Source organism: Cheilinus undulatus, linkage group 1 (assembly GCF_018320785.1).
Source record: "Cheilinus undulatus linkage group 1, ASM1832078v1, whole genome shotgun sequence".
Lineage (NCBI taxonomy): Eukaryota > Metazoa > Chordata > Actinopteri > Labriformes > Labridae > Cheilinus > Cheilinus undulatus.
The window spans coordinates 8,348,674-8,449,917 of NC_054865.1; the positions used below are offsets into that span (position 1 = coordinate 8,348,674).

Genomic DNA, 101,244 nt, shown 5'->3' on the forward strand with positions numbered 1-101,244 from the left:
CTAGAAATGTCCTGTAGTTGAAAGGAAATTACAAATACTACTGCAATAATATTTCAATCAGACCAAATGTTAATTTAGTTTTTGTGAATTTGAAAGTCCAGCCCACAGAGTCTCTGTTGAGACCAAATCTGGCCCTCGTGCAAATGCACTTGACGAATCCTGATGTAGGGCCTCATTTTGAGCACCTTTGTCTTCTTTCTCTTTGTCTGCACATCAAGCCAATTTGTATGAGAAATATGTAATTATGGAGCTATTATTGTTGAAAAAGTATTTGCAAATGCATACAAAGATCTGTGCACAAATCTGTAAATGTGTGCAAAGATTTTCAAATTCCTACATAAAGTCACAAATGCGTGCACTAATCTGCAAATGTGTAGACCAATTTATAATTGTGGACTTAGTTCATTTTGGTTTAGAAAACTCACTCTTTTTTTGCTTAAAGTTGTCAAAATCCTCACAAGCCATCACTGGCAACTGAAATCTGTCTGTCAGTTGGCTGTCAGACACCTGTAACTTTTGCAACACTTCTGCTGTGTAAGCGTAAGGACTGGGTGTGTTGCCCTCAGTGCAGGCTCACAGGCAAGACTTCCTTCCTTATAGCATAGGCATCACAAAGAAGGCAGCAGTTTAGACTTAATAAAGGCTCTATATAATGTTAACATGAAAGGAGAAATATCATATACTATTTATTCCTACTTTCATTGGAAGAGTGAAGAACATAATGACTTCCTTTTCTCCAAATCGTAACACAGTGGTGGTTGAATTGTCATCTATACTAGACTAGGTTTTACTATATTCTGTTTTTCAAACATAAATCACCAGTATAATGCTATATAAGCCGTTAGCAATAAGATCAATAGAGTGGTCTGTAACATTCATATATTTATAACAGAAGAAGGAAAAGAGGGCCGGTCTTGAACAGATCCGCTAAATGGCACTGAAAATTACTGATATATTTAAATAACATTAAGACACTTGAAGATGGGGATGGCTGAGCGACAGTGACATGTCCTTACAGTCTCAGTGCAGGGTTCAAATCAAGCTATGGCTGAAAACATTTTGTTTGTTTATTTACTGCTAGTGACTCTTATGCACAGAAATTTAATTATTCAGGCCAGGAAATATGCAGGATTTGGAAAATTTGCTGCGATCTGTGATCAAAAAGTACAGACCTAACAAAATATTTATGCCAGTCCATGACAGTTTGCACTAGTCATTTTAATATTTTGATTATTTGCTCCGTTGTCACATCGATGGTTCCGTCAGCTGCCCTTAAAATGGAAAAATGCTCTGCAGTCAAGTAAGTAATAAGATCCCAACATAAAAACGTCATCAGTTGCTACGCTTCTGCTGTGGGCTACCAGTGAAGGGGGGCCTCATACCAGAGTCTTCTCTGCAGAGTTGATCATTAGAACACAGTTTGTATGATTTTAAAATCTTGTATCAGAAGGTGATAAAGTATCTGGAGTTTTTGTTTCTCTGTAAGTGGAAAGTTTAACAGCCTAGTTATCATTCGTTGAGAATGACTTTTGAAGAATGTAGAAAATCTGATCTTACACAAAAACATAAAACCTGTTTGGTAGGTGAAATGTAGGTCAAATGCTTTTGCTTTCGGGTTTCGATCAATAAAAAGGGCCAGCAGACACAGAGAGCCTCGGCATTCCTGCTGACTGATGTCTGGTGAGTTGATTTTGTGAATTCTATTCAATAGAACCATTTTTCATATAATTATGACCGAATGTTCATCCATATATGAGATTAACTTTGCTTGATCAAAGGACTGACAGTGCAGCTAACCGTATTTCTGAAATGTACAGACTAAGGACACGATCAGTGTGTTTCAATTTTTTCCCTAGATATAATTTACATTTTTAAAAGTTTTATTTTATTATTATTAATTTTTAATGTAACCTTTATTTAACCAGGAGAACAAAACTCATTGAGATTAAAAATCTCTTTTTCAAGAGTGTCCTGGCCAAGATAGCAGCAGCACAGACAAAGTTACAGACAAACAACAAATTAACATACAAGTAAAATGTCTAACAACAGCACACTGAAAGAGAAAGCAGCAACTAATTGTTAAAACCAGTAAAGTAAAGTTTGTGAATGTTCTGCAAAACATTTCTTTTGGTAAAAAAAAATATTTTTTGAAGGTGTGATGCATCATATGGTCAAGGCTTAGGTCTGCACATGTTGACGCTGAAGACACATGAACAAGAACTTGCAGGTAAGCCAAAACGAACTTGATCTTTGAACTGAAATACTGAAAGTCTTTTAAAAAGAAGATTATCATTTTATTAGTTAAGTTTCAAATAATCTAGGATTGAATCAAGTGTTCCACAACATATTTGTTAAGACATAATCAAATGCTTTGCTCAAATAGGAGAATATGTGTAAAAAATATCTGATAAATAAATGGATAAATGAATGAAAAATACAAAAAAGAAAAATACGACACACAAACACTATTATCATTATGACACAGAGAGCAACAAAGTTCTGCCAAATGAGTGAGCAGGTAAAAAAATATTTGTAAAAATCTTGAAATGAATAAATTACCTGATGAATGGCCAAAATATATATACATGCAATAAGATGTCAGAGCATAGGGGCTAAAGCTAAGGAATGCAGACCAGGGGCTGAGTTCATAAATCTTTCCAAGCACAAGTCTCTCCCTGTGAAGAACCCCAAGAAATTCCATGAATTATGGCGTTTTTTCTTTCTTACTTCTTTTCCCCTAAAACATGACTCTAGACCCTACAGAGATAAAAGTTGTTAGCAGTGTCAGCAGAGGTCAGACTACACATCCTTTATTTTTTGTCTGTTATGATGGTCACTGTGTCAGATTAGATCAGAGGTTGGGAACCTGTGGCTCTGGAGCTGCATGCGGCTCTTTCACCTCTCATATGTAGCGCTCTGCAGCCGTGCCAGAAAAATGAAATAAAGTAAACTTGTTTTTAAAGAAAAAAAATTCTATATATTGAGATAGTTTTGCATATTTTATCAATAAAACATCCAACCTTTTTAATATAATTATAATTAAAACTTGATTAATTGTCCTTCACCAATAACCTTGCAAAGCAGATGGATACGCCTGTTTCCGTGTTTCTCACCGGTGAATCCATCTTGCAAAGCTCCCGTCTGAACAGTTTGGGCCCGGTTAGAAAGTGATAGGACCAATCAGCGTCCAGGGGCAGTTCTTTCGGGCGCAGCGGAGTCAAGCAGCAACAAGAGACCGGTGCAATAATGGCGGAAGACATTAGCATGGATGCTGCTAAAGCGTAAGATTTATCAGAACTTGACGACATCTTCATCTTCGTTAACAGAAGAACAAAGAACAGCATTGAGTTGTTTCCTTTAAAAAAACATGACAAAAGTCCTGTTCTGACATGTCTACAGATGCCAGGTTCGCGTTTTGCAGCTCTCTGTGGTTTACTCCTTCAGTAGGGGCGCAGCTCAGTAGAGGCTACATCACGTGTTTTGTTGCTCTGATTGGCCTGTAAAGATGTGACAGACAGAACGTTCATGCAATCACCCTCCGAGTTTTTTTCAAAGGCTCTGCCATTTCCCAAACACAGTGTTTGAGTGGTTTACCAGATGGATGTGTGAAACACATCCATCTAGCGTGCCAGGTTACATCACCAACAGGTAGTCGAGAAATATGGCGGTAACCATCAACCAAAGCTATAGCCCTGACTAAGTTGGCAGCTGTATTACAATTCAGACATGATATTTGACCACTATTGCCTGATAAATAGAAGAAAAGTGGCAGTACCTAATAAAATAATTCCAATATTAACCAGCAAGTGTACTGACTTTAATCATTCAGCTGGCTAACTGCAAACATCCCCAGCTAAAAATGTTGATGGAAAAAACTGAATCTCCAGAACATTACATGTAGTTATATGACAAAAGATGACATTTGATGTTTCTTCCAGGTTTAAAGGAACAAAAAGGTTAAAGGAGAAGTAGGACCATGTCTTCATTGAACCTGGAAGATCCAACAGGTACATCCTTCTTTACAATACTTTTACAGTTTTATTCACTCACTCAGCCATACAGTCTTCTAATCCTTAAACAAAAAGTCTTAGGTAACAGGTTTTGTATAGACAGAGGAAACTTACCCTAAATCATTGCATGAACACCTCATTTGATTTGATCAGCTTTGATGTAATTGGTACAGGATATTTACCCTGTAGCATATGTGCTGTTACCCACAAACTACAATGAAGGTCTGTGGAGCACCATATTAGTCAGCTCTATCAGTCATCTCACGTTTGTAATTTGTTCAGCATTTATTATGGCAGCACATTTGTTCAGCGTCAGGCTCTGACTTCATCACTCCTCTTAAATTTATTTTACACGCAGGATTGAGGAGTGATGAGATAATATTTTCAATCCTCAGTTGGAACCAACAGGGGGATGCTGGGGTGGAGGTAGGTTGAAAGCGAGAGTGCAGTGCTGATCCCAGGCAGAGATGGCAACTACAGAGCAGAGGAAGAGACAGGAAATCTTGCAGCTTAAGTAGACCACTGAATTAGGAGGATGTGACCCATGTAGCTCAACTAAAACCTGCTGGTTGCTCCACTGACGTTATCCCTCCTTGTCTTTTCAAAGAGGTGTGGGAAACCACTGGTCCTAACGTTCACATGATTGTTAACAGCAGTCTGCACTTTTAAGGATTTTTAATGATCTTTTATTAACTACTGATTCTAGTGACTCAGCTCTTTTAATGCTTTTAGATCTAATAGCTGCTTTTGAAACAGTAGATCACACAACTCTTGAACACTGTGTTGGTTTAAAGGGTACTGCCCTAAATTGGTTCAGGTCCTATTTGTCTAATAGATCCTTTCAGGTCAGACTTGGAGACCCCACTTCTTCTTGTGCCCCCCTTTCATGTGAAGTCCCACAGGGTTCCATCCTGGGACCAATCCTGTTCTCTCTGTACCTTCTCCCTCTGGGTTTGATTAAAAAAAACATGGTATATCCTACCACCTGTATGCAGATGATACACAAATATACCTGCCTTTAAAAAGAAGAGATGGCAGCACAATTAATCATCTGCTAGACTGTTTCAATGAAATTAAAGCCTGGATGGCCTCTAGCTTTTTAAGTTTTAATGACAGTAAGACTGAAATCGTTGTGTTCGGCTCCAGTGGAAACACTGATCCCTCTTTTGTGGACCTGTGCCCCCTTCTACCCTATGTTAAGCCCACAGTGTGTAATCTTGGTGTGAAGGTCGACAGTGATTTTAAATTGGATCAACAGATTAATTCTGTGGTTAAATCCAGGTTTTATCATTTGAGGCTTTTATCCAAGATTAAATCGGTTTTTATTTTTTAACGACTTTGAACGAGTGATTCACACTTTTATTTCTACACGATTGGACTACTGCAAAGCACTTTATATCAGATTAAACCACGCTTCCCTTGCACGTTTACAGTTAGTACAAAATGCAGAGGCTCGTCTTTTAACAGGGACTCGTAAACACGAACACACCACCCCCATTCTCGCTTCCCTCCACTGGCTCCCCGTTAATTTTAGAATTAATTTTAAAATTTTAATGTTTGTTTTTAAGTCATTAAATGGATCTGCTCCCGAGTACATCTCTGACCTTTTAGAGGTTTACACCCCATCTAGATCTCTGCGATCAGCTGATCAACTCCGTCTTGTTGTTCCCTCAGTCTAGATTAAAAACCCGTGGTGATTGAGCTTTCTCTGTTGTCGCACCTAAATTGTGGAATAAGTCTACCTCTTGAAATCAGAACATCCCCCACCTTACCTACTTTTAAATCATGTCTTAAAACTTATTTTCATTCCTTGGCTTTTAACTCAGCATGAGAGTTGTGTGATCTACTGTGTGTCTTTTATCTGTTTTTATTTGCCCTTCTGTGTGTGTTTCTTTTAAAGCTTGTTTTTAGTCCCTGTTAAGTTTTTATGTATTTTACGATGTTTTTTATGTTCACTGTGGTTTTTACTTGTTTTAGTCACTGTGCAGCACTCTGGTAAACGTAATGTTTTGTAAAATGTGCTATATAAATAAAGTGGATTGGACTGGATTGGATGTGATCTGATTAGGCTGCAGGTCAGGTGTGAATCATTAGCTGAACTAGCTCGTGGGCTTTGTTACCTTTGTGGCCTCTGCACTTTTACCTGCAATACCCAAAACTGACCCCAGAGAAAAGTTTGCTCACAAAAGTTGTTGGAACACCCATGCAGCTGTAGCTCTGTCAAGAAAATGCAAACATGAGTTTGAATTTGCCTTGTATTAACACATACATGTTCAGCATGTAAAGACAGAGCAGTAGACACATAATGCTTTGAGTTTGTATTGACTATACATCAGATAGAGTCCGAATATGGCTGTAATGGAATAGTCTGGATGGCCTAGAACACAAGGAGACAATATTGTTCAGATATTGACAAAGGTATTAAAAAGGTCAGTCTCAATGCACATTGACCACTGCAGTAGGATGTTACTCTTAACTTCTAAATGTTTCTTATGAATCAGTAGGTCTGAAGTCTGGTTCATGCTTCTGTGTGAAGTCCACCTATTCTGTTAAAAGCACCACATACGTGTACACTTGTGTGTCCACATGGCTCTTCAGTAGTTTTCAATGATACTTGGCAGTGGGGCAGCACGATTTTGGTCAAAATGAACATCATAATGATTCTGCCTAACATTGGGATCACTGTTATCGTTATTATCATTATTTTTTTTCAACTTAATGTTTATTGGGCAAGAAAAGAAGACATCATAGATATTTTCCACTTATCATATAATCCATTCAAGAATAATTATCCCAACCTGGAAAGCTTAAGACAAAAAAGGAATAGTAACTTAATCCCATTGTTTGCCCAACAGCCCAGGTGTGTCCAAGTCTTTCAATCAGATTCATGAGGTAGTCACCTGGGATGGTTTTCCAACAGTCTTGAAGAAGTTCCCAGAAGATGCTGAGCACTTGTTGGCTGCTGTGCAACTCAACTTATCCCATATCATCTCAATTGGGTTTTGGTCTGGTGTTTGTGGAGGCCAATTAATCTGATGCAGCAACCCATCACTCTCTTTTTTGATCAAATAGCCGTTACATAGCTTAGAGGTGTGTTTGAGGTCACTGTCCTGTTGAAAAACAAATGATAGTCCCACTAAGTGGAAACCAGATGGGATGACATGTCCCTGCAGAGTGCTGTAGTAGCCATCCTGGTTAAGTGTGTTGAAAAAATCACCAACATGCACCAGCAATTATTGAATGGTCAAAATCGTGATCACAATTAAAATTCAATTAAATGTTTGTTTACTGGAAACTATGGCAGCTGAAACTTAGCATATTATGCTGCAGTTTGAAGTTATAAATAATGAACAGCACTAAATTATACTACAGTTAGCGCAAAGAGTATAAGAGAGGAGATTTGAGTAGTTGTATCATTGTCTGCAGCAGTTTACCACACTCAAGTATCCTTTGCGGTCACCAGTGCCAGCAGACCAATCACAAAGATTGCAGTCTGTGTTGCTGTCTGCACAGATGTCTGTGCAAGGCTATGCAGATCCATGGCATAGGCTACAGGGTAGCTTAATGCTTAATGCAGAAGCATAAATCATGCTTATGAACATACTGGTGATCCGTCTAGTGAAGGGGTGTACAGAAAATTTTTTAACTAGGTTATTTTAACTGATATATTGACACATTTATACCCATTGTTTAAACACTCAAATTTCTCAGCCAACTTGAACTCATCATCATACAAGTTAGCTTGTTAAGTATGCTAATTAGCATCTATCCTGCTGATTTCAACACAGACTTCAGCACTAGATTACTTTTTCAACCAGCGGGACCGACTACAAAGTTTGGGAAAACTTTTTACAGCCCATCTTGGTGGATAAAAAGGTTAGAGTCATGTGAAACCTGGGGATAACTTTACCTATGACACAGCTGCAGACATGATGGAGTCCCCTCTCCCCCTCCTCTGAGGCTGAATATTGAAGGTACTGCATTTAGAATTAATTTGATTAACAAAACCAGAGCACCATTTTTACACTAAAAAGATTTTAAATCATGGGAAATTCATAACCAGCTGGTGAGACTTTTTGTGATTCCTCCTCGGTACAGAGATGTTCTTGTTTGAGTGGAGCCTTTTCAAAGTGACACAACTGCTGAATAATATCAGCGCTACTGTTGTTGTCTTTGTCCACTGTTGTATTTTACTGGGAGACAAAGAGTTCCTAAAGAGGACACTTTTATCTGGGAATATTCAGGTTGTTGCTGTCGTTTGCTGTGGTTGTGTGGTTGCCAGGACAGTGTGACAGGGAGTTGTTCTCTGGTTTTCTGTCTGTGTATGAGCTTCGTTCAACATGTATCCATTCACTACACGTCTGTACGGTACAGAGAGGCCTGTACTGAATGGGTACGGTGCAAATACGCGCACTTTTACACCCCTAGTCTAGTGCTACTAAGAAACTGGAACAGTGAAATTTGATACAGTCACTTTTAACTATGACTTTAATAAATGTCTAAGCTCATAATTCTAAGATACAAGAAAAGAATGCAGTTTAAATCAGTAAAGTCAAACAAGACTAAGCATTATAAATGTGGTCTCTTTTTCTCTGACAGGCCTTCTCAACTTTCTCTCAAAACTTGGACTGGACATATTTTATCCCAACAAGCTCACTCTTCGGTCTCTCTTGGAGATCAACAAAAACTCTGTGTATGATGAAGCAGTTTCATCAGTGGAGGACATACCGTGGTGTTTTCTCAGAAAACTGTTTAAGCTCAATGCAGAATGCAGGACCTGTACACAAATATCTAAAACAGATGATTTTGAAGAGGAAGAAAACAATGACATCTTTGACCTTGACCTTTACACCGCAGATGACTCTGCAGATAATACAGTCAACCCTCTTGACCTTGTAGTTGCACTCTTCCTCTGTGCTGACAGCTTCTTGCAACAGGAAATAGCCCTCAAAATGTCCATGTGCCAGTTTTCTGTCCCTCTGCTGTTGCCCCATGGTAACAATAGTCCATGTACCTTTATGCTGTGGGCTCTGAGAGACATCGTCAAAGAGTGGCGTCCACATGACATGTCAGAATCTAGAGGGTTTGTCGAAAACAACATTGTCCAGACAGAACTACCCTTGTTCTACTTTGTGAGGCTTAAAAACTGCAGTTTATCCAAGTCCCAGTGTCTGAATCATATTCTCAGCCAGGGCCAGTGCAACAACAACACATTTATACACAGAGATATGAAAGGAGGAACCCATAAGAGGAAAATTGCAAATGGACTGGTCGAGGTCTGTTGGTACCTTCCCTGTGGCAGAAAAAATCTTGACAAATTCCCCAAACCAGTTGCTGTAGCAAATCTGAGAGGGGACATTGGTCAGTCTCTTACCCACTTCAGTTTCCTTTTTCAAGTTTCATCTGCTACCTTTGTATTTCTGGACAAAGTTGAAGAAGATGAGCACCAGATTCTGATGTCTCTTCAAGAGGCGAGATCTAAACTGTTCCTGGTTGTCAACAAGAGAGAGAATGCTAAAGAGGATCTGATCACAGTCAGGACAACAGCGAAACAACTAGATTTACCACAGACCAATGTGAAAATCAGAGACCCGCATACAAATTCGATTGAGTTTTCAGAGAAACTTTGTGCAACCATCAAAAAATCCTTGACAAGTGTAAAAACTACAATTACTTTAGTAAATATGCTTGACAAGGCTGTTGACTTCGGTCTGTGTGAGGATGAAAGCACAAGCAACGACCAAAAGAAGGCCGCTGAAGACATTGTGAAAGGCATCGGTCTGCGACCTATACCAGAGTACAAGAACAGACAACTTCCTTTGCAGGGTGATAACTGGAAAAGGTTATCACTGCTAGAAATAGAGGAATGCAGGTTAAAAAGAGCTGGTGATCAAGCACTAGAAGAATATAAATCTCAGCTGCAAATGGAAAAACAAAAAATTGAGAAAGATCTTGGCAAACACAAACCTTCTGAAGCCATGAAAAGATTTATTGAACAACTATCTACTCGTGACAAAGTGAAGAAAGGTTTCTTCCTGAGGTGGATGAAACTTAAACTGAACTCACATTTACAGTCTGCTGTGCAACGATCTTTACTGCACGAAAAACTGTCTGAAGAGTCCAACAAAAAGGAGAAAGACAGGAAAGAGATCCCAGCGCTGGATCAGGCTTTGCTAGAAAGCTCTTTGGGAGTAGAACATTACATGAGAGAGATGGGGCTGATGTATGAGTTTTCCTCCCAGTCACAAAACACTGATGAGATAATCTCTTACCTCCCTGCTTTGGCTGCTGAAATGTTGCTGGATGGATATCCGTTAGAGCTTCTAGATGGAGATGCTTCCAACATCCCACAGAGGTGGGTGACAGATGTGCTGCTGGAGCTCCACAACAAGGTTGGAGGGAAGAGCCGACTGTTGGTGCTGACTGTGTTGGGTGTTCAAAATTCAGGGAAGTCGACGCTTCTGAACACCATGTTTGGTGTGCAGTTTCCTGTCAGCAGTGGTAGATGCACAAGAGGAGCCTATATGCTCTTTCTCAGAGTAGGCGATGACATGCAAAGCCAGCTGAACTATGACTTCATCGCTCTCATTGACACAGAGGGTCTTAAGTCTCCTTGTTTGGCACAATTAGAGGACAGTTATGGGCATGATAATCAGCTGGCAACCTTTCTCATTGGCTTAAGTGATGTTACCATTATCAATGTTTCAATGGAGAACTCTACTGACATGAAATATGTTCTTCAAATTGCAACTCTTGCATTCTTGAGGATGAAGGAAATTGGGAAAAAGCCAGTTTGTCATTTTGTGCACCAAAGTGTTGATGGAGTGTCTGCCCATGCAAAGACCATGACGGAGAGAAAGCATCTCTTGGACCAACTCAATGAAATGACTCAAAGTGCTGCTGGAATGGAAAAACTTCCTACCGTACAGTTATTCACAGATGTGCTGGAGTATGAGGTGGAGAAAAATAACTGGAACATCCCAGGACTGTGGCATGGGACCCCACCAATGGCACCAGTGAACACAGGCTACAGCGAAGCCGTTGCAGATTTCAAGACAAATCTTCTGGAGACAGTAAAAAGAGACAAAGGTGATCATGTGTCAGACATCCTAGAGTTTATAGAGTGGGTGAAAAGTCTTTGGAGAGCAGTGAAGTTTGAGAACTTCATATTCAGTTTCAGAAACACTCTTGTGGCTCAAGCCTATGACGATCTTTGCAAAGAGTTCAATCAGTGGGAATGGGAGTTCAGAAAAGAGATTACCAACCGGCAAAGAGAAACTGAAATGGAAATCTTAAATGCTGACAGTGAATCTGAGCTTCATCAGTTGAAAGACTTGGTCAAATCAAAGAAGTCTGAGGTATCAGCGAAAATAGAAGAACACCAAACAATAATGCATCAGAAACTCAAGGACTACTACGAAAGGAAAGACAGGCATGTCCATCTGATAGTCAAGTACAAAAGTGAGTTTTTCATCAGAATCAAGGGTCTTGCAAATGAAATCCAACATTCAGCAAACAATGACTTGGATTGTGCACTTGAACACAAAAAAAGTTTAAAAGAGGCCGAGGAACTTCAAAGAAAACACAGAAAAGTGATTGAAAAACAGGTCATGAAACTTTTGAGTGACTGCAAAAACCACACACTGTCTGAGAAGGAGCTGGAGAAAGAGTTTGAGAAGATGTGGGCTGAGGTCACTGTAAATGTAGCTGGCCTGAAAGAAGAAGACATACCTGCAAAGGTTCTTCAACAGTTGAGAAATCATTTTGTAAATTGCAATGTCAATGAGAAACTACAGAAAGTCAGAGACCTTAAAGAAATTGGCAAAGGTCAATTTAAGGCCAAGACTGGTCATGTAAAAATGACAAATTTCTTTTTTACAAATTTCTTTTTTCAGAAAGCTGTAAAAAGAGAATTGCAAAGCCTGACAGACAGTGCGATTGACTCTTGCACAAGATTTGTGAAAGATACTGCACAGACAGACAGAGACTACCATGATTCTCTCACAAAGGAGCTGCTGGAAAAAGTTGATGAATACATTAAGCAAGGTAGCATGAACTACAAGCCTGAATTTGAAGTTGACCTGAAACTTCACATTTGTGGATTTGCTTCAAGAGAGTTCCTCCTCATGCACAGAAAATACTTGATTGAAAGGGATCCAAGAGTTGAGCTGAAGAAGAAAAAGAAACAGTACTTGACAGACTTCATTGATTTATACAAACAGAGAGATCACTGCCAACGCAAAGCAACTGATTACGCCAGACTTTGCATCAAACCAGCGGTTGAGGAGCACATCAACAGATCTCTGGGAGTTGAGATTGTTGACAAAATTTTGACAAGTTGCCATTCACCACAGTTCAGTTCTCGCTCCTTTTTCCAGTACAACATTCAGGAAGAGTTGCTGCAAAGAGATGACTTTGAGAGTTTTGTCAAGTACATTAGCAAATATGAAATATTTGTTAAAGATTGGATATTTCAGCATGTCCTGGAAAAAATGTCAGAGGGCCAGACTCTGTGCAAACTGAAGAACAAAATTCTTCATGTCATAGTTGACAGAGTAAAAGAAGCACTGGAGCAGTCAAAAAAAAGCAGTGATGGCACTCTGCTGCCAGATAACCAGGAGAGCATCCATGAGCTTATCAACAACATGCGCGAGTATTTGATCAAAGACATCTCAATCTCAGTGGAGGATGAAAAAACCACCTTGTTTCAGATCCAAAGCACATGCCATCCATTCACAGAGAGGCTCTTTAGATCATTGGATGAATTAAAGAAGGAGCTGCAGGAGGAATTCTCAAAGTCTGATGACATCTCTGAGACTTTAATAAAACTACCAATCAAACCACAAGATGAGCTCTTTAAACAGGTGTTTGGCTGTGGGAAACAATGTCCGTTTTGCAAAACTCCTTGTGAAGCTGGTGGCAAAGAACACAATGAGCACCATGCAGCTATGCACCAACCTAAAGGTATAGGAGATGTCCGATACATAAATACTCAGAAGTTGGTTGTAACCCTGTGCACAACAGATGTCCACAGTGAGGGCAAATTCCAAAGCTCAGAGACTGAATGGAAGGACCATCCTTTAAAAGACTACAGAAAAATCTTCAAAGACTGGCACATTCCTCCTGATCGCACCATCATGGCATCTGACTACTGGAAGTACGTCCTGGTAAAATACAACAACAGATTTGCTCAGGAATACAAAGCCAAGCCTGCTGATGTACCAGAGGCCTGGAGAAACATCACAAAGGAACAAGCACTGAAAGGTTTAAAACAGGCCTTCAACAAGGAGTGAAGAGTGCACAATCCTGGAAAATATCTTCCAGCAAAAACACATTTAAACATGGAGGAGTTTTTAAACATGTAAATGCACAAAAGTAGAGGGAGGGCAGACTCATACAGCATTTAAACAAGTTCGGGCATGCAGTAAAAACAATGACTCAGTGTGGAGACAATTGAGTTCAATTCTAATCATACTGGCTCCATGATGCCTGTGCTTAGAGAACTGGATGTCAAAGAAAGAATATTTGAATCAAACAATTTAAGAGTCAAACAACCAAATTTTAGATTAGCTAATCTGACTAAGGTTGGCCTTACAGTAGAGGACTTTGCTAAAACTTTCAAAAGACTAACATCTGACACCCTCTCACATCTAAAGACGATTTATCAGCAAGTTGCTGAGTTTTTAGCTACAGGCAATGATTTTGCAAAGACTGGGGATCACTAACTACAAGACTAGAACAAGATTCCATTTGAGATTATTTCCCATCATGCGTAAGGTGGAAATTTACAACAACAACTTTTGGGCAGAGAACAGGATGATGAAGAAGATGGAGATTGCATATGAGTTGAATTCATTTAATTTCAATTGTATTCATTTAAATTTCTTATAGCACACCTGGATAATGTGGTTGTAGATCAGTTTACTCTTGCATATACAACCCTCAGACCCAAATGGGAGTAGGTTTTTTGAGCATGCTTCACAGTCCCTGTGCCAGGATTTGGCTGATAAGTAACAGCAGAAATGAAGGGTAGCATGAGTCGTGTTGTTTTCAGGCATTTAAAGGTGTAAAATGTGTAAGAAATGTACAGATCTGTTTGCCCATGTTTTCACTGTTCCACTGTCTGGGTCCTGTATTAACTAGCTAAAAGAAGGCTTTTCACCACCATAGTGGAGTCAGACTAACTTCTGTCAGTAAACTGGTTCTCTCCCAGTGCTTGTTCACTGACACAAGGACGGTCCAGTAAAAAAACTGAATTGCCCTATAACGATAGCTCAGTGCATGTAAACAAACTGTTTAAAAGAAATCCTGTTTTTTTTTGTAGCCGTTTTTTCAGTTTTCTTTTGTGTTTGTAACTTTTTAAGTTTTCAAAGATGATATCATGAGATGAGTCTAATGGGAGGTCAGCAAAAGTGAGATGCTAACCAGGACAATGAAAATGACATACTCAGAAATGTGATCACAGAGATGATGTTTTTTTCTTTTATGTTGCTTTGGTGATTTCCATGAGTTTGTCTTTCTTAATGTGTGTTATTTTATTGTTACTTTTGGCTTTGTACATTTTAACAAGTATGCACAGTAATGATTGAAAAGATAATGATCCACAAGTTCATTAGAAGAAAGGAGTTTTGTTTTGTTATTGCTTTTTTCCAATTCACAACAACACTGTTTGTTACAAAGCTAATGTAATGTTAATTTATTACCAAGATGATGTAAAAAAAAAAAAATAGGGCCGTCAAAATTAACAAGTTAATTTGGATTAATTCATCATCATGATTAATCTGATTAAAAATTTTAACGCAATTAACCTATCTACAGAGCAGAATGACTCAAAATCCCTGAAACGTCTCTGGCAATGCATTTCGGGCAGTTTGTCCAAGTAGGGTTACCGTCAAGCATGCCGCTGCGCATGTGCAAATGGGCCATTGATCCGGTAGTGACCAACCAACTCGATATGTAAGACGCTAAACAGCACGTTGGCCCTCTTGATGGGAAATTTGAGTACAAAGAAAACCAAGACGGAACAAAAATTTGGCCCAGTTAAATTTGTAATTGAATAGCCCTGGCATATATATTCCCTTCTTTCTGTTTGCTTACGCAAAATGAAATGCGATTAATATAGATGAAAAATGAATGATATATAATCATGATTAATCGAGATTAATCCACAGCAACCCCATGATTAATCTGATTAAAAATTTTAATCATTTGACAGCACTAAAAAAAATATGTTTTATAGTGATTATGTTCTGTTGTTTCTTCTGTTGCTGTACTGATATTTCAAGAAAACAAGAGAGAAAAAACTGTCAGCAAATATGGAATAATGATAAAAGTATGCTCACTTTTATTGCTGACTTGTATATATCTGAAATAAACATTACAATCTTGTCAAACATTTTTTGTTGTTTCATTGATGTTGTAATGTTTTTCATTAGCCACAGAGTTAAAGATGATAGTGATTCTGAAGCTGTGGATGGCAACATTATTTTACAAAGAATGTTCATGTATCTCTTAATATGAAGTCAGTGTAAAAGCATAAGTTAATCTAATTTATCCGAAGACAAACTGCTGAGAAGAGAGCGGTCACATTTTTAAACTCAGACATATGAGTTAAACAAACTTAACATGGGAAGCTACTAGCCTTGTTCTATTAAGTCTTTCTTTCTCTTCCTGTTTGTTATTTTTGATGGAGGTTTTTTTCCTGAATTAATAATGTCAGTCAGAAATACACTGCCTGGCCAAAAAAAAGTCGCCACCTGGATTTAACTAAGCAAATAGGTACAAGTCTCCTATTGGATAATTACTGAATGGGCGATTATCTTTCAGCTGGCAACAAGTTATTTAACCCCAGCTGATGCAATGATTAACTTCTCATTTCTTAAACAATGGATTCTTTCTTCCCTAATGGCACGGGCATATTTCAAGATGACAACGCCAGGATTCATCGGGCTCAAATTGTGAAAGAGTGGTTCAGGGAGCATGAGAAATCATTTTCACACATGGATTGGCCACCACAGAGTCCAGACCTTAACCCCATTGAGAATCTTTGGGATGTGCTGGAGAAGGCTTTGCGCGGTGGTCAGACTCTCCCATCATCAATATCAAAATTAATGCAACACTGGATAGAAATAAATCTTGTGACATTGCAGAAGCTTATCGAAACAACGCCACAGCGAATGTGTGCTGTAATCAAAGCTAAAGGCGGTCCAACGAAATATTAGAGTATGTGACCTTTTTTTGGTGGTGACTTTTTTTTTGGCCAGGCAGTGTATGACACATGTAAACAATCATGGAAAAAGTGTTGAATGCATGATAGAATGTAAAAGACTAAATATAAAGAACTGTGAAAAAAGTTTTCAGTCAGTTTCTTCAGTAGCAAAAAAATAAGAGTGGGTGCTACATGGGGTAAAAATATCTACAACTCTGTCAGCAGGATCAGGTACTTTTGAGGGTTAAGTGAAGACTTTATGTGAAGGTAATCTGGCAAGTGATTATTACTTCTTTTTGCAAGTATTTCTCCAGTCTTCTTTTTTTATGTACATCTCTTATAAATCCCTCTTTCTAGTGGTATGTGGTAGTAGTGGTAATGACTTTGACAGCATAAGTAATCATCTCTAAAGAGCATAAAAGTGCCATAAATATTAAAGTGTCATTTAAAAGCACTCCTTAAAAAGACCCTGGAAGCAGCAGACACCAAGCTGTTTGACACTCCCATCCTGCTGATGACACCATCTGGGGGCAACTCTGCAAGATGCAAAATGGATTTACAAAACAAATTTACCACTTTAAGATAAAAGAGAGCAGAAGTTTGTGTAAAAGGTACAACTTAATATGGTTCGAGGTTGACAGTCCCTCACAAAGCATTCTGGAAAAATGATGTGGCTAGCATTCAAGGTAGAGGCAAAAAAAAAAATATTAAAATTGGATTAAAAATGGGTAAAAAGATGTTTAATGGCAGATTTACTGGTGTGGATTTAATCTTAGAAGACTTCAAAAAGTCACCCAAGCTCCAGGCTTGTTGGAAAAGCTTCAGTAAGGCCTACCAAAGCATGGATAGCATCAGTGGAATGGCATAACAGCAAGCAAGGAAAAAATGTAAATGGCTTTGATTTATGATTTAAAATTTTATCTTTCAATAACCTGTGTCATTTGTTGTCGTGTACTACAGTGTCGGTCTGACAATAAAGTCATCAGAAAAATAAATACTCCAGTACAGTACAGATACCTGAAAAATCTACTGGTTAGCACATCCAGAACATTTTTACTGGGGTGGCCAAGATGGGACAAAGAGCTGATGTTGGGTGGCCATAGTCTTAATAAACGTCACATGATCAAAATGTGTAAATACTTCAGCAGCTAAAAATCTTTATAACTAAGTTCCAGAAATCATGTGGGCATTTAATTATCCATTATTGATATCTGACTTTTTAATTTTTTAGATAAATGCTTCAAAGGTTCCAGAAAACAGCAAAAACCATAAAACAGCATTATCATGCACCAGTAGAGTTTTCTATTCTTCTGCTATTTTAACACAACATCCATTTTCAAATTAATACTTAAGAGGTCAGTAACACATTTGTAGGCACCACATTTATTGTAAGAATAAAAGGTTCTTAAAAGTGATTCTGCCTATTACATCAGGAATACTGTCTACTTAAAAAATGAAATAATAAATCAAATGTATTAATTTGTTTAATTAGGGAAGAATGAGACTTACTAATTCATTCAACCTATTCAAAACAGCACCTGTATGAGTAAAGGCTAATTTTAACTTATGCCTCAGCATAGGAGTACTGGGTTGAAAGTCACCTTTAAAACATTTTTAAACATTATTAATCACCCAATAGAATAACGTCCTTGAAAAGCCATCAGCTGCATTACCTGTATTGGCATTGATTGAGGCGCCATCTTGTGGTCAAATAAAAACACCTCACCTAAAAACAACATCAACTCAGTCAAAAGAACTCAAATAAGATTCCTGTAATACAAAAGAAAAGCATCAAACTGTCTTTGAGTTAATAATATCAGACAAACTACGCTTGTTAAGTAAATCAGAGACAGTCAGACAGGCTGGGGCTTCAATATCAAAAACAAACAGAGTTAAAATACAGGTGATAGAGATGATGGTCTGATGAATGATGGTCATTCTATAGAGTGCATGGTGAAAATATTTAAAATAACAGTGGGCACAGTCTTAGCTTTGCGAGTACTAAAGCCATGGATCCAGTTTAAAGCAGTCTATCTCTGAAACAGCCTCCTCCTGGTACCTTGTATTTTCTAGAACACTTTGAGTTGCGGCTGTGTGGGACCTTCTGCCCTGGACTGTTAAATATCTGCAAATAATCCTCAAAATCAGTGCATCAATGTATGACAAACTGTAGAAATGTATCAATGCACTATTGCGGTATGTTAAGAGGCATGTCAAAGGACTGAGAATGTAACACTTAAATTTCATTAAAGTAATAGTTGCAAAGGTCAGTAGTAGGTGTAGTGAAAGTGTTCATGTTACAGTAGAATGTAAGACCCTGCACTTCCAAGGCTGAGTGCTAGAAAGTTCTATGGTGACAGAAGTCAGTGAATAAATACAGCTTTAAATCATTTTATAAACTGACAGTTCAAAGAAAAGATATCAAGGGTGGTAAATTAATTCAATTTAATCATTTAATTGTTGTGATTCTCAGTGTTGTTGCTACTGTTTCAGTACATCTGCTCAGTTTTTAAGTTTATTTTTCATTTTACTAGCTGGTTTAACTGAAAATGTCACCTTCAACAGAACCCTGTCACATGCCACAGAGGCTGGAACTCCTCTGGCTGTGACGGCACATGCATACCCTCAGTTAGAGCTTGTTCTGTGGTATTCTCCATGAGGTCCAGGTGGAGCAGCATGTTCTCCAACAGCTTCTCCTTCATCTGAATCAACATCAGCCTCTGACCTCGTCTCAGGGTCCCCTTCCTCACTAGGTGAAGAACTTAAACTCAGAACAATCACAATGAAATCCAAAGTTTCTCATTAATGGATACGATGTTGAATGTTTCCCTTTATTTTTAATTCATTTATTTTTTTGCCCTGTTTAGAGATCCAAACATAGATTGTGATAAGTGTGGGGTTTGTACAAGCTAATGATTATCAGACATTAAACAGAAATTGATCACCTTTTCTGTAAATTCATAAGAGATGTTGACGGATGGTGGGGCATGCAGTCAAACTGCAGTGCAGTTGTGATGGACCAGAGACGGATCTGGTGTATTTTAGGGGTATTAGTCAAACCAACCCGTAAATCTTGCACAGGTTATTCTGGTAAACAAATCTCTAGTTTTAATGTTCAAAACCTTCAGTAATGTAACAGCCGGACATATGCAAATATTTACACAACAGCAGCCAGCACAGTTACAATCATCTCCCAATGTCAGCCGGTTATACTGAGTGGAAAATTCAGAGCTAAAACTCAGCCCAGCATGAAACGTCAGGTTTTTAATCCATTTATTGATTGATCTCAGAATCACTTCAGAGCATTTTCCCATAAAACAGTGGATATACACGTAAACTGGAGGGACAGAATAAGCAAAAGCCTGTGGCGAAAGAGCCACAGGCCAGACTTGAACTTCACCAGCTTGATTGAACACAGGCTGGCTTTAAACAACGAGGTCCTTAGCTCCAGTAGAGCTAACAGCAAAGCTAGTCAGATGAGGCCAACGTCCATTTTTCAGTACAAGTGGACAGCTGAACTTAGCGAGCTCATATACGGTTTATCCTTGCACTGCAATTTATATGAGAACATTGCATATTTTACATGGAAAAGTGGATAACATAGCGAGCTAGTGTAACCCCTTCTTCCTGTCTCTACCTCAGTATACTGAAGAAATCATGCAACCACTTCGGTTCACGGCATTTAATTTTCAGCACACAGCTGTCAGAAAAAAACACAAAATACAGATGTTGGTGGTGGTGAATCATAAAGTACAGCTCCAGCCCCGTTTATGGGATCAACAGCAAGCAAAGGGTCAAACAATGTACATCTCCTTTTACCATGTGACCATATATGTTGAAAAAATAAACAAAACACAGTGTGTTATGAAATATAGTTCAGTTACACAATGTATACCCTGCATGTGCATGTAACATATTAGATATCACAGATTTCCTGGAACCTTATTTTTTACATTTTGTTTTATGAACAAATAACTCAAAGTTCCATGCAAAGGCTTTACAATATGCATATAAAGACAAAAAACATTCTCATTTTAAAAGTTATACACATGTTGGTGTTGAATCATTCAGTACAGCTCCAGCCCCTGTGCATCAGATAAAAAAATACAATTACTAACTCAAACAGATGCCATTTTTCAATCAGCCATGCAGTTAGTCTGCAAACACGAGTGCACAAGGCTGAGCAGCTATAAAGCTAATACACTTAGCAGGCAAACTTTACTCAGCAAAACAATAGAAACTTAAAATGACTGCTGGCAACAATCACAAAATGTGACGACACTATTAACGATGCTTTACGTGCAGTTTAATTTGGGTAAAATTACTTTCGGACTTTAATATTTGAAACAAATCACAAGCTATATTCAGTACGTACCGTTTATGGGATCGTCAGCAAGCAAAGATCCCTCTCTGTACTATTGGTACTAATACCACCACCGCCACACGAGGGCGCTGTTACCACACAAATAAAGGGAGCCATGCATAGATGAGGATAGAAAATATCTTAGATCTGACTATTAAAGCTTTCCATCAGATAACAGAATAAAATAACAAAATTAAAAAGGAACACTGAATGAACATAAAAATGAATTTTGACATCCTTCAGCAATTAATAACCCTGTTACACTAGGGCAAGCTAACCACTGATGTTTAGCACCTACCTGTCCAACAAAAAAAAAAACATAAGCCCAACTCCTGGTTGCTGCCGAAGGCACCAAAAATCCATACTGCTCATCAAGCAAAGCAGCAACCCATTCTTCTCTTCTTCTTTTTTTTTTTTTTTTTTTTGGCAGTTGGCAAGCAATAAAATGGTGCATCCACCACCTACTGGCTGTGTCTAAAAGGCAATTATCTTTCTTTTAAAACAAAAGCCAAAAAAAAAAAAAAAAAAAAAAAAAAACCCTCCCAAAATACAACCCTTACACTTGTACAGTACACTTTTCGAATTGATGGATGAAATGAAAATACAAATGTTAATATTGCATTACAATTTCATTCATGAGTGAAAAAGTGCACCAAAAAAAAAAAAAAAAAAAAAAAAAAAAAAAAAAAAAAAAAAACAAACCAACAAAAAAACCCCCCCCACCTCAGTGGGCAAGTTCAGTCATCCATACCTATGCTTTTTATTGGTCCCTTATTTCGTTTATTTCAATCCAGAACAAGTTCATTTTTCCACAGTTAAGTTAATGTCAAAGTCTTCGATATACCCTCAGTTTCTTATTTTCTTCATTAAAAGAAAAAGCAGGTCTAAATTTAGAGAAAATCAGATATTCTGTATAAACGCTGCTCAAAGATGTTAGCACCCTGGGTGCAAAAGCCCTATTGATATAGGTCAGGTTCGTCATTATTAGGGCCCTAGCACTGACAGTGTGACAGCCCTATTGTTATTGTAGGCATTTCATTTTTCTCCTACTCTCGCCCATTTTTGAAGCATTGGACATGCATTTATGTGAAAATTGACACACACCTATAACTATGAAAAAAATGACAAGTTGATATAGTTTTCAAAATGGCCCCAAGAATTTGCTTCAATAGCACCTCCTCCCGTGCCTTTATGGGACACTGTCAACAGGCAGTTTTACTGAGATATATGAAATTTGGTGTGTAGATGCAGCTTGTAGAACTCTACAAAAAACCCAGTGGGACCATGTTTCTCTCTCCAACAGGAGAGAGTGTCAATAGATATTATCATAAATGTGATAAAGAAAGAAAAAGGTTAACCATCTTTGTGTTTTTTTTGCAACTTTTATTTAAAGAAATCACAAAATAGAGAAATTAAGTTAGTCTTGGTAATTACGTAACTGATTGAGTCCAGAAAGCACCTAATGTAGGTGATAGATATATATGAGTAATAGATGTAGAATCAGTTATTAAAACTAGTTGTGATCATTTTCTGAGAAGTGGAGGGGTCTTTGGATGAGGAGCTGTCATCAGATCTAGACTTGCAGCTCAAGGCGACAGACCATAGGAACACGAACACACCTGAGAAGATAGAAAAGGAGTGAATCATCACAGAAAATCATGCCAGGACAGAGAAGAGTTTATACCATGATCACAGACATACTAACCCTGCAGGGAGTTAAGTATTGTAAACATATAGATCCCCAGCATGAAGAAGCTGATGCCCGCTAATCCCCACGATAGACCCAGCAGCCAGCTGAGCCCCAGCACGGTGGTGCAGTCCTTCCATAACCTGGAGCTTTTCTCTCCGTTCATCTTATGCCAGCCGCCGCCTTCACTGGACCTCCTCATGCCCCACAACTTGAAGATCACCACTCCCAGCATGCAGGAGTTACACAGGACCACCAGGCATGGTAGGGCCATAGTGGTGATGTAGCTGACCACAAGCTGGTGTTTGAAATCACTGCTCATCCAGCAACTGTAAATAGCAACAAAGAATATTTAAGATAAATTCAAGATAAATCACGTTTACTTCAAACAACTGTTGATTTTGAAATGACATAAAACATGTTTATGCTAAGAATTAAACATTTTCTTACATCTGCACTGTTGAATTGGGGATGTTTTCATCACTTGTCTTCAGTTTGAATTTGCCATAAACACTTGAAATGGCACAAACCAGTACAGTCAGGGTAGGAAGTCCTGCAAAAAAAAAAAAAAAAGAAAAGTTACTACAAGAAAACTGACTTTGAATACTCCATATTTCCCAAGGTAAAGAGGTCTCATCTTATTTTCTCGTAATCTCCAGACAAATCAGATTTTTAATATGTCTGACAAATGATCATTAAAAAAAGGAAATGCCATAATTTGCAGAATTTTTATAGTTATGTACCGCTAATCCCATTTGGGGTCAGGGGGCTGAAGCTGATCCCAGCTTTCATTGATCAAGAGGCTCACACTCACAACTACGGGCAATTTAGAGGCACCAGTTGACCTAACAAGCATGTCTTAGGTCTGTAAGAGGAGTCAAAGACAAGTCAAACATGCCGTGTCTTGATCTGCTGTACCAAGTTAATAGAAAGAGAATATTCACCCCTTTGGATGTTTGACCCAGTTACCGATTTTATAAAGCAATCATGGTCAATATAATTTGGCTTTTTTGACAAAAAAAAAAAATCTCTAATGTCAGTGAAAACAAATTTCTACACAGGAATACCAGTTAAACAAAAAGATATACCCAGTAAGGTAAAATAAGTGACTGCATAAATATTCACCCACTTTCAAGTGACCGGCCTAATTCAACAAAGGTCCAGCTTATTGGTGCTAGTAGTCTCAAAATGAGTGAAACGGGGATCACTGGAGAGCAGTAAATGTGTCTGAAGTGTTTGTAGTATAAAGACACTTGTGTCTGGAAGGTCCAGTCACTGGTTAATCAGTATTCCTGGCTACCATTACACCATGAAGACAAAAGAACACTCAAACAACAAACAACTCAGAGAAAAGGTTAATGGAAAATAAAAGTCAGGGGGTGAATATTTTATTAAATTAACATTTCTTTGCAGAAATCTGTTTTCACTTCAACATTAAGGTTTTTGGGTGATTTTTTTTAAATCAAAAAAGCCAGATTTTATTGTCTATGACTGAAATATAAAATCAATAAAAGGGGCAAAATGTCCAGGGGGTGAAAACCTTTCATAGCCATTGTATACCAAACAAAACCAGGAATCATAAATGGCATTCAGCTTTCTGAAAAATTAACAGTGTAAAGACATTTCCCCTTTAAATGAGGCTAAACTGAACATTTTTTACTTTAAGAGCCGGAAAAACATGACTCCATCTGAATGCTTTGTAATTGTCCATGTTACTGTTTAAAGTCCTTTTGTCTGCTGTAATTCTAGTGAAGCTCTCTCTGCTGCCATCAAGTGGCCAAGATATGAATTGCATTCTGCATTTACAGAATCAAAAAACAAAAAGTGTTTGTTTTGAAATCTCAATGCATCAGAAAGAAAATTAGACATTTTAGACATTTTAGACACAAGGTAACAAAATCAACAAATGCAGACAGAGGAAAGACCTTATTCAATTAAATTGTCTAATTAGCTGAATATTCTGTATTTAATTTTCAATTTTACCAATGTGATGTCAACCTTTGGTTGTCTTATTCTGCTTTGTTTCAGGATATTTTTATGAGTTGCCTTTTTGCACAGCATTTCGAGCCTCTAAGCTCCCGACATTTTATCAATACTACACTGAAAAGGTTAAATTCATCAATGTCCCAGCACCTCCACTCACCCCATCCTACCAAGCTGAGTTTGAGCAGGTATTTCCTGACATAGATGTTAAACACTCGGACCAGGAGGAGGTACAGGTGGAACCCTTCCAGAGCCGTCCAGGTGAAGGTAGCCAGCAGGGACCAGTGTAAGAAGAAACCCAGACCCCGACAGACCCAGCCCTCATCCTCCGGGTTCAGCCACACCCACAGACAGCTCAGCAGGTAGCTGAAGTGAAGTAAGAGCAGGGCTCCTGTTAGCTGCATGTGCACGCCAACAGCCTTCTCTGGACGCCTCCGCCTGGAGAGGAGAGACCAAGTATCACATCATTATGCATCGCTGGTGTATATATATATATGTACGGATTCTCCTACTGTGAAGTCATGACGGATGCAGTATGTGGTTTAGCATTTTCTTGCTGAAATATGCAAGGCCTTCCCTGAAAGAGACTTTTCAGCGTTGATATAGCTTTTCCAGAAGTGACCCTGCCCACACTGTAGGTACTAATGCAGCCCCATACCATCAGAGGCTTTTGAACTGTACACTGATACATGCTGGATGGTCCCTCTCCTCTTTAGTACACAGGACACAACATTTGGTGTTTCCAAAAGAAATTTGAAACTTATAATTTATCTATCCACAGAATAGTTTTCCATTTTGCCTTAAATGCGCTTTGGCCAGGAGAAGGCATTTCTGGATTGCATTCACATATGGCTTCTTCTTTGCATGCATCTGAAAAGCTGTTTAACCATTCATTTTTCACATTTCAAGCTCTTAAATCTCTAATGACCTAATCTTTCACATTGACTGTCGTTCATTTTTATGGAACGTTTTCACCCAGAAAGGGGAGGGCTGACATCGTTTGGACAAAGTATCCAGATGGGTTGCTCTTATCAATGCAATTCTCCAGATTCTCTGAATCTTTTGATGATGTTATGGACTGTAGATGGTGGGATGTACAAAGTCATTGCAATTTTGCCTTGAGGAACATTTTTCTGAAATTGTTTCACATTTTTGTCCTTCAGCTGTTTTTCATTAGTACCACTTACTTTCCAGCCTCTTGTTGCCCAGGCTCTAAATTTTTTTAGGTCTGGTGCTACCATGAAATTCAAACTGAACAAATATTTTTAATGAAGTGGTTAAAAGTCTCAGTTAAAACATCTCATATGTTGTCCGTTCTATTGTGAATAAGATATGGGTTTATGAGATTTGGAAATCATTGCATTCTGTTTTATTTGCATTTTACAAAGTGCCCCAACTTTTTTGGACTTGGGGTTGTATATAAATGATTATTATTCAAAGTTTTAAATTAGCTTGACCCACAAGCCGTGTTTTATGAAGCAGACCCAGACCTTCAGAGTGCCACGTATTCAGAGGTGTCTGGCCCAGCATAAATAAAGTCATGTAGAGAAACTGAACTGGCTAACATCCGTCAGATCAATACAAAGAGGTGCTAAAACCTCAGGTTATATTTAAAGATGTGGTCCTGAGGTTTTACCTCTACAGAAAGCATTCAGCAAAAAGTAAAACATAAAATAGAAAGCTTATGCAACGCCTAAGTGGACTGACGTGTTTCCTCTTGTGGCTTTCATTAGAGCCCAAACACACTGGAGGAAAAAAGTTTAACTGTTAGATACAGTATTTTTGGAGCGTTCTGTTTTCCTTCCTTTATCCTCAGTGCATCTTTAAAACTGCTGTTTTGTTAACTGAAGTCGATCAAACACTCACTGTAGACAGGCATAGATGACCAGGCTGATGGTTGTGAAGATGAAGGACAGAGCTGAGCCAATGTAGTTGATGTAGGTAAAGGTATCTGCACTCTTTTCATCCACTGAGAGTTCAGGGTTCTGAAAAATAATATAACATTTAAAGCCTAGAATTCTCAGATGCAGTAGAAACAGGGGTGTAAAATCACAAGCTTTGGACTATACAATGCTGTAGATTATTTAAATCACATCACAATATTTGGTTATGTAATGAGCCTGCCTTTATACCAGCAGTAATAAATAGTTTCTATGATTTGTTGTACTATAAAAGCAACAACATGGATTTCTGTTCTGTATCTGTAATATTAAAACAGTAGTTGTTATATCAGGAAACACTGATCTTTAGTTTGACCTTGATGATGAAGACTATGTGTGACTTCATATTTATTTAACGTGAAGGTGTGTTGTTGTTATCACAGAGGATATTTCTATTTGTAGAGCCACATCAGAAAACTGAGGAGCAGATGCGCAGCACTAATATCTCCAAGATTTGTTTGAGATTTGTTCCTTCTAACAACTCCTTTTTTGCACTGTATCCACTAAAGAATTTGCTGTTATCATATGCTGGTGCTAACAGGCCCACAAGGTTTGCGAGCCACACTTAGTGCATGTTTTGCCACTAGTCAAGAGGCACACTGGTAGCTTTTTCTAGATAACACCACCACAATGACAGAAAAAAAGGAGAAAGGCCATTTTGAGGCTGAGGATTTGTCCCTGCAGAGAAATGCAACATTAGATGGTTATTCAATGATTATGTGCACCTCAGAGACTTTAAAAAGGAAAATGCAGTGACCCTAAACTTGTGTCTGCTGTTGTTAAAATATCATATTATTAAATTATTATGCCATCAGTCAGTCAATCAGTCAGTTGTAGCTGAGAAAAGTTAATCAGTATGGTATCAAACTTCCTGCAACATAAATTAATTTGAATTGTCTGGTTTTTTTTAACCATAAGAAAAAGAAGCTAACACTGCAACAACCAATAAAATTCATATCACAATATGTGATCTACAGTTAGATTGAACAGATCACTTCATGCAGATAAAGAGCAGGGTGCACTTGATGCATGAATACAACAGACCATTACACAAATCACAACTGTTTACATGCACCCGCCTCTTATTAGACGCTACGGTGTTCTTTACACTCTTTTACAGCAAAACTGAATCATATCAGGACCAATGTTGGTCTAATTTTCACTAAATTGCTGTGTAATGACAATCCTTCCATCATCTGAGCTTGCTCACTCCCTTTCAAAATAATAACCAAAGAAAACAGTACAAGTACTAAAGAAGCGCCGCCTCTGCTGCCCCTGCTCTGTCTGACAGCATGATTAAATATAATGGACTACTTTTTAGCTAAAAAACAAAACATCTTAATGTGTCATACATGTAGTGCGTGTGCCCCGTATAATGCTTTCTTTTCCATTGTGCAGGAAGTTCTAACAACTGACAGATTAATAGCACATAAATATGAAATTCCAAACATAAAGGAGTAAGCCTATCTGTAAGCTTTTCTTTTTTTGGCTGACTGCTGACGTCAGCCAAACAGATGACTTTGTCTGTGGCTGACTGACTGACGTTACTTTCAGAGTGATATCATACAGAGTTGTGGTTTGGTTTTACTGAAAGCTGTCAGTAATGGCTGCCTCCACTGTGGTAAACAAGACATACATACAGAGTGGTGCTATGAGCGGGGTTTACTTGTACTTGTACTGACAGCCCTCTAATGGCTGCCTCAACGGCTAGAAATAGCTCAGATACAGCTTTAGCATTGTGTCCATTTTATGAGAACTTGACCACATATTTGTTTCAAATAAAGAATGAAAACAACCCTAAAGCTTTTAATGTGGGGAAATTATTTTTCCCTCTTCTGCTGACATGAGTATGAGATAGGGGGAAGGGTTTCTTGTTGTGTGAATGCTTGTATACCAATGCCTGCTAGTGACGTGCTTAGCTCAGAGTTAGCCACCCCTGCACTTTTGTCAAAACTGGATATTTCTTTATAAAAACAAGTGCAGAGAACAACACTGAAAGCTTCTGTGACAGAAAAGGTGTTTTGGCTCTTCTGCCAACCTGCTTTGGCATGAGTATGCGATCGTTAAGGGGGAAAGGGTAGTTGTTGTGAGTGACTGTATACAAGGCCTGCTAGTGGAGTGATTAGCTTGGACTTAGCTACAGCAGGGGTTTTGTCTGAACTGGATGTGTCTTTATTTAAACAAGCACAGAGAGCATCACTGGAAGCTTTCTGTGACAGAAACAATGTTTTCGTTCTACTCCTGAACGTTCTACTAGCTTGGATGTCGCTGTAGGAGCAGTGGATCACTGCCGTTTACTCAGAACCTGACCACTGTTCTTGTTAAAACCAGAGCAGAGAGCCACACCGAAAGCTTGTCTTGGCAGAGAAGAGGTTTTGCGTGTCTCTTGTAGTGATGTGGCCCCTTCCCGCACAAAAGGGCACAGAATAAAGGGAGGATATTTTCTCCTCAGTGTTCTCAAGGACGTTGGCTGACTCGACGTGCCTGTTTTGTGCATCTGTTTCTGTGTGCAACTTTTGACCAATCAGATGTGATAAAAATAAGGCAGGAGAGGAGGGGGGGATGACTTTGCTCAGGGCTTTGTCTCCACACAGACAGAGAAAAGGAGAGGGAGGACAAAATGCAGCTATTTAAATTTAAGTAACCACTTACAATAAATCAGGCAAAAAATAATTATAATGAAAAAATAATACTAATGAAAAAATCACTCTGCCGGTCATAGCATAAATGTGACTGTGGCTCTAGAGGCTCAAACACAGAGTTAATAGGTCTGGTAAAGCAAACAGATGAGTTGTCCAATCGCAGGTTGTAGCATTTTTTTGTAAATTATAAAGGAGGGTCATCTTTCCCCTGAGTGGATGTGGCTTTGGCACATTTAACCAACAAGCCTACAGCATGTTAAAGCAGATATTTCTACCTCATTTTCCATCATTTTGAAACTTAATTTGGCCTGGTGGTTAATAAACAGGCTTCAGTCATACAAACATCCTAAAACAGTTTTTTTTCTAACCACTCTACAGGGTCTTTAAACCCTTTTATAATTCATTATTATAGCATATTTAAAATAATAAAGAGCTGGTTAATTAAATTGATGCTACACTCTTACCACAAGAACTGCAAAAAAGCTCAGGTGATTGCAGCTGCAGATAAATTCAGTTCCTGTGTTTTCTGTTTCACATCCGTCTGTGCTCCAGTAACCTACAAACACAATCACAGAGGGTTTATCAGAGAATAAAGGAGAATTAAAGAAAATATAAGCAGACAGCTGTATGCTATGTGAAGCAAACCTGTTCCATCTCCAGAGGGAACCTCAAACCAATACACGCAGGTCCCATTATTCATCTGAAACACATTAACAATGAGAGAAAAGCAGACATTCACTTACAGGGAGTGTAATACACAGCAGGTGTTTTAGTTTTACCTGTTTGTCATGTTTGAAGGTTAATCTGACGGGCTGTGGGAGGTTTCTGACGGGTTGATTTCCTGTTTTCACTACCAGCACAAAGCCCCCCATCACAGTCCCGTCTTTGCGGGGGGGCAACTTGAGCCGAGTTGCTCTGCTGCTTCTGTTTGTCAACTGAAATGATCACAATTAACAACGGTATGAGTGCTGGGGTTGACACTGTGAAAATTAATGCGTAAATTCGCTATAAAACAGCACAAGTGTCCTTAGAAAAATAACAAATTAATCTGTTTTTTTCTGATGAAGTAAGGAAACCTGTCTCACCTCAGGTGTAAAGGTACTGACCTTGAAGTGAGAGCTTTCAATCACAGTCATCACTACCAGCACCTCATTGTCCAATGCTTTTCCTCTGCTGTTTTGGAGAGCTGAAGATGGGATACGAACCTGGTACCAAGGATTTGGACCCGCTTCAACCTTTAAATATATAACTTCATTTGAAATTCTTTTTAAAAAGTTGATTTTTAGTTGAAACAAAGCAAAGAAATGAAAGCAAACACATTCAATCTAATAAGAAATGAACAAAGAAAACAAACTGGTTATCCAACCGCCCTCAACATTTATTTCACTTTGAGATTTCAGTGTCAACAAAAACTATCATTCAGAATGAAAATTCAGTTGTTTCAATATTTCCCTGCTGATGACTCCAGGTCTAAAGAGGGACAAAGTTCTTGTAAATAATTTGAGCAATGCTGTATTCTTGATGGTTATTTTTTTTCATAGTCTTGAGACCATGCTGAGCAGATAACCACATCTCATATTGATCTGTCTAGCACCACATATTAATAATGGTTCTTAAACATGATCTGGAGTTACAACTAAGAAGTAAAAGCCTCTTCTCCCTGGGGGTTCTTTGTGGATCATTTTACTGCCCCAGCAGTGCCAAAATCAAACCCACATCCTTTGAGCTCTCTTTACGAGAAAAACAGTGCCTCACCTCTTGAGAAGAGTTCACCATCATCCGAATAAATGAAAACAATCGTCCTCTCATTTGACAGATCTCAATCTTTTCCTCATAACAACTGGAACAAAAAAAAAATCAGAAATAATACATCACAATTTATAGAAATCACAGCTATTTTATAGTATGCAATGTATAACCAAAATGAGGAAACTCATTCACTCATTCAGGTCCGATGTTTTAGCAAAAGCCCTAAGTCTTTCAGGTTAATAAAAAGTAGGTTGTTGCTAAGTATCATGACAATTTTTGCAAAAAGACAGATGAGAATAAATAGATGGAGCTTGCTGATCATAACAAAAAAAATATTCTTGTGGACAAACTGAAAAATTAAGACTTAATGTTTTACTTCTAAGAGCTCATATACATATGGCTGTATAATGAAAATATTAATAAAGTATTATTGTTTATGTGAACAGTTCCAGTTGTAAACTTTACACTATATTCCTCTCCTTCCCTGTGTCATGTAAATGAAAAAATAAACATCAGACAGCCTCTTTCTACCTCTTTAAGGAGTCTAAAAGAGAAATGATTGCTTCTCAATGTGTTGAATTATGGATTTACCTTGATGAGACTCTTTCAAAGCAAATGGATTAAAAAAAAAATACAAAAAAGATTTTATCTCAGCAGGATGTTTTTTCTTTTGAGTGAAGTGCGTCATTTTTGCCACCTTGTTGCTGGGGGGTCTTCTGTGGCTACACATGTGGTTGAAACTTCCGGTACAATAACACTACTACTGCTGCACTGCTGCGCTGCATCACAGCAGAGCACGTCTCTGCTGTCTCAGCTGCTGAGTGGCAGAAAGGATGAGCTGGCAGACAGAACTTAGTAGGTAGTGAACAGTCAGAAGAGCGATGAAATATGTTTATAAAATGTTTGGAGCCATACCGGTACGTTAATAAAGATATTTCTTTACTGTGTGTTTAAGGTATGTTAGTATTTTCATCAGTGTGTTTTAATCAATTAAAGGACTGATAATGAATACATAAGTGTTTTTATTTATATTTCTTTGACAGTGTGGATTAAATTAGTTCAAAGAAAATATGTGAGAAAATTTAAAGTGTTGTCTGGAGGTTAAGTGAACAACATGACCAGACTATACGTAGGGGAATCACGAAAAGACGACCTTTGGCATCTTTATGATTATTCCACAGAGTCAACAGGTAGTGAGGACATTTCAACACATTGTGGTTGAAACACAGAAATGCAGTGTAATGTCTCTTTAGTTCCCAAAAGCTCACACGCAATCTGACAAAAAGAAGAAAAGCATCTGATTCCCTCACAAACAGGGCCAATGGAACAAAAATCAAACATATACCGGTAGTCACAGAGCAGAGAGCAGGTAAAGCATTAATAAGCCTGCAGGCAAAATGAGGCCCTTTAATGACTTCCTCAATGAGGCACTTTAATCATTTGTGCTGCTCTGCTACCTTGTGTTACCAGCTGGATCAGTGTTAATGTAGCTGACTAAAACTATGACTCAGACACTTTTTTCCATGAGGAAGACCAGATTAAGACTAGCCAAAAATAGATCCTTGATGACTAAAACTGACTAAAAGTATGTTTAGCTCTCACATCAGGCCCTGCACATCTTCCCATCTGCCCCAGAACATTACTAAATACAGATAAATGTGCAGAGGAAAAAATATTGAAGTACATCAGGAATTCCCCAATTTCCTACAGCTGTTTAAATTCAAAAAAAAAAAAACAATTGAGAGTGAAAAAATACTTGGATTGGTTTAATGCTTAATCCTTTTTTTATAATGAAGGCATTTTTCTGCCTTAGAATCAGAACCAAAGACCCGTTTCCTGCATTGGTTTTTCACCAATTAGGACACAACATATTAGCTTCGAACTCAGAGACACGCAACATGACAGGCCTCGGAATATTCACCTAAAATATCTCAACTGTCCCTTTGTGGCTGGCTGTGGTATTAAAAGAGAAGAAAATATTTTAAAAACATGTCAATTAGAAAAAAATATGTCTTTTTATTTTAGTTTATCTGAAAGTCTGGCCTCAAAATATTCATTAAGGAAAAAATTGGCCTTTGTACAAATGACACAGATGACCCCCTGCTATAGAGCGTTAAAATGACTAAATGTGACTAAAACTAAAAAGCTTTGGGATCATACCTGCTACCTATTTTTGGCATCACCTCTGGTGAGGTTTCTGCTCCATCAAGATACTGCTGACCATTCAGAAAGCATCAAAACAACAACAGAATAACAGTACTTGATGTAAAGTCTAGATGGCATTGGGGGGAAGGGCAGAGCCTTTGAAAAAAAAAAAAACTGGATGAATGTTCTGTCTGTCACATCTTCACGGGCCAATCAGAGCAACAAAACACGTGACATAGCTGCGACTGACAAGCAAACTCCACAGAGAACTGCATAACACACTTTGTCGATTTCGAAAAGAAAACAACTCACTGCTGTTCTTTGTTTTTCTCTTAATGAAGAAATATTGTCAAGTTCTGATAAAAAACTGGAGCTTTAGCAGCATCCATGCTAATGTCTTCTGCCTGTTGTTGCTGCTAGCTTACATCGGGACTCTGCAGAGCCTGAAAGTACTGTCCTTGTCGCTGATTGGTCCCGTCACTTTTAACCCAAATGGTTCAGATGGGAGCTTTGCAAGATGGATTCGCCAGTGAGAAACACAGAAACGGGTGTATCCATCTGCTTTGCAAGGTTAATCCATTAATGCATTTAGTAAAATATAAATGTGGTGTATAATATCTAGAAATATAAATTTCGTAACACCTGTCTTTCCTCTTTCAGACTGTTCTTGCTTTCCCAATAAAACTAGTTAATTTCTACCTGTCTCTGATATTTCTCTGTGTCTGAAGACTAGCATTGGTTTTTAACCGTATTCTACCCAAGAGCTACATCGTCTTAAAAATACTTAAGTGAGAGCCACAATCCAAACCAGGGATGTAAGGATGATGTAAATAATAATGGGACAATTAATCATATTTGTCTTTAACTTTATTTATGTTGTGTTTTGGCAGATGAATTACACTCAAAATACCTGTCTAAGGCGGTACTGCAGCTGTTGTGTCATTGTGGAGGGTCATATTTCTTAAAAATTGTAGAAATCTTAATAGTAAGGTTTTTATTTATCCTGTACGTGTGCTTTTAAGCTTTTTAAAGTAAAAAAAAAAAACCCATCTGATTTGTTTTTTTTCAGTTTGGCAACAAGAATGAAATTTCCATGTTGTGATCAGCAGGGTCAATCTGTTTATCAAAATCCAAAATAGTTCTTTTCACATTCATTAGTAATCAGAGATAACAAACTTTCACCAGAGTTAAAGATTCTGAGCTTCTGAGTTAACATTAGGGGCATAGACCCCACAAGCCACCCCATGGCTCCATCTCTGACTGATAAACTTATCCACCACACAGGATTTACATTATCATAATGCCAAAAAAGTGTCAGAAACGTAGGGTTAGAAACACATTAGGAAATAATTAATTACAGACATATTTCAAGAGCACCTGCAGCAGTTTTTTAATGAGACTTTCCCTGTTAGCTCTACTTAAAGAACTGAGTTAGATGGCTGCGTTGGGATCAGGTCTGAATTTAATTTTTGCACTAAAACTGTTTAAGTTAGTAAACAAGGCACAGTCTAATTTCTTTAAATGCGCACAGAAGCTTTAACGCTCCTCATAACGCTGCAGACCTATGAGCGTCTCCACTGCTCTGATGCACGTCATGACCCACAGGAAGAGACTGGCACAGAGATTCTGAGCCAACATTCTGTTATTTGAGGGGAAATTCCTTCTATCCATAAAAATTGGCCTCTTTTCATAAAGCGTTTAATTTACGGACAAGGACAGGCACAGAGAGGGGCAAACAGAGTAAAAATGAACTCTCAGAGAGAGCTGACGGATCGCTGTGCTCTTTGGCACTCGTGAACAATGATCAGAAAAATAATTCTACCTACGGCTTAAAAAACAAAGGATGTAGTCTGTAAATATCACCCTGATGTTACTCTTATCAATATTGCCCAGTTAATTAGTCCAGGCTGCCAGCTGCCGATGTTTTTGGAGCGTTATAGCTGATGAGGATGTGACTATTTTTTCGTGCTTCATTCAGTGAGAAGACTTTGACTAGAACAGTGAAAAAACCTTATTTGACAAGGGCAGTGCTTAAGTGAATGCAGTATTATAATTTCTTAAACTGAACACAGCTTCTGTCATTCTGTGCATTACGTGGATGGTCAGACTTTAGGAGGAATTGGACACGCATATTGTGCATGTAGGGGGGAGAGAGAGGGATGACACACACCGCACCAGCAGGTGTTAATGATCAGGAAATCAGTGGGAATGGGCAGGTAGGGTGTGAGCTGTCTGACGCAGGACTCTATCTCTACATCCTGTCCGTTAAGAGCTGTGTGAACGAGGAAAAAGAAAACTTGTGTCCTCTAAATGTCTTGCTGGGCTCACAGTGTGTGTATGCCGGGGGTGTGCACGGAGAGAGAGAGAGAGAGCGGCGAAGTGAGGCTGGATGGTTTCAGAATAAGGGGCGCAGAGGTTAGAGGAGAGCAGGAGTTGATGATCTGTTACATTGATGGGCTTATTAAAAATGTTTAGGGCTCATGACGGCGCTGTAGTGGCACTGGATCATTTACACAATATTATCATATGCACATTTTTAACACGATATTGAAATTTTATTTTTCAATACCACGATTATCGTCAATACCGGTATACCGTGACAGCCCTAGTTGAAATCAAATGAAACAGTGAATTGTTGGATTATTGTTTGATTAAATGGGATGCAATAGGCCACATTAAGATGTCTATATAGTCTCAAAAGAACAGATAAGTCACTGATAATGAGCATATATGTTTTAAAGATCCACCTGGCCTAAAGACTAAAGAATAAGGATTAGTTTGAGCTATGAAGTGCTTTTAAAAGAGCTAATAAATTATAATTGGCTATTTGGGTATTTATATCTCACATTTGGACATTTACTGTAGTTCTGTGACTCTGGTTAACTTAAAAGAGATGCTTTCTAAGTTCTCCACTCATTATTGATGCTTTTAGCTAAAGGGGAGGGGGGTCATAGTGGTCTTTGCCCTGGGCCTCCAAATGACTCAAACCAGCCCTGCCTCACACCTGCAGCTCTCCCAGACACATCCTTCAGCCCTGCCTCATTTTGTAGCTTTGGTTTCCTGTTTCTGCTCTTTAAACAGTATGTATTCTTAGCAGGACATTAAAGATCAGATAAACAACCACATTTTGACATCTTTCACTTGATACTACATTTTCTCAGCGTGTGATCTGTGTGTGTTCGGCTCGTTGATGATGATGGTGTGATGATCACGATAATTATAAGAAAATGTGACCGTGGGAATGCATCTGCAGGAAGTGACTGAAGAAAATAGTTAAAACCAGGGTATAAGAAGCTGCAGTTTGAACACAAGACAGCAAAGCTCAATGAAGGACCTGTCAAGAAATTGAGATCTCACTTCAGGCTTTTCGAAGGGAGGCAGGGGCCCAGGCTACATAAGAAGAGAAGTCAGGATGGGTCGGCAGGCTATCTAACTACAGAAAAGCAAGTCAGAGTGCTAACCTCACCATATAATTGTATTACCCAGAAGATGGACCACCAACCAACTTCCACTTCATGGAACAGCCCTGTGTTCTTCTCTAAAGTAAAACTGTTTAGTTTGCACTGCTGGTGATAATGTGATCCATGGCTATGAGATCTCTCTTTCTGGGGATGGGAAATGATTAGTAGTTTCTTGTTAATAAGCAGATGTACGTGCAGCGGCCACAAAAATCAGACACGTATAAAACCATCAAGCATTTTAAAAACCCTTTCTTTGGGATGATTATATGAAGTTAGCTGCCACTTGTTGGCAAGATTATTATAGTAAACCAAACCAATGAAAAAACTGAAACTTAAATATATAAAAGATACTTTTTTTTTTTTTTTTTGCAAAACCCATCCAAACTAACTTACAGTTTATCGTGCATGTAGGAAACAAAAATAAAATCAAATAATGGACAAAAGATCCTTAGTTGTAGTCTTTGACAGCAGCGTACTGACTGACGTGTTCATCCAAGCCTGGAGAGAGTAAAGTGGCCTGGTGTGATTGGTTAGGACAGAAGTTCTCAAACTCAGTGACAGCTGGGGACAAGTTTCTGAATTTTGGTCTAACTTGAGAGCCTAACAGGCTCAAAATTTTAAAAAGTCAAAATGATCAGTTTAAATGTTCAAAATCTTCATAAAAAGTAAAACTTCTTCATTCAAAAGGTCAAACACTAAATTAAAAAGCTAAAAATTATGTTTTAAAAAGGCAAATGTATCAAATATAAAGTCAAAATTATGATTTTAAAATGTCAAAATATGAGACAAAATTGGAAATCTTACATTGTAAAGATCAAAACATGAGATAAATCTTGAAACATGAGTTTGAAAGGTCAAAATGTTAATTTAATTTTAAAATTATGAGTTGAAAAATTCAAAATATGGGATTAAAATTGAGAGTAAGGAGTAGTAAAGGTCAAAATGTGAGATACAATTCAAAATCCTTAAGGCCAAAATATAAATTAAAATGTGAAACCTAATAGGTCAAACATGAGATAAAAATTCAAAATTATGAACTGAAAAAAGGTTAAAATATGAACAATAAGTCAAAATTAGAATTTAAATTGTACCAGTGACATGCAAAATTGAATTTATGAAAAGAAAAAACACAAATTAGTTTCTGAGTCAGATTGTTTTACATTTTACTTCTCAAATTTAAAACTAAATGAGGATATTTTAAATCCCCAAGGTTAAGTTTACATTTTATACTGGAGAAAATCTGCAGATCTCATTCCATTTTCTCATTTTTTAAAAAAATAATATGATCTTGCAAGCTACATGTAACTGTGACTGGCGGATTTTGACCCTGGGCCTCGAGTTTGACACCCCTGGGTTAGGACTTCACATATTAATCATTTAAGGCCTTTGATTGTATTCAGATGTTAAATTTGGGTAAATTATTGGAACGTATTTTTAAAGTTGTAAGATGTTTACTTTTCTGGCTGTTTTGGTCTTATCTCTAACTTGACTCAACTCAACTCAGCTCAACTTAACTTAAATTAACTTTACTTAACTTTACAATTTAACTTTGGTTAACTTAACAAATTAACAACTCAACTCAACTTAACAACTTAACTTTACAATTTAACTTTGTTTAACTTAACAAATTTTCAACTCAACTTAACTTAACTCAACTCAAATAAGCTCAAATCAACTCAACTTAACAACTTAACTTTACTTAACTTTACAATTTAACTTTGTTTAACTTCACAAATTATCAACTCAACTTAACTTAACAACTTAACTTTACTTAACTTTACAATTTAACTTTGTTTAACTTAACAAATTATCAACTCAACTTAACAACTTAACTTTACTTAACTTTACAATTTAACTTTGGTTAACTTAACAAATTTTCAACTCAACTTAACTTAACAACTTAACTTTACTTAACTTTACAATTTAACTTTGGTTAACTTAACAAATTAACAACTCAACTCAACTTAAATTAACTTAACAACTTAACTTTACTTAACTTTACAATTTAACTTTGGTTAACTCAACAAATTAACAACTTAACTCAACTCAACTCAACTTAACTTAACAACTTAACTTTACAATTTAACTTTGGTTAACTTAACAAATTAACAACTCAACTAAACTTAACAACTTAACTTTACAATTTAACTTTGGTTAACTTAACAAATTTTCAACTCAACTTAACTCAACTTAAAATAAGCTCAAATCAACTCAACTTAACAACTTAACTTTACAATTGAACTTTGGTTAACTTAACAAATTAACAACTTAACTCAACTCAACTTAACTTAACAACTTAACTTTACTTAACTTTACAATTTAACTTTGGTTAACTTAACAAATTAACAACTGAACTCAACTTAACCTAACTTTACTTAACTTTACAATTTAACTTTGGTTAACTTAACAAATTAACAACTCAACTTTACAATTTAACTTTGGTTAACTTTACAATTTAACTTTGGTTAACTTAACAAATTAACAACTCAACTCAACTTAACTTAACAACTTAACTTTACTTAACTTTACAATTTAACTTTGGTTAACTTAACAAATTAACAACTCAACTCAACTTAACTTAACAACTTAACTTTACTTAACTTTACAATTTAACTTTGGTTAACTTAACAAATTAACAACTCAACTTAACTCAACTCAAATCAGCTCAAATCAACTCAACTCAACTTACTTTAACAACTTAACTTAACAACTTAACTTTACTTAACTTTACAATTTAACTTTGTTTAACTTCACAAATTATCAACTCAACTTAACTTAACAACTTAACTTTACTTAACTTTACAATTTAACTTTGGTTAACTTAACAAATTAACAACTCAACTCAACTTAACAACTTAACTTTACAATTTAACTTTGTTTAACTTAACAAATTTTCAACTCAACTTAACTTAACTCAACTCAAATAAGCTCAAATCAACTCAACTTAACAACTTAACTTTACTTAACTTTACAATTTAACTTTGTTTAACTTAACAAATTATCAACTCAACTTAACTTAACAACTTAACTTTACTTAACTTTACAATTTAACTTTGGTTAACTTAACAAATTTTCAACTCAACTTAACTTAACAACTTTACTTAACTTTACAATTTAACTTTGGTTAACTTAACAAATTAACAACTCAACTCAACTTAAATTAACTTAACAACTTAACTTTACTTAACTTTACAATTTAACTTTGGTTAACTTAACAAATTAACAACTTAACTTAACAACTTAACTTTACTTAACTTTACAATTTAACTTTGGTTAACTTAACAAATTAACAACTTAACTCAACTCAACTCAACTTAACTTAACAACTTAACTTTACTTAACTTTACAATTTAACTTTGGTTAACTTAACAAATTAACAACTCAACTCAACTTAACAACTTAACTTTACTTAACTTTGTTTAACTTAACAAATTTTCAACTCAACTTAACTCAACTCAAATAAGCTCAAATCAACTCAACTTAACAACTTAACTTTACTTAACTTTACAATTTAACTTTGTTTAACTTAACAAATTATCAACTCAACTTAACTTAACAACTTAACTTTACTTAACTTTACAATTTAACTTTGGTTAACTTAACAAATTTTCAACTCAACTTAACTTAACTTAACTTTACTTAACTTTACAATTTAACTTTGGTTAACTTAACAAATTAACAACTCAACTCAACTTAACTTAACTTAACAACTTAACTTTACTTAACTTTACAATTTAACTTTGGTTAACTTAACAAATTAACAACTCAACTTAACAACTTAACTTTACTTAACTTTACAATTGAACTTTGGTTAACTTAACAAATTAACAACTTAACTCAACTCAACTTAACTTAACAACTTAACTTTACTTAACTTTACAATTTAACTTTGGTTAACTTAACAAATTAACAACTGAACTCAACTTAACCTAACTTTACTTAACTTTACAATTTAACTTTGGTTAACTTAACAAATTAACAACTCAACTTAACTTAACTCAACTCAAATCAGCTCAAATCAACTCAACTCAACTTACTTTAACAACTTAACTTAACAACTTAACCTAACTGAACTCAGCTCAAGCAAGTCAAAGCAAAGACACATTTACAGCCAATTGTCACCTGTCTAAAAGCACAGGAGCACCTGGGGGAAATAGTCTGTATAAGTGCTATTAGAGAGAAAAAGAGGAGACACATTTTCATTTAACCTGTCCTGATGTTACTGTGAATTGCGAAAATGCCACAACTGTAAATAATTTCCAGCTTCTTTGTAATAAATGTCCCTAATAATTTCTTTTTTAAGAAGTTTGTTAAAGGATTGAATGAAATGCCTGTAGAGGCACCAGCAGGCATTTGGTCTGAGCCGCTTCTACCAGTATAATGTGGTTGTAAAACAACTGGGGGTACTAGCATATATTATGGGTACATTTTGGGAAGGTTTAAAATGAATACTAGCCAATCCTATGACACAGATCTCACTGTCACTTAATAATACAGCCTAATGTTCCATCACAGTCTATTATGAATAATATCTGCCATGGGGTTGTGGCCATCCCATAAGCCATGGGACCGATCATGACATCAAACTGCTGGGCAGCCCAAGAAAACCACAGTCTGCTTCTAAAGTTGCACAATACTGAAAACAGGAGATTGAGGTGCTATGTAGAAATGGGATATATACTTTCTTCCTTTTTTGTGAGGACAGTTTCATACTATTGTTGCTTTAAATTTCTAACTTTTACACTTGCTTTAAGCTCCTACTGTTAAAGATTCAAATGTCCTTTTTTAAACTCCTCATGTTTCAGACTGAACCTTTTTGACACAGTGATTAAAAACAGATCTGATCAGCAGCTTCATTCAGTATTTACAGTCTTGGTTACCTGATCCATGAGGTGCTTCGCTGCTTACATTCCCCGAGAGCAGCATCACAGGAAACTATCACAGGGAGGAAATTGTTTGTTAAGTTTTACAATACAAGGACAAACACAAAGAACAGAGGTCAAACATAGAGAGGAAATATTTCACTCCAAGTGTCACTTACTGTTGAAACTTTTGGTTTTTTTTGTTGCACAGCAGGTTGTGAAAGAGTCCCTAACATTGCTTCGAATAGGACCGACAGTGATGTTTTTTTTCCCTGACTGTGTCGATCTTCGACCTTAATATATAGAGAGAGTAAAACTGTTTTCTCCACATAAACACAGACAGATTTATGACAATACCCTCATGAAATCTCACCTCCAGCCTGTGTCTCAGAGCAGCAGATAAGAGCAACAATAACAGCCGTAATCCACATCTTCTCTGAGTGATGTGTCAGTCTCGTGTTCAACATTGCTCTGTCTGTTTGAGGTCTGCTTGATGAGGTGACCATCTAGTTTCACATCATGAAAAAGGAGGAGCGGGGGTGGGAAGCTCATACTCACAGGAAGTGATTTATTTCAAAAGATCTTTTGTATGTGCAGCATTTGGGGTCTCTGTGTTGTAAAGCACATCTACTTCCCTTACAATCAGGCATTTTTATCTAATATCCTTTTTTCCTGCTTTTTTATTTACTTTGCAGAAATTTTGTAAGCTTAAAGTCTTTCTAAAAGATTTGCTATTTAAAAATTGTTTTGTAATTGTTTTATTTCTCTAAAGACTGATTCTCTGAAGTAGGAAAAAAGAGGAAGTTTCTAAATGTTACAGTTTTCCTAGACATAAGAAAAAAAACAAGTCACACTGTTTGAGAAGTTGCCTGATGCCCCATACACTGCAGAGGAAGTGAAACTGCAACCAGGCTAATAACTAACACAGTTGCATTCATGAACACACTTTAAGTCTTTAATAAAAGATTTTTATGTGTTTTAGAACACTAAGAAAAATAATTTGGCTAATTGCTAGCTGACGCTTACCTAAGCCCCTCCCTAAACTGTCCTGCATTAACTTTAACTCTGCACAGGTGGCCTGACAAGCTTTCAGCACAGGCTAGTATACTGAAGGGGTCCACTTACGGGACAGCTGATAGTCTAAACGTTTACAGTACGGTGTTGAACTTTTTTGCTTTCCCAATGCCAAAAAACCAGTAGAGGAGATGTCAGATATGATTTTTTTTTTAAAGTGTGGAACCCACATAAACAGTGGCAGCGATTTCATTCAGTCAACAAGGGGTTAACTAACTCATCATCAGCTTACAATGTACAGTAATCGTTGAGTTACTCTGCTGTACAAGACACTGCTCTGGCCTCCTGATGGTCGTCCTCCAAGGCTGCTCCTTGCCAATCCCCAATCTCCAGGTATCCTCCCTCCACAATGCACCCAGTCGCCCCTGGTGTCTGGACCAGCCCCCCGGGCTCTGGGCACCTCTGCGTTAAACCTGATCAGGCCCAGGAAAATGCATCAGGTGCCAATGAAAGTGCAGCTGACCCTTCCTATCTTCACCTTAGTGAGCAAATCTGCGTTAGACACATGGTCCCACCAAAGGTACACTGAAGAGAAGTTGTCACAAAGGAGTCCAGCTGGTGCCTCTGGCCATCAGTCAACATCCAGGCATCACAGATGTACAGTAAGACCAGAGGTACCAAGGATTGAAACACTCTGGCTTTGGTCCACATGCTTGGATTCCAGGCAACGCCACACTGTCTTGCTCAGCAAAACCATCGTCCAAATCCAATTCTGCGGTTAATCTCGGCCTCACAGTCAGCAGATTGCCAAGTTAGAGTAACAGCTCTACAAGTTCCATTCTGTCCCCTTTCACAGACACCCTTCCTCCTCTACCCTGACTTCAGGATGCATTCATGTCCTGGGTACTGGACTTGATTTTTTTAATTCTAAGGATACATCAAGCTTTTAAATCACATTTCAAGCCAGCTTCCCTAAGGCATTGAAACCTTTATTTTGAAACTCATGTAAAATGTCAGATATAAGTTTAGGAAATAGTTTAATTCAAACAGGATTAATTTTAAAAAATGTTTAAAAAAAGACTTGTGTTATTATAAGGACAGTGTTGACAGAGAAAATTATTTACAAGCAGAAGACTAAGGTTAAGAAACTGTAGAATGCTACACAGGAGTGTCTGAGTTTTCACAACAACTGATGGAGCAAAGACAAACTACTCAGATTTGATTCCTGATGACTTCACAGGAGTTGAACTCAGTCTTTCCTCCATTTCTCTCTTTCTCTGCTTCTTGGCTGAGAGACAGATCCACAGGAAGATGAAGAAACCTAAAAGAGACAAATCATAAAAACACAAGTTAAAATAGAAAACACAAACATGATGATAATAAGATGTTAGTTTAGACCTAGGAGTTAAAATGGCTAAATTTAACATTTTAGACATTCAGAGAGAAGAGGCATTACAGCTCACAGACTTCCTTTCACACGTCTACCCAGATGAAGGGAGACACGAGTCCTGAAGAGTCTTGTCCTGAGCCAAGAGGTAAGTGGCTCCTCTTTAACCGCTTTTCAACCTCATTTTGTCATAAACATGCTTTTATTTAAAATAGTGGTATATTTTTACCCAAACAAAACTCATGAGATGAGTAAACCAGTAAAGATGAGCTGTTCACAAACTTGCTTTTCCTCTAGAACAGCTGTTTTATGCAGTGTTGATTTTTGCAACTATTTTAGACTTAGCCCGATGTTGTATACAACAAGCAGTGACACTGGTAATTAAAAGTTCATTAACTTTTAAACATAAATTGAGGCCTCTTACTTTTATTTCCTCTAGAAGTGAGCTGTTACACCATTCTTATCCATGCTTTTGAATTCCTTATGGAAGCTTTTCTAGTGCAACTTTTTGGGGTCTGTTTTTCAGAGATTAAATCCACACCGGTAAATCCAATATCGAATGTCTTTTTATCCATTTTTTATTCTATTTTGGATCATTTACTGCAGCTAAGCTTAACGTTGTGCTATATGCTTTGTGAGGGGCTGTCAACCAAAGGCAGGCGGTTATGTCGTCGTGTCATGCTTTGTCAAACTGCACGTCTTAACACGTAATAATGCAGGAGACAACCTGAATAGCTCACAGTGGAGAGAAAGAGTGATAAAGAGCCCGTGATGTGGCCCTCTGTGTCACTGCAGACACAAAACGATTTGAATAATGGCTAAAAAAAGCCAATTCTGTAAATATTTTGAAGATTTTTTTGTGACAGAATGATTAGTTTTTCACTCTTTGGTATCAAAAGAGCAAGTATTTTTACAAAAAAAAGTTTAAGTTGTTTTCTCTGTTACACTTAAAAACTTTGGGTTTAAATTTCCATTCAGTTTTTCTGTTGTCTTTTTAGTGCCATAACTTTTCTAAAATACAAGCAACATTACTGCAGCACACATATTCTTAAAGCTCAGGTTGTCCTGAAAAAAAAAGGATGTTTAAAGCTTTTTAAGACAAAAAAAGCCCAGGCAAGAAAAAATGTAAAAAAAAAAAAAGGCTTGAGGGGATTAAACGACTTTTAAGTTTTAGTCACATTTAGCCAATTTTAGTTTTAGTTGGTGAAAATGCAAAAACAAAACTATTATTCCACTTCACAATTGTAAAAGTCCTTACATTTTCCTCTTTAACTTTGGTCAGACAGTTGGTTTCTTGAACTCATTTAATCAGCTGAATTATACATTGAAAATAATTAGAAAACACTCAAATTATTGCACTATGTATATTAAATGACAAAATATAATAATGAAAATGGCATTCTCTGCTACGCACAGTTGAGATTTTAAATGTTGGGTAGCCCATGACTTACATTTTATTCTCATTTTAGTCTCCTTGATGAAACCTAAACCTACTTTTAGTCAGAGTTTTTGTCACCAAAGATTTGTTTGTTGCTGGTTTTATTTTCATCTTCCTCATAAAAAAGGCAGTTGACAAAAATTAACACTGGTTCATGTGATGCTCAAAGAAAGCTCCTATTTATGAGCCGATTACTTCACTTCCATTATTTTTAACTATTCAATACACACTAATAAGCGAAAATGACACCAGATGTGGAGTCATTTTGGAGCAACTTGAATTACTGAGCTGAGCCAAATGATTCACTCTCTAAATACAAACATGACGAGGGAGGACTGTTTGACGACAGCTGTGGAAACACCACCAAAATAAGGTTTACTGTATTGAACAAAATCAGGCTGCTTGGTGGAAAACAGAAATGTTCCGATGACATTTTTTTTCCTTCCCAATTCCGATACCGAGGTGTCAGGTATTGGTCAATACCGAGCACTGATCCAATACAGACTGATTATTTTAGACCTATATTTAACTCAGAACATGGCTCAACAAATAGAATCATAATGTTCAGCATCTCTGTGATCCTAAAGTTGTTTTTCTGCTGATTATTGAGTTTGACAGCTAAATATCAAAATAACAATGATACAGGGGGCTGCATCACAGGCTTTCTCTGTCTCTCTCTCCATTATGCTCTATTCAGGCAGCATGGCGTGATTATAGAACAGCCTGCCATTGACTGACAGACCCTGAGAAAGGGAAAACAATATGAGACAACAAAGCATTAGCATTCCAGCTAGTGGTAATAAATGATTGTTATTGGATTAAAATGGATGAAATGCATTCAGTATCGGGTTTACTGATGTGGATTTAATAATTTAAGTCTCAAAAATTCAGGAGTTCCAGGCTCGCTGAAAATGCTGCTGCAAGGGATTCAAAGGCATCAATAGCGTCAATGGGAAAGCACAATGGCTAGCTTTAAGAGGAAAAACAAGCGAGAGGCAACGACTTATGGTTCAAAAGTTATTTAACTTTAGATAAGGTGAGTCACTTCTCATTGTGTATGACTGCACTTGTCTGGAAAGCATTTTAACAATCACATTCTTACGGGCCAATCAGAGCAACAAAACACACGATGTAGCCGATGTAGCCGAGGTGCCTGTGCGCAGCTACCAAGTCACTGCTGTTCTTTGTTCTTTTAAAGAAGAAATGTAATCAAGCTCTGATAAAACCATAATTGCACTGGCATCTTGTTGCTGATTGCTTATGTCACAACTCCGCCGCGCCCAAAAGTACTGCTCCTCATCATTGATTGGTCCTGTCACTTTCTAACCGGGCCCAAACAGTTCAGAAGGAAGCTTTGCAAGATGGATTCACCAGTGAGAAACAGGGACACTGGCGTATCCATCTGCTTTGCAAGGTTACAAGAACTTGGAGCTACTTTGGTTTTTAGAGAAGATACATGACAGTTACTTTTGTATTACATTTATTTTGATGAGGAAGAGGAAACCTGTTGCATTTCCCAATACTTTCCAAATGTTGAGAAGTTCCAAAATATATTGAAAGCCCTTAATTCTAACAAACGTACACCCTTCAGGCATGTGCCCATTAAAAACAAAACTACCTCAGTTTCAGATCACTTCTCACTGGCACTTTCTCAGAGCTACAAAAGCTGTTTTAACACTTCTGCTTCCCTTGACAGAGGTGAAATGGTTCACAGAAGTCACAGTTTGGCTGTGTGTTTCAGTTTACCAGGAAAATACAAGTCCTATATGAGTTATTCTCGGAAACTTTTTTTTAATGGCTTTAGTGACAGGTTGTTCCCTCCTGTGTTGTTTAAAACTACCTGTGATGGCTGCTGCGGCTCCTAGAATATTAACAGTAAACAAAACAAAGTCCAGCAAAAAGCAATGCAAAAATGAACAACAGACATCACTCAGTTCATTAACAGCTACAAGCATGTCCCAGGAGCTTTAAGTGTTTTATAATCATTGTTTCTTTATCATGGCTGTCATTTTGGTTAGCCTGTACTATATCTCGTAAAAACAAACTAAACTGAGAGTGGCAGCAGACCTTGTGCAGAGTTGAGGATGCAGAACAGGTACAGGATTGGGTAGTTGACGTATCCTGAGCCCAGGAAGGCCAGACCCCAGGTGGTCCCCATCAGGCAGGTGAGACCCAGCACAGTGAGGCCCCCTCTGCACGAGTCACTTAACCTCTGTGGGTCATTCCAGGTCTTTTCCGCCATGGTCCCTGCTCTGAGGCTGGTCCTGGTCCTGACCACTTGTTTCATCCTACAGATGCTGGAAGCCACCGCCACCAGGATGCCCGAGTTAAAGACGAAAATGAGGGTGAAGTAGACCAGATTTATGGAGTAGAAGAAGGAGTCGTCTGTGATCCAGCAGCTGTGGGACAAAACATAATTTCACAGTATATTTTTGTTCACAAGTGTTACAAAAACAGTGAAACACAATAAATGCACATAATCACTCAATCATATGTTACTATGCGATTCCACTTCTGGGAATCATAGAAATCATGGCTTGTATAGAATCCTGTAGTATTTACTCACATGGCGTTTGTTTGGTTTGTATCAGACATGGTCATATGTGATACTCCATAAAACTGTTTAAAGTCCTTCAACCCCAAAGAGATGCCAACGATTACTCCAGGAATCCCTGAGAATCACACACCGATACAAACATGCATGAAAAGTAACTATTGCATTTGGTCACATTGCTGTAATTCAGTAGTTTTTGTGTATTTGTACCTTTTAAAATATCTTTTGAAAATTATTGATTTTTTCTTTTACTTTATGTCCCTTTGCTAAGCCCCTTCCTTAAAAAGGCATCTGTCCAGTCCTACATTAGCAACTGATACCATGCACAGGAGACTTTTCAGTTTCCCAAAGCCAAAAAAACAAGAGAAGTTTCAATTTGGAAAAGTCTGCATGTCTGCATAAGTTTTATACACTCATCAGCCACTTTATTAGGTACACCTGTTCAGTTGCTTGTTAACGCCAATGGCTAATCAGCCAATCACATGGTAGCAACTTAATGTATTTAGATGGCATGTAGACGCGGTCAAGACAATTTGCTGAAGTTTAAACCTAAAATGGCTTGTTGATGTCAGAGGTCAGAGGAGAATGGTCAGACTGGTTTGAGATGACAGAAAGGCAACAGTAACTCAAATAACCACTCTTTACAACCAAGAATATCGTCTCTGAAGGCACCACATGTGGAACCTTGAAGCAGATGGACTACAGCAGCAGAAAACCACACTGGGTGCCACTGCTGTCAGCTAAGAAAAGGAAACTTGAGGCTGCACTTCACACAAGCTCACCAAAATCTTTCACAGATGGTTGAACCTCTGCCCATCTTTACATCAGAGAGACTCTGTCTCTCTTAAATGCCCCTTTTCTACCCAGTCATGTAACTGACCTGTTGCGAATTAACCCAACTAGCTGTAAACGGCTCCTCCGTCATTAGTACCAATTACTTTTCCTGCCCTTTGTTGTCCTGTTCCTGCATTTTTCTACTCATTCAAAATGAGTTAATGTTTTTCAGAAAATGGTAAAATCTCTCAGTTTCAACATCTGATAGGTTATGTTCTACTGTGGATAAAATGTGGGATATTTAGGTTTGAAAATCATTGCATTCTGTTTCTATTTACACTTTAGATAGTGCCACAACTTATTTGGTTGTACTTGTTTGATATTTTTAATCACTTTTTTCTAGATTTTTTAAAATATTATTTCCTTCAGCATACTCCCTACAGTAGAAAACACTGTATTCAACATGGCGGGTGCAGAAGCCTGGCATAACAAGCAGTAACAGCAAGGGGATTGAGCTTAGGGTAGGATCAGTTTGAAACTGTAGTATTTCGAAAAGCCCAGTTAGAGACATAAATGAAAGAAAGAAAACCAAGTATTTTTTTTAAACATGAAAATCTGGCTAAATGAGTTCAATAATTTCCTTTTCAAGAGTTTTCTGGTTAAAGGTCACATTTTATGCATAATATACTTTTTCTCGCTTTTCTTGCAAAAATATGTGCCCCTGTCCTGTCCCCCACCACCTTTCAGAGAATGTGTGCTGAAACAAGCCGTTCTCAGATTTTCCCCTCATGATGTCATGTTCGGAGTTAGCCCTGCCCCCCCCCCACTTGGAAGAAAGTTCCACCCTTCTCTGCTGATCCTCCTTTCAGCTGTCAGCTGAGAGGAGGATCAAGAGAGCAACATCCATTTAGCCAAATCTATTTCCCGAGAGGGGCGGAGTCAGGCAGCTCATTAACATTTAAAGTCACAGATGAAGAAACAGCTCGTTCTGAGCAGGATTGAAACAGAGGGGTTTTTAGGCATGCAAAAATCCAATACCAGAGTGTTTTTTTCCGCAACAAACTTCACAGTCATGTTTTGGGGACCTCTGAGACCAATATAAACTTGTCTTAAAAGAGTAAAATATGTGACCTTTAAGATCTGCAACAGCAAAACAACAGAGCAGTCCTTATGAAAATAAAGAGAGCTGTATGCAACTTAATGGCTTCAGTCTAAAAGAGGAAGTCTCCTGTAGCAGACTGACTTTGACTTAACTAATAAGTAGGTTATGTATATCTGTCTACATGTGAAAGGAAAATGTTAATAGGGACGTAGGAAAAATCCTCAGTTGTTGGTCTGCACCACTTTCCTACAAAGGTACGTATACTTTAGAACAGTGTTTCCAAACCATTTTTCCTTGGAGCCCCCCCTGCATGCTCCTCAGAAAAGCGGAGCCCCCCCAGGACCCAAGAGAGAAGAAAAGTGACACATTGCTGCCAAAAATCAACATAGATTTTAATTTTTCGACTGATAAAACCCTAAAAAAGGTCCATGCATACTTTTCTTAACAAAAAACCTTTGTATGAATTACTTTATAACTTCTTTATTATGATTTTAGTCAATATTTGCAAACCTATTTTTGGCAGCCTCAGAGCAGACAAAGCCTCGCACCCCCCCAAGACCTCTGGTGCCCCCCCTGGGGGGTCCCGGACCCCAGGTTGGGAACCAAGGCTTTAGAAGAAGGCAATGCATGAGGCAGATATGCACAAACGATGAAAATGTGCACATAATTAACCATAGTTTGTCAAAGTGTAAAAGGAGAAAGCAGAAATAAAAGGATTTATGTCTGATGTTAGGGCAGAAATATGAATAGTATGCAATGGATTTTGTTCTTCATAATATTTTGCACATTTTAAGTGTGGATGTGAGATCTTAAAAGAAGACATTAAAAATATGTTTGAAAAGATTTTTATAAGACAGAGGGGGAAATGGTTAAAATCTTAAAGGTCCACAAGGTGGATCATAAAAACTCCTTTTACGGTGTCTTTATATATCTTTATGATCTAAGAAGAAGTTTACTTAGGAAATCCCTCTCTGAGCAGACTCTGTGGGTGTTTTCCAATGAAAAACTTCCTCTTTCTTCAAAACTGAGACATTCCTGATGATTTCTGTTTTGGTTCTGAGTTAGTCTGCTTTTAGTCATCAGCACGTCAGCGTGAACTCTGACTCACCCCATCCAGCCAGAGACAGTTTGAGCAGGTAGTGCTTGTAGTAGGTGTTGAACACCTTGATGAGCAGGAGGTAGAGGTGAAGAGCCTCGATGGCCATCCAGGTGAAACAGCAGAGCAGAGAGTAATGCATGACAGCCGCCACGAACACACAAACCCAGTCAGGCTCCGTCGTGGCCCCCCACTCTGTCAGCAGGAAGGCAGTGTTGAGGAGGAGCAGGGCCCCGCTCAGAGAGACGTGGATGGAGATGGAGTAATCCAGTTTGTGGTTTCTGAGGAACAGAGAAGACCACAAAAGGACGGTTATACAGCTGGTGGGAAAAAAAGTACTGTGAGACTTTTTAAAACAGAAAAGCTCTATTTTATGTTGATCAATGCCCAGATAGTCATTAGGGGACATGAAGAAGAGCTTTCATACCTGACCTGTTTGTTTCAGCTGAATCAAACTCAGGTCTCTTTAAACAATAAGTGAGGTTTGTTTGTGCTGGTGAAAAACCTGTCATTTAAACACTGGAGTGGACCAAACAACCCATTTGAGACCATGTGAAAAGGAGGGTCTTGGCTCGCTTTCAGGACTCTGGTAAAGTTCATTTGTAGAGAGAACATGAACTGACCCTGACTTGACTTAACTGCAGGAAGCTCTGAGTGTCTTTTCTGGTTAAAAAACACAGGAAGACTTGAAGAATCTTAGAAAAAAAATGCACAAGTGTCTTTTCTTCCTCTGAAAGCCTGCCAGACAGGCTATTAACAATTTATTTATAGATTTTTTGTTGAGAAATGCCAGAGGGGTCATCCAACTAAAGGCCAATCAAAATGGCTCTTTTTTCTAGTAGTAGTGCTGTCTTGTATGTCTCTTGAAGAAATTGTGGTATTATTTTCAGGGGTGGAAAGTAACTAACTTCATTTACTAAATGTTCTGTAATGGAGTATATTTTGGGGGGTCCTTCTACTTTTCTGAGTACATTTTGAAGTCAGTACTTTTACTTCTGCTAAGGAAGGTTTTGACCAGAGTAACTGTACTTTTACTTGACTGCTATACTCTTGTACTTGTACCACATAGGGACAGAATGTTTCAACATCACATCCCAAAACAGCTGTTGTACACAGCAGCAACTGGAGAGTTGATATCTCAGGGTTAAGCATTTCAGAGTTGATTTTAACTCCACAAGTGTAATATCAACTCCATTATGTGTACAGTTGTCTTTAGTGTTGGAGTTATTTGACAGGTTGTTGGTTCAAATCTGTAGAAAATCAGTTGATCTAAATTCTACACTGCATTTTCAATTCTCAGGGGATGTGGGCTGAGCTTGCATCATTCCCTTGGGTGGAGTATTGAGATGTGTTCTGTAAGTGTTTACTTGTGTTTAGATGTTGCCTGTTGTACAGTGACCACTGTTAGAGTTTTTCAGCCATTTTTCTGGTGGACTGTTTTCGTTTCTGATGTGAGACACATTTGCACCATGAGAGAAGATATCCACTGAGTTAGAGTTCCCGCTGAGATTGTAGGTGCTCCTAATGGATACACGGAGCATATTCTTCATCCATATGAACTGCCCTGCTATGAGGCCTTGATTCTCTGCTTTAAGAGGATTCCCACATTTCTAGAGATTTTCCAGAGTTACTGCAGCTCTGTCAAAAGTGTAGTTTAACTGTATGTAGTGTGGACCAATACAGACACTTTTATACTATATAATTTCACTCTATATGTCATATCTTAATTTATTTTTTAATATATTTTTAAAATATATTTTTTTGTATTTTTCATGTATTTTTTAATTTATTGCCATGCTTTATTTTATCGTAGAAGTGGGACTGTACCTGAACCAAGGTTGTTATAGTAAACTAAGGGTACTTTCACATTAGGCCCAGTTGTTTCGCAGCACGATTCCTCCCCCTCTCCTTTCTCCCCCTAGTTTGCTTCCAGACTAGCAACATTGAACCTTGCCTGGGTCCACTTGCGTATTTACTCGGTCTGAAACAGCAGGTGGCAGTATGCACGTAGCTGGTTTACAACCCTGCAAAGGAGGAGAAAGAAGAAGAGGCTACCATGGCAACCACTGGGGTCATGACCTGAGCAAAGATTATTTTTGTTTTGACCAGGCAAAAAGTCCATCCTGCAGCCATGGATGATTAAAGTCATTTTAAGACGCCAGCAATTTGCTCTTCGTATCTGCGCATCTACTACGGCTCAGAGGATTAAATGGGCTCATGCTGCACAGATACAGCGGTTTTTGAGGTGACAGGAGACTTTTATTGCCTTTGCATCTCATCTCACTGACTCCAGTTCGTGTCCGTCTGCAAGGTGAGTCACAACAGACTGGATTGTAATGATTTCCAACCTTTACTGAGGAAAAATGTGAACAAACTGCCGTGCTGTGGAAAGAAGTTTAGCTTTTACGATAACGTCATAAAGCTGATACGACGGTCTGTCCCATATCCGAGCACGGTTGCATTCACATCTCAATCGAGTCCACTTGAATTGTGCCCGAGACCACCTCCCCAAGTGGGCCCAGGCCCAGTGCCCGGATGTGGTTTGTTTGCATTCACACTACCAAAATGAACCAGACTTTGGGCTCAAGTGCACTCCGTGACCGGGCCCCTAGTGTGAAAGCCACATAAAACTAACTCAATAACTAAAACTAAAATTCAAAAATCATTTTAGTTAACTGAAACTAAATAAAAACTAATCTTTACCAAAACAAAAAAAAAAATGAAAGCTAACTAAAATTGTATACTGTCCTTACATAACTAACTAAAATAAAATAAAATAAAATAAAAGTGGAGACAAAATTTCCTTAGTTTTTGTCTTTGGCACAACCATACTGACTGGCCCTGACACCCAAGTCTGGGGAGTGTAAAATTGCCTGATCTGATTGTTCAAGACTTCCCATAGTGGTAGTTTTATGTCTGGAGTTGTATTCAAACATCAACATTAAGTTATAAGTGAAGAGTAGCCTATTTTAATAAGTTTTTAAAAAAGTATGATGTTCACTCAACCCTGACATCGATCTGTAAAAAAACTAACACTAAAACTAATATAAACTAAACTAAAATGAAGCATTTTTACAAAATAGAAACTAAACTAAACTAAACTAAACTAAAAAACCAGTCAAAACAAATAAAAACTAAAGTGAAATCAAACAAAGAGTGAAAACAAAGTAGAAATGAAAACTAATTAAAAATCCCTAACTATAACCTTGACCTAAACAACATTGTTGGAGATCTTTTCTCTTGTTGATCTTGTGAAAAGTTACAAATCTGTAGTAGCTACTCAATACTCAAAGTAAACTTTAACTTAGGTTACTTTTAACAGACTTGAGTAGATTTATAAACCAGTACTTTTACTTTTTAAACATGAGTAACTACTTTTACTTGAGTTAAATAGTTGTGTACTTTTTCCATGTCTGATTATTTAGAACTCGTCTAAAACTGTTACCTTGTTCCACAAGGTTTAGAGTTAGGGGTCGTTATTAATTTATTTGTACATTAACAACGTGAATATTTGTCTATACTAAAACTATTTATACTAGCAAATGACACAACTTTACTTTGCTGTGGGGACAACAAAACTAAAAGAAACAGAAGAGTTGGTTTGATTCAAGGCAAGGAAAGAAGAATGAGAGAGAAAACAACCTCTAGAGAAGTTGTCTGTTTTGGTTTTCTTTACTTTTTTGCATGATTTTTATTTAATTTGACATAATGGGCAGAATCTTTTACATCTGGTCCTTTTGTTGGGCCACTTAGTATGGTCTCATTGCTCAGTGGGTTGGGCTAATGGTAATGTTTGTTCTTGTGGGATCTCATCTCTCATAGGAAGCTATTTGGACTACATGAATGTACATTTCATAAAGCATAGTTTTCCTGTACGCTTACCGGCTAAAGACATAAATGACCAGAGACAAAGCAGTGAAGAAGGCAGACAGGCCACAGCCGATGTAACTGATGTATGAAAGAATTTCCCAGTGAGCCTTTGATATAGGTTCTTTCATCTGTAGAAAAGATAAAATATGGAAAACTGTGTTTGATATAAAGGTAAATATTGATTTGATTTAGGAACAAGTCATTGTGACTATATGTCAAACAAAGGGTTCAACCAAGCACAGAAAAGATGATCAAAGAGGTTGTATTTATGACTTAGCTTGACTGTCTATCATCACAAACAGGTGAGTTAATCAGGTAAATCTGCCTACCAACAGGACAGCAAATGGCGTTGTGTGGTCACAGAAGCAGGTAATATCAGTGTGGTGTTCATAGGTTTCATTGTAAGTCTCACATCCATCTGATTCCCAGCTGAAATCTGGGGACGTAAACATGAAAACTTGTTGAAAGTCATCCCAGCTGACTGAGGTTTCTTCAGATTACAAATACAACACATGACTTGTGTGTCAGTTCAGCACATTAACCTTTTACAGAACTACCTCCGCTGAAAAAATGCCTTATGACTGTTTAATGAAATGAGCTGCTTCAGGAACTTAGACCAGGCTCCCACATCCAGAATCCTGACTCCTCTGGTGTCCACAAGTCGTACCATCACCAGCAGTTAATCAACCATGTCCTAAGACTTATATCCAAGTGTGTTTGTCATGTTATACCAGCACCAGCGGATACCAAACCATCATCTTATTATGCTTCAACCTCCAGCACGTTTTACCATCATCTGCATTCATACCTTGTCCATTCATCCTTTCATTGCTTCATCCCTTAACCCTTTCACCACCCCCTCCTTCCTCCCTCTACCCTACTCCTTACATCTGTTATTACCCAACTCCTACTATCACCTCTAAATCCATACTTTTAGTCTCATCTCATCATCTTACCTTCTCAGCAATGATGATCTGTTGTAAACACATATCTTTAGTAGTGTAGTGTTTGTGAACTTCAGAAAGTTTTCCAACTTAAAATGCATGTTAGAAAAAGTTTTAAACACTCACCAGTTTCACTGAAGTATTTGCAGAGTAACTGTCTGTCCTGTAAAAATACAAAAACATTAATGAGTATGAAGGAAATATGTAGGCTATTGCACTTGTAACTTTGGTTCAATTTGTCCGTCTGTCCATCCATCCATCCATCCATCTGCTTTGACCTTAAACCATAACCCCAAACACATTAAGCAGTGAACTATGACTGCACAAACTGCAATACAACTACTTCATTTATCAGATGCACCTTCACAGATCCTTTCCAAATTGGACATAGACCACTCAACAGTCACAGAATTACTTTGACGACTACCCAACAGTCTAAAAATCTGAAAAGTGTGGTGTGCAAAAATATTCAGCCCTCTGGAGTCAATACTTTGTAGAGTCACCTTTTGCTGCAATTACAGGTTTTTTGGGCTATGTCTCTACTAACTGCACATCTAAAGACTGAAATTTTGCCCATTCCTCTTTGCAAATAGCTCAAGCTCAGTCAGATTTGACTGTATGTTTAGGATCATTGTCCTGCAGGGAGGTGAACCTCCACCCCAGTCTCAAGTTTTTTGCAGATTCTAACAGGTTTTCCTCCAAGATTGCCCTATATTTGGCTCCATCCATCTTGCCATCAACTCTGACCAGCTTCCCTGTTCTGGCTGAAGAAAAGCATCCCCACAGCATCATGCTGCCACCCTCATGTTTCATGGTGGGGATGGTGTGTTCAGGGTTCCTCCAGTTACCATGGGCCTCTTTGTTGCTTCTCTGGTTACAGGCTCCCGCCAAACCTGTAAGTTTAGGTGGACGGCCATTTGTCAGTAGTTGTGCCATAATCTTTCCATGATGTTCAAAGCTTGGGATATTTTTTTTTCACTACAGCCTAACCCTGCTTTAAACTTCTTCACAACTTTATCCCTGACCTGTCTGGTGTGCTCTTTGGTCTTCATGGTGCTGTTTGTTCACTGATGTCCTCTGACATATGCCTGAGGCCTTTACAGAACAGCTGTATTTGTACCGAGATTACACACAGGTGGACTCTATTGACATTGACACAGACATGTAGAAACATACTTACATCTGCGTTGTTGGGTGTAGTTGTTCTGAAAATCATCTTGATGGATGTGTTTAGATCATGAAGTTGCCGATCTCCCAGCAGCTCTATTCTGACAACCACTGATGAGATTGTGTCATTTTTAAACTGATGAGGAGACACAGAGCTCTCTTTAAGTTAACTCTACATAGTGAAATGGAGCAGAAATGTGTCATGGTGGGCCTCTCTGTGTGTGTTAAAGAATAACTGATATACTTGAAACTGGCTGGGATCACTGTAGCAGGCCAAACCAATGACCCTCTTCTCCTGTGGGATGTCTCGCATGGCGTTGACTGGCAGCCAAATGTTAGGGATGAATGATTCATTCTGAGGCAGCAGCTGGCAATAAATATAAAAAGACAAAGTCAGAGCAGCTCATCATTTGCATTAAAATAGAAAAGTAAAGTCAGACACTGATTTAACAAACATTGACATGGTGTTTGTCTCAGCTCAGCACCTGTGGCGCTTGGACCCGGATCCTGGAGTCTGTTCCTGCCAGGCTGAGGTCAGACTCGTTGATGCTGATCACATTCAGCGATAAAGTCTTAAAGTTGTGGGTTTTGGAGCCTCCAGTCTCGAGCTGGGAATCCCTCATGATGTTGTGGATGATCTCTTTTTCTATTCTGAAATAAGACGGTACGCCTCAGTCAGGAACAGATTATTCAAACAGGTTTTTAGGGGGCAAAGGAAAATAATCCTATGTATATATACATTTAAATTCAGAATATTATCTACATTCCTAGACTAGTCGTACACCATCCATTTAATGCTGTTTTTTTTTTTTTTCACAGTCTAAAAACTGCAGTTTGTGCCTATCTGCATTTGGCTTCATAGTGCTACAGTGCTGTGAAAAAGTATTTGCCCCCTTTCTGATTCCTGAATTTTTTGCATATTTATCACACTTAAATGTTTCGGATCATCAAACCATTTTTTATATCTCACAAAGACATCCCAAGTAAATGAAAAATGCAGTTTTTAAATGATGATTTAGTAAAAAAATCCAAACCTATCTGACCCTCTGTGAAAAAGTTATTGCCCCCCCCGCAACCTTGTTAAATCATGAGTTAACTGTGATTAACCACAGTTTTTGGAAAGCTTAGATCAGTTTCACTGGCCACACCCAGACCTGATTACCGTCGGATTTGTTGAATCAAAAAATCACTTAAATGGAAGCTGTCAGACAAAGTGAAGTAGGCTACAAGATCTCAGAAAGAAATGCATCATGCCACGATCCAAAGAAATTCAAGAAAAAATGAGAATCAAAGTGTTTGAAATCTATCAGTCTGGAAAAAGTTACAAAGCCATTTCCAAGGCTTTGGGACTCCAGCAAACCGCAGTCAGAGCCATTATCCACAAATGGAAAAAACTGGGAACAGTGGTGAACCTTCCCAGAAGTGGTTGGCCAACCAAAATGACCCCAAGAGTGCAACGACGACTCATCCAGGAGGTCACAAGAGAACCAAGACTGACATCCAAAGACCTGCAGGCCTCACTGGCCTCAGTTAAGGTCAGAGTTCATGGCTCAACCATAAGAAAGACACTGGGCAAGAATGCATCATGGGAGAGTTCCAGGGCCAAAGCCACTGGTTTTATTAACTTAGGTCATTTTCACACCTGATAGTCCAGGGACTCAGTCTGTTTTGGAATGGAAATTGCAACATTGTTGCACTGTCATTTGGTTTGGTTCACATCCACATTGCTCCAGTGGTGTGCACAGGGGGGTGGCAGAGGGGGCGGTCACACCCCCTCATGGCCCAATTGTTGAAAAACGCGTGCTAAAGTGCCCTCTTGAGAGGCAAATGTCTAAAGTGCCCTCGAAAACACATCAAACTTAGTGCCCTCTTCAGTGGCGAGAACGCGTTGTATGTGCTCTTTTTTTTTTTTCGCCCCTGCCCTTGAAAAAGTCTGTGCACGCCACTGCATTGCTCTTGGCCAAACAGATCAAACCATCTGAACACATACAGCCTCTGCCTGTTAGGGGCACTGTTGTCACAAACAAAAGGCGACCAAGAAGAAAAGAAGGCATAGAAGAAGACAAAACCGGATTTCATCTCCTTCTGCCAGTCTTTTCTTCCACATACACAATGAAAAAATGACGTCTTGGGGTTTCTGCTCTTGCATTGAAGTATTATGAGCAGGCAGCAAGGATGGGATGTGGATCTTTACATGAGACGAATAAATCAGCACCAAGTACGATGTGTTGCTATGGCTACACAGATGCCAAGTGAGGTACCGACATGTATTTAAGTGTATTAAATCACACATAAATCCATATATCATTATGCTTTATGCCACTTCTGCCTTTGGTTCACAAGTTGGTCCGCTTTGCTTTTACACCTCAAACAAACCGCACCAGGGTTTGTTTGGAAGCGGACTGAGACCTCCTGTTTTCATGCAGACCAGAGTCTGCTTGTTTGGTCCACACCAGAGTTCGTTTGAACTTTTACACCACTCCAAATGAACCAGACTATCCGGGAAAATAGACCAGAGTTTGTTCAAAGCAGACCAAACAACTCTGGCGTGAATTCGCCCTAAAATATCAAGGTGAGATATATAAAAGTGGCCCCACCTTCCTTATATATTTCTGTATGTGGCCCCTCAGTGGAAAAAGTTTGGACACCCCTGCACCAGTACTATTACTTTATCTACAGCAAATTACACTAGTCTTGTCCCCAACACTGAAAAGCATGCCAATTAAGAAAAGGACCTAAAACAAGTATTTTATCACCAAAAAAAAAAAAAAGACCTCTCTTTTTGCAATAGACCAGTGGGCTTTCTGCCATTTATTAGGTCCTAATACATTTTACTGCATTTGGACTTTGAGTTATCAGTTAGAATTCAGTGTTTTGCTTTTTAAAATGTGATATTACTCTACTTGTAACATTTCTCTTGCATTAAAAAAATCTTTTGGGGCACCCATTCTTTCTCTAATTATTTAAGCGGGTGCTAATCTGTCTAAATTATTCAGCATCACTGTATTTTACAAAGCGAGACCTCACACCATCACTACAGTTACTTGTGGACACACTGAGCCTTTAGTTTTATATCCAAAAATAGTACTATCACCTATGTAATGTTCTGGTGTGCATTCCACAACTTTCCGAGTCCTTTCTTGCCCCCCCTGCACCAGCTTTTTTGCATTGTGTTATGTAGGCATCACAATCAAAATGTCTGCATATTTCTCACTATAAATAAAGTTCTGTTTGAACATGAAACGGCCTGTTTTCATGCTGTATCTGATTGAATAGTGTTTCAAAGAATATGTTGATCACTGCATTCTGTTTTAATTCACCTTTTACCTGTGTCCCAACTTTTTAGGAACCTGGGTTCATATGTTTGTATGACAATACATGTTTACAAAACGGCTTCTCTTTATCCTTCTGTTTCCTATGATACAAAAGGTTGGTGAGTGATATTTTTTCCTTTGACATCTTCAGATCCTTATTGAACTGTGTAGAGAAATTAGAGTTTGAAATAAAAAGTTGATGTGATTGATATCATATTTACTTTATGAAGTGTATCATGACTTCTGGGTTGTGTTTGAAAAGATGTGCACATGATTGTCTGATGTAGTATAGCTCCATCATTTCATAGTGCATGGCAGTCTCACTGTTCAGATCATCCATCATTCTCAAGATAACAGTGCCATCGCACAAGTACGCTGTGCAGTTTATGTCTGCAAAGAGAGAACAGAGCCACATTTAACCTGTGATCATATAAAGAGGGGTCTGATATGAAAAGAGCCAAAGCTGTTTAGTGCCAGAATAAGGACACTTGGGTGTACAGCAGTCTACCTGGGAGAGGGAAAGAACTTACCCTGTGTTAATTTGTACTCGTGCATTGTTGGATGAATCGTCACGTTAGCGTCAAAGCATTCACGGGATCCATTGAACCACTGCGAGACTCTGGACATGCACCGGAGGAGGCAGCAGGATCCATTCAGACTACAGTTTGGGGCCCATCTTCCATCAAAGATGTGAAGGTATGTGGAGTTTACTTGAATGTTTCCATCGGTGATGTTGAAACAGACTGAAACCAAATTAATACGATTATAAAAAGACATATCATGAGTAACAAGGGCATAAAAGTACTTTTTTTTAGTTTTTGTTTGATGTCAATAGGCCGAGTCAAACAGCAGAAACAGTTCGAATTTGATCTGAAATAAATTTTACACTTCAGGTACAGTGTTCTATACTGCACAGGACTGGTGCTAGTATTTTTTTTTTTTTCAGAACTTCTACTATCTGCTAATCATTGATTCTGTAAAACTGCAGTCTATGTTATTTATTTTCCTTGTATTTGTGTTCAGAAAATATTATATTGTGGGACCAAAATTCCCTGATTAAATCAGATATTAGTCTGTTTTTCTCAAGTTTTTGTCCACTCTTTAGAGAGCAGACTTGCGTGTTTTGTTCTGCAGGGCAGCTGAGCAATCATGTCACACACTGAAAGTGACGTCAGTGCAAACCTTATTGTTGTGTGTGTAGCTTCACCTTTTAGGGATGGAAAGGGAAGGTTGGTACCCCTACAGAAGTGTGCCAGATAAATAGAGAGGGACCTGGATGCAGCCGAGGATCTCAGTTTTTTTTTTTTTTTTTAAATCATCAAGTAAATCTTCTCTTTTAACAGAGAAATTGCAAGTAAGCGGATTCTGCTTTTGTGTTTCACTGTCAGTTCTTAGATTCGTACGGATCATTGAGTAGAAATGATGAATTAAAATCAATTTAATTTGATTTTCTAGCTTTTTGTTCAGATAACTTGCATAGTCCTTTTCCTTGTATTGCATTACATAGTGGACCTGCCTCCGGCAACATGACAGCGACGTAGACGTCCAGCCAGCCAGCCAGCCAGTCTGCAGTCTCATGTTGTCATGTCTGTGCTTAGCGATACTTGAATTTGGATCATAAATCAGTTCATGAAAATTAATGTGATGTCGTGGTGGTTTTTAGTCTGAAAACTCCCATTTTTTGTGTACTTATATTTCCTCATGTGGCTGACCTGCCTCTATTTATATGGTGGTGATGCACAAAGAAAACAACGAAGAAGACGGTCAATTCAAGTGACTTCCAGTATTAGAAGATGAGATATAGTGGCGCTGGTCCAACTTCTGGTATGAGGTTTGAAGTCCTTGGCTGCATCCAGGTACTCTTGAATAAATGGGACAGTACGGGTTGGATTTTTGGGACCCTTTCCAATTTTTGATACATGGAAACGCAAAAACCCCCACACCATGTCATCCTGACCTGAACTGGGTTGTTTGGTGGAAACGGCCTGTAAAGTGCAAACTTCCCCATAGTCCTCTTTCTTCATGTTCAGTATCATCCACTGCATATGATGAGTGCTCCCTACAGCAGGACTTGTGGAACTGAGTCAGTAACTTCACTCATGGTGCAAACGTGTCTAATGCTCAAAGGCATTCTGGGAACAGTGACAAAGAACACCTAGAATGATTGAATACCGTTTTCCTTAAAACTAAAAATGTCTCCTTTGTATTAGCCTACTTTCACATTGTCTTAGGAATATTTCCTTTTACCAAAGGGCAATATTAAGCGTACTGATGTACTGACATACAGTTATGACCAAAGGAAGCAAAATGTTTAAAAAAAAAAAAAAGGGCCAGTAATGCACAAAATTTTGACCCATTTATACAATTAAGTCTGTTAATTATCTCAGTAATGTTTTAAAGCATTAAATATTATTGAAAGGGATTGGGGAAACTTAAATCCATATTCCTAGATTAAAGTTACAAATCAGACTTTTTCCCCTCAAAATTCTATCTGTAAAACCCCAGGTTCTGGCTTTAAACTCAGTATTCTGACCTTTCACTCAGAATTATGATCTTAATCTAAGAGTTTGTATAAAAGGCGGAAATTCTTAGATTTAAGTCAGATTTCTTTTTTTCTCAGAATTCTGATTTAAATTTCATAAACTAAAGAAGATGTGGAAAATTACAAGACTGTTTTTGTGCTTAAATAGCTGAGCTTACTCTTTCTCATCTTACCCAACCTCCAGCTTTAGTTTTAAATGGCAAACAGATCCTCTAGGGTATTTTTCTATTTACATTTTTAAGTATTCTGCTCCTCTGAGTTTATTTAAAGTAAAAATGATGGCAAAACAGCTGTAAATGGGATCATAAAAAATTACTGCCGATTTTGAATAGACACGTTAGTGTTTCTTTGTTTTAATTCTTTCATAATGAATTCTTTCAGTTATTTCATACCTTTATCTTGTATTGCCAGGGACAGAGGCAGCAGCATTAACAGCAGCAAGGGAATCATTGTTTGACTTTGGAATATGTGACTGATTGAATAAAAACAAAAATGGAGAAAGAAAATTTGGATTACATTTACGTCGCCTTATCCACAGATGAAAATCAACACCATTCTGTCACAGAAGTATCAACATAATGTGTGAAATACCAACTGACTTTTCATTTTCTAACAGAGGAAAATGTCAACAACCTTACAGTTTGTTCATCCTGTTTTCCTGTTATGTCCAGTAATTTCCAGCTGCTTTCTTGACATGTAAACTTTATTTGTGACCAAGTCTTTCTTTCTTATCGATAATGTTTGCAGGTGTGTATCATCTTGTAAATTTAGTCAGTAGCGTAACATAAATCTACACCAGTATGATTGTTAAGAAACAACATACAGACCCTGAAAGTATCCACCCCCCTTTATTGATTTTAGAAATCAATCATAGTCAATATAATTTGGCTTTTTAAAATAAGTGACTGCATAAATATTCACCCCCTTTAAAGTGACTGACCTGATTCAACAGAGGTCCCCCAGCTGGTGCTAGAAGTCTCACTGTTAGTAAAACGGGAATCAGCTGAATGCAGTGAATGTGTCTCAAGTGATTGCAGTAGAAAGACACCTGTGTCTGGAAGGTCCAGTCGCTGGTCAATCAGTATTCATGGCTATCATTACGCCATGAAGACAAAAGAACACTCTAAGAAACTCAGAGAAAAGGTTTTTGAAAAGTATAATGGAAAAAATGGGTATGGCTAAAAAGAATCCAAGGCAATGAACATCCCCCAGTTAGTTAAATCCATCATCAAGAAATGGGAGGAATATGGCACAAGTGTAAATCTGCTGTCTTCACAAACTGAGTAATCATGCAAGGAGACTAGTGAGAGAGGCCACCAAAACATCTATTATTGTATGTATTATGTACATTATTATATTCATTTTATTATGTATTCTATATTTTTTCTGTGCACACAGAAACAAAATTATTGATGCTAATAGTCGGTAGTGTCTCCTTTATCTGGATAACAGCCTGCAGTTGTTTGTTGTAGTTTTTAACAAGTCTCTGACACGTCATTTTAGGAATCCCGGTCAGGGCTTTGTGCAGGCCCATTAATAGGGTTCACTTTGTACTTTTGTAGGTAGTTCTTCACCTGGAGGGACGTATGTTTTGGGTTGTTGTCATGTTGGAGACAAAGCATGACCCAGACCCAGTTTTGCTGCTGACTACTTGAGGTTTTCTTTCAAAATCTCCACATATCCTTCCTTCGTCATGATTCCTTCCACCTTTAGCACATTCCCTGTTCTAGACACACTGAAGCATCCCCACAGCGTAATTCTCCCACCACCATGTTTCACTGTGGTGACAGTGTTCTTTGTGGCCACATCTCTGTGGCCAAAGGGCTCTAGTTCAGTTTCATCTGACCAAAGAAAACATTTCTAGTATTCACAATCCTTCTTCAGGTTTTCCTTAACAGACTTCAGTCTTGCTTGAAGGTGCCTCTTCTGTAGAAGTGTATTTTTCCTTGGTCCAGTCCCGTACAGGGCTCTAGTGACTGTCTTTTTTGAGACTTCAATCGCTGACTTAGCTAAGTCATTCACGAGTGTCTTGGCAGTTGTTCTGTGCCTCTTTAGACACATCTCTCACTAGTTTTCTTTCAAGAGTCTTTGAAATCTTTCTCTTCCTGCTTCTCCCGGGCAGTGTTAATTTCATTGACTAAAACTATGACGAAAAATGTTCATCGACACGCTTTTTTTTCCATGACAAAACTAGACTAAAACTAACAAAAATAGATCTGTGATGACTAAAACTGACAAAAACTAAGTTTAGTTTTTGTCAAGAGGACTAAAACTAGATTAAAATGTAATGTAGTTTTTGTCAGACATTCAAAATCCATGAAATTTCTTCACTCTGGGTAAATATGTCAAAAAACAATGCATCTGTATCTCTTCTGCCCCTCAGCTGAAGAAAGCAGGGACCCCACGTTTGGCAGAATGCATAGAGCACACTATCATGCTTTGGTGCCAGATTTAGGCAAGAACACAAATACTTGGACAAAAAGTAAAGGCTAAAATGTGAGGACTTTGTACAGACTAAAACTAGACTAAAATGTTTTTGAGTTTCATTGACTAAAACTAGACTAAAGCTAAAAAGGATGGACTATAAACTGTGACAAAAACTAAAAGACATTTCATCTAAAGACTTTATAATAAGACTAAAATTAAAAATTGCTGCCATAATTAACACTGATGCCAGGCTTGTTCTGGACTGTGTGGCTCTTTTTGAATTTCCTGATAATATTTTTCACTCCAGTTTTTGCCACTTAGAAATACTGTGATAACTTTGTATAACCTTCTCCTTCTTTGTGAGCATCAACAATTCCTTTTCTCAAATCTAAACCTATTTCTTTTGTTTTTGCCATGATGCTTTTCGCAGTGACAGCTCAAACCCATGATGAATTTTCATACGGCGTAAACTGGAAGATAACCTTCAGTTTTAACTTGATTCTACAAGCTTTGAGCATTACAAAATTTGAGCACATCATTGCACATACAATTATTAATCCGACTTTTTCACTCAGATCATACAAAATTAAGCATTTTCCCAACACCATCCCACCAGTATAACTTCAAATACAAAAATAAAATAATGACAGTAACGGAGTGGTTCTCCTCTTACCTGTAAAGCAGACAGGATGAGCTGGACAGCCGTCAGTGAGCTGTGCAGGGTGCGTTATCCCATGATTGGGAGTGTAAAGTCAAACATAATAGAGCTTCTATTCAATCTGCGGGAGGTATTTGTTTCATGCAAAACTTTTTATTAGTACAACAAAATAACTGCAGGTGAGTTTGTTCATGCGTGAGGGCCTGGCGTCACAGTTCAAACTCCACTTCAGCACAAAAGCAGGTCTGTCAGTGGAAATGTGTCATCATAATCAATAACCATAGTCTGGAAAAACAAACAAGACTGCAAATTTCAGCATATAATCATATTTTATTGGCTTTCACTCTAGGGTTAATAAAGCTTTCACTACTTTAAAAATATGCAAACTCATATGTATGTGGATATACTGTACATTTATTTACATTCTAGCCATCACAAGGTTATTTAAATTCAGGAAGTTGATATACTTCAGACCCTGAGGGGACATGGGGGAAAACAGAAGAGGAAAAGGCACAAGACCTTTGTACTCAAGAAAAAGTCAAGTTACTTTGACTGAACCTTATTTTAGTAGAAGTAGCAGTATTGGCCCACCATTGATCCACCTCACAAGGATAGAAGAGGGAAGGTGATCACCACTGAAGGGGTTGAACTACCAGAGGGCAACATTGCAGATGTTCAGCACAGCTACAAATGCCTGAGGATTCCACAGGCAAATGGTAACCATGCGACCTGATAAGGAAACTCCATAAAGAGCTGCAAAACATGAACCATGGCGACTGTAGACATGTCAGTGCACAACTTTTGAGGTTTTTGAAAATGTATGCTTTAGCAGCAAGTGGCTGACATCTGGCAAACACACTAATGGCAGAAAAAGGCCGGACTGAAAGACAGCACAGAGGTGTTAATAATAATGGCTGCACAAGAACAGGCCCTCAACACAAGATCAATAGAGGCTGGGGTCTGCCACACCAGGCAGGACCCCAGATGCAGACTGTGCAAAGAAGGCCCTGAGACAGTGCAGCAAATCACAGCAGGGTGTAAGATGCTGGCAGGCAAGGCATACATGGAACAGCATAACCAGGTAGCTGGCATAGTGTAACATCTGTGCTGAGTACAGGCTGGAGATCCCAGGGTCAAGATGGAAGACGTCCCCTAAGGTGGTTGAGAACAAGCAATCAAAGATCCTGTGGGACTTCCAGATCCAGACTGACAAGATGGTGATGGCTAATCAGCCTGACAGTGATGGTCGATAAACATCAGAAGACAGCGATAGCAACATCAGGAAGAAGGAACACAAGAAGCTTGAGAAATACCAAGGGCCGAAGGTAATTGGAGCACTGGGAGCTGTAACCTCCAAGCTGGTCGGATGGTGCCAGCAGGAACAACGTCTCAGATCTCCGCCCAGAAGAGCAAAGTCCTAGGAACAGCTAAGATCCAATGCAGAACCCTAAGGCTCCCAGGCCTCTGGTAGAGGACCCGAGCTTGAAGGAGACACAATACTGTATGAACGGGATTAGCCAGTACTGATTGCCAATTCTCCAAAGCAACCTCTGCCACCAGTGAGTGAATGTGGATTGAATAGGTAGGTGTGAGCTGCGATGTAAAAGCACTCTGAGTGGTCAGATGACTAGTAAAGTGCTATAAAAGCTCAAGTCCATTTACCATTTATATAAACTAGCGATGTTCCTAGCCATATAACTTCCCATTCAAAATATAATTGCATTTAACCGACTAGTCTAAAATCAAATTAAAAAAAAACGGTGCTACACTGGTTTGCAAAATGTAGCTAATGTTATCAGTACTGACTCTATAGGCCTTCAATCTCTTTAGCAGGATAACGTCCACATACCTGAGCTGAATACCGTCACTTAGTACTGTAGGTATATGTGAGTATAACCTGGCACAGCCTCTGGACAACTTTAGCATTTTTTTTTTAGATCAAAAATGTGCTAAACTGTGTAGTTCCTACCAGATGCTATCAATGCTACTGCAGCCAGTGGTTGGATTAGAGAGCACTATAGCATCAAGACAGCAGTCATTAAGAGCTGATATAGTACAGTAGCTGCAAGTGGAGGGTGGTTGCTTTAGAGTGTGGACAGAGTGTTTGATAGGTATTGTGGGCCTGAAATGGCTCTTCATTTGGTACCAGTTTGGCATATAATGATGAAGAGCCTGGTAAAAACTTAAAATAATACACAAACTAGGAGTTTCAGCAGGGACTTCCTGTTACACTGCTCTCTCTGACATGATGATTTAATCACAGTTTGTGGAGAGGTAAAACACAAGTTCAAACATTTTTAAGAGCGACTAAAGCAATAATGCCCAGTCCCATAATACAAAAACAGTTATTATTAAAAAAAATCTTTTAAAGTTCTCTTTTCTGAAAAATGCCATCATCACACACATACATGTACAAACACTTAAATCCTGGTGTTTCAGTCTGGATTAGCCGTGACTGCTTTGAGTTTTACTGATCATCAGAACATCAGATTTTCCAATCTTTCTCAGAGACATGGCGAACCACAGGAAGATGAAGACACCTGAGAAAGAGGACAAAAGAGATTAACAAACAAATATCTTGGGAAGAGAGCAGGAGGAAAGGTTCACTTCATCCAGGTATGCAAATTCTGCAGATAAACTCTCTGACTGTGCCGGGCCACTGTTATAAATATACAAATAGGCAGGCCAATACACAGCACATCAAAGATAATGTGTTTGATTATGTTCAGTAGGGGAAGTGCTGTGGTGTCTGTTGGTAGGTCACACATCTGTTGTGTGATCTTCATTCAATATGTTAGGAAAGTGACTGCTACTTTCTATTTCTTCAAAACAGTGCATGTTTACATCCCATCAAAACCCACAGAGAAGCTGAGACATTAATTCAAAGTTAGGGGCTTTTCTGACCATAAAACAGCACATCGGACATTATTTAATCTGAAACTACCGCAACGTCTGTGACAGAATTCACTCGGAGATGTTTACACACCAATGCTCAGAGAAAAATCCTTCCCCAGCGTGAAACCAACAAAAGTATGGAAAGATTTGTTTAATTTCTGTTAATAATGCTGCTGTTTTGGTAGTGAAGGACATGAATTTCTTCACGATCATGGTATATACGTATATAATAATTACTGCCAACATAACTGAACATTTGCCATAATATCAGGGTCTCACTCTGGCAGAGCTCTGCACATAACAAAAAGAGAGATTATGAAAGAGATTATGCCCATAGACAGACTGTCTAATCTGGAGAAAATAATTTCTTTGTTCTAAAAGCACAAACATAACATCCAATCAGCTTTGATTTGCGTTTTGTACTTGGAAATGATTGCAGAATATTGCTTTTAGGTATTTATCAGCATTTGAATATTGATCACTTCCACTAAAACTCTCATCTCACAGAAACGGTGAGATGGGACAGCAGGAGCAGGGAAAGCCTGGACAGCATTTGTTGTGAGCTAAAAAGCTGCTCTGGAAGTTGCATTGCAAGCCTTTAAATTTTAAGATGTCGGAATTTGGGGTTAGGAACTGCTGGCGGCTGTTGGATAAGCCACAGGATGCTAAGACAGAGCTTGCCTTCTCTCTTGGAGTATCAGGACAAAGACACCTATGTAGAAGTGTGCAGACCTTGCAGTGAGTTCAGGATGCAGAAGGCGTAGAGTCCAGGAACAGTCAGGTACCCAAAAGAGAAGAAGATCAGACCCCAGGGGATGCCGAGCAGAGCGGTGATTCCCAGCAGAGTACAAATGTCTCTCTTTGCTCTGTCAGCATGTCCAGACTGGTGCAAGAAAGTCATAAAAACAGTCAGAAAGTATCAACCACCAAAGACCATGAAATCTGTGCAGATTCAAATCTTCTCTCCTGAAGCAATAACAACCTTTGATAGACTTGAATGAACCTTTAATGGACTGTTATGAATAAAGATGATTCTTGGTGATGGTTTTATTCTAAAGGTCAAAGTCTTGACCATGATGCATCCATTTTCAAGATGTTTGGTCATCATTCTGGCTTTCAGACTATCTGATCAGAGTCACTGGCTAAAAAGCTGCAAGACTCAAAAAGTACCAGATTCAAAATGAATATTTTATATTTTATATACCCAGATTCCATTGTCTTCTGTCCATGATCCCTCTCTTGCCAGCCAGATAAAACACACTCCTATATCTCATAGTTTGTTTGAATTCAAAACATTCAAGATCCAAGATACAACATTGTCTTTTATAGAGAAAGAGGGGGGATGGTTGACTGGCATTGACCAATTTCATTTTTTTGGGGTCTTTTGTCTACTTTTAGAGCTGAAGAACACACAGCTGCCACACTGCACAAGGAAACAGACGCAAACCCAAACACATCTGCTGAGGTTTAGAGGAAAATATCCAGCCTTGGAATTGGCTTTCCTTTCTGCAAATAGAGGCTGTTTGCAACCAAGTGGTCCTGAATGCCCATATGGGGTCAGGAAGTAGGGACAGCCATTAGAAATGAATGGGAGTGGAGGAAAGTTAGTACTTTACAGCTCTAAATGAATCTTGACACTGCAATTATCATCAGAAATTTTCTACAGACACTGATTATGATCCCTACACTTTACAAAACAGCATTTTTTTCCCCACAGTTTAACCAATTTACCTCACATGGAGGTGGTCAGTATAAAAAATTACTCAGCCCTGCAGACTTCCAAGCATCTAGCTTCATCTAGTCAGACGAAGGGAGACAAGAGGAGTCCTGTACTGAGCAAAGAGGTTAGCTAAGCTGCTTAAACATATAAAAAAATCTGCATTTTGTCACAAACATCCATTTAATTGAAATGGTGATATACTATCAACTGAATTAACCTTGTTTGGTAGGTGTAATAATGTGCTGTTCACAAACAAACTTATTCTACGGAAACAGCTGTTTGATGTGAGCCACTGTAGCTCACTCTTGTTTGAGTGCCAGTTTCATTTCCTTCATCCCTTGTTATTTAATCCACATTTAAAAGCCAAACTGGTTCCAAATAAAGAGCCTTTTAGCAGCCAAACAACCAGCTGTACAGAGTTGAGCCAAATGATCCAGTTTTACTAAAAGAAACAGATTTTCCATCACAAGGAGGGAGACTGAACGTGGCAAAACTTTTTCTGACAGAATATTTCACAACTTTCGGGAAACAAAAATATCTTAAGAAAATAAAAAAGGTTCTTATTTTCGCACTTTGAATGCCTGGAATAAACAGCTCAAATCACAGCCTTTTTGGTAGTGTTTCTTTATGTAGAAATGCCATGTCTTCCCCTAATAGAGTCATTTAAGTATTAAGTGATCAGTCACTAACAACAAGAAATCAACTCAAACCTGTTTTCTCTTGTAGAGACTCACGACTTGTCTGATGGTCACTCCTAACATGATCAGGTTAAAGAGGAACACCAGGCTGAACACTCCCACTGTGGTCACCATCTTCACCGTGTCGTTGACGATGTAGCATCTACAGAGAGGAAGAACAGATAAAGGTTTCATCTCAGACAGAAAGTCAAATACTGTGTTAAAAAAGCAAGTGTTAGGACCAGGTGCCCTGCAAAAAATTATTGCCCCCATTAATAGCATCACTTTAGGCCACACCTTAAAACATGTTTTGGTATGGTATGAATCTATAGCCACAGCCTTCCTTTTATTTCTTTACAGAAAAAATCCAGACATATACCATGTATTGCCATTCAGCTACAAAATATAAATACATAAAAATATCAATAAGGTTTGTTCCATATTATCCAGTCCAACCTGAATATTACTTTTATTGCAATAAAAACATCAACAAAAGGAACATGTGTTTATTGGACAGGGTGATGAGAGTCATCTTTCATGGTGCTGGGTTAATATTTTTAAATGGAAAAATTATATCATCATATTTTTAGGGCCCTTAAAATCAGCCTAACTTTTCTCCCCTATAAGGACCTTCAGTTAAGGCTTCCTGCACAAAAATGCAACCAAAGTTTAGGAACAAGGACAAAACAACAGAGAAAATACTGGGGTTATAACACATAAATTAAACTTTTATGTAAAGAAGTAAAAATTTTAAAGAAAAAGACAACTGCCAATAAATGTAAATAAAATTAACCTAGAAAAACAAAACATCTTTAAAACAGGATGAATGCATCACATGTCGAAACAAAAATATAAGAACACCAATCTAGACATGTACAGTTGAAACCAGAAGTTTACATACACTATATAAAAAGGCACATAAACATTTTTTTCTCACCGTCTAACATTAAATCAGATTAAACTTTTCCTGTTTTTGGTCAATTAGGATTACCAAAATTATTTCTATTTGCTAAATGCCAGAATAATGAGAGAGATCATTTTTTAGACAATTTTTTATTATTTTCTTGAGAGTCAGAAGTTTACATACATTTCATTAGTATTTGGTAGCATTGCCTTTAAACTGTATGACTTGGGTCAAATGTTTTGGATATGCTTCCACAAGCTTCTCACAATAGTTTGCAGGAATTCTGGCCCATTCCTCCTGGCAGAACTGGTGTAACTAGCCAAGTTTGTAGGCCGCCTTGCTCCCACATGCTTTTTCAGCTCTGCCCATAAATTTTCAACGGGATTGAGACCAGGGCTTTATGATGGCCACTCCAAAACATTGACTTTGTTATCCTTAAGCCACTTTGTAACCAGTTTGGCAGTATGCTTAGGGTCATTGTCCATTTGGAAAACCCATTTGCGCCCAAGTTTTAACTTCCTGGCTGATGTCTTGAGATGTTGCTTCAGTATTTCCACATAATGTTCTTTCCTCATGATGCCATCTATTTTGTGAAGTGCACCAGTCCCAGCAAAACAACCCCACAACATGATGCTGCCTCGTTTGACTGTTGATAATGACACACTCTTACCAGCTTCAGCCAGCATCTTCACAAGGTCTTTTGCTTTTGTTCTTGGGTTGAGATGCACTTTTCGGACCAAAGCACGTTCATCTCTGGGACACAGAACCCGTCTCCTTCCTGAGCGGTATGATGGCTGGTCATTCCCATCGTGTTTATACTTGCATAGAATTGTTTGAACAGATCAACGTGGCACCTTCAGGCATCTAGAAATTGCACCCAAGGATGAACCAGACTTGTGCAAGTCCACAATTCTCTTCCTGATATCTTGGCTGATTTCTTTTGATTTTCTCATGATGTTACACAAAGAAGCAGTGTGTTTCAGGTATGCCTTAAAATACATCCACAGGTGTGCCTCGAATTAACTCAAATGTTGTCAATAAACCTATCAGAGGCTTCCAAAGACATGACATCATCATCTGGGCTTTCCCAGATTGTTTAAAGGCATAGTAATCTTAGTGTATGTAAACTTCTGACTCTCAAGAAAATAATAAAAAAATGTCTAAAAAATGATCTCTCTCATTATTCTGGCATTTAGCAAATAGAAATAATTTTGGTAATCCTAATTGACCAAAAACAGGAAAAGTTTAATCTGATTGGTGACGGTGAGAAAAAAAAGTTTATGTGCCTTTTTATATAGTGTATGTAAACTTCTGGTTTCAACTGTATGAAGAAAGGTTAAAAGATGCTGAACATTTAGGAGCACCACAGCAATATTTGGCATGGACAATTCAACAAAAAGTTGGCCCATCTGAAGTCGTTTGCTGGTTTGTTGGCTCAGCTACCTGGTGTTATGTAAAATGTGTTCAGAAAATCCTGGTCCAAGCTCCTCGTCCTGGTCGGACCAAGCTGAAATAGCTAGTTTTAGTTTAAGTTTGTTTTCTTTGTCAAAGCCACAGACCCAAACGGCTGCTCAAGAGATAGCGACACACTAAAGCAAAAAAAGATGTTGCAGCAAGCTCCATCCATCCATTTTCTACAACATCCCATTGGGGGTCTCGGAGGAGTCTATCCCAGCTGTCAATGGGCGAGAGGTGGAGTACACTCTGGACTGGTTGCCAGTAAACTGCAGGGCTGACATATAGAGACAGACAACCAGGCACGCTCACATTCACACCTATGGTCAATTCAGAGTCACTAGTTAACCTAATGAGCATTACTTTGGTGGTGGGAGGAAGCTGGAGTACCTGGAGAGAACCATGAAAAATCCACACAGAAAGGCTCTGACCTGGAAGCATACCAGGGACCTTCATGCTGTGAGGCAACAGCGCTAACCCCTGCACCACTGTGCAGCCCCCTGTTGCAGAAAGCTGCATCACAAAATGGTACCAACCAAAGAGACTAAGAAACGCTTTAGAATTTTTTCAGTATGGCATACATTTAAACAAACATTGATTTTTGGCATATTTTTACATAAAAAAAAAAACATGCTAAATTTATGCAGCCAAACTGCCCTCATCTTTAGCACTGGATAACCAAGCTTCCTTGCTGGTGCCTTGTGCAGACTCTCCTTAAAGGAACAACACACTGAAATCTATGGGTGCTAAGGGCACCACTCTTGCCAAGTACCACATACAGCCCAATTCAGAGTCATCAGAATATCTCCCGTACGACTTGACTGTTTCAATCCCTGTCTCGTGCTGAAATCAAGCTTGGTCATCAAAGTTTTTCTGCTCTCTTTAAATATCAGGAGTAAGTGGATCACCAAAAACACAAAGGTTATTGAAACGCTGTTTTTGAAAACTTCTAACAAGTAAGAAGAAGTTGGCGTTTGTGAATAGATTCTAAAAACACACAAACACTAATGCACACACAACTCTTAATACATCTAGGCAGATTATTTATCTGTTATGCTTTAGTCTGGAGCAGATTAATTCCTGGTCTTTCCTCACATTTCAGTGCTGTTCGGGTTTGATGAGTCCAGAGGAAAAACACCATACGAGTCTCTGTCTATGATGACCACCAGCACCACAATGACTGTAGGGACTCCTGAAACACAAAGATCAAGCTTTTATCACTGCAAAGTTTCTGACTGAAGATGTCAAAACTGTGATGGTGCTCACCCCATCCAAACACGCTGAGTTTGAGCAGATACCGCCTCACGTAGATGTTGAAGACTCGGACCAACAGGAGGTAGAGGTGAAAGCCCTCCAGGGCCATCCAGCTGAACGTTGACAGCAGGGAGAAGTGAAGAGCCAGGGCGATGTACAGACAAAGCCCATAGGAGGACAGTGCTGCCACCGCCTGGCTGGGGAGGAAGTGTGCGTTGAGGAGGATCAGAGCGATTACGAGGTTGATGTGGACCTTCATGGAGACGTCTGCTCTGAGTTTTCTGATGGATACAAATGTAGAGAGGAAATACCAACAAAGTGGATAAAGACAAGGAGTATGGATGGCAGAGAGAAAGTTAGGATGAAAAGATGTGATTTGCTATAAACAAGAGCTAAACATTTTGAAAAAGAAAAGATTTTTTAATGAGTATTTGACAAGCCAGATGGTATCCAGATATAAGTTAATATGTAGTATCAGTTCATTTAAATAAAGGTGGAAAGGCAGATGAACAATATTAAAGGCCAGATCTACAAGAGAATTGCGCTGCTTTATGAGCATGGTAAACCTGTGCAAACGGCAGAAACAGATGAAGTCTGATCCACAGAGCACATGCAAAGAGGGATTCAGTGCAAACTGCAAAGACGATGCAAACAGTAGACACTAAATTTGCAAACACAAGTCCTAAAAATCCACAATCTTACTTTTATATGACCCTCGTGAAATCTGTATGATATATAATTCGATACCACAACAACAAAAACTATACATCCTGGGCCCCTGTTATCTGGTCATTTCTTTCCCAAAATCTGCAAGCACACTCCTGCAGGCTTCTGCAGACCGTCCAAAATGCACAAAATAACAGGTAAAGCTGTGTTACCAAAATGCTGCTGATGCTTTTTGTGCACTTCTGTCTGTTTGTGAGTGAAATAAATCCAATGTTTATGACAAGAAGACTTGGAAAACTTCAGCATTATCAGACTTGTAAATCTGACTGGACTGCCAATGCTGTCTTTCTTTCTCACAGCAGCTTTGTGTTAAAATATGACTGAATATCTACTTATTGATGCTATTTATCATTAATGGCATGGCACTGGAAATTCTTGTAGTATAAGACACTGGGAAATTACATGAAGATTTTAGATGCCATCTTTTCTAAAATGTGAGGAGCTTCTTCTGTTTGTTAGTTATGCCTGGCACAGGCAGACCAAACAGGGTTACAGGGTTTAAGTCTCAAATGTTTTTACAGAAGGCCTGAATCTATTAGTGCATTTTCAGACCCTTTTAGATTTGGGCTTATGCCTGGAAGTTTAAAATTTTTGCTCTGCCCCTGATGACTGATGAGGGTGGACTTCAGTATCTAAGTCAGATGCCTTTTTTTCAGCCCCTACCACAGTTCACTATCTCAGGGTCAAGAATATATTGGCATTTGGTTTGTCATTGTTTGACGTACTATGGTGAATTTGTTCAGGGTTTCCCCCTCTGAGTAAAACACCCACTGAGCTTAGGTGTGTTGCCCTTTTAATATCCAGCTTGGTTTGGATGCAGAGATGCATTTGTTCATTTTTGCCATGCGATGGTGTCACTTCCTTTTTGTGCTTACATGTGTCTGCAGCTAACTCACACACTGACCTCTCTCAAATTTTAGGGACTGAAAATCCCCCATTATAAAGAGGCAGTGATACTATTATATACAGTAGGCTTCTGTTGATTAAATAAGTGAATCAACAGAACTCATACACATGATCTGAATTTATGTTAATAGTTTAACATATGACTGCTAAGATCAAACACTGCAATGTTTAAATCAATACCTGGTCATATTTAAGTCCTGTGTTTTTGCAGATTATTTGATTATGTAAAAGTTTGTATTAATAAAGATGCAGTAAATTGGAAATCATATATTTCGTCTAAATTGGCCTGTATTTGATTCAGGTGGTCGATTCAACTATCATTTGTGTTTGTGAGTTAGATGTTGGGTTAGTGTGAGCTGTTGGAGTGATGTATAAAATACACCCCACCAATGACAGACTGTAGTTGTCTGTGGGTGGACTATTTATAGTTGCCATTCTTTTCCTTTTAGCCATGATCAGTTCGTGTCAGAGTAAAATGTGTATTATACAGTTGCAAGAAAAAGTATGTGAACCCTTTGGGATTTCTTAGATTTCTGCATAAACTGGTCATAAAATGTGTTGTGATCTTCATCTAAGTCACAACAATAGACAAACACAGTCTGCTTAAATTAATACCACACAAAAAAATGGTATGTTTTCATGTTTTTATTGAACAAAACATGTAAACATTCACAGTGCAGGGTGTAAGAAGTATGTGAGCCCCTAGGCTAATGACTGGTTGACCCTCCTTTGGCAGCGATAACCTCAACCAAACGTTTCCTGTAGTTGCAGATCAGACCTACTCAACAGTCAGGAGGAATTTTTTGACCATTCCTCTTTACAAAACTGTTTCAGTTCAGCAATATTCTTGGGATGTCTGGTGTAAGTTGCTGTCTTGAGATCACGCCACAGCATCTCAATTGGGTTGAGGTCAGGACTCTGATTGGGCCGCTCCAGAAGGAGTATTTTCTTCTGTTGAAGCCATTCTGTTGTTGATTTACTTCTATGCTTTGGGTCGTTGTCCTGTTGCATCACCCATCCTCTGTTGAGCTTCAGTTGGTGGACAGATTGTCTTAAGTTTTCCTGTAAAATGTCTTGATAAACTTGGGAATTCATTTTCCTGTCAATGACAGCAATCCGTCTGGGCCATGAGGCAGCAAAGCAGCCCCAAACCATGATGGCCCCTCCGCCATATTTCACAGCTGGGATGAGGTTTTGATGTTGGTGTGCTGTGCCTTTTTTTCTCCACACATAGCGTTGTGTGTTCCTTCCAAACAACTCAATTTTGGTTTCATCTGTCCACAGAATATTTTGCCAGTAGTGCTGTGGAACATCCAGGTGCTCTTTTGCAAACTTCAAATGTGCAGCAATGTGTTTTTTGGACAGCAGTGGATTCCTCCATGGTGTCCTCCCATGAACTCTATTCTTGTTTAATGTTTTACTTATTGTAGATTTGTCAACACAAATGTTAGCAGTGCCAGAGATTTCTGTAAGTCTTTAGCTGACACTCTAGGAGTCTTCTTCACCTCATTGAGAATTCTCCGCTGTGCTCTTGCAGTCATCTTTACAGGACGACCACGCCTAGGGAGAGTAGCAACAGCATTGAACTTTCTCCATTTGTAGACAGTCTGTCTTACCGTGGACACATGAACATCAAGGCTTTTAGAGATACTTTTGTAACCCTTTCCAGCTTCATGCAAGTCAACAATTCTTGATCGTAGGTATTCTGAGAGCTCTTTTGTGCCAGGCATGGTTGACATCAGGCAATGCTTCTTGAGAACAGCAAACTCAAAACTGGTGTTTGTTTTTTAATAGGGCAGGGCAGCTTTAACCAACACATCCAATCTCATCACATTGATTAGACTCCAGGTTGGCTGACTCCTGGCTCCAATTAGCTCTTGGAGAAGTCATTAGCCAAGGGGATCACATACTTTTTCCACCCTGCACTGTGAATGTTTACATGTTTTGTTCAATAAAAACATGAAAACATATCTTTTTTTTGGTGCGGTATTAGTTAAGCAGACTGTGTTTGTCTATTGTTGTGACTTAGATGAAGATCAGAACACATTTTATGACCAATTTATGCAGAAATCCAAGAAATCCCAAAGGGTTCACATACTTTTTCTTGCAACTGTATATATTTTAAAGGCTCAGTAAGGGACAGCCATAAGGCTACAAACTTGATAAGTAAATGAAGAGGAAGTAATAAATAGGGACCATTAAAATAGATGACAAAGTAGAGAGAAGGGGTAACATACAGGAGCAGGAACAGAACTTGAATTTTAAGGGGAAGGACAGGTGGTAAAGACTGAAGGTGTGGTTGAAGAGTGAGAGAAGATGAGAGCAGAGAAACCCAGAAGAGAAGAATGACTGACCTGTTAGCGATGAAGAGCAGAACAGCGATGGTGAGGACGAGTAGAGACAGACTGCAGCCAATCAGAGTGATGTAGGACAGGATCTCCAGGTGTTCTGGTGAGAGGTCAGCAGATACCTGTGGAGAAATCAAACACTAGACTATGTTTTATGAAGAAAATGCTCCTGGATTGGCAGAAATATGAAAAACAATGCATCTCAATATAATGACTTTTTATCTAATAACTCTGGCCGTTTAAATAATAATTTTGACTTTTTATCTCATAACTTTGAGTTTCTAGTTCATGATTTAGACATTTTAGTTCATAACTTTGACTTTTTTGTACATAACTTTGACTTTTTTGTTCATGACTTTGACTTTTTAACTTATAGTATTGACTTTTCAGTTAATAATTTTGACTTTTTAGTTCATAACTTTGACTTTTATCTCATAATTTTGACTACTCAGTTCATAACTGACCTTTTAGTTCATAACTTCGACTTTTTGATCTCTTGATATTGACTTTTTATCTCATAATATTGACCTTTAAGTTCATAAATTTGACATTTTGATCAGATAATTAGAACTTTTTGTTTTGTAATCTTGACATTTTAATCTTTTGTGAATATTTTCCTCACAATTATGACTCAGGTAATCTTGTTCATTTAACTTTCTAACTTATAATTATGACTTTCAATCTTATTATTTGCATGTATCTTACAATTATGACTTACTTTCTTATTATTTTGAGTTTTCATCTCATAGTTGCGACTTTTTTCTTATAATTAAGATTTTTGTTGGAATAGTTACATTAGTTTAATATTTTTCTCTTTTTCTACGTGGTGAAAATGGGCTTCCATTTATTTAGCCAAGACCTAAAACAATGGTCCTTAAAACACACTTGCTAACATTTAAGGAGTGAGGATTAAAAAAAAAAAAATCAAACATATTCATACATTTGATTGATGTTCACAGCTTATATATAGACTGTAATTATAGCCAGAAATTTAGAGATCTGGCAAAACCAAAAATTAACTTTATATGTTGATATCTGCCAATACCAATATGATAATATCAGGCATGGAAACTGTTCATGAATCTGTGCAGTGCAGACATCGTGCAGAGGTTTGCTTTTGAATTGTTTATGTTGTGTTTAATGTCTTAATCAGTCTTTGATACTTTGACATTTAAACAATCCTTATCTTTTGATATATAAGAATATAATATAATAATAACATAAAATAATATAATTTTATTAAGTATTTTGTACCCAGCAGTAGTTTGATTTTTTAAATTTTTTTCAAAGCTTTAGTACCGCCTAGTGGTAGTATTGAGGATTACACTACAGATGACGATTAATACCTCACATGAGAATAAAGAAGCCATAGTCTGGAGTTTACATGATCCTTTTAAAAGTTTTTAAATTCATTTAATCTCTCATCATATCTTTAAGAACAGGTGCAGTCTTACCAGCAGCACACCGAAGTATGTGAGGTGGTCACAGGAGCAGGTGATTGCACTCTGATCTGGCCTCAACAGGGTGTCACAGCCGTGGCTGCTGTAATCTGATCATTCAAACAAACACATCATTTATTCACATGATTCTGTCACAGCTGTATTCACTTAACTCACATGATTAAAATCACAGCAACCAAAAGAGGCTCCTGTACCACAGAATCACAGTGAGTCTTATCATCTAAACAAAGAACATGTTTTGTTTTGTTTCATGACAGTTTTGATGCCTCATTGTTACTCACTCTTTGTTGAAAAGTCCAAGAACACACATCTAGGCTCTTGGGTTTCCTGTTACACAAAATGAAAATAATGTAAGATTTGGTCCGTTTGTGCAAGTATGAAAGTTTCATGAAGAAATCTTTGAAAAGTTGTAGTTACGCTGATGGCTGTGGTAAGCTTCATTGTGATTTCGACCCTCTCCCGTAGTCCTGAAATATTCTTCCCACGAACACTCAGGCCGACCAGTCTGTTCTCATAAATGATATCTGAGCTCTGAAAAACAACAGAGACAAAAATCAGTTAAACTGTTCATATGAGGGATTTATATAAAATAATGAGTCTGGGCGCTGGTGTAGCTCAGAGGCTACAGTCTTTAACAGACTGGTAGGGTGCATGCCTTCCCACGTTCTCTCTCCCCATATTTCCTGTCTCTCGTCAGCTGTCCTATCAAATGAAAGCAGATGCCCCATGAATATTGTCTAAAAAATGGGCCTCATTCACCAGTCATTCTTCAGAAGGAACTTGTTCTCAGTACCCCCTGACTCATTATTTTAAATCTGGAATTCACCAAAGTTTTCTCGTTTGTAATTTTTTTTCTTGGTTGAGAACAAAATCAAAAAACCCTCCAGAGCACTCTTACAAACATTTAAGAGCTGGTGTGACAGGATTAAGTGCTTAATTTTGCACTCATCAGCGCTCAAATATGCTAGATTAAAAAAAAGAAACAACAAAAAATAATTTGAACTCTTTTTTTCTATCAGTTTTACACTTTTATATAATATACACAAATACATGACTTAAATCTAGTCAAATATTAATATAAATGTGCAGTTTTGACCTGAGATGCAAAATGATTGATAACAAACATAAATATGTTTGAGAATTGTATCATTGGACACATGGGCATTTAAATGTGTCCAAATGATTTTCCATCATAAAGTGTAAAGTTTAAGAATAAATGTATGTTTTAAAGCTGTAGTAAGTGCTTTAGTTTTAGTGTTGTATGCCCACAAAAACAACACCACCTGTCAGGGTCTAGTTATTGAAGCCATCTAACAGAACTTGTTATGCAGTTCTATAAGGAGTTTATTCCTCGGTAGCTGTGTATGCACACCTCGGTAGCGTTGCAAAGACGTTACGTATTTTGTTGCTCTGATTGGCCCGTGAAGATGTGATGGACAGAACGTTCATCCAATCACCCTCCGAGTTTTTTTTCAAAGGCTCTGCCCTTTCCCAAACGCTGTATATCGAAAGTTTTCCAGATGGATGTGTGAAACACATCCATCTGACATGTCAGGTTAGGACATCTCTGTCTACCTCTCTAATTCAAACACCTTTCATTGAGGAATTTGGTAGTATTTCCTTTAGAATACACCCTTCATACACAGTGGAAAACTTCAGCACAGGAGGTGCAAAAGCTTGTCATGCAAAGTAACAGTAACCATGGGGCCTAGCAAAGGGCCAGTTTTCCTTTTTGAAATAATTGGAGCAGCACTACATCCACTTTAGAAGTATTGAACTATTTTAAAGTTTTTCAACTACTTAATTTAATTTAGATGTCCCTGATATTGCAACTTCTTCTTTCACTCTTGTGTGCCTTCTGTGGATTTTTTCACACTGCCCTGCAGTCTCATGCCCGTATGTGGGCATAAAATTGACATTAATCTATGCTAATTAGGAGAAACATTCACATGCTTTCATCTTAAGAGCTCCTGGCATTCATCAACTTAAGGACATAGATGTGAACAGTTCAGCAGTTTAAGAATGATTCATGAATCCCACGCTGGTTTCTCTTAAACTTTCAACAGAACACATTTAAGAAATTAAGAATATTAAGAAGATTTTGGTGAATGAGGCCCAGTGTGTTTAAAAGGTAAGCCCCTCTTGTACTGCTGTTTGCAACTCATGAAGGATATTTCATCTGACTTTTACTGTGAACCCAAAGGAGAACAATTCTGCAGAGAACAATGGTTAAAAAAAAGAGCAACTACCTCTAGTTCACAGGAAAACACAGTTCTAGCTAAAAACAGGGTGAAGCACGATTACATTTGAGGAAATAGTGTGAGGACTTCTGTTCCTCTTTAGTGCTAGATTGATGTCAGTGTGATAGTTATTACAGAGCTCTGACCTAGAAACAGAAGCACATGCTTTTTGTTTGCAAAACATAAACAAACCTCGAATGTCAAGCTCCATTGTTCCCATCCAGTTAGAACTCTAGTCTTCCTCTGTGTACATGCCATACTAATGAATAGGGTCCCAAATAATAGAACAAGCAAATTCAGGAGCTACGAGACAATACCAATAACTAGATAATTGTTGCATCACTGTAGCTATGACTTAATAGAATGGTGCGACAAAAATCTAAAATATACTGAAAAACTATGTTTTTTGACCTTTGTCTTTGGGATCTTGCTTTCTTCAATGTAGTTAGACTAAGACGGTGGTAAGTTTGTCTTTGTTTCAATGTCTCTGAGTTTAAAAATATCAAGTAGGTCATCTGGTTTCAAAAAAAGATCTTATGCAAGGTGTGGAAGCAGGTTTACAACATTTCAAATTGTTCTTGTTTAACCAACTGATCAGAAATACTCCCTCCTCTATGATGTCTACAGTTAGTGGATTTTTAAAACTTTAAATACAGAAGGCGAAATATGATGATTAATGATAAGTGCTCAGTTTAAACAAAAGTGAAAAAGTGGGGCCATTATGTAAAATGTGAATAAAAACAGAAAAAAGTGTGACTAGCATATCCTTTTCAGACATATTTTGAATTTGATGCCTGTAACATGCTGCAGAAAAGTCGGGATAGGGAAAAGAGTGGGAATATTGTGGAATGCTCCCTAAACACCTGGAATGTTCCACAGGTAGGTAAGTTAGTTGAAAACAGGCAGTAATAGCATGAAAAGCTATAAGAGGAGAACTCTTAAAGAGTTCTCCACTTTGTGAAAGACTGCATGGGTAAATAGCCCATGTACTTTAATGTGTAATTGCAACTGCAAGGAACTTGGAGATTTCCCCATCTACTGTCTGTGATATCATCAAAAGATTACCAGAATCTGTAGAGATCTGTGCATGTAGAGAAAACATTAAACTGTCACATTCTGTGATTTATATTACAACATGGGCTCAGTAATACTTTGCAAAACTAGTGTTGGTTAACACAGCAAGTTCCTAAATACAAGTTAAGACCTACATTTAAAAAAAAAAGGCTGTTGAGTAACCTGACACACCAGATGGATGTGTTTAAAACATCCATCTGGTAAACCGTCCATAGGCAGCGTTTGGGAGGGGCAGAGCCTTTGAAAAAAAAAACTTGGAGGGTGATTGGATGAACATTCTGTCTGTCACATCTTTATGGGCCAATTAGAGCAACAAAACACGTGACATCATCTCCCAAACCTGAGTTGCGCTGCTACCAACGAAGAAAAGCCATAGATAGCTACATAACACAAACCATGTTGACTGTAGACATGTCAGTACATGACTTTTGTCATTTTTTAAAAGAAAACAACTCAATGCTGTTCTTTGTTCTTCTTTAAATGAAGAAAGTTCTGATAAAACTGATGTTTTTTGTTGCTCTGATTGGCCCATAAAGATGTGACAGACAGAACGTTCATCCAATCACCCTCCAAGTTTTTTATTCAAAGGCTCTGCCCTTTCCCAAATGCTGTCTATGAGAGATTTACCAGATGCATGTGTGAAACAAATCCATCTGGTGTGCCAGGTTACATTTTAGCAGCATCCATGCCAGTGTCTTCCACCATAATTGCACTGGCCTCTTGTCGCTGCTTGCTTACGTCAAGACTCTGCCACACCCAAAAGTACTGCCCCTCAATGCTGATTGGTCCTGTCACTTTCTAACCGGTTCAGACGGGAGCTTTGCAAGATGGATTTGCAAGTAAGAAACACGGAAACAGGTGAATCCATCTGCTTTGCAAGGTTAGCTGTTGAGTCCTCTGGATTACAACGGAAAGGACAATCCAGACTGCAACAAAGTTCAAAAGCATCTGTGATGATGTGGGGGTGTGATAGTGCCTGTGGCATGGGTGACTTGCACATCTGTGAAACCACCATTAAAACTGAAGGATACATACAGGTTTTGGAGAAACATTTACTTCCATCCAGACATCTTTTCAAGGATGTCCCTGCTTATTTCAAAGCCAAGCTATGCACTAAAGTGGTCTGCATGATTCCACACAATAAAAATGTAGAGAGCATTATATATAACAGAATACAATAATGTAAACCGTGCACTGTTAAGCAACCAAAGATCCTTATCAAGTATGAATGGGAGATAATTCCACTTTCAGTACCTGTCTTCACTCCCCAGATACCTATTGTTAAAAGAAGTGACGGCTATCTGTCATGGCTGTGTCAACTGCAAAACTAACCAAACTAGCTGTTAAATGTGTAATGTGACTGAGCTTGGTTCCTCAAATCAACAAATCTCCCATATAAACTGTGATGTCTGACCTCATTTGTTCGTGCCCAGGTAAGCATGCTGAACACGATTGTGTTGTTTGCTCCAACATTAATCTCTGTTGGCAGCCAAACGTTCACTCTGCTGTTGTTGACAGATTTGTCTGATGTTGCCTGAAGGTACAGAAAAATAACAAAAAGGGAAGAGGAACATTTAATGCAAATATCAACAACAGAAAACAACCCTCACAACTCCATACAGTCTGTATTTCACACTGAGGGATGAGCTGAGCCCTGAGATTCCTATGAGCACTGTGAGCTATCTTATGGTAATAATCAGTAACAGCTAGCTTTAAACAAACCCAACATCATAAAAAGAACGATTGAAGAGTTCTTGTCAGTAACATTAAATCCTATTAAGTGTATCTGCATGCATAATTGATTAACAGCATTAGTTGCACAGCTGAAGTGGATGTTGGTGTATTTAAAGGTAGAGGTAAAGTTTAAAATTCACCAAAGAGACAAGAACCCAATTCTCAAAACACAGTGTGTACCAAACTGACTTTTTTTTTTACTAAAAATGATGTGCCGAACCATTACAGTAAGCATTAAAAATAATACATAAACACAATTAGAGTGTGGCAAGAGATTTCTGATTACATGGATAGATATTGTACAAAATCCCTGTTATCACCCATATGTAATAACCTAGAATTCTTACCTGTGATGAGGCTCTCTGTTTTTGAATCATGGCGTGATAAGGGGATCCGCATAATAGGAGACATTATTGAACATGGTGTTCTGATGTCTTTTCAGCAACTCCAAGACAAATTCAATCTCTCTAAACATCTTTTTTTTTTTTGGCTAATTACAACTAAGACATTTTGGGAAGAAGTCCTCAGTAACCAGCACATTAAAGAGGATTGGCAGGAGGCAATACAGTTGGTACATAAAACCTTCACATGTAACAGATGAGCAGAGATACAATATAAAATACTACACAGGTTACACATATCTCCAACCACCCTCCACAAGATATCACGGACTATCTGTCTCATATGCCGTAAATGTAAAACTGATCTTGGGTCTCACTCCTATTATTTCTGGGTGTGCAGATTGCCAGATACTGGAGTCACATAGCCAAAGAACTGAGCGGAATTTTTCAGACTACAATAAGAAAAGATCAGGGGCATTTTCTACTGGGTTTACCGTCTAAGGCACTGGTTCTCAACCTTTTCAGCCCGCGACCCCCAAAATAAAGGTGCCAGAGACCGGGGACCCCCACTGTACCTGAAAGTGGCTGGACACAGCCATCAACATTCAAGAATAGTAATGTGCAGACAAGGCTGCCTGTAAGGGGGATAAATGGGAAGTTTTCTGGGACCCAGCCAAACTGGGGACCATGAAGGTCAACAAAATCATGGTCCATTGTAAAGTTAAGCTGTGATATCCATATTTCATATTTAACCTGAAAAAATAACCACTCTTATCAATGAAACAAATGTCTTTTTTTAAATCATTTGTGTAGTAAATAGCCTTCTCAAAAATGTAAATCTAATTTTGTTTAAAAAAATAATAAAATGGGTTAAAAATCGAAGAAATGGGTAAATAATGGCAAAAAAGGTGGTGAATTTGGATCTTAAAAGTAGCAGAGATGGGTTGGAAGTGGCATAAATTATAAAAGAATGGAAAATATAACAGAAAAAAAGAAAGGAAAAATGGGCTGCAGTGGCAAAAATGGGCATAAATAATGGTAAAAGGGAATTAAAACGTGACTGAAAAGGCTTTAAATTGGCAAAAATGGGTGGAAATCTGCAGAAATTTGAAGAAAAATCAATATAAACTGGCAAAATAGTGCTAATTTAGAAAGAAAGAATAGGCAGATATTGGCAGAAGTTGTTCAAACTGGCGAAAATGGGCATCCCAGATTGTGCAATGTGGTTAAAATGGGTAAAATCGGGCTTAAAAAGTGGTAAAATGGGGTTAATAGTGGCAATAATGGCTCGACAGAGCCAATATTAGGCTTAAGTGGCAAGAATTGGTTCGGAAGTGGCAAAAACAGGCAGATAAAAAGCTGTGGAAAGAGTTTAAAATGGTAAAAATAAGTGTTACACGGCAAAGATGTGTTAACATTTGTAGAAAAAAAAATGATGAAAACTGGCTACAATTTGGCAAAAATTGTGTAAAGTGGCAGCAGTGGAATTCAAAAAATATTCTTAGTCTTTTCTTTTCAGGGAATCTGGAGACCCCCTCTTACTGTCTCGTGACCCCAAAAGGGGTCCTGACCCCAAGGTTGAGAACCACTGGTCTAAGGAATTGTCTCTCTCTCTTACAATCATTACAATTTATGGATTAACTCTTGCTCCTTGCCCACAAATGTATTCTGCTGAAGCGGGTGGTAGACACCCCACCCACAGTGACTTTGTGGTACAGGGAGATTTTCAGTGTCATGCCTCATGAAAGGATACGTGCAGTCCTTAAGAAAAATGAGGACACATTTCTTAGAATCTGGAATACTTTCTTAGATTATTTACCTTCACATCTCAAAAGCACACTGCTGAAAGGCCAATATACTTTTGATTGGAAAAAAAACACTGCATAGTACCTAAAATACCCCTCTGAACACACTGGAGAACTCTGAATGGATGGGAGCTGGGGGACGATTCACCGTATAATATTCCTGTAAATGTTGCTATCTACTAAATTTATTTACATTTCAGTTATGCTTATGAATTGTACATTATCAGTTACACAATCTGTCTTACTCCATCCGAAGTCTACCCTTATGTTACAGCATTATTTATTACTATTATATTTATTATTCTTTATTTCAGTACCTTTTTTTAACCTTATTGTTATTATTTGGGAGGGTGGGGAATATCTGGACTCTCTCTTTATATTTGGAATTTGACAACTGGCATGCACATGCTACAATTTGAACTGTGAGCCTTTTGTTATGTTGTGTTTTGTTCTGAAAATAATAATAAGTATTAAAAAAAGATGTGCCAGCGTCATTTTAAACCAAAGAAAGGTCGGGGGGTCTTGTTCAGTCTTGGCTAACAGACTGGCAGCACTACAAGTGTGACTGTCACTTCTCTGCAAAAATCCACATACACGTATTAACCAAGCTGCTGTAATCAGACATGTTGTCCCAGCACCTCCTGAAGTAAAAGAAAGCCTCACCTCATGTTCATTGGCATAAATCTTCAGTCCTTTAAAGGGACCTTTGGGTTTGTGCAGGTAAACCACCAAGTTGCCCAAAGACATGGATGTCGTCTCATTCACATCAGTCTCCTCCAGGGCCTGCTCAAAACTCTCCAAGGCTCTTAATAGAATAAGAAAAATATTTTAAACACAAGTCTTCATTCAGTCTTTATTTATAATCAAAAAGATGAAGAGGGAAACCTTTATCTAAAATGACGTCGAGTTACAGAATCAGTTAAATGGTAAGACAACAAATCACTGAAAGAACCAGAACACAGACAGATGCAAGGCCATTAAAACCAACAAACTAATGATTAAGTGAGTTAATTGAGAGAACCCACGCTTGCACAGGGAGAACTTACAAACTCAACACAGAGAGGCCCTGACTGAGAAGCGAACCAGAAACTTTACTGTGGGGCTAACCCCTGCACTGCTGCGCCCCTCATCGCTGCCATGAGTTGTAGCAATAGCAATACCTAGCAATATATATTTAAATGAGTGCCCATAAACAACACGCATGTGTGCAAGCAGCATCCTAGATCTACGGTCCTGAATCTGGGGTCCTGAAACTGCTGCCTGTGAGCCTGCAGATACACCCTTCTCTGTAGACGGGCAAAACGACACATTCTGAAAATGCACATTCACACTACTGTTGCAGTCAGTTGCCACGCACGAGTGTCACAGTAGTCTGAACCAAGCCGTTGCAGCTGTACCAAAGCCGTCTGGTGTAGTTACCTGCAATTCAGCTGTCAGTCACAGACAGCTGAGTTAAGAACGTGCAACCACTAATGTGAAAAAGGGACCTATTATTCTCATTTTGAGGGCTATATGTAAATGTTGTTTCATTCCATAAAGCCATGCTATTAATTTTGGAAATGATTCCATCTCATGGAAACACAAAATTTCTTCCGGCTAGAATAATTATTTTCCCACAGACAAATTCAGGTCCTGAAACCTTCAATTTCTCATGTCTTTATCAAAAAACACAGCGCCTCCTACTTATGAGTGTAGCCGGAAAAAGAAGAGCTTTTTCAGAACAATATTTCTAATTAATTTCCCTTTATTCAAATGTATTTGCTGTTGGAAATTATAAAGCCTTTATCTTTTGTCCTAAAGTTTCAACATGGAAACTTCCATCGACTGCACATCAGTGCACAGCTGCTGATGAAGGAGACAGGAATGAAACGTCCATGTTAAGGCTGAAAAAGATCATTGTAATCACTTCCAAGAAGCAGATAAATTTGAAAAGGGGGAAATGGAAACATACTTCTGAGAAGGCAATTTTTTTTAAAGCTGCACTCATAAACAGGAAGTGCTTCACTTTGTGAGAAAATACATGAGAAATCTAAGGACGTAGAGATATGTTTCTCTGTGGAAAATTAGCTCTTCTCAGCAGATTTCTTTGGTAAAACAAGACTGATCCTGGAAAGTATTTTTGTGTTTTAATATGACTTGCTTGAAATTTCGCAACCACACTGTGATAGTGATGATGATGAGGATTCAGCGAAGACTTACTCTCATGCACCCATGTATGATAAAAAAAAGTCACACATTATCATGAAGAGTTTTGACAGAGCCTTCCTATAAGATCAGAGATGTGAAGATGAATGTTAACTTGTCATCAATCCAAATATTCATATTCTGTGACTCTTTCCGTCATCAGTCCTTTTCTAGCCTCTATCATCACATCTCATTGGTCAATTTTTGTAGCACAAGGGAATAGCATCAGAAAGAAAATCTTGCAGAGCATTAAAAGACTGGTTTAAGTTCTTTGCTGCAAGAAGCACAGAGTCAGTAGTATAACATAAAACTGTGTTATCAGCATAGAGATCATCAATCATGTAAATAGTAAATAGGACGGGGCCAGCACACATATTCTTAAAGCCCAGGTTGTCCTGAAAATAAATGGATGTTTAGATCCTCACAGTGCACCACATGGATGAGTTTTACAACAGCGGCCATCGAGTACATTTGCACAAGGACCAGATTCAGTCTTGACAGAGACTCTGAGGGCCAGACTTTCAAATAAACAAATAATAAATAAATATTTTGGTCTGATTGACATGTTATTATATTACTATTTGTATTTCCTTTCAAAGCACACAAAATTTTTAGGCATTACCAGTGAAATCTGTCCCTATTATCTTTAATGCAGCAGACCACAAGGAGACTGGCCTGCCCACAGATTTGACTGGGACCCTGAAAATCCCAGAGGACAGGCCCTCCCCAGCTGTGCTTTAGCAACAATATCAGCTCATTTTTGCCACTTTTAAACCAATTTCTACCACTTTTCGCCCATTTTGCTGCTCTTTAATCCCTTCTGGCATCTTTTCTGCCAATTATTACCCCTCTGTGCCACTCATCAACCCCTTTTCATTTCTTTATCATTCCATCTTTGCTATATTTTTTTCATTTTTAACACATTTTTTAAACTTTTTGTCCATTTTTCACTCTTTAACCTAATTTTCACAATTCTTTAACCCCTTTCAAACCACTTTTCCTGTTCTGCTTTGACCCCTTATTCCATTCTTTCTTTTTAAAAACATTTTTCCTGCATGTTTTATTCACTTTGTGCCACTCTTATATCCATTCTTGCCACCTTTCATCTATTTTTGCCACTTTTTAACCCCTTTTCATGACTTTTTTTTGCCATATTTTTGCCACATTTAACCCATTTTTGATACTTTTTTACCCCTTTTTGACCCTTAATTCCATTCTTTAACCATTTTTAACAATTTTGACTGCTTGTTTTATCCACTTTGTGCCAAATTTTTATCAATTTTTGCCACTTTTTAACCCCTTTTCATTCAAGTTTTGCCATATTTTTTTTTGCCACATTTAACTTATTTTTGATACTTTTTGCCCCTTTTCTCATCTTTTACCAATTTTGTGCCACATTTTAACATTTTTCCTGCCAATTTTTGTCCCTTTGTGCCACTCCATAGCCCATTTTGACACTTACCACCCATTTTTGGCACCCTAACGCCTATTATTCATTCAGTCTGGCCATTTTCCAACATTTTTGCCAGTCTTAACCTTTTTTTTAAATACATATATATATATATATATATATTTAGCAATTATGGCTGACAAGTGAATTTCTGAAAAAACAAATGTTAAGTCATTCTAAAACTATTTCAGTATTATTTATTTTTGAATTTAACAACTGCAGACATTTAAAGTGAAAAGATACTCTTAAAACCACAATATATTTTTTTCCTCTGTCTCTGAATTTAATGATCGGACAGGAAGCTTTGGGGGGCCTGATATGGCCCTCGGGACGCCAGTTGATGATCAGTGTTATACAAGCTTTTTAGGACAAAAAGTTCAGGTGAGACAAAATAATCACGTTATAAAATAAAGATATAGAATTAAAATGCTCACTCGATAGTGTCCTTGTGGTTTCCACTGTTCAAAGCATTGTTCACCCCTTCCAGACAGGACCTGGCATCCAAAGACCCTACAGTATAGGAAGTGTTTGATGATTTTTAACATTAAGACATTAGTGTATTTCATTTATGTAGTATATATTATTGTGATGAATTCTTAAACATCTCACCTGCTGTGTTTTTCTTGCAGTGGTTTTCACGATTCTCATTCTTGTCTGGATGATTTCTCCCTTTCACTGGAGATTCATTTTGTTCCCTATCTAAACCTTCATTTCCGTTCAGACTTGAACCTTTAGTTTTATTCTTACACGAACCTTCAGCGCAGCCCTGACCTGATTTTTGCTTTTGATCCTCTCTAAATTCTTGATCTGCACCTTCATTTTGCTCCTCTTCTGAACTGTGATCATCCCCATCACTTTGATTTCCATCCTGACCTTGACACCGATGTTTATCTGAACTCTGAGTTTGGACAGAGTCTTGATCTTGATCCTCATCACCTTCATCACCGCCGTGTCTTTCTCGGGTTTGCATCTTTGCACGCTTTCGACTCTTACATGAACACGATTTCGGATCATAAATGAAATCTTTCTTTTTATCCATTCTTGAATCTTTCCCAGGAGCATTTCTTTTACCTTTATCATGCTCATCCTTGGAGTCACAATTTTGACTTCTACCTGAACCATAGTCTTTTCCTGAACTCTGTTTTGATTTCGGACCAAGATTGGGATTCTGACCCTGCCTCGTACCTTGACATCGACCTGAGCCCTTTCCACAATCCTGGCCTGGTGTTTTTCCATCATTACCTGAAGTTCTTTTTTCACCCTGATCTGATACTCTTCTCTGATTTTCACCTGAACTTTTATTATGTTCCTTCACAGAATCTTGATTTCTGAGTTCATTTGGAGCATGATCTGTATTTCTATTCTGATCCTGATCCTGACAAGATTTCTGCCCCTTTTCTGATTCTCTATTTCCATCCTGAATTTCACAAACGACATTAAGAGACACCCAAGACAGGACCAGCCAACAAAGCAGCCACCTCTCCATCCTGTTGAATGAGGAGGACAAAAGACTCTTAACATACAGATCATTTAAAATGGGATGAAACTGACCCTAAACTTGACCTTGATATTTAAAAAAGTACTTTCACCTGATATTCAGGCATAGAAGGAGGTATTAGCGGTCGCCCAATCACATGTATTGATATAACTGAGACTGAATATGTATGTAGAGCTTGATAGATGGTTAAAGTTTTGTCCTACTGAGAATGAAATCATAGCCTACCTGTCCATGTGGCTGAGTCCTCTAAGAAGTGATTCAGTCCAAAAAGCAAAGAGACCACAACTGATGTGAGGACGGGAGCAGCTGAGAGGGGAAACTGGTTTAAACAAAAGAGCTTAGTGGGAAGTTAAACAGAATTAAACACACCTTGTTAATGGTTTAAATAGAAGAAAGAGGAAGCTGTGGCTGATTGATATCTAAACATTTCCACTCAAGCTGTACTGAATATGGGTCAAACAAGTCAGAAAGCTTCTACCTAGATTTTAAACTGAATCAATCAATGGAAACAGATCATTCTTTTCATTCCTTATGAAATTTGAGCAGCAGATAGGTCTGTTTTGAAGCAAATAATGCTACAGACGGTACCCTGGACATACATTTATGTTAAGCTGCACGTAGGCAATTTCACCAGCAGAGGGCAGTAAAACATCACATAATCTTACAATGTGGCGTTAAATGGAACGGCTGGATTACCCCTTATATGAAGCGCTGTTTTCCCTGCTATTGCAGTGATTTACATTTTTTTCAAGTTTAAAAATTTGAGGAAAATAACTTTATTATGATGTTTTCAATCATACACTTTCATAGCATTAAATTTTTTTAACACTTAAATATAAATGCTTTGATTTGTAATGTGTAACATTAATCTTAAAGATTTGTGCACTTGTTTTTTAATACTTTGTAAAATCTTTAGGGAATGTAATTCCTAGACTCTGTTTTTGAACACGCTACATACATAGACTGAAATACAGTCAGAAAGTATTCAGACCCTCTTTACTTTTTCAGTTTTTTTATGTTGCAGCCTGATGCAACAAAGGAAAAAACATCCCTCATTAATCCACACTTAATCAGAAACTGAAACATCACGTGGACATAAGTATTCAGACAGTTTGCAAATACACTGTAAATTTAGCCCAGGATCCTCCCATTTCTCATGATCTTTGCTGAAATGTTTCTACACCTTGACTTGTGTCAACATGTGGCAAATTAAACTGATTGGACATGATTTGCAAAGGCACACACCTCTCTATAGAAGGCCTCACAGCTCACAATGTTTATCAAACCATGAGGACAAAGGAGCTGCCTGCAGAGTTCAGAGACAGGATTGTTACATGGCACAGATCTGTGAAAGGCTACAAAAAAGTTCTGCTCACTGAAGGCTCTAAAGAGCACAGTGGTCTCCATGCTTCTCAAATTGAAAATATTTGGCACAACCAGGACTCTTCCAAGATCTGGTGGCCAGGCCAAAATGAGGTGGGAAGGGCCTAAGGGGACAAGAACATGATGGTCACTATGACTGAGCTCCAGAGATCCTGTGTGGAGATGGGACAAAGTTCCAGAAGGACAGCCATCACTGCAGCCCTCCACTGATCTGGACTCATGGTGGAATGGTGAGATGGAAGCCTCTCCTCAGGAAAAACACATGAATGCCTGCTTGTAAAGATGCACAGCATTAGCAGCTGTCATTTTGAAAGATATTAGGATTTATTACGTTCAAAATTCAGAACTTATTCTGTAAAACAATGGAAAACTAATGAGACATTCTGCACTATTTCTTTAGAATCTCATGTATACAATTAAGTAATACTCTTGAATTTCCCTGGGGATTAATAAAGCATCCATTTATCCATAAAAAGGTTTTACAGCACATAAACTTATATAGTATATATGCTACCTTCTCTCTACTTTGAAGAAAGTTACACATGTAATGACAGTAGTGGTACCAGCTGCTGCTTGGAATCTTTGAAAAGTGGTTTCCTGGGTCTTGCTAGTCTATTGTGAAATAAAAGCTTTTTATATGAAACTATATGAAGTTTCTAGAGGTTTGCAGTTGATATAAACTATTAGTTTACAGGTGATTATTTAATTTATATCCAAGAATGCCACAGTTAACTCTTGATATGCTTTAGAAACAAAGCCTTGGTTGTGGATAGCTGTCGTTCCCTCTGAGCTGCTTTTGTCCCATCTGAACTAGGCTGGTGACGCCTGTTTGATTATGATGCAGACTCGTGTTTATGGACCCACCTGTAGCTCATGATGCTGTTCATGCATACCAACACAAAGCTGTGTTTGTGTCTGTGTGAGAGAGTGTTAACTGACTGTGGTTTATCCATCAGTGAGTTTACTGGCCAGGCATCCAGGTGGTTTCTCTGCCAGGTGGTCATGCTGCACAGGAACATCATAGCAGACTGGGGTTAAGAATAAAAGGAAATGAAGCAGAAGAAAAGCAACAGAAGAGAAATATTATCAACTAATTTATTTGAACAGAGATTTATCACTTTATAATTAAATTCTCAATTTGTTATCATCGCTACTTTTATCATTTAATTTTTGTTACTTTCACCCTTTATAAAAACCCACATATAGCCATTGTGTTTAGTAGGGGAAACCATTTTTTTATTCATTACCTCTGCCAAGGAGGTACTCAGTAAAATCAGCAGGGTTTGTTAGTTAGTTAGTTAGTTTGTCAGCAACATAACTCAAAATCTTATGGATGGATTTTGATAACATTTTCAGGTAATGTCACAGACGGCATACGGAAGAACTGATTAGATTTTGGAAGGGATCCGGATCACCTTTAACCTTACAAAGCAGATGGATATGCCCATTACCTTGTTTTTCACTGGCAAATCCATCTTGTAAAGCTCCCATCTGAACCGTTTGGGCCCGGTTAGAAAGTGACAGGACCAATCAGTGACGAGGGGCAGTACTTTCAGGCGCGGCAGAGTCGTGACCTAAACAAGCAGCAGCAAGAGGCCAAGCAATTATGGCAGAAGAGCTTAGCGTGGATGCTGCTAAAGCGTAAGTTTTATCAGAACTTGACAACAATTCTTCATTAAAAGAACAAAGAACAGCAGTGAGTTGTTTTCTTTTCAAAAATGACAAAAGCGGAGTACTTACATGTCTACAGTCGCCATGTTTCGCGTTATTCCTCGGTAGCTGCGCACGCACAGCTCGATAGCTGCTATGTCCTGTGTTTTGTTGCTCTGATTGGCCCGTAGAGATTTGACAGACAGAACATTCGTCCAATCACACTCTGAGTTTTTTCAAAGGCTCTGCCTTTTCTCAAACATTTCTCAAAGCTTTCCCAGATGGATGTGTGAAACAAATCCATCTGGCGTGTCAGGTTAGATCACCGTCTGGATCCAGGAATTTTTTAAAGGATCCTTTAATATTGAGAGGTAGGGCAGAGGTCTGCACTCTCAGAGTGCTTTTCTTGTTATGTTTGTACATTTTTTATTTAGTCCAAAGTGTTGTTTTCAGACTATGGGAGAAACCGGAGCATCCCGGAGAAAACCCACATTAACACAAACAAACAAACAAACAAACAAACAAACAAACAAACAAACAAAAAACACTTAAGGAGGGATGTACTCCATATGTTGGAGACCATCCCTCTTTAAGGCCCCGTCCACATGGAGACAAATTCAGGAGTATACGCAAAGTCTTTCTTGTCGTATTGGCGTTTCATCCACACAGAAACGGCGTTTTGGGTGATTGTAAACGATACTTTTTGAAAACGGGTCCCAGAGTGCACAAATCCATAAACGACTACCGTTTCGCCTCCATGTGGACGGCCAGCCACATCTTTCTTGAAACGATTACGTCACACATGGCGCAGCTCTCTTCTGACGCCTGCACAGGTCTGGCCAAAACAACAATGGCGGATTACAGGATTGTGTTCATGCTGCAGAAGCTACTGAGCTTATTATGGCTTTTACAGCAAAATCTGATGCTCCTTTACCACCACCGTGAAACGCATACACTATATGTTCTCAAACCCAACACAGATAACAACCAGAAGGGCAACTAGAAGAAAGTTTGTGTCAGTTTTCTGTGATCTTCTTCTCTCTTGTAGTGCATTTCCAGGGCAGCAACACGGCGCCACATACAGGCTTGGCACATGCACTCCAGCGTTTTCGGTCGTTTCAGTGGTTCCGTGCTTACGCAGATATTTCCTGAAATGGTTCCGTCTTTATGGAAAACTTTTTCAAAACAAAACTGCAATATATTGTTTTTGCTCCATGTGGACAGGGCCTAAGTGTAATGTTGTTGTAGTGTCGGTTAATGGGATGATGGAGTGTAGTATTGAGGAGTATAGTCTCATTGTACGTGGATGAGGTCAGAGGTCAGAGCTCACTGCTGGATATGTGGAGCATGTCATATATAGGAACTCCAACGTCCTTTATTCAGGATAAACTGGTATGATGTTCACATTACATATTTACATTTCTGAAAAGTTGTGAAATTAAAATGTTTCTGAGATATCACATTCACAAGAAAGTCCTAGAAGAACTGGCAGGTGTATTTTGTATGTAAAACCTGAAAACAGAACTTTTTAAGTCCTGGCTTAAAAAGTGTTTATGAAAGCTTGTCAACAGCAGAAATTTGTTTTCATCCTGTGGGTTTGATGTAACTTGAAATAAAAAAAAAAATCATTAAATACTGTTTTGAGGAAAAGCATGTACTGTCTTACTTTTTGCTGAAAAGCAATTTAATAGCTAAACAATAAAAAACAAGTCAGAGGTCCATTAAAATATTGTTTTACACATAATGTTACTCTTTGTTTAATGAATGAAGAGTTTCTGTGCCAGGAGCAAAATACTGGAGTAAAACAATGGAGTACAGTGTTATCAGAGTTTAATGAATAAAGGGTATTTCATGGGTGTTTCCCTGTGTTTGGGATGTTTATGTCAGCACAGCTGAGCTCACTCCTGCGTGGGCAGATGCGGACTGATGTTAGCCTGCAGGGTCTGATCTTACCTGTGACAAACTGCTCACCTGGGTAAAAAGAGAGCAGTGAAGCTGAATGACTCACATTAACACAGGTGTCGATCTCAATCATGACTACCTGGAAACCCCTGAGTGATAAATCACACTCTTTATGTGCACAAATAAGCATTTTGAAGTGTCAGCAAAAGTAGAAAGACTTACGTAACATCGTGTTTGCTGATCTGAGTTTTGCCTCAATCCAAATTTGTTTATCACTCATGCAAACTTTGGTGTCCTACACCAGCTTTCATAGATTCAGAAAGGCTTAAATATGCAGGAGAGGAGTTTTGGCCAGCTTTAACCAGCAACCATTGTTTGTGTTCAGTGGACTGTTGGACCTCTTTCTCTGTAAAAACCCTCAGGCCACAAAGATCAGTGAGTGGTTTCTGCAGCTGTAAAGTAGGAGCACTAAAGATTGGACTTTAAAAGGCATCGCCTGGTTCGTCATTTAGTTATAATGCTGGACTACTTTCTCAATGTGTGGTTTGAATGTGAGGTCTGAATCAAAAGTGACTCCTACATTTCTTGCAGTTGGTGTGATGTTGGAAGAGAGCAAACCGAGAAAACTTTTAATCTGGCTGGTGTTTGGATTTAGAAACTTAGGCAAGACTCGAGCGGTTTATACGGCAAAATAAGAAAGTTTAGAGCTGTAGTGTGAGAATTCGCCACATTGATAATAAAGTAAAAGTTTAGCTGGTGTTAAAATCAAATTAGATTAAGTCAGAAATCCTGGGTGCACTGATCTTGTTTTATAACAGGCTGCAGCCCGTCCAACACGTCCAACAACCACAAAGTGATGTTTTCAGAAGTTACCTAAAGTAAGAGGGAGATGAACTAGTTACGGTAGAGAATCAACTGATCTAAGGTTTGGTAGTCACAAAACTTCCGCATTAATTTAGTTTCACATCCATTGCGGACAGACCAGGCTGATGTGAGCCCTCAGGCTCTGCTTTGTGTTCTTAAAATCAGGTCCAGATAAACATCAGGAAACCTGATTTGTGGCCAGATATTATTATCCACAGACCAGGAAACAGTTTGGATCTCTGTCGAGTTCAAATATCCCCAATTTAAGCAGATATTAAGCAGATAAAGAGGGTTGTTTGTCACTTTGAGGACAGCGGTCTCAGTACTGTGCTGTGCACTAAAACCTGACTGAAATTTCTCAAAGATTTCATTTTCATTCATTCAATCTCAAATCTGTGTTAAAACTACTTTCTCTAAAATGTTGGATGCAAATAGGATTTTAAAAATTGGCCTAAAACGACAAAGAACAGAGGGGTTAAGATTTATTTTCTTTAAAGTGGTTGGACCACAGTGCGTTTAAAAGCAGATGGAAAATGAAAGTGAGCGATTGATAACGTATAAATACTGGGCCCAACTGTGTCTACAACTTCTTTGAGAACTTTAGTGGGTATGCTGTCAAGGCTGCAAGTACTTGGATTAATCTTTGATAAAATGTCTGATAAAATCAGCATAATGATAGGATTAAAACAGCTTAAACAATGGTTAAAGGATCGGTGTGGTTGTAAAGAAAAGGTCTGGGGGGGATTTGTTTTCTAATGCTGTTGATTTTATCTGTCAAACGTCTTAAAATGACTTGCATGTCTCATGTGAGGCATTGATAAAATGACAGAAGGAGGGGTTAGAGATAGAATCTAAAACTCTAAATAAAACTCTGGGGTTGGAAAGGTTAGATAAAATAAGGTTAGAAGAAAAGGAGGCTCTCGCTTCTTTACTTGCTTTTTGATCATTTATTATGGCATCTTACCAAATCTCGTAGAATACGTGTAAACCTTTTTTTAAAATCCATTTTCCTTCTTTTGTCAGCAGTTCCTCTTTAACTCTTCTTTGGTCTCATTTAGGAGGCAGAGGTAAAAACACAATGAGAGACAGGTGTACCGCTAGAAACAGGTAAAAATGATAAAGCCGGGCAAGTGACCCGGAGACAACAGTGGATCACTTCACTATAGAGGCTTGCTTTGTAAGGATCACTCACTGCTGATTATTCGTCTGCTATGATGACAGACCTCCTCCCCTCTACTCTGGGCGGATGACTTCTAAACTTTATTTCTAACAGCCTAAGAAATACAAGTGACTGATTTATTATGATGCTCATTTCATTTTTTTAAAAGGAAATGTTCCAAATTGAGATACCTGGTGTGCCATCAGCATTAGCTATTGTGTATTTACACGTGGGAGCACCTGAACAAACTTATAGCTACAAAATTCCCATAATGAATGATTTTATTGTCAGTTTATCACATAACAGCAGTTATAAAGTTAAATATCTCACCAGTTGCTTTCCTGTAACTGCGAGTGTGGATGGAGAAGGTCCTGCATGGCCTCCAAATGACCACAACTACCCCGCACATTGACTTCATTTTACCTCAGAGCAGATCCACATTGACGAGAAATCCTCACATTGTCTCAGTGGGTGGAGATGACTGTTTGAGAAACAAGGATCACTCACCGCTGAACTATTCACCTGTCTGCTGTGATGACAGACCCACTTCCTCCTCACCAGATGACGACCACTGAAACCTTATTTCTAACACCTTTAGAATTAAAAGTCACAGATGTTTTATGATGCAGTTAATATCACGGTTTCCTTTTGTTACTTTGGGGGAAAAAAGTAGAAAAAACTTGAATAAGTCAATGTCACCTCTGTGTGGGACGTTATATTTGTTTTGTGTGGGCGCACCTGAATGAAACTTACTGCTAAAAATCCCCATCATGAATGAGTTAATGGTCAGTTCATCAGATAACCGGTCATAAAGCCTCATATCTTATCAGTAGTTTTTCCTGTTACAGTGTTTGTGGTGTGGTGGATCACCTTGCTGTGGGAGAGCTGAAACACGAGGGGGAGGGTCATGTTTGCAGGCGACCGCCTCTGGCTTTTCCCTGCCTCCATCCGTCCGGCCAATAAGAGCTGTCAAGTCTACGGCAAAACACAACACACTTCCGGGATAACTTTACCTTCAAATTAAAGCCAGCGCTACCGGAATTGGAGGAAAATATTTCCAAGTTTTCATTTTTATAACGTTTAAATAGAAACGTATATTTCTGACCCTACAATACAGGCCATGTTTGGGCTGATAAAACAAAAGGAGTAGGTTTTCATATATTGAAAAAATAAGGAGCTTCTTATTTTTATAAGTTTGTAATAAATAAAAGCTCTTTTAAAGGAGTAGCCTAAATAAGGAAGCACTGGATGGACATGGGTTACAACGAGGAATTTATTTTACTCAATTTTCCCCTGATAACTAGTCAGTTATGGTTGTTTTCTTATGATTGCAACTTAAATCACCTTGTTATCTTGAAATAATGAATCTGGCTTTTTCTATATTGGCAAAAGCATGACAAAGTGCTTTAAACTGATTTAGAAAAAATCTGATTAATGATAGGCTTTGTAATCACAGTAATTTGTAGATTTGATAAAAATAGTTACAAAACAATCAGAATGGACATGTTTCTGAATGATCCCAGTATTTTTATCACCTTTTGAAACAGAAGGAGCAAGGACAAGCAAGGAGCAAGAATTTTATCCATAAAATTATATAAATTAAGAGCACGGAGAATTTTAGTGTTCCAACCAAAGTTACAAAGCTACTTTAGCCTGTTGTGTTCTGGCATAAAAGTGTGATTAATCAGCAATCACATTTTTCACCCCTGTGATTAATTATCAAAATGAATCAAAAGTTTTGATGGCACTGATTTAACAAAAACAACATTTGACTGGTTTTCTGTCAGGCTAGCTCTTTGTGTTAGCTAGATGTCAAAGGGTTTAACAGTAAGTTACTCTAACAATTGATGAGCTTGTTTTATAAAATAACCTCATCAGTTTCTTGTGTGTGAAATAAATGTTTAGAATTTAAAATAAATAGAGGAGATTCCTTAATTTGAAAACACTTCTAACAGGCTAGGCTGTACGTGACTTAACTAGTCAAAAGCAGAAAGCACAGTTAGTTTCTTGATCATGAGCCTTTGTTAAAGCTTACGTTAAAAACACTTTTGTTCAAATATTGTTCAGTTTTAAATAAAAGCGAGAATTACATACTCTACAGCAAAAAGCCGATTCGTTTTAATAACAGGGGAGACTGGGGACAGTTGCAACAAGCCTTATTTCTCCAATCAGAAACATGCTAGAATGATGACACTGCACATGCTCAGTTAGATCCTTTGCTGTCTAGCTGCAGCCGCAGCCGCTACAAACCACGCTCCGTACAAAACACGCCCCATCG

The 101,244-nt window shown here is 38.2% G+C and overlaps 4 protein-coding genes across 5 annotated transcripts; 1 reads left to right on the forward strand and 3 right to left on the reverse strand.

Moving 5' to 3' along the window:
- The first annotated feature begins 3,976 nt into the window (after positions 1 to 3,976).
- Positions 3,977 to 13,303, forward strand: LOC121511653 (up-regulator of cell proliferation-like). The gene is made up of 2 exons (XM_041790391.1): positions 3,977 to 4,007; positions 8,610 to 13,303. Exons 1-2 carry the CDS (start codon positions 3,977 to 3,979, stop codon positions 13,301 to 13,303), a joined length of 4,725 nt encoding a protein of 1,574 aa, XP_041646325.1.
- An 8,626-nt stretch (positions 13,304 to 21,929) lies between these two features.
- Positions 21,930 to 41,547, reverse strand: LOC121513470 (adhesion G-protein coupled receptor G1-like). 2 transcript variants are annotated; one of them, XM_041793243.1, is made up of 13 exons: positions 41,424 to 41,528; positions 41,230 to 41,343; positions 41,069 to 41,123; positions 30,589 to 30,673; positions 29,940 to 30,068; positions 29,613 to 29,768; positions 29,479 to 29,533; positions 29,298 to 29,389; positions 26,118 to 26,236; positions 24,412 to 24,689; positions 22,719 to 22,821; positions 22,287 to 22,597; positions 21,930 to 22,200 (listed from the first exon to the last, which is right to left on the reverse strand). In XM_041793243.1, the coding sequence occupies exons 1-13, from the start codon at positions 41,515 to 41,517 to the stop codon at positions 22,082 to 22,084; spliced, it is 1,710 nt and encodes a 569-aa protein (XP_041649177.1). In that variant the 5' UTR covers positions 41,518 to 41,528; the 3' UTR covers positions 21,930 to 22,081. The 2 variants fall into 2 exon arrangements, with proteins under 2 accessions (XP_041649177.1, XP_041649187.1); XM_041793253.1 differs by lacking the exon at positions 41,230 to 41,343 and having other exon boundaries at positions 41,424 to 41,547.
- Positions 41,548 to 43,182: 1,635 nt separating this feature from the next.
- Positions 43,183 to 63,230, reverse strand: LOC121511675 (adhesion G-protein coupled receptor G2-like). The gene is made up of 14 exons (XM_041790412.1): positions 63,193 to 63,230; positions 62,645 to 62,724; positions 60,241 to 60,453; positions 59,932 to 60,100; positions 56,882 to 57,047; positions 56,641 to 56,763; positions 56,410 to 56,532; positions 55,356 to 55,392; positions 54,615 to 54,721; positions 54,298 to 54,413; positions 50,428 to 50,696; positions 47,456 to 47,561; positions 46,957 to 47,288; positions 43,183 to 43,385 (listed from the first exon to the last, which is right to left on the reverse strand). The coding sequence occupies exons 2-14, from the start codon at positions 62,700 to 62,702 to the stop codon at positions 43,273 to 43,275; spliced, it is 1,932 nt and encodes a 643-aa protein (XP_041646346.1). The 5' UTR covers positions 62,703 to 62,724; positions 63,193 to 63,230; the 3' UTR covers positions 43,183 to 43,272.
- A 3,925-nt stretch (positions 63,231 to 67,155) lies between these two features.
- Positions 67,156 to 91,746, reverse strand: LOC121511678 (adhesion G-protein coupled receptor G5-like). Its single transcript, XM_041790427.1, has 14 exons — positions 91,696 to 91,746; positions 91,120 to 91,498; positions 90,945 to 91,020; positions 87,540 to 87,681; positions 84,411 to 84,530; positions 80,100 to 80,213; positions 79,964 to 80,009; positions 79,677 to 79,771; positions 78,229 to 78,344; positions 74,255 to 74,523; positions 74,084 to 74,180; positions 70,663 to 70,792; positions 68,965 to 69,115; positions 67,156 to 67,877 (listed from the first exon to the last, which is right to left on the reverse strand). The coding sequence occupies exons 1-14, from the start codon at positions 91,744 to 91,746 to the stop codon at positions 67,783 to 67,785; spliced, it is 1,881 nt and encodes a 626-aa protein (XP_041646361.1). The 3' UTR covers positions 67,156 to 67,782.
- Between the last annotated feature and the right edge of the window lie 9,498 nt (positions 91,747 to 101,244).

Coding starts and splice junctions, on each gene's coding strand:
- LOC121511653 (XM_041790391.1), top strand. CDS start 3,977: ATGTCTTCATTGAACCTGGAAGATCCAACAG. Junction 4,008..8,609: donor GAACCTGGAAGATCCAACAG/GTACATCCTTCT, acceptor TTTCTCTGACAG/GCCTTCTCAACTTTCTCTCA.
- LOC121513470 (XM_041793243.1), bottom strand. CDS start 41,517: ATGTTGAACACGAGACTGACACATCACTCAGAGAAGATGTGGATTACG. Junction 41,124..41,229: donor AAAAACCAAAAGTTTCAACA/GTAAGTGACACT, acceptor TCCCTGTGATAG/TTTCCTGTGATGCTGCTCTC. Junction 30,674..41,068: donor CGAAGCACCTCATGGATCAG/GTAACCAAGACT, acceptor TTTTTGTTCCAG/TTGTTATGAGGAAAAGATTG.
- LOC121511675 (XM_041790412.1), bottom strand. CDS start 62,702: ATGATTCCCTTGCTGCTGTTAATGCTGCTGCCTCTGTCCCTGGCAATA. Junction 60,101..60,240: donor CGAGTACAAATTAACACAGG/GTAAGTTCTTTC, acceptor CTCTCTTTGCAG/ACATAAACTGCACAGCGTAC. Junction 57,048..59,931: donor GTCATGATACACTTCATAAA/GTAAATATGATA, acceptor GTCTTATTTCAG/AATAGAAAAAGAGATCATCC.
- LOC121511678 (XM_041790427.1), bottom strand. CDS start 91,746: ATGGAAAAACACCAGGCCAGGATTGTGGAAAGGGCTCAGGTCGATGTC. Junction 80,010..80,099: donor AGCTTACCACAGCCATCAGC/GTAACTACAACT, acceptor TTTGTGTAACAG/GAAACCCAAGAGCCTAGATG. Junction 69,116..70,662: donor GTCTCTACAAGAGAAAACAG/GTTTGAGTTGAT, acceptor TTCTTGCACCAG/TCTGGACATGCTGACAGAGC.